Here is a 103,841-nt window from a genome sequence, read left to right on the forward strand (position 1 = left end):
ACAGAAGAAGCGAGTTGTTTTGGGACGCACACGTAACCTACCTTTTTGGTCTTATTTCCATAACTGTCACCCCAGTCACTTTATCACCATGAAGCACTGTGTGGACTATCGGTGCAGGACCACGCCATCGCGGGAGAAGGCTGGGATGGACATTCAGCACGCCACTGAATTGAAATATTTTCAAGTTAGAATAGGAAGGGTACATATGAAGCACATGTAAATGGGTGCGCAACATTTATCACACCTACTTTAAGAATTATCTGCTCAAGCTTTCTGGAGTGCTACTGGTTTAAATACACACTTAAATTCACACTATATAACCTCAGTGAACACAGAAAGGCAGATGAGAGGAGTAAAGCTAAAGACATTATGCTGAACACTTGCACAGGTCTCCATCAATGTGCTAAAGACCAACAATGAACCTCACAATGACAGAAGTAGGGCTCAGACTAAGCAGACAAACCCAGGAAAGAAGCTGACCTCCTCTGCTCCAAGTCACATGTGTTGACTCAAAAACAGAGTCGAGCTTTGCTAACGAAGCAGTGGCAGGTGTCCCATCCAGTCACTTACTATGGGAACTGCAGAATAAGGTCCTCACTTAGGAGACGCCCAAACGATGCCACCACACCCACATCAAACTGCCCCGCAGGTCCCGTGTGTGGCCACTCATGAACAGGCAGCTGGAGCTCCTGGGCACAGCTCCTCACAGGCAGGCCCCCAGGCAGGCGGGAGGGCAGGGTCACCACCTCCAGCCTGGACACGAGCGAGTCCTCGCTGGGCTCCCTGGGGTGGACCAGGCATTGAAGGCCTCATACAGGCAGAGCAAGGTAGAGGCAAAGGCCAGGTCACCTCCACCTCTCGCCGGGCCCTTCCACATCACCTGTCCGTCCAACTCCTACTCCCTACTTGGTCCCCAGCCTCCCTCCACTGACCCCACCCTCCCAACCCTGCCACTCCCCAACTCCCTAGCTCCCCTTTTTCAATCCCAGACCCCCTCTTTCCCAGCCCCATGGCCCCTGTCCTTCCTCCAAGGCCTGATTTCCCCTGAGTTCCTTCTCCACCGACCCACTCGCGACGCCATGGTCTCTGCCCCACCCTAAGGCCCCTTTCCTCCCCCACGGTCCCTACCAACCTCTGCCCAACCCACAGTCCCTGCCCGCGCCCAGCTCATCCCCCAACGACCCCCGAACTCCATTCCCGGTCTCCATCTCCACCTCTCGGTGCCCAGCCCTCCTTCACCATCCCCAGCCCTGCCCCTCCCCAGGCCCAGGCCCAGGCCCAGCCGTCCTCCCTCGGTCTCCATCCCCCCCCCGGCCCGTCCGCCTTCCCCCGCCGGCGGGCGGTACCTGGCAGCCTCCAGTGCTCGCAGGGCGGTGACGGCGAAGCGGTCGGTGCCGAAGAAGAGCACCCGCCATGGCGGTTGTGGCCGCACCCCCGCCGCCCCGCTCGCCGCCTTCACCCCTTCCCGCCAGGCGCGCAGCAACCGGCCCCGCATCGCGCCGCTTCCGGCGCGGGGGGTGATGACGCCAGCGGGCGCGCGGAGCTGCGCCGCGGGGCGGGGCGAGGCGAAGGGGACGGAGGCGGCGCCGCCGCCGCCATTTTGAGGCGTTCGCACGGGTCGGTGCTGGGCGCTGCGCTTCGGGCCGGCGCGTTACCCCCGCGGTAGCACCAGCCCGAGAGATAGGCGAGCGGTCTCGGCAGCGCGGGCTCCAGCCCTGGTTTCTGTCAGTGCCTCAGCGTCGCTGCTGTCCGGCCGAGCGTTTCCCGTAGCAGTGGACCGGTAGCCCCGGCCCTCACGACCGCGCATTGGCCGCTCTGCCTCTGTACGAAAATAACGTGCGAAAATGTCCGGGGCAGAAAAGGGGTGTAAAGGGGTGTTGACACCGCAACCGCTGCTCTTCCACTGGCTCCGATGCAGGGCTTGAAAAGCTCATATCTCTGTGTGCCTCTGTGGACAGCTTTGTTTTAACAGTGATTATAATTTAAAGAATGTATTTTTATAAACTATGGGGTCAGAGTAACCACTTAAAAGAACTATATGCTCCCATAACATAAGAACGAAGATATTTTGTCATTCTACTAATAACATTCTTTTCTCCCATGAGAAAATGATTTATTTGTGTAGCTTTTCATATAATGTAAATTACATATTCAAGCTTCTTATGCATCTAAATCACAGTGTATCCTACAGTCTTTGACACTAGGAATTTCTAAAACAGGGAATGTGAGAATCTGGAAGCATTTCCTATATGCCAGTGAAAACATGTAAATCACTTGGGAATTGGATGTCAGAATTCATGTCAGTTGGATACACGAGGGAAGGACTGCTAAGGAAAGTGAAATGTTGTGCTGTGTTAAGTGGTGCCATGCATATTTGTTCCTTTTTTCACATCTCTTTTGCCCATTATTAGGGCTTTCTGCCCTCAGACATGGCACATGCCTCCACCTCCAGCAGTAAAACCAAAGGAAAATGAAGGAGAAAATGCTTTTACAGGTTAAAAAAAAAAAAAAAGGAGTCACACCATCCTAACTGAGGTGCTTACATCCCTGCACCCTGAGAAAAGTAGAATACACTGACAAAACCCGAGGTAATTTCCTAATTGAGAATCAGTACATAAAAATAAATTGCTCCAGAAAACATAATTCTCTATTACTTGGGGAACCCCATGAAAATCCTCAGTTTAGTCACATGCAGGACACTTCAATTCCAGCTACCTGGTCTCAGGGTGTGTAAATGAAAAAAAAATAAAAAAAGATAAATAAGAGGGTAGCAAGGATGAAGGAATGGCTTCTGCTTGAGAAGGTGTTAAATCAACCAGCGTAGTTCGTTGTGGAAAGTGGATGGAGGAAGAAGGGCAGGCGAGCAGTCTGTCTTATCGTAGATAGCGTGGAGCTGGTAAACAGGGAACAGTCACGGCACAGTATTGAAGCGATTACAGGCACTTATGGGTATCAGGCCCCAAAAGAGAGGAAGCAGTCTTGCACAGTGTGTAATTTGACCACTTATCTCAGATGTTGAAAAAATTTGAACGCATAATATCTCAGATGCTGAAAACTACCCCTGGTTTCCGGAGGCACGCAGCGCAGTTGCTGGAAGGAGACGTCCTGTGTCCTGCAGGAGAATGACAGCTCTCTGAGGTCTTGGGTGAAACTCAGGATTTGTCACTAGCACTTCAGAAAGGGCAGGGATATACCGCGTGCCGGAATGGCCCAAACGCCGCCCAAAAGCTGGGAATTTGAACCTGGCATCTGGCTGCTGCTTGGTGTTGATTTCCAGGTATTGAATCCCAGCACGGGAGGCTTTAAACGTGTCAGCAGCACGTCGGCACTGCGTGCGGAGCTTCACCTCCTGCTCGTCAGGGGATTGAACCCTGGGGAAGGATTCTCAGTTCTGCCAGTAGTTAAGGCTCCTGGAAATAATGAAACTCTGTGCTGAGTTTTTGCCAGACTTACGCGTGAAGTAATTAATATTTTGTTTGCAGTGAGTTTATGAAGTGGACTTAAATTCACTCCTGTATACTTGCTCCCAAGTAATTCATCCTCAGCTCTGATGTGACTGTACAATTCAGATTACAACTATTATTTAGTATTATGCCTTGAACACAGTGTACATGAATTTTAACTGAAGATTTGTTTCAATGTAATTTTTTCCAGCAGAATGAAAGCAACAATTTGATTGTTTCAGAAAAAAAAAAAAAAAGAAGGCTGACAAATCTTGCTTTCCTGCTGCATTTGAACTCTGCTTTTGTACATGAGAAGAAAAAAAAAAACAACCCTGAATGTTTAGTTATTCTGTAACCAGGCATTTCGGGTCAAAGACACAGAAGGGATCAGAAAAAGATAAGCAAAATTAAAATGCCAAGGTCAGACAAGTTCTTCCTAAGAGCAGTGAAGACAAATCTGAGAAGGAAGCAGAACATAAATCAACGTCCTATCTCCACTTTGCTTCCTAGCCAAAGACACTGAAAGTGTCTCCAAGAAGTAAAAAGATATCTCCCATTAAAGAGTGCCAGTGTTGTCAAGGGAAATTCGAAATAAAACACTCGCAGCCCTTGCTGAAGGGATTGCTCCTGAGTGCCTTCGCAGTCCTCCGGGGAAGGAGGGGATTACTGGGCACAAGGGCCAACTCTAACCAGTGGCAAATTGGTTTTATTTATGTGTACATCACGCTGAGTCCTAAACTCATCTCGGCCACCCGCCTGCATCCTGACACTGCTTTTTGGGGGGCGTTGGGGGTGAAATAGGAGCTGTTTTGCTGATGCGCTAGGGCTTGTCCCTGACCCATGCCATCCCACCCCGGGGGGGCGAGCGGAGGTAGCACATCACTTCCCCGCGGGCTGTGGGACATCAGACTTGCAAGGACTGCAGCAGGGCTTTGGAGGTCTCTCACGTGAGGGGAGCTGTTAGGACACCTCTCCTGTAAACAGCCCAAAGGCAGGACGGGACCCAAACGGCCACCACAGAGCTGCCCGTGACTTCCCGGGGGCTGCAGGCACTCTGTTTCCTCCGATCAAGGGAAATGTCGTTTTTTTTTTGTTAATATAGGTACATAAATCAAGCCATGTAGGAATGTGTGATGAAAAGGGACCTTCTGGGGCTTTGCAGTCATCCTCCTCCTGTTCCAGCCACCTCTTCACCATGGTTAGCGTCTCCATCCCTGTACGCAGAGGTTGTGCTGCAGGGACCAGGCGTTTTCTTTGTGTCTTTCTCAAAGGCAGCAAGCCAGAGGATTTGGTTCTGGGGCTTGTGAGACCACTTGCTGGACCATCACTCTACCCCTTCCCTAGCGACGGAAAGATCCCAAGAACACTGTAGAAAAGCGTTCCCTGGTGTGATAGCACTTTTAAAATGATCCAGCTTGGAGTGAGGAGGAAAGACAGCACGATTTACAGCATGGTGTGATGTTCCGGCTCGACCTGCCTCCCTCAGCGGAGAGGAGCTCTTGTTTCCCAGAGAATGCGTTTCTGAGAGAGAGCTCCCATCCCGATCGCTGCCAGGCTGACGCTGAACAGTAAAACATCTCTGTTTAGGGAGTATGCGTGTCTGCTGGGTGAAATTTCACAAGGGCAGCCAGAGGAAGCTCTGAATCAGATACGAGGTGGGATTCAAAGCATTAATCACACTGGAACACGACTTCAGTGCCAAAGACACTTTATTTCAAGCTGGAAAATGCCAAGAACAGGAAGAACATAAGGAGCCTGTGCCCATCTCCAGTTAAGCTTAAGCTAACCAGTGCTAGCTGTGCGCTCCAAGGCCATCACTAAGAGGTACCTACCTTGCTTTGCAGGACGCAGCTCCGTCCATGGATCAGATAGTTCAGGGAGGAGGATTCCTCCCTTCCAAATGTGGCTGGCACAAAAAGACAGCACAGCAGCCTTGGGATGCTGCAAAGCCTCTTAGCGGTTTATTGGCTTAGCCAACTGTGGCCAGTAACTGTGAAACAGGGATGGCAAAGTCTCTGATGGATGCTTTGTGCTTTGCCTGCAAAGTCAGTCGCTCTTGTAAGATGCTCTGGGCGCCTTAGAATGAACATTCACTAAAAAAAAAAATAAAGGGCAAGCATCTGCTTTATCAGGGTATGCTTCCGTTACGCAATGAGGACCGAGCCAGGTGGAGTGAACATTATCATTTACGTTAACCCCAGGCTAACAGAGTGTCATTCTCCTCGGCATGCTCTTTTAATAGTCATCATGCCAATAGCTTGAGCAAATAAGCTGGAAGTTCCTCCAGTTCAGTCTTTGGGACGAGGTCGTTCACCTCGTGCTGTAAATGAACTCACTAAAGAGGTGTGTTTTTTTTCCAGGGGCTGGAGTGAACCTCACCTGTTGGACTGGCCTTCACACACGACGGAATGAATCACAGCTCGTAGCATACCGAGGGCAGGAGGAAAGGCAGCCCTGTTGCCGTAGCAGGACGCTGACTGGGGCTCGGAGGAGACGTCCTCAGACGGCAGGGCTTAAAGAAGAAATGTAGCTTCCTCTCTGCTGGGAACTGCGTGTTTCTGGTGAGTTAGTGGAGATTAACGGACATTCCTGCTGCGCTAGCTGGTGGGTTAATTTATAGCCGTCTGAAAAGAAAGGCTTATTTAGTTATTTCAGTTAGAAAGCTCGAATCCTTGGAAATTTTAAGGAAAGGCTGCGTAACTTGTTTAAGGGGAGACTGAATGGCAAGTGAGAAGCAGGCTGGGATAACTTCGGCATATAAACAGCCTGGAAAGCAGTCAAAGGAAAATACTTAATATAACTCAGATTTGCCCTTTAACTTTTGACTTTACAAAGGTTAAAAAATAATACAGACTGCCTTCTTGCTTTAGTATTTTAAATATTAAATATTTTTCCTGTGTTCTTTAATTGAACTTGGTCCTTAATGTACCTTTATAAACCCACCAGTTTGTATCTCTGTAGTGTGCCATTGTAAATCCTGTGTGAATGCCAAAGACAGGCCATCCCACTTTTAGAATACATTGGGAATAACTGATGCATTTTCACGTAATCAATTAAGATAAGATAACCACTAGAGGGAGAGTCTGAATGACAAGAGGAGATTGTTTTACAAAGACTGGGACAGTATAAGTGCATTTCCACATACTGTGTAGTGAGTAGAGTGTCCAGAGAGATGTTACCATCTTAACAGAAGCTGTACTTGATGGTCTTTCCAGAAGACTTTTTCCCCCCATCTTTACTTATGTCAATATAGTAAATATTTCAAGACTTCTCATTTGCAGAGTGAGGGCAGTGCCTGGCTTGGTAAGCAGCCTCGAGTGTTAGGCCTGGTAAAAACCAACATACAAAGCACATGGTGGTTTCCTTCGCCAAGTTTTGCCAACCTTTACAGCACTGGTCCTGCAGCTCTGCCTTGTGTGTGTGGTGGGTGTTATATCTCCAGAGGCGTCCATCCTGAGGAGGGGTTTTACCGTTTTAAGTGCTGGGATCAATATGTAGAGCAAAAAGCAGTCACTTGCCATTTTTTCTGTACTTTCTTGAGGTTTTCTAGGATGCCAGTGAAGTCCACAGATCCTGATTTTGAACAAGAGGATTTGGGGCAGCTTTGGCGAGTGGCTCTTTGTTCCTGAAGTATGCACAGCATATACATTTTGCAGCTTTTTGATGTGAAAATCCCATTTGCAAAAAAAAAGAAAGAAGTTACCCAATTGTTCAGGTGTAAATATAAACTCAAAATAACACAGGTAAAATGTTTCCTCTAGAGGTTCTGGCCTCTTTGTTCTACCTCCTTCCATACAAGCATAAAGTGCATGAGCTTTCTCTCATTTGAGCTTCCTGTGTTGTACCCAGGCTGGGAAGCAGCCTCAGAAGGGTCTTGGATGTGTTCAGAGGGTTGGGAGACCAAAGTCCACAGCTTAGAGTTGTCTTAAGACCTGGATCTACGGGCTCGTCCCCGTCCAACAGCAGCCAGAGTGCCTGCTGAGATGTGCGAGCAGGGGAGCAACGGGAAGACATCACCCACGCTCTCTCAGCTTGTTTGGTGGAGCGGCGCTCGCCCACGCCGGGATGTGGACAGCAGGACAGAGCAGCTCTGCGGAGGAAGCTGACGCAGATGACTTTAAAAATCTCTCTTTCAGGCTGAAAGATCCAAACTCTCCAAAGCACGTCCAGCCCAATTGTGGGGCTCACTGTTTCCTTACTGGGGAAACTGACGGTGCAGGCGGCGTCCCGGGTCCTGCTCAGGCTCTCTGCTGGGGTAGATACACTGGCCTGAGAACACCTTGTCTTGTAGCTTTGGTGAAGGAAACTTCCAAACCAGTTTGGTCGGTTTATGTAGATGTAAAAGATGTTGAAAACAATGGGGGTTTCCCTTAAAAGCCCTTACCTAAATTTTCTGTGTACACAAGATAAATATCCATTCTGCTCCTGTATTGTCCTGGGAAGTTCCAGCCTCTGGTGTGTGGGAGAGATTTGGTGATGCCAAAGACTTTATGAAGCAGTGAAGCACTTTTAGCAGCTTTCTAGCATCCCTGCTGTGCGTGGCAGCTTTACTGCGGATGCCAGGAGGTGGCCCACGAGTTATGAAACACCTTAGGAGAAAATCAGCAACATGCGTGTCAAATATTCCTGTTCGAGCGAATGATTAGACAGAAGCCTTGCACAGCAAGATTTAACACATTCGGGTGGCAATTCTTACTAGGGTGTAGGAGACTTGTAACTTGATTTCCTTGGCACCAAGACTTTATTTCCTCTTTTCTGAGGAGTGATCCGTGTGATTAAGCTAAAGGTTACCTGGACAGTAAGGTAATTGGCGTACCTAACTGCGGGGAGCAGCTTTACCCGTATTTTCTGAAATCCAGAATCATAGTGGACCACGTATTTGAAAGTCTCGTTTTCAAAAAATTGCTAAAAGGTGGTTTTCTGTCAGCAGGGAGCAAGTCTGCATGCCTGGTTGGCTATAAAATGTGAACTTTGAATCGTGAAGACATTGAGAAGGGGGGGGAAATAGTAGTAATCATTAGGTCTGTAACCGACAGGACAAATGCTTCCCTGAGGAGTCAGCAGCAGCGTTGTTGACACGCCTGGCACGGGGGAACATGCTCATGAGCAGTTTCCAAGGAACGTTTTCAGACAGTGCCAGGCCATGCTACGAAGGCGGATAAAAGTTGAGAGTATCAGACAGTTGTAAAAGTCTAAGTCTTCATGTAATAATTAATGGCCTGTGGGGCCAGCGTGTCTGCGGGATGCGTGTGTGTTGTGGTGTCACTGACCTGCGAGTGAGTGACCGTTCAGATGAGGCCAGTGAGCAGCGACCGAGCGGTGGGCTGGGGAGAGCCAACCAAACATCTCAAACTAAGCCACGGTGGACAGAGGGAAAGCCCTCTGCTCGAGTCAAGTCCCTCCAAAGGAGCCTGAAGAACTGAGCTGGACAAGCAACCTTAAAAGCTGGATTGATGCCACTGACAAATGAGGGACTAAAGGTCGAGGAGGAGCTTTCGGCTTCCCTGAAGGGTTGGAGATACCTTTGTCTCAATGGCAAGCTGGCTTTTCCTCCTCTTGCAGCTGAGCCTTCCACTTCCTCATCTCCCCGCCCTTATTCTGCCATCCATGGACTGGCAGCAGGTAGTCTCTCCGCAGGGTGTGGGTTCTCTAAGGACTGTGGCAGGGGAGTGAGGAGGGAAGCAGCAAGGTTAGCAGGGAGGGGCGTGAGCACAGCCTCGTTTAAAATATCATCACTCTTGCTTGTGGCTTTGTCTCCTTTCGTCTGCTATAGACACCAGAGGAGAAACATCTCTCCAATCCCTCAGAGTGATAGCTCATGCAACTTTCAGGGCTCCTGCTGATAAAACCGGTGACTCTGTACAGTGGGAGCTAGCAGAGGACGCTGCGAGGTTGTCCCTCACCTCTCAGCTCTCTCTCTTTCCTAGGCGCCTGCGCACTGAAGAAACACTAGTGAAGAAGTGATCCATTCCAGCTGCACATGAAAATATGGAGTTCTTCTGGATAATCCCATTTTTCCTGCTGCAAGGTAGGGTCTTGGCTTAGAGGGTCATGGTGTGGGTGCAGTAGGTCACACGTGCTGAGCCGGTGCTTCTTCACAGGCTCTCACCCACAGCAGGCTCAGCAAGGGCTACCGGAAGACGTTGTCTGCTGGGCAGGTTTGCGAGAGCAGGATGTACACGTGCAGGAGTTTCTAGCGTTGTTGTCTGACCGTATGAACGCCCCGCTGGCTGAAGGCAAACACGTACACATAGTATTGCGGCAAAGGCATGCATTAAAGACCTTAACTTTCTGGAAACATGGTTTATTCCTCTCCATGGGCCTGTTTTCTCAGTGTACACCAGCAGCAGGCTGGCTCAGCCGTGGGGAAAGTAGCACCCTAAGCCTGTGCTTACAGCACTGTTGCGATCTTTTTGACACCGAGGAAGACACCTGACGTACAGAGATGTGATTTTTTTAAAACCCAATATCAATATCTGTTGGGACCATCTGCAGCTCCACTGTGTGGAGGGATGTTTCAGCTGATACTTGAAGGTTAGATAGCCAAACTGGAAAGACCTGAGCCCCAAACCCTTCCCCCTCTGGTTCCTCAGAAACAGAGATGTTGGAAACATTTCCTAGTTCATCCAGCTGGAGCAGGACATCAGGATGTCTGTCTCCAGAGGGAAAGCAGAAGGCAGCAATGAGGTTCACTGAAGGTTCTGAGTCCTCTCTGCCTCTTGGAAGAGTCCAGGAGAGCAGCCTCCCACCTCCCAGGAACCCCAGGAAGGGGCTGTGGGCTGACAGTAGCCAGCACACCAACGAGCCCAGCAGAGAGAGAGTCTGGGAGAGAACCTTACCGTCATCTCTTTCTTCTCTGGGGAGCAGCTACAGATACAGCTTCAACCAGAACTCAGCACCAGCTGCAGGGACAGTCTATCTGGGCTTCTCAGAACCCCCCCAAAAGGATGTGCTTGAGCCCTGTTTGCTGAGCAGTGCGGGTTAGGGAAAGCTCAGCTACGAGCCCAGCGGCCCCGGCAAGGAGCAGCTGGCCTGGAGGCAGTTTGCCTCTTGAATGCCTTTTGCTCCGTGCTGATTTCCCAGTTCCAGAACTGGGCGTCGTTCCCATCTGCCCTATACATTCTGCGTGTACGTCCAGTGCTTAGGGGGTGGCCACACTCATACACTGCTTTTTTTTTGCAGACGCTGAAGCTTTTCTGATGAAAAACGCTAAAGTCAACCTGTGTTTACAAGCCAGCCCAATGAATGGGAATTTATTGCTGCAGGACTGTAATCCAGAGTCAGATTTCCAGGACTGGTCTTGGCAAGGCGATTCTTTGATGAATCAGGGCACGCAGAGCTGCCTCTCCGTGGTGGGCGCCGACAGAGTGCAGACGAGTCTCTGTGGCAGCATGGCCTACACCAGCTGGGACTGCTCGGATTCACTGCTCTCTCCCCTGGGCAGCAGCCAGGGCTACCTGGTGGCAAACAGAAAAGGCGTCGCTCTCAACAACGTGAGAGGCCTCAAGGCCCAGTGGCAAGATGTTGCAGACAGGAGCGTGTGCGAGGAGAAAGCGGGTAAGTGCCGCGCACCCGAGATAAAACTGTGCCCTCAGGCTGCGTTCTGCCTGCTTGGAGAGATGTGCTGGGCCACCCTGCGAGCCAAGGGGAAGCCATTTCTAGCCTGAAGTATTGCAGGGAGCGACTGTTGTATCTTTCTGCTCTTTTTTCCTCTGCAGTCGAGGAGGAGCAAGACATGTTCTTCCCTGCCGCCCTTGCCAGCACACACATGTATGACTACGCAGCAGGCAACGTGACCCTCATGCTGGGTATAAGTCAAGAAGAGCTGGAGGAGCTGCTCTGGTTCTTCCGCAGAGAAGACCGTAAGTCCCGTTGACGTTCCTGGGTTGAAAGTTGAAACAGATACACAGTCCTTGTCTGTTAACCCTCCTGCCTAGTGAAGATTCCCGAGGGAATTCCCCAAGGAGGTGATTTACCTCAGATAGATAAACACTCAGTCTCACCTCTAGAAGAAGCAGGCCGTGGGTGAAGACAGGCATGAAGCTTTGCTGAGATAGGTAGCATCTCCTCCTCAAGAGGGGTTCAGCCTCTTCACAGCCTGCCAAGAGAGCAAAGGTCTGGGGTGACCTGTGATTTTGGCAGGGTGGAGGGAGAAGATCAATATGAGCAGGTCAGCACCCCGAGGATCAACTTCAAAGCCGCAAAAAGTCAAGGACGGAGCATCTGCTGCCATCTGTGCTGTACACCCCAGCCAGGGTTCGAAGGCAAGAGTCTACCAGCCCGATTGTGGCTGTGGTGAGAGAGGCTGCAGAGCGGAGGGGCCTTTCCAGCAGTGCCCGTGGTGGGATCCTGCAGCTCTCGGCCTTGCTCCCGCCCTCGGGCACAGCCGCTCGCAGCTCTCGGGCGAGGTTGAAAAGCCACGCGTGGCAGATGTGGTCAGCGTGAGCGAGACAGAGCCCGAGGCAGGGGGCTGTGAGCGGCAGAAAGCAGTGGTGTCAGTCTCTTGCCCAGGGAGGGAGAGTTGCCTGAGGTTATCCCCAAAAAATGTGACCTGGGTGCTCTGCTCTGGGTGCTGAGCTCGACACCAGCACCTCTGCCCTCATCCTGCAGCCAGGTCGTGACACTCTGAGCTTGTGTGTCCTCAGGAAAACGCTTGGCCGGACTCTGCGGGCCACACTGCTCTGTGCGTGCTAACGCTGCCTCTCCCTGCTTTCCCCAGCATCCATGTGGGATTACTCCATGCTGGCACTTTCCTTCGTGGCCATGATTTTGGGTCTTCTCCTCCTGGCCATTAACATTGCACGAAACAGGTGAGTCAGGAAAATTTGAGGGTCTTTTGGTGTGTGCTGGGGCGCTGAGAATCCCCCCGCAGGCAGACCTGTGGGTTTGGCAGGGCAGGGCAGGAGTGATGGGGAGAAGAGCAAAGGCAAACTCCCGTTGAACCGTGCTTCGCTGTAAAACCTTACCTGGCTCCCCGCTCCCCTCATGTGTCACTGGGAACGAACCACTTCACCTCTCTGGGCCCTGGCTCCTCACCAGTAAAGCGTCTGCTACAGCTCTGCGCAGCCCGACGGGGCTGTTGGGAGGGAGGTGACGATAAATCGGTGTGAGGTGTTCTCCCGTAGCCGGCTGGGTGTTACCGCCTGGCTTTGGGCGATGTGGCGTGCTGTGTAAACCACGTGTAAACCCCGCAGCTGTGCATACTCAAACACTTCAAACGGCTGACGTGACGCAGTGCGGCTGGCGAGGTTTGCCCGTAAGCAGCCAGCGCGTTCCCAGGGCCAAGGTGTGAACGATGGACGTAACCATCACCAGGGGTAGATACCTGCCCCGAGACGCGGGCTGGGCTTGCTGCTTCACTCTGCGTTTCCTTTCCCTGCAGGAAGAGGAAGATCCACATGTATAGAGAAGCGGCGCAAAGCGCTCAGGAGGCTGAGCTGCAAGCCAAGCAAGCCCTGATGACCCTGCGGGAGGACAGCTCGGCCGAACCGCAGAAGCTGGAGGCGGTGCCCCAGGATGAGAGATCAGGAGAAGTGATGGTCCAGTGGAAGGACGGGACCGTCACGTCTCTGTACACGGAGAAGTCTGAGGAGGCCGTGTAGCGGCGGCTGAGGTCAAACCGATAGGCCCTGAGGGATGTATCAGAATGTCTCAATTCGTAGTGATGGAAGTTGAAAAATGCAGTTTAACCTGGGGGAGCAACGGAGAGCAGCAGAAGTGACTCTGGACTCGAGGCACACCTCCCCCCGTTTCAGCTCCCACTGGCTGGTCCGTACCCGCTGCTCTCAGCTGCCTCCAGCCTTCTCCCCAGCACCAGCTTGGCCCCTGCCTCCGCCGCAAACAGGTGGGAGCTGAGCTGGGGCAGGAGGCTGGGGGCGGGAGGCTTTTCCTGTGGCCAGCCACGGATGCGTCCCGTCAGGAAAACGGCCACAGTGACGCAGAGGTGCTTTTGTTTTTTGTTCTTTTCAGAAATCATCTTTATTAAAATACTTTCCAAAGTGGTTGATCAAAATCCCATATTCTGTCTCTCTATCAGTAAGGTCACCCATATACAGATAGATGTATATATGTGCAAATGTACACATGGATATTTTACTCCGTAGAGTGTCTGCAACTCCAGGAGAAGCAGAACATTTATCCTGATAACTGCAAATAAAACCGAACGCGCAGCCCTTGGCCCTGGCTTGGGCCCAGGTAGAGCCCGGCCTGCTTTAGGATTCACTTCACGCCCCTCACTGGGCGCACGCAGGAGCCATGAAACAATTTAAGACATTTTTGGAAATACATCAGTCTTTTGAACAAAGGCTTTTCAGCGCGTGTCCTTGTCGGTGAATCGTGTCTCCTTGCAAAGCCTTTGAAAACGAACACAATAGTGTTAAAAGGTGGTTAAAAACCCAGCTATTTCGGTGTGAGTTATTTCGATGCATGGGAATCGGTTTCAGGACACCTGAGGCCTTTAGTCGGCTGGAACAATACCTGCACCTTTCTCAACGAGATTTAAAAAAAAAAAAAATTTCCTCCTCCTTATTGCTTGGTCAGGGGGCCCATGAGACGAATGAGACGGGTGCCTCCGTGCTTGCTTAATGATTAATTCCCCCTTCCTGGGCTCCCATCACTGGGCACCCAGTGCCCAAGCCGGCTGGGGGGGTCCTGGGGACAGCCCTCACCCCTCTGGCAGCGCCTGTGGCTCCGGAACTGCCCGGATCTGCACGGAAAGCCGGGCCGGCCCCCCGTGCCGGTGGCAGGACAGGGTGCAAACACTGCGACAGTGCTCAGCCAGGGGTGGACGGGAGCTGAGGCGGGGGCAGGCAGGGTGATGCCGCAGCTGATTTCGGGCTCTCGGCACCCCAGCTGCTCGCCAAGTTGCCACCACAGGCTTCGCCCCGGCGCGGAGACCAGGGCCACCGTCCGCCAGCGGCTGCTGCGGTGCCCGTGAGTCCGTCACGGGTGGTCCCAGCCCTTGCAGAGCCCGGGTGGATGGGGTCTCTCACCGCCCTCTCCGCGGCCCGTAGGGACGCGTCCTAAAATATCTTGAAGCCTTTCAGCAAGGTGAGTGTGGGAGCTTTCCTCTTGCTTTGAGCCCGCGAGGACTTGACGGTGACCAGCTTGGCCTGGGCCACCGAGGGGATCTCCTTGTAGTTGACGGTGGAGAGGGTGCTGAAGGTGCAGCTGGCCAAGCCGTGGTGGGTGGGCAGGGCGACCGGCGTGGCCACCGGCGGGCAGGGCCGCTCCTCGGTGATGAAGAGGGGCCGGACGGGCGGGTTCCCCTCCGCCTGCCGCCGTACCTCCCGCACGGCTTCGTGGAACACGTGCTGCACCCTGGAGAAGTCCTGGCACGCCGACACCTCGTAGAAGAGGCATCCGAACCTGCTCGCCAGCGACATCCCTTCGGCTGCGGGCACCTGCCTGGTGGGAGCGGAGGGGATGGGTGCAGCATCCCTCGGGGTGCTGCAACCACCCGAAAAGGGGAGCGAGGGGTGCAGGCGGGGAGCAAGGGACCCTACGTCCCACATCTGCTTCCCCATGAGCGCCGGGGCAGCACCCGCTCGCCCCCTCTCCTGGGACAAGCAGAGGGATGCGTGTCCAAAAGATTTTTGGTCCCAAAATCCCAGAGCAACGGGCTGCGAGGGTCCCTGGGGAATCACGCAAACTCCATGTGCGCCAGGGACGTGGGGCTGGATGCAATGGCAGCAAACTGGGAAGTGGGGAGGAGCTGGGGCCGGTCCTGGCCGTGGGGAGAGGGAAGCATCCGTGCTGGGAGCACAGGGGGATTCACCAACGCCCGGAACTCAAGGACCCGTGGGACCAACGCTCAGCACGGCCCCAGAGCGGCAGAAAAGGGCAGAAAAACACAGCAGGGACATCCAGTCCTGGCAGCGGGGACGGGGCGAGGAAGGGCTCCAGGGAAAGGGCACATCCAGAGGGGAGCGAGGAGCTGGAGCCGGCTCAAGCCCTGCCTGGGGACGGTGACGCTGCCTGACCACACAGCCGAAAAACATCCCACTGAAAATACCACCGGGCTCAAAATAAACACATCATCCCCCGGGCAGGAGAGCAGGGGCCTCGGAGATGTAGGAGGACGTGGTGAATACCGACAGGGGTGGAAGTAAACACCAGGAAAATTCAGATTTGGGTTTTGCATCCCAGCTGGAGGGATGGGGGGCATCTGTGAGCTCTCCCGCACCAGGAAAAGACGGCCTTGCTCCGCGCCCGGTACCTGTACTGCTCCATGTCCAGCTTGTTGCCCAGCAGCAGCACGGGGCAGCGGCGCTGGCAGCCCCTCCTGTGCAGGGCGAGGATCTCCAGGTAGCGCTGGCAGCTCTCGAAGCTCTGCCTGTCATCGATGCTGTAGACGACGAGGAAGGCGCTGGCCCAGCGCAGGTAGCGCTCGCAGTTCCCGGGGCCGTCCTGGGAACGAGAGGAGCAGCTGAGCCGCGGTCCAGCCAACGTCACGCCAGGCGTTTGGCACCAGCGGTGCCGCGGTGCCTCACCTGGTCGGCGGTGTCCATCACCTTCAGCAGCACCGGCTGCTGGTCCACCAGCTCCTCCGAGGCGTAGGTGTCCTCTGCAAGGAGAAGGGTGGTTGTGAAGATGGGCTGGGGTGTCCCATCTTCTCCAAAGCCAAGCCAAGCCCTGGATGCTTGGGACGCGGTGGGAAAATCTCATCCCTTGATGAGGAGCATCCGCCACCAGCGCCTCCCACCTCGCTCCTTCCTGAGATAACGTTATTTGAGGAGGCTGGTGGTGACGCTGCTGGGCAAGCCCGGCTGGGAGCAGTCATTTCCCCTGCGTGCCGGGAGCGTGGGCTCCCGCGGGAGAAGGAGGGAGGGGAAGGAGCCCGGCGCGGCCGTCACTGCACCCGGGGCTCAGCCCTTATCTAAATGCCACGACTTGGAGAGATAAAGCAAGCGGGGGGCTTGACACCGGGACAGTTTCCCAATAAATCAGTTAAAAGGAGCAGCACCCTTTTCTTTTGGAAGGGGGGCAGGCAGGGAGAGATGCAGATGCTCAGCCGTTCCCCTGGGAGGAAGATGCCTTCTCCCAGCCGGGTCCTAACGGATGCGTTTCGGAAAGGTTTTGACGTGGGAAGATGAAACCATATTCCCAAAAAAGATCCGAGGAAGAAAGGATTTATCCTTCTTTCCTAAGAGTTGCTGAGTTATTAAGGGCTGGAGTCGGTTCCTGGACAAGGTCCATATCTCCCTAATGTCCCTGATAAATCATTTACGGTTCTTCCCCGCGCCCTGGAGTCAGGCCTAGGAAAATAGTTATTAATTACTCAAACGAGTGGAAAAAAAAAAAAAATATCCAGAACTGCTTGCTGCAAAGCGCAGCCCCTGCCGCCGCCCGCTCTGCAGCCCCCACTCGCTGCCCCAGCCCTTCCCATGCCCGACACCCCCAGCAGCAAGCAGGAGGCACGGGAAGCTCCCCAAGGACCCCCAATAATTCGGCTTTCGGTTTCTTGGAGGCGATGCGGGGAGCCGACGTTCCCCCGTGGGACATGCCCGCAGAGAGCGCTTGGGTCGAATCCAACCCTTCTGTTGTTTTTTGTGTAATTTTGAGTGGTTGGTTTCCCGCCCGCCCCCCCCCAAATGCTGTATTCGTGGGAAACGCAGGAGACAGGAAGGATGCTCCGTGGGAGCTCGCGGGGGACAACCAGGGGGAAACACCCGCGGAGAAAGCGTCTTACCCAAGTTGGGATCATACTCGCTTATGAACCTCTTGGTTAGGAACTTCACGGTCAGGGCTGCAGGAGGTGAAAGAGGTGGGTGAGGTGGGCGTCCCCCCACAGCACCGGTACCCCGACACCCCCGCCCCCATTCCCGGCCATCCCCGTGGCGGCGGGGCACCCGTCTCACCTGACTTGCCGGCCCCTCGGCACCCCAGGATGGCCACGTTGCACTCGGCGAGGGGGCTTTGGGGCGGCCGCTCGCCGCCGGCGCGGGGTTTGCCGAACATCGAGGACATCCCGGGTCCTGCGGGAGAGAGCGGGGGATGACGTGGGGCACCCACCGCCCCGCCACCCATATTGGGGGAAAGCGGGGCTTGGTGGCACTGGGGAGGGGGATCCGCTCTCCTCTATCCCCATCGTAGAGCCAGGGCAGCCGGCATCGCCGTCCCACGCTGGCGGCCAGCACCCCACCCAAGCAAAGGCAGGGAACCCCCTCTCATCCCTCCACCCACCCTTCACACCCCAGAAAGAGAAGAGAAACGCAGCCTCCCACCTTCAAACCCAGTGCCGGAGGAGACGCGGGGCTCGCCGGGCTGCGCAGGGGCCGAGGCCACGGCCGGGGCTGGGGGAGCAGCGGCCCCTGCGCTGCTGGGGCTGCCGATGAATGAGGCAGGCGGAGGCGAGCGCGGCTCCCACCGCTCGGGCCCCAGCCAAACTCCTTGTAAGGAAAGCTGCTGCGCCGGCGCCCGGCTGGACGCGCTTCCCCGGCCGCCCCGAGGACAGTCGCCCCAGCGAGGCACACACCGGCCCCCTGAGCTCCCAGGGCTTTGGGCAGGGACCCTCCGCCCCAAAACCTGCTGTACCTACGCTCCGCGGCCACCTCTCGGCACCTTGCTGAGCTCCCTGCGAGCCAAAGCCCGGTCTCGTTCCCCTGGCTGAGACCGGCGCACTCGTCACACCTCCCGCAGGCAGAAGCGGCAGCCAGGAGCGATGCCGCCAGCACAGCCACCCTCCTGCCCACCGCCTGCCCAGCTCCTTCGGATGCGTTTAAGTTGCTGGCACAGACTTTGCGGAGGGGGGTGGGAAGAAAAATAAAATCCCGTTTTTCCACCCCAAAGGCACAATCCCAAGGGGAAAACAGGGAGCACGGGGAGTACTCACCACCGCTGCCCGCGCCGAGCCATCAGCCGGCACCCGCCGGGCTCAGAGCCCGAGTAGGTGGCGGAGGCTGAAGTCAGCGTTGTCATGGCGATCGCAGCCATTTGGGATGGGGCTCAGCGCCCAGGACCGCAGGATTTGGCCCCCAGGCCGGTCCCGAGGGCTTTCTGCGGGGGGCCGTACTGGGGGCTGGGGGGCGAAGGCCGCTCCGTGGTCACGCGGGGCTGCTGCGCCGCTGGGATTATTGCCCGTTGGTGCAGGGAGGATATTTTTAAACCCTCCCAAAATAGTCTGGGAGCATGGAAGTCCCTGCAAGCCCCCGGGATGGGGAGGATGGGGATCGCTCCCCTGCGGGACCCCCAGACCCCCTTTGGACACAGGTCAAGGTTGTTAAAAGCATCGGAGGTAAACGTGGAATTTTAAGGCGGGGAGCCGTAAGGATCAATGCCGGTAACAGCGCGAAGCTTTCCCCTTCTCCCCTAAACTGAGATTTTTGGGGGAACCTGCCAGGGCCACGGTGGCGCCGGAGCTCCCGCCTGAGGGGCTAAGGGGGGAGGAAGAAAATATCCTTTTGGCAAGGTGGATTAAATTAGGCAGCGTCGTGCTGCTTGGATTAAATTATGCGTCAGAAATAACGACCAGCTGCAGGCGGCGATGGGGGAACTGGGGGCTCTGCTGCCAGCCCTCCTCGCACCCCTCAGCAGAGGCGAAACGGGATTTCTACCCAAAAAAGCTGTGAATAGCGAGCGACGTGCCAGGAATAACTCTGTGCTTCGCCGTCACCCCCTACACGAGTCGTGGCAGGGGGGTGCCTTTGCCCTCGGCCGAGTGTTACGGGGGAGCGGGCGAGCCCTGCGCCCGGAGGGGACATTTCGGAGAGGAGGGGCTCCTGCACTTCATCTTTCTTGCCCTGGGATCCCTGGGTGAAGAAGGTGAAGGTGAAGAAGGTGAAGGTGAAGAAGGTTGCCCAGGTTGCCCTATGCCTCCTACCTGGAGAGGGTCGCAAAGGGAACGGCCCGGTAACGGTCCCTCCCTGCCCGCCGCCGCGCTCAGGGGGTGGCAAAGCCCCTTTCCCACGGTTGGGACGACGGCACAGAGCTTTGCTGCCATCGGTTACCTCCCTGCAGCAGAAAAACTCACTTTTGTAGGGGAAAATAAATAATAGTGCGACAACGTGCTCCTCCCAGCCACGCTAACGTGTCGCTGTCCCCGTGGGCAGGGAGGACATCGCGGGCGGGGGACACCCAAGAGCAGGGAGAGGGAAACCGATCTTCCTTGGGGCATCCAGGCATCCTCCGTGGGACGACGCCTCCGTGGGCATCTCCGCCGCGAGCGGCACCGGTGGGTGACGCCGGAGCCCTGCCTGTGTTTCGGGCAGGCGGCTGAGCCCGGCGGATGCCGGTGAAAGGCCCCGGTCACGAGCTCGGCTATCTTTAGCTGGAGGTATTTATGTTACAGGGCAGCGGCGTGGCGGGCGCCGGGCAGCGCAGAAAAGCCATCAAAGGGTGGTGGAGGCAGGAGGGGGCCCAGCACCGAGGAGCATTGGGTGCTGCACCCCCCACCAAAAGCCACTGAACCCCCCAGGCGAGGATGACCCCGGAGGAGGAAGGCTCCCGTGTAGGGCCTCCGGAGTGGGTGCGTATCCAGGTGGAGGAGCAGTGGTTCTGCGTGGAGAAGACCTTGTTGGTGGAGAACAGCGAGTATTTCCGTGCCCTCTTCCGCTCGGGCATGAAGGAGAGCACGCAGGAGGAGATCGGGCTGGGGGAGCTGAGCGCGGGCGGGTTCCTCGCCATGCTGCGGGTGCTGGCGGGTGAGAGGCCCATCCTCGGCAGCGAGGAGACCTTCCAGGCGGTCGAGTGCGCCGCCTTCCTGCAGGTGAAACCCTTGGCCAAGTACTTGATCCACTCCATCAACTCTGACAACTGCATCCTGCTGTACCAAGCCGCCGCCATATTCGGTCTCCTGGACCTCTTCCATTGCGCTGCGCTCTACATCAGGGACAGCTACGCCGAGCTGGAGGAGTACCTGGACTGCCTCTCCACCGACCTGCTGGCCTACGTGGAAGCCCTCCTGCCCAGCACCTTCGTGGCGGTAGGAGCCCACACACCCACCTTTGAGTTCCTGGAGGACCTCTCCAGGACCATCTGCTACCTGGATGAGGAGACCAACACGTGGAGGACCCTCTCCTGCCTGCCGCTGAGCGCGAGCACGTTCCTAGCCGGCATGGCAACCATGGATAATAAGATCTACATTGTGGGTGGTGTCTACGGGGCCAGCAAGCAGGTGGTGGAGAACAGCTTCTGCTACGATGCCGATGCCAATTCCTGGAGCGAGTTCCCCAGCCCTCATCAGCTGCGCTACGATGTCAGACTGGTGGGCCACGAGGGCTACCTCTATGCCATCGGTGGGGAGTACGCAAAGATCTCCCTGAAGTCTGTGGAGAGGTATGACGTGGCCTCCAACACCTGGAAGTTCGTCTCCGACCTGCCACAGCCGAGCGCGGCGGCACCCTGCGCCCAAGCCATGGGGCAAATCTTCGTTTGCTTGTGGAAGCCGCTGGACACCACCGTCATCTATGAGTATGAGACCCAGCGAGACACGTGGCTTCCCGTCACTGAGCTCAAGCGGCACCAGAGCTACGGGCACTGCATGGTGGCCCACCGCGACAACCTCTACGTCATGCGCAACGGCCCCTCAGACGACTTCTTGCGTTGCGTCATTGACTGCTTCAACCTGACATCGCGGCAGTGGACTGCCCTGCCCGGGCAGTTCGTGAATAGCAAAGGAGCCCTCTTCACTGCTGTCATCAAGGGTGACACCGTCTACACTGTCAACAAGATGCTGACGCTCCTCTACTCCGTGGAAGAGGAGACCTGGAAGTTCAAGAAGGAGCGGGCAGGTTTCCCGCGCAGTGGCTCCCTGCAGACCTTCCTCCTGCGGCTGCCAAGGCGCGACCACGATGTCGCGACGTAGGTGGTCCCCCATCCCACATCGGGGTGCTCTCCTTGCAGGTGGCCTTGGCTCTGCATCTGCCGCTCCCCTGGCCCCGTCTCCTCCTCCGCGGAGCCGTGCTCAGGTCCAGGAACGTGTCAGGTTGGACTTTGGAGGTGACACTAGGCCCTGGCAGAGAGAAAGGGGCTGCAGGGAGCTGCTGCCCGCCTCTGTGTGCACGGCGTGGGCTGTGCGCAAAGTCCAGCGGGCTCACGAGCCAACAGGGCTTGGTGGCTCCTGCAGAGGACAGATACCAGGGAAACGCAAACCCGGGTTTTATTTATTCTGACCACACTCTGAAGGTGTGCAGCATCCCACCTCCTCTCTGCTCCGATGGGAAATCATTTGGTATATCCTGGAATTAAAAGGAAAGCTATAAAAAAACCCTGTGTTTTTCATTACTCTTGGGTTTTGGGTTTTTTTTCCCCCTGTTTCTGAAGGAAAATACCTCCTAACAGGGATCAGCATCAAGGCTTGCTCCTACCCACCGAGTGCTTTTTCAGCTGCGGCTCCATTTCAGAGCCGTACGTGGGAGCGTGGTTCCCACGCAGCCCCGCGCTCCCGGGGGAGATCGCCACGGCTGCTCTCGGCCGCAGCGGGGTCCTGGGAGGAGGGGAGATGGGGGTGGGTGAAGAAAATCATCTCCTGGGCACCGAGGGGTTTCTGGGACCTGGGAAGCAGATGTGCGTGAGCCGGCTGTCGGCTCCTCCAGGCTTGTCTGCCAAGCCCCAGCACAGACCCAACGGGGTGGCAAGTGCTGGCCCTCATCAGAGGCTCATTTGGGCCAAGATGGGGTCTGTTTTAGGACACGGCAAAACTTGGAAATACAGAGGGTGCAAAAAGGGAAGGAGAGAGCACCACCACCATGCGGCGATGCCAGGCTTGCAGAGGTCTTCTCCATCAGCAGGGGTCCGTGACCAGATGAGCCGTTCTCACGAGATACCATCCCTTGGTACGGAAGGTTGGTAGCCCTCAACATCAGCTGTGGGGATGGCTGGAGAAGGCAGAGCTCCCGTTTGTGACCACAGCGCTGCTGGGAGACCTGTGGGTTCCCATCCGTGGGGCAGGCTCCGGGCTGGCCGTGCCGTCCCGGCCGAGACGGAGCGGAAGGGAATACCAGCTGGGATGCCTCAAATACCTCTGCTGGTGACCCTCGCCAAGTTCTCAGCATTTTCAAAACAGTTACCGCACTTCAGAAAAAAAACCACAAAGCAAAACAAACAAGAAAACCCCAGCTCGCACCCATGTCTGATTGAAACCCACTTGACGTGCCTTGTCCCCGTTTGCCCTCTGCCACCGGGCCAGGCCGCCGCCCTGCTGTCACCGCCGGGATGCGGACCGCAGCCGGTGGAGGTGCAGGTCTGATGGTGGCACGGGGGAGGCAGGGGACGCTGGTGGCCCTCTCCCAGCTCCGCAGCGTGCTGCAGCGTTAGCTGAGCAGCGTTACTGTCCTCGGGCGGACCGTCAGCAGAAAGCCCATCACGTCAAATCCTCGTTCCCTTCCTAGACGAAGCCAATCAACATTTCACACTGTCTTCCTCTAACCGAAAGCAGCACATGGAAGCACGCCGCTTTAAAACTATTTTAAGTTGAAGAAACAGCTTAAACCTTCTATTAAAAGAAAGTTAAAATAATTCTGTTCCTAAAATATTGATGAGGGGCTCCTGTGGCTAACCCGGGACAGCTGAACTTGGCAGGCTCTCCCCTTCCCTCCAGCTCTGAAACCACCAAGAGATACCACCTCTCCCCCACCTTCACATGCTGGTTTTTTGACAGTTTGGAGGTTTACAAAGATATTTGCCGACAAAATGCAAAAGGTTTTAAGATTGTAAGTGTAGCACCTGGGGGAAAGAGGTCTTGGCAGGTACTTTGAGAATGGCATGGATGCTTCCAAGAGAGACGTAATTTCTTGCATCCCTCAATCCAGACCATGAAGCAGAAAGCAACACGAGATGATTTTAGGTACACAGGGAGGAAAAAAGATTCTTACCTCTGCAAACAGGGGGGGAAAAAATGATGAGCCCGGACCAAACAAATCTCTAACAAGAGCGAGAGCTGCTCAGCCTTTGCACAGCGAGTGGGCACGACGCTGCAACTGTGCTTCGCTGCTCCGGGAGTCAGTCCTCAATGCCACATGTTACTGGCACCGGCGTAGCACCGTTATCTTCCCCTTTCAATCTTCACAGCGTTTGCTCCGCCAAAGATTACAGTTTGAGGCGAAGCGATCTATCTAATCACAGTTTAACCTTTTGCAAGTTTTCTTTTTTAAGGTGACATCATCTTGGCAAGGAGGGACGTAACGAAAAGCTGTCTGTAGAACGGACTTGCCTTATAAGGGCCGTATCTAAAATAAAAGCTTGTATAACCAAGGGAAAGCAGGAGGAAAACCAGGGCTGGGAGCTCCAAGAAGAGCTTGTGAGCTCCCCACGAATACTTCCCTTGGGCACACAAGGTACCCCACTTTCCTTTTCAACGCCGTTAAAGAAGAGAAGGTATACAGGATCGTTGGGTCTGGATGGGTCAAGTCCACCAAAATCTGGATGCCAAGTTTCCCTGTTGCATCCAGGCGAGGATGGAGGCAGCCATGGAGGGCTGGACCCTCCTGCTGGTGTTTGGCACCTACCTAGAGACACAGGGAGAAGGGACACGGTGATTTAACTCGATGGCAGTACGTCGGGCTGGGAGATCATTTGGAAGGATACAATGGAAAAACGGTACTCATGCAACTAATTATGTATTTTTCTCTGCTAGGTTGTGCCAGTTGGCATTTTGACAGGAAAAGAGACAAATCTATTTCAGAAGAACCCCTCCAACCATCTTTACTCAAAGAAATTACATCTGTATCTAATTCACGGAAAAATAATACACTTTTATGTGAAAACACTGTCCACTGTTCCACTGCCAAGCCAAGAGACACGTCCCATACGGTGATCTGAATCTCCCACTCTCCCTCCTTCACTTACATACAAAAATTCCCCCAGGCATCCAGATTTTCCTGATCCCGACGTTCATGCTTAACTTCATTTCGGAGCCAGTGTCCTCACAGTTTGGGGAAGCATCCCCTGAATTTTCCCGATTTGGGCAGAGCACGAGGGCAGCCGAGCTGTTCCATGTCTCTCTGCTCTGATTTCATGAAATTCCCCGAGCACAAACCTTTGCCTAAGCCATTTTTCGTCACACTGGATAAACTTCATGTATTTCTAGAGCAAGGGCAGCCTGTTTTCTTCCCTTACCCTCCTTGAGTTATGTATTTTTCCTCAAGTTTCTGGTTTAAAAGGAGAGGCTATTGTGATTGAAATCCAGTTGGATCACGATTCAGCCATGACTAAGTCAGCTGAGACTCTTCCCAAGCAAGGACAAACAAATGTTTCTGCAGGAGCTTCCAGTTTTCACGACAACCACCACTTTTGTTGATTTATATAATCTTTTAAGAGTCCACATTTGACTGTAGTTTAAAACACAACACCCATTATCTCAGGTGGAAGGAAAAAACTGTGGTTTGGGTTTTGCAAAATCTAAGCCGAAGGCGGTTTGGATCTTGTGGCGTCTCATCTAAACAGCTGAGAGGATCGAGGGTGGAGGTGTGTGGGTGCAGAGAGAAACACTCCTGCTTCATGCAGTGACAAACACACGTATGCTGGGTGTCCGTAAAACAAGATGAGGCACCAAGGCGGTGCTTTGAAGGTTTGTGCCCGGTGAGCCGTGCTGCTCGGAGCGGGGATGGAGCAGCGGAAGGGTAAGCGTGCGCTGACCCACCCGAGTCCTTCGGTGGTCCGGTCCAGAAAGTGGAAGCCGTGATGCTGGTCACTGGGCTTTCATCACGAGCTCTTCCAGCGCCTTCTCCCTCTGATTTCCACACAGCAGAAGAACTTCTTTGATTTCGTTTTGCTGGAAACCCATATCGTTAAACTGAGCTAACAAATGCAAGAATTCAGCTGCCTGCAGGAAGAAGGAAGAGAAAGGAGTGATGTTATCACGGGGTTTTAAGGATGGATTTGTTGTAGAGTTGCTGCAGGAACAGCGTTGGGTGACGAAGCTGCAGCCAAACGACCTGGCCGGGTTGTATTACCGCTGAAGGGCACTCCAGCAGCGAAGCAAGGGCTGGCATACCGCTGCTGGCATTTAAAAGTGTGCCTTTACACCAACTTTTAAAATAATAAATATTGAATAAAGTCAGCCTCTAGCTTCACTTACTCCTTCTAGAGTTTAATATGAATTCCGTGCAAGTGTTTGCCTGCGTTATAAAGAGACCGGGGAAAGGCAGCGAGTGCAAGCTGGAATTAATTTGTCCTGCTTCCCCCCCTCGCTCAGGCTGGGCCCCAGCACCACATCTCCCGGAGCTGCGTCCTCAATAAATAACCCCCCGCCTGACACCGAGACCCGGCCACCCTCCCGCTGCCACAGCCCTAACGAGCGGTGAGCCGGCAACCCTGCGTGCCGTCGGCATCACATCAAACACCGCCAGCCCGAATTTCAAGAGGCTTTTCTCCCACCTTGGCTCTTCATTACCCCCAGGAGGAGACTGGTGATGGAGACCAACACCACGGTGGAGGGGAACGTGCAGCCCACTGGAAAAGCGAGCCCAGAGTTTGCAGCATGAAGCACTGGGCTGTGCTGCCCCGCTCTGACCTTTTTCTCAGAGTACTGGAACATTTCCATGGCCTCCTCCACCTGCCCTTCCTCGTAGCCCTGCTTCAGCAGCCGGTCACAGGCACCCAGGTAGCTCAGGAACTGCAGAAGAAGACAACCAGGATTAATCCAACCTCACAGACATGGAGTGCAAGTGCATTCAGGAGCCCACCTTGCAGCCTTCCAGGACATTCTCATTGGGAGGACCTGGAGCACAACTGTGCTGTCGGCTCCCGTCTGATGCTCGGCCAGGGCAGCCTGTCCATCAGCAGGACTCCCACCGTGAGAAGACAACATCTTGGTCCTCGCCACTCAGAGCGGGAATGGGAACAAGGCAGAGGGAGGACGAGGAGCAAAGCAAACATCTGAACCATCTGAGATACAAAGCGATGGCCTCCAGGCTGGGAGGTGAAGCAGAGCCTGTCCCGGTGAGATGTCTACCCTCGGCCGACCCGGCATCTCTTTGATGCGCCGGGGTTTGGACGCCCACGGGTTCGCTCCAGGGTCCAAGCACAAAACCCACCCCAGGGGAGACCCATGTGCTGTCATTACTGAAAGTAAACAGTTATTTTTGGCTTTCCTCGTCGTTCTTGGAGTGCTGACAGCACTATTCCCAGCGGTATCTTTTAAATACCACGAGAACCGTTCACTGTCCAAAAACATATGGGACAGGCAATAATAAATGAGCTATACAATAGCAGGGGGAATAAAAACATCCCACGGGTCTCCTCGAAATTGTGCCGTCTTTATCCAAGGAGAAGCTGATTCATATCTCCCCAGATCCACCCGCACAGACCTCCACTCTCCCCAGCACTGCCGTAGCCAAGGAGAAGCATTCAGTAAAAGACCATAAAACATGAAAAAGCCAAAAAAGTCCCTCGAATGTCGAGTTGATGCAGTTTGGCTAAACAGCAGAGTAAGGATTTTAAGAAATATCAGCCTTAAGGAGCAGTTTATTAACTCAGACATGAGGTAGTCATTGGCCATGGGCATTCAGAACCTGTTTTTATTTTCCTTGTTACCCTACTAATTAAAAACCCTAGATCATTACTGTATTTTCTTGCCCTGTTGCAGCAGGGACAGCCCCTCGCCGTGCCCACGGCAGAACACAGCCAGTCCTGGCAGCCTGATGTGCTGTTCAAGCCTAGCATGAATTTGATGTCATTGTCAACTCAATTATTTCTATCATTAAAAAAATAATAAATATATCCTCAAGACAAAACAAAACCAGGTTTTTAATACTATGACCTGTTAACCTGTTAGGTTTGGTACCAGTCCCACTGCTGGGGTGGAGGAGGAGGTGCCACTGCTGCCTTGAAGCTCCTTCTCCCCTTGTAGCTCTCAAGGAGGCTCCTTGTGACATTTAGGCGTGAAGTTCCTCCAGTGCAGGCATCCCTGGAGAGCTTGGTTTTATCCACCATGCAGGCAACTCAATAACCTCATCCCAAACTTCTCATGTGGGAAGAGACCTCCAGGCTCTGCTAGGTCAGTAACCTGCTGATTTATCTCTTCCCTCACTTGTGGCTACTTGATGTTATGTGCAGCACTGTAGGTTTTCACATCAAAGACAAGCATGTGAAGTGACATAAAGGAAATCCCCCATCCGGTGGGTTTTTATCTTCCACATCTCCATACCACTTTGGCTGAGTCCCATCGGAAAGACCCTGACCCCGTGAGGTCCCCACTTCAGGTGCTCCAACAACTGGCTGCTTAAAAAGAGCAAAGCCTTACCACCAACCATTTCACCGACCGTGGACGATATGCTACTAGCACGGAAAAAAGCGACCGTGGACAATATGGTCCATGGATCAATGATGCATTTTTGATTGATCAACAATTAATCATCAAAACATAGTGAGATGCATTTTTGGTTTAGCCATGACATCCTAGATGATGAACTTCGGGCATGGTGGGGCAACTCTAATCCTACTTGAGCCTTTTAGAGAGGCTCTTCCACCAAAATTGAGAAAGCATCGCCTCCTTAAGGCAGCAGACTCGCCTTCTCCCCCAGGGTGGGCTCTGCCAGTTTGACTTGACACTGCAAAGAAATGCAGCAATTTTTGGCTACCATCTGGTGCCAGAATCAATCTTCACGGCTGAAGCTGTCATCGTCACACGCTACTCTGAAGCCCCGCGTGACACCAGCAAGCAACGAAAAGCACCCACAGCTCTTGTTTTTAACTTGAGTTATGGATTTTCCAGGAAGGTTTAGCCTAACTTGGTAGTTTTGTACTTGTAAGAGATGCACAAAGGGCTAGGCTTTGTGTTTTATCTTGGCCCTACTGGGCATAAATGGGAAAGATGGGAACTGCTGGTGAAAAAGATGCAGGACATAAGGTAGACCTTGTATTTTGGTGCATAATCACCTCTCCAAGAGGAAGGGAGTCCCTGTACTTACACAGAAGGGAGCAAGCTGTACCCATTTCCATCCTTAACAAGATGTGCTTATTCCTCATATTGAAGCCAGCAGCTGCTGCAAGACACACAAAGAATGTGGGCTGTGCTCTGCCCATCGCTCTCTGCTGAGATGAAACCTTTACGAATTGAAGAAATAAAGCTTCCCTTCCCACCTCAGCTTGCAGCGATGCTCTCCTGAAACACCAGCGAGGGTCTGAGGAAGCTGGTCCAGTCAGGGGTGACTCAGGAGGGAGCCAGAAGCTGCGGGATGACTCAGTTGCAGAGCAGCTTGCAGTTCCGGGAGGAACTGGAAGGAGACTGGCACCCGGCAGTGGCTGCTCGGTGCCGTGCCTGCTCGCACCTCTGCCTGGGGTCCGCTCCTGCTCCCTGGCACCACAGCCTGGTGGACATCCCTCTTGCTAAGCTGTGACCAAGCCCCTTCTCTCTCTGCAAGAGCTCCTTGGGTGATTTAGCCCTATTAAATCCTCTGCTGGGATGAGCAGGTCCAGCCCCAAGCTTGCCAAGCCAGAGGGTCAGAGCCAGCAGCATCCCTCACGGCATGGATGCTCCGAGCCCACCTGGACCACGGGCTGCTCACCTGGACAAGCAGAGACGTCAGGAATCAGGATGCAGCACAACAGGCTGTGATATACTCAGTTACCAGTGGTAGGAAGAGGTTGTATGTTAATTATTTTCAACAAATTTCAGGTTATGATAGAGGGTTCCTGGGGAAAAGAGCTCTGGGACCCAGCCACAATGCTTGCGTGGAGTCCCTGGTTTGCTCCAGCGGGAGTCCCTGGTTTGCTCCAGCGCGAGGAGCTTGTGTTTTGGAAAGAGCTCAGACAAATCTCCGAGGTATTCGTACAGTCCTGCTCTGACAGGATGAGCCATGGCAATAATCATACGAATCTAATAGCTGGGAAAAAATTATGTGCAAAAAGTTTCCATATACGGGGGCAAAATTTGTACTTCAGAAGGACACCATGCTCCGTACAACAGATTGGACGGATAACGTCACCCGGCCGTTATTACTTGCTGAAAAGCCCAGGGCGACTCACTGCTGTTTCATTACAGCAAAACTGCAGACGTGATCTCATGGAAAACCCTGTCAACTGAGGTCTGATACCAAAATGGGAAACCCAAGGCTATCAGAAGTCCACCCTAAGCAAGACAGCCAACCCTTTCTCCAGGAAAATCATGTTTTTCTTTATCAAAAGCTTTCCACAGTGCTGTTCCAGCTCCACTAACCTGACTTAAGCTCTGCCTCCCGGTCTTCTGGAGGGTGAGGATGGCTTTGCGGGTGGGGTAGCCCAAGGCTATAACGGGCTCGATGAGGTCTCGCTCCTCTTGGCTCAGCGCCGAGAGCAGGTCAGCCGCCGAATCCGGCTGGGATCTGTGGGAACTGAGAGGTCGCGCAGGCGTGGAGGCCGGTGTGGAGGCAGGGGGCAGGCAGGCGTAGGGGCTGAGGGACTGCAAGAAAAAATAAGCAGATGATCTTCTTGCTCCGGCTCGTGAAATGATGTTAAACGACCCAGGTTGAAGCAATGCTTTTGAACGCTGGCAGTTACCTCGCTCTTTCCAGAAGAGGAAAATTCCCATACACAGAACAAACCCCCCTGGGCATCAAAGGAGACTGGACTTCATTAAATCCAGGCTCAGTTATAGATATAGATCAGAGAAAACAGCACCCAGGAGGGTTCATGGGGCAAAGCGAGCAAAATGAGGTTCCTTTCCCTGGGAATCCTGGTCATCTCTCCAGCAACAAATGCCATCCTTGACCAGCCAGGCGAGAGGAAGCGCTGCCGTGGACAGGTGATGCAGCAGCCCGGGCAGAGGGATGCTCCTCCGACGCTTCGTTATGCCTGTGATGTTTATCAGATTTATTTAGGTTTCTACTACAAAGCCATCTCCAGAAGTGACCTTGCACATTGAAACGCTCACTTGAGTGTGAGGCTTTAATATTTGCCATGATCCATTTGTAACAGCAGCTGAGCAGGGGGGCTGATGAATCAGTAATTAGTTGCAACAGCTGTTTAGTGTTTATAGGCATTTGATCCTTCCTTAATTACCCTACATCTAATGCAACTACATGTAAATAACCTGGCCTTTCATGACTCTGATGGTTTTAATTGGGAGTTTTCAGTAATTCATCTCCTAAATCTCTCAAGTAGCTGGATGAGATGTGATTTCTTAAAAAAAAAAAAAAAAAAGAACCTAATGCGATTCAGATTTAAGGTGACAATGCAATATTTACTCCATCCTGTCTCTATCATTAATTAATTGGTATTTCTAGGAGGACTATGAAGTCTAAAGTTTCCTAGAAAAGACATGATGGCTGTAAGGGGGCATTTCCCCATAAACTCTGTTTGTGTCTGTTAGAGGGGGGAAAATGGAAATCAAAGAGGGGAAAAAAAAAAAAAAACCAAACTTCTTTCACTTTTTTATTTCAGTGCTTCAATTGAAAATTAAATAAGATGCCTCGCTTGTTAGGAAAAACAGAGATTTTTTTTTTAGGACAGAGCAAATAAACGTCCTCCCAGAAAGCCTGTCTCTACACCCCAGCAAAAAAAAAAAAAACCCCCTCCCTTCACTTCTTACGAAACTCATCAGCACTTTCTCATGGGTTTAGTGTTCCCAAAGCCCCATTTCAGTTCCATTTTGCCAGCCAGATCCCAGCAAATGGGACCAATTCAGTGCTCTCCACCTCCCTCCTACCTCAGCGAGAAGCAAAGGGCTACCAGAAGAAAACATCTCACCGGCACCGTGGGCTTATGCCGTTTGATCGGAGGGATCGGCGCAGCCGGAGGAGCCGGCACCAAGGTCCCCAGGTGGGGACCTCCCACGTGCGGGGCTGGCCCATACTTGACGCTGCGGCTGGTGCGGGGACGCTGGGGCAGCGGCTGTGGCACTGGGATCTCTCTGGTCTCTGTGGCGGCTCTGTTCAAGGGATGCACCAAAGCAGCCAGCTTCCTCCTGGCTGCTTCCAGCTCGTTCTTCATGTTGTTAAATATCACCATGGATCTTCTCTGCTTGCACGGGTCTGGGCTGGGTGGGTTGTGGCTGCCGTTCTCCGGAGAGGGCTCCAGCAAGCCGGGCGATGTCTTTGGTCGGGTCTGGTAAAAGCTGGGACGTGCAGACACACCTCTCCCAGCGTTTCTCCTCCTGGAGACCTTTTCATCCTTGTCATTCTCTTCCCAGGAGGTCGAGGAGTACTCGTCATCCTCTGAATACTCGTCCTCCTCCGAGTGCCAGGTCTCGCTCTCGGTGTCGGACAAGACGCCTCTGCCCTTGGTGTGCCCATAGGTGCCGTCGGCAGCGTTCAGGCTGATGCAGCGCCGCACCGCCCCGTCCCGTGCTCTCCCCCCGTAGCTGTCAGCGGGGTCCACCAGCAGCAGCCAGCATGGCGGAGCCGTGGGGACAACGTCGGAGGTGACCTGTTGCCGGGAGGTTTGCTTCTGAGAGGCAACCTCGACCCAGTAAAGCACTTTTCTTTCCAATGAGAAGTCGTGCTGTGGAAGAGCGAGAGGAGAAGCAGCTGGTGAGAGCATCTGAAACTGGACATGGAGCAAACCAGGAGGGCACCTTAAAGACTGGGTCCTTCCCATATCAGTTCCTATTTTCCTGAGCATCAGGGCTGGCTGCGGGCACTAGGGCCTTAGGATGGGGCAGTGCCAGCCTCATCCCTATAGGAAATCCCCAAAATCTATACTTGGAGAAAAACCTAGCTATGAAGTTATTACTATTTGGAGTTGTATCTACAATTCTTTTGATAGGTGTTTTATGCTTGGAGGTGGTTTTGTGTCATTTTGGCTTCTGTGGAAGGGGAGAGGGTGCAGACAGGAGGTGCAGGCATCCCAATTTTAGGCAGCTGCATAGAGGCACCACATCCAGCTATGGGCTACAGGCCACAGAACAGTGGCAGACCTCATTTGCGACCCTTGTTAGTGGCATCTGGCAGAGCCACCTCGAGTGCGGGGCCTCGGGAGCCACCAAGGGGGGAGATGCCACCTTGGGCAGAGGCAGGAGCAGCCGCGGGAGTCTCCAGTGGCGCCGGTGGCTTGGCTGGTCCCAGAACAGAGTCATCATTTCCACGTAGTTCAGCTTAAAATATAAGCATGTTTGAGACTGAAATCTGAGGGTTTTCCTGGAACAAACAAGCATTGACTGTCCCAGAGCTCTCCAAACAAGGTCTCCTCCGGGCGGGCAGGCAAGGACATTCACAGCCCAGGAATGCTGTTTTCACTGCTCCCTGCCGCTCATCAGCTGTGGGCCCATACCAGCCTCCCCAAGGAAAACACCACCACGTGCCTCGACAAGGATCAGCCCGGACCACCAGTGCAAGCGCTCGGCCTTGGCGGGGAGCACCAACGCATTCACAACTAGGGAGAAACCTGGGGCTGGGGGTTTCCTGGAGGAGGACGGCGCGGTGGACCACCTCAGCAGGTCCACGGGGATGCACACCATCACCTGCCTTTACACAGGCAGCAAAAAATGAGCGCATTAAAATTTCCCTTGGAGAAATCACTTAAAATGAACACGGCAACTCTTTGTGTTAAACACGTCTGGCAGATTTGTGATGTTGTCGTTTTTGGAGGGAGGGATGAGCAAGGCTGAGCTAGGGAAAAGCCAGATGTGGGGTTTAGTGCTGGTTCAGCCATCCCCAGGAGCGAGCAGAAGCTGTTTGGGACAGCCCAGATCTCCATCCCACCGAGAAGAGCACTGACCCCATCTATGGGTGAGACTACTTAAGGCTGAACAAAGTATTTCTGAAATCCTCTTCAACTGGAGCTGTGCTAGCACCACCCGTCAGCCCGGAGAGCTGACTCTATGCCTGCAGTGCAACTGCACAGGAAAAGCTTTCTACCCCCTTCTTACCTCCCTTCAATCGCTGTGACGGAGTTTAAAATTGGTGACAAAGCTGTTACAGCAGGCGGTGTAGATTCGAAAGCATTTTAGGACTCAGCAATGTGGAGGATCACAAAGTGCTACAGGATATTATTTATATCTAATATATATGTGTTGCCAGCACAGGTAGTGTTGCCTGCTTACATCTCTGTTAGATTTCTTCATAAATATTTAATAAATATTATTAATAAATGAGATTGCGATGATTCCAGACTAAAAAACAATCCCAGAGCAGAGCCTGAAGTTTGTCCTCCTGTCACAGAAAGACCCAACCCTCCTGTTTGGATGAGATTTGAAAAAAACAACCCAAACCTCCTCCTTCCTCACTCCCACCCACCACAAATCATCCTCACCTCCTTCCACTCCTGCAAACCAGCCAATTAAGAGGAGCTAATTAGGAGAAGAGGTTTCCCATCCCTTTTTTCACACCGCTGACATCCCTTTGAGCATCCCCCCAGAAGCAAATTCTGCGGACGCAAGCAGAGGCGACTCACCATGGTGCTCATGAGGATGTCAGTGCAGTCGGGGAGCTCGATGGCCGGGGCGGTGATTAAAGCGTTTTCTCCCCCTGCGTCCCCGTCAAGGCTCCTGGCCGTCCGGAAGGGAACTTCATCCAGGTAGCTCATTGCCACTGCCTGATTTTTTGCTGCCAGAGAAAGGGGTGAAATAAAACAGTAAAAGGCAGGGCTGGCACCTTCTCAGTTGAGTGGAAGGAGAGAAAGATGAGCTATTTCAAGTGATGCTGGTAAAAGGAACAGAGCCCTTAGAGATGCTGCCAGCTGAGTAAAAACTGCTGCGTGCAACGCCCAGATTTGCAAAATCTTAATTACTGGTACTGGGAAGATTTGTCTGAACTAACCTTTGCTATTCTGAGCTTGAGCCAGCAGGACCTGACCAAGCTTACAGCTTCACTTGGCAGAGATCCTGAGCGTTTTTCTCCTCCACTTCCACCTCCACGCGTGCCCCGCTGCTTTCCATCCCTCCTCCTGCCTCTCCCTCTCCCTCTGCTGCCCATCACAAGCTCCCTTTCCCAAACTGGGGTCAGATGGAGCACTTTTTCCAGTCACAGAGGCAGAAAACACAGCCAAGGGGGACACCTCGCAGGTCTCCTCACTCTGCGTGACCTGAGAGCACCTGTAGGCACAGAGCTCGGGCGTGCGGCCACGTGCTGCTAAGCCATCACACGGAGTGGCCCAGGGGAGCTGGGGTGAGGGCACCCCCTCCGGCGCCACGGGACCTTCCCGAGAGCCCAACAAGGAGGCTGGTGCGTCAGGCAAGCTTCGGCGTTGAAGGGATGTCAAACGAGGCATTTTAAGACCAGATGAGCTTTTAAGAACCATCGAGTCATTCTAAGCACAGTGATGGTTTTTAGATCAGGAATAGCAGGGGAGAGAAAAAAATTCTGAGGAACTGGGAATGGCGGCATGGAAAATATTACTGCAATAGCACGGCCATCAGCTCTGTGTAAATGTCTCAATATAGTAAAAAGCCACCACGTGCTGCATGAAGGCTCGAGTCCTCAGCTTCCCAGCAACAACACTGTGGAAAATAATTTCCTTTCGTCAACTGGCAAGAGCTGAGCTCAGTCTTGCACCAAGCTCTGGTTACCTGCAGCCTGTTCATCCCATCCTTGTGCCCTCGGCAGGGGCACAAAGAATAAAATTTCTTTAAAATGTCTTTAAAAAGAAATGGCTTCTATGACAATGAGGATAAATGCTCCGCAAAAAGAAAACAAGCAGACAAATGTATGGAGGAAAGCTGCCTGTTAGTTTAATGCAAAAATAAGGCTCTATAATGGGAAATGGCATTCAAGGTCATTTCTTATGTTAGCAAAGGACTAACAACCTGCTTGTAGACCACAAAGGAAGAGCGACGCGCACGATCACTCGGTTCAACTCAGTTGCTCCCACCAGAATTACAAAAGTTGTCGCTCGCCTGCTTACACCAGGAGCCACTAATACCCGGGGCTGTAGCGCAGGCAGAGCCCCTAACCAGCTTTGCGGCTCCCGCACGTGTATTGTCGCTCACACGCGACACATGCAACGTGTTGGGAGCCTGCACGGAGCCAGGCCATCTGCTTCCCAGCCTAAGAGGGCTCAGAGTAAGTTACAACCCACGTCAGCGCTGACAAAGACAACGCCTGGAAACATCTGTAAGCGAAGCCGCTTTCCCCCAGCTTTCTCCCGCTCCTCCGTGGGGCTGCGCAGCCCCTGCCTGCAAGAGGGACGGAGCCTTCTCATAGCTTACGCTGTAAATCAGCTCTCCCCCAAAGCGGTACTGATCAGTGCCGGCGGCAATCGGGTGCAAAGGGAAGGAGTATCTCATCGTCTGCCGCCCTTGAAGGCTTTGCTTACTTTTAAACACGACTTTAAGTGATGAGGATGAGCGGTGAATGTATCTGAAGGCAGGATGAAGACAATATGGAGAGATTACGGTACCGCATCTCACTGTATTTCACAGCAGAAATACTGTGCTCTGAGAAAGCCTCCCGCAAGTGTCAATTCTCAAAACCAATATTTAGAAAAAAAAAAGAAGTACATTGGGGTGAGGAGCAGTGACAATGAAAACACTATTAGACAAGAACAAAAGAGAGTCAGTGGTCAACACCAGCTTGCACCAGAAAGAAACTCCTGCAAAGGGTTCTGACCTCGTCTGCTTCACGCCAGCCCTGCCCGCTTTCACATCCAAGAGCCAGGCTGGCAAACGAATAATTCCTGTCAGGAAGAGGATGTGCCTTAAAAGCACAAGAAACCTGAACTGCACTCAGACCAGGGAAGGAATAGGATGCAAATGAGTCTAAGAAACTCACAGCCAACCCCTCTTTTCTTCTGTGCTATAGTAATTTTTTAAAACTTCAAAATAGTAGGAAATACTACACTTAGACAAACTTGAATCTTAAATCTGAATATACAAGGTTTTTTAAGAATACCCCATCTCCATGTATTTTATGAGTTAAGATTCTAAATGTTCCTCTTCCGTCTGTGGCTTCAACATCTTCCTCACTAAAAATACAAAACATTTCAATGCAGACATCATTAGACAAGAGAAAATACGTAAAACAAACCACAGAAAGCTCGAGATTGAAATACGCCTAAACGTACATCATCCGCTGGCGTTTCCAAGTCCTATTTTTATGAGCAATATAAAGTTATCCTTACCGTCAGACGAAATCATGGAGCTCTTCTCGCAGGGCAGGGAGAACACGGCTGCTTCTGCACTGCCTGCTTATCTACTACTCGGTTCTTTAAATTCCTGCAGTGCCAGACAAGCATCTGACTTTGACAGTTTTAAGATTATGGTAGCTTAAGCGGTTAGCCTGTCTCATCAGACACGCCGACGGGCTAAGGAGCCTAACTCTTTAAGCAGAGCATTCTCCGGTCACTACGCTTCCTGAATTCCAAGTGTTGTTTCCGCAATTGCTTTTATGCTATTTGAGCTTTTGCTTTTTCATCAGGTGAGGCTCATCAGGGTCTGACCCAGCCACAGGTCTTGGAGCAACGAGCTGCTGGAAGTGAGAGCAGGGACGGGAGGATGTATGGACGTGCAGCTCAGAACCCCCGCCTCCAGAGGACTTCACAGTAATCTGCATTTTGGGGTGCTACAGGTAGGCAATATACACGTCAACAAGAACTGCAAACTTCTACACCCAGACTAATTCTAACTCTATCAAAAATTACTATTTGCACGCTCTTGCTAACAGAAATCAATGCACAGCTTCAGCCAAGAAACTATGAACATTAATATAAGGCCCAAGTGTTGAATTTAGGCAATTACATGTTGCCTCCTCTGAATTACACGATGTCGTGACGCGAAGAGCTGAGGAACTGGAGAGATTAAATCCATTCCCACACATTAGGGATAAGCAAGAGTAACGACTGCAGCTTTGGGAAGATGCCACGGCAATCTGCGTAGACCCGCAAAGCCCCAAACCCATCCGGCCCACGGCTGTTCCCGGCAAACTGTCCAGAACATGGAAAGCTTTGAAATCAGATGCCTCTGTCACCTTGTAGGAGGGAGAAGTTCCTTCACACAAACCTTTTGCCAGCAATTCTCTCCACATTGCAGTCGTACTTGATGCCAAGTACTAGAACAAATCTCTCAGCTGGAGTAAAAACAGTTCAAATGAAAAAAAAAAATCCATTTTTCTCTATTTATTCTGTACAAAAACCAACTTACAAAATAGAGCTGCATTTTTTAAACAAATACTATATACACGATCTGTCCCTATACAAAAGTAGCTATATAGGCAAAACCAAATCCAGTAGGTTAGACTTCAGAGTTTATTGTTTTTTCCAGCAGGCTTACTCATCAAATTTATATGTATTCACACAGCTGTCTGACCTATTTCGCCAGAACTGGGAATTTTTTCCATGTTGTGGTACCAGCTTTAGTCCACAAAAGCAAAACGTCAACAGCTGCTTTAATCAACCTTGACCAACCCTGTCTTGTTTGTATTTCCGAATTTGTTTAAACTTGTAATAGCTTTGTTTCTACACACAAAGATACAGGAACTATTTTGATAGTGATGCTTGACATGCTTCATTTAAGAAGAAAAACATGTTTACTAATGACATCTATTTTTTTAAACTTCTTTTTTTTTTCCTAGAGATTTCATCATTTGGATTTAGGCTTACGAAGATGTAAGCCACTAAAAAAAGGATGTTAATACTGGCACAAATGCCCTCGTCAGCAATGTTTCTTTAAGACTGAGATCTGTTAACAAAAACTTGCAGTGGGATTGTAATTCCATACCACGAGAAGCCCAGCAGCTTTGGGCTTGCTCAGGTATATCCCAGATACTCAAACGGCGAAAACATTTCTTCAACTTTTCTTCAAGACACCCCAGTACCTGGCTACCGAAACAGAGGACGAGGCTTCCTCTTCAGATCCTCTCACATTTACACTTGCGACTGTAATGAAACATTCCTCCGACGTTAAAATAATTTATTACTAAATTATCTGACAGCCGTGGCCCAAGTGTCGTTTGTGGGGAGACTCGGAAGAACCCATCCTGGAGGGATGCAGCTTCCTTCAGGGTGATCAGCAGGCACCAAGTACTGATCCCATTCATGCCTTTAACAGAGAAAGTGTTGTTTTAGAGGAGAGCTGGTATGAGTTTGGTCATAAGATTTATTATCTACCCACACAGGCATTTTTTCATATCAATCAAGGCACAAAATCACTATAAATTGTACTCTGAAACTTGTTTTTCAAAACACAAATGTGATAATTATATGTACTATTAATTGGAATGGTTATGCATGAAAGTGCTTTCTGCCTCACACAGGCATCTCTTGGATAGAACTCCATCCCGTGAGAAGCTGGACTCTTAGCTGAAAAAACAGAATTCATTGCATAACCATATTTGGAAATTAACGAACCAAAAGACACTCTAATTTTACAACCTCAACAAACAGTACTTGTCATCTTTGATAATAAAATAAAGACTTTGTTTGGGCTTACCTAATCTGAATTAGAGCTGCTACAGAACGCTCAGCTTGTAAGTAATACTCTCTGAAGGGCTGCAATAGATGGGCTAGAGGAAATTCATCTGTTAAAACACAAACACAGAAATTGGTCAATAAATCAGAGACCTTTGATCGTAGAAAGTCTTACGAGCCTCAGATTTGCCAACTCATTTGCTACTCCCCAGCTGTAAGCTGAAATCACTTCCCTATATGATATATTAAGGACTAGTTACATGTTTTGCACGTCTCCTCATCCGTACCAGAGCTGTCAGAGCCAAGACTAGCAAAACTTTTCATGCCTAAACAAGGGGAACATATGGACACCGGCTCTTTACAGATTACCGAGTCACACATACCAAATCACCAGCCTAAAGCGCCTGTTGGGCACTGGAAATCTTCAATCTATTCTGTTTATTCTCACTTCAGCTTAATCTACAACCTCTCCTTGCAAAACACTGTGAAATCAGCTTGAGAAACACTGCAGTCCATGCTGAGGAGCTAAACACTTCTCACATCACATGTGTTAACAGCACACTACGTTTATCCCATCTTTTCCTCAGAGCATAAATTACTCCAGTGGATGATTTCTTTCTCAGCTGTTTCCGTGCCTGCATTTTAAACTCAGAGTCTACAAGATTAAAAAAAAAAACCCAGCCATTTAAATACTGCATGCAGAATTTACCTGGATTGCCAAATAGCTTGGAATCAATTTCAAGTTTCTGTTGTAGAAGTTTTTCCCTTTCCTTCTTCTGTTTCTTCTCCATTTCTCTCTTCCTTTCTTCCTCCTGTTCTCCCTCCAACATAACCCTTAATGCTCTCTCCTCAGCTTCATACAGCTCCGTGCGTTTTTTGAGCAATGTTTGGAGACTCTCCACTTGATTTTCAAATGCTTCGTCTGCCGAGGGGGGTGGGCAAACACCTAAATGGAAAGAGAATTAATTCTCAAATTAATTAAAAGAGAATTACATTTTCAAATTCGGAAGGGGCTGTGCCATCAGACGCAAGAGTGGAGCTGGCAAAATCTCAGAGGAAGATGAGCTTGACCTTGCTAACAACTATCTTACTGGAAAAATTCTTCTGTCAAGAAAGAGCTTGGAAACATAGGAACACAACCGCTGTATCCACCATTTACAGCTATTCTTGCATAGCAGTGTAACTAAAATCACTAATAAAGAAACGGCTTTTTCAAGCTGCACCTCGCTAGCCAGCACAGGACACACACATCATCTTATTTCCTTTGTGTGCAATTTAAATGTTTGGTAAAAATTTCGTAACTAACCTTTCCTGGCAGCAGCCTCTTTTCTCAGTTTCCGAAGTTTTTCTAACGCACGTAGGATGTCCACCATTCTCTTTGTGTCTGCTTGTTTCTTCCTTACTTCAGATAAGACACTGTCCGCAGCAGCTTTAAGCTCCCGTTCCTATGACAGAAAAAAGCAGACAGGACGTGTGAAACATCCCATGAAGACAAGAATTACATGGTACTGTCAAGAAGCACCAGAGACCAAAATAACTTCCTTTTTATAAAAAAGCTAAAACACGATAGACTTCAGGGAACAAGAATGCTGAGCAACTCATAAATTTGGGCCCAATGGCTAATTAACTCATAAAGCCTGATAACCTTTAACCACAAAAGTCAGGAAAAACATACAATAAACATAAACCATCCTGATTCTACAGCTTAGTAATTAAAGACCATTAACATGTCACAGCCTGAACACAAAACTTTTCCCAACAGCTGCTCCATTCCATCCCAGTGGCAGCACCAGCAGAAAGGCAGCTCTTTAACCAACACAAAGGTGCCTACAGCACTTCCCACCAAGCCAGGTGGTTTTTTTTAGGATGGTTTGGTTGTTTTTTTTTTTTTGTTTTGGAGCTGGTTTACTTCCTGGCGAGACCAAAAAGCTTGCAAAGATGCAGCTTTACAAGGACTGTACCAGATGACCTTTAAAGGTCCCTACCAACCCAAACTATCTGTGATTCCAAGAAGCCTGTAGGCAAGGCTTAGTCATTGAAACAGCAGACAGCCACAGTGTGAGCTGTGTGGGGCAGCCTGACAGCTCGGGGCTGGAGAGGAAGACCTCCACGCGCAACTGAGAGTTCAGAAACCACTTAAACCCCAACTGTCAAGGCCTAGGACATGAGCGTGGCAAAGCTGAGATGCCCACCAAGGCTTTTAAGGAAGAAACAGGGCTGCAGGCCTCAGAAACGGTGTTGTCTCCAGGCCAGCTGAACCCTGGAAGCACCCAGGTGGCACCTACTGAAGCGCAGGGGCCAAAGCCTGGTGCCAAGCAGGCACAGCCCGTTCCTGGCGCGTCTCCCCCGGCTCCACCACACTGCCCAGCGCCCCAGAGGGACGCGCAGGCCTCCCCGGGAGGCCAGGCGGCAGCCGAGGTGGGCAGGCACTCAGGGCCGTACCCGGTTCTTCTCCTCCACCTCCTGGATGCACTTGGCCCGCCACTGGTCGATCTTGGCCTCCCGCTCGGCGGCCCGGGCCGCCTCCTGCTCCTTGGCCTCCTTTGCTTCTTGTTTCCTCCGCTGCAGGCGCAGCCTCCTCTTCCTCGCCCTCTCGGTCTTCTTCCCCAGCGCCTCCCAGTAACCGGGTTCCCTCAGGGGCCTCACGATCTCCCGCAGCTCCTGCCTCACCGCCTCAGCCTCCTCCCGCGCCTGGGCCCAGCCCGCCTCGTCCCCCTCGGCCTCCCGCTGCCGCAGGGCCCGGCAGAGCGCGGCCACCCGCGCCACCCGCCCCAGCGCCTGCACCGCCAGCTCCCGGGCGCTGCTGGGGCTGGCGGCGGCGGCGGGAGGCGGCGGCGGCGGCTGGGGGAGAGCGGCCCGGTGCCGGCTCAGGAACTGCGACAGCCACAGCTCGTCCTGCTGCCGCTGCACCGCTGCCTCCTCCTCCTCAGCCACCGGCCGCGGCGGGAACGGAGGAGCCGCCGGGAAGTAGGGGCCGCCGCCCGCCGGGAACCGCGGCCTCGCGTCGCCCTCAGGCCGAGCCGGCGGCGGCAGCGGCGGCAGGAGGAAAGGCGGGGGCGCCGCCGCTGCCGTCACCGCAAAGGGCCCCGGGCGGGCGGCGGGGCCGGGGAAAGGCGCGGCGGGCGGCGGGAAGGGCCCCACCGGCGGCGGGAAGGCTCGGAACGGTGGCGGCGGGAAGCGCCCGGCGAACGGCGGCGGCTGCGCCATGTTGCCGTCTCGGCCCACTGCCGCCGCCCGCCCCGCCGCGCCCCCTGGCGGCCGGGAGGACCGCCGCCCGGCCCCACCCCGCAGCACTTTTAGATTTAAAAAAAAAACAAAACAAAACAAACAAAAAAAAAAACCTCAAAAGGTTCCAAAGTTCCAGGCATGGCGTCAGGGATGACAACTCTCCGCTGTTTGAATATTCGCTTTGTTTTATTCAAACGCCAGAGGTGAAGTACAAACTGTAATTACACAGCATTTTGTTTCCTTAAAAACAGTTCTCGGTTACAACTTCCAAACAACTTTCAAAACTAAGTTGTTGAACAGTTTCGCCTAAAATGCTGTTTTTTTCAGTCCATTTAAAAAAGGATTTGAATTAAAGGATTCAGAGTTAAAAGCGGTTATATTTTTTTTTTCACTCTACAAAAAGGAAAGTGAGGATGCAGTTACAGATAGTTCACCAGAGATTCCCATTTTGAGGGGACTAAGCTTCTAGAAATATCCTCAACTCCAAACGCAGCAGTTTCTGAACCATTACTGGGTCATTTAACCTGAAGAAAAAAACCCAAAATCCTAAGGGAAGTATCTGTTGCATCTGGCTACACCTGCATGTCACACTGCTTTGAGGTAAGAACACAAGTATTACATAAAATTTACATGACAAAAATTAACAACAAAAATAAGGTCGACAGCTGCAGTATCCTTCCTGTTCTAAAACATCCACTAGACTAGAAAGAATGATGAAAGTTTTATTTAAATAGCATGAATTAAAATTTCAGAAAAAAGGGTCAGAAAAACTTAAGACCACGTCTCACCGAAGGACAAAACAAAGTTGTAAGCAACAGTTTTAATTCCTGAAACAAAAAAGCAAACAGGTCCTTTAGTGTTTTTTTTTTTTTACAAAGACTTTCCTAAAGGATTGAATTAATTTTGGGCTAGAACAGAAGAGGGAGGATTGCTCTGCTGTGAGACTAAAAATCAAAGACAAAACCACAAGATGCAACACTAGCATTTCAGCGTATAACTTAAAAAGCACTGTCATGTGAACAATCACTACAGATTACATCAGAAATATTATACATTTACTTCTTTCATCTCTTAACATTATAAGATAGGTTGGGCAAATACCTGGCACCAAAAAATTGATGCATGATAGTTCCAATATGTTAAACAAGATGTACTATATTAGAACATTAACATTTAAAAAATTATGCCAACTTCTCGTCCAAATTCAGATGGCTTACCGCTTCCTAGAAATATTGTTTACCCTTCCGGAAAAACTAGCAAATTACTGACTTCACCTTCTTTCAGAGTACTCAAGGTGACCGAAACTTACTCCTAACGGAGAGGTGAAGGAAAGGATTTTGTTTGATATCGCAATTACTGTATCAAATTACTGTGACAACCTCATGCCACATTTTAGCAAAATCTCCCAGCAGTGTCATAAAGCTTGTCCCAGTTTTTCCAAAATTCTGTTGCAAGGGCTTCCTCCCCCCCAATGTAACAAGTCACTCCAGCACCCATCGGGTTGCAAACACCAGCAGAAATCTAACACTGACCTGAACGTAACCCCCTGTGAGTCGTACGAGGAGCTAATAGTTTATTCACCCTCTACTAATTGTTAATCTTGATTTCCCATTTGTAGAGTAACATTATTGTAAAATCTAACTATTGGCAGCACCTGCATTGCTGGTTTAGTTTCTAGAAAGAACAATCCAGGTGCTGCTGTATTTGCTATACATTTTAATCGAACAAGTGTAATATACAATTCATATTTGAACATTATGCCATCCAAGTCCGCACAATGTCCATCAAATAAATCAATGTGATGTTGCAATAAAATACACGATCTGATTTATCTAGTAAAGTTCTTCATCATGTATCGTATCCGAGACAGATCCAGGATCAGACTGAAGTGCGCTTTATGCGGGCGAGCGTTCTGACAGTATTTAATGGTTTGCAGCATCTGCTTGTCGAGGCCAGCCTTCTTCCTCAACGCCAGAGTCGTACTCTTCTTCAGATGAATCTTTAGTGGGAGCCCTATAATTAAAACAAACCGATCAGATACTTTAGAAATCAAGGTAAAGAACGGAGACAGTTTCCATGGCTTCAGATGAACATGCTACCTGCAAAGTGCCCCAATGACAAATGTTCTGACGAGCATCCGTCTGCTGAACGACCTTCTGATCTGAAAAGGCTGCTGTGCAGATTTAAAATTTTCAGCAAACATGGGTGCTGGTGCTTTACAAAAATCACTTAAAGCAACCATCAATGCTTTCCACTCCAACCACCCCCTTCGAGACACTAGGTGTGCTGAGCCAAGCTTCCACACAGACACAGTTGAATACAAAGCGTGTACCTCAGTGGAGAAAGTCACTCAAAAAAGTTGTCGGGGGTAGAAACCAAGCCAGAGTTCCTAAATTTCAGACCTGTGTTTTTATCCTGATCCATTCCCTCTGAACTCCATCCTTTGTTCACTAAATTTATTTTTTTTTTTTGTAATGCTAATTTGTCCAGTACTTTCAGCATTCCACCACATCATTACCATAACACGATCTTTACAGCATTAAAGTTATTACTTTAAGAAGAGTTCAGGAAATCAATAGATGTGCCTTTGTGTCTCTCCACTGCTGCAAGAGCAATGGAGAAGAAAACTGGAGCTTGCATAAAAAAACCTGGAGCTTGCATAAAAAACCCCAACACCTCAGTGGTAGGAAGCGGGAGGAGGAAGGAAAAAGTTGTGTTTCAGAAATTTCAGTACAGTCACAATGACACTTCAGATTTTTACTGTTAACTTATGATGCTTATAATTTACTTCTATTTCTACAGGCATACACACACAAGACTTGAAGTAACTTTTATATAAAAGTTTATTTTTCTTTTCTATTTAAAACCTAAAGCAATACAAACCCAAAGTCTCTAGGACAGAACACGATCTTTACAGCATTAAAGTTATTACTTTAAGAAGAGTTCAGGAAATCAATAGATGTGCCTTTGTGTCTCTCCACTGCTGCAAGAGCAATGGAGAAGAAAACTGGAGCTTGCATAAAAAAACCTGGAGCTTGCATAAAAAACCCCAACACCTCAGTGGTAGGAAGCGGGAGGAGGAAGGAAAAAGTTGTGTTTCAGAAATTTCAGTACAGTCACAATGACACTTCAGATTTTTACTGTTAACTTATGATGCTTATAATTTACTTCTATTTCTACAGGCATACACACACAGAAGACTTGAAGTAACTTTTATATAAAAGTTTATTTTTCTTTTCTATTTAAAACCTAAAGCAATACAAACCCAAAGTCTCTAGGACAGAACAGGCCCTGACTCAGCTGTGTACAGTATACAGAGAATTGGATCCCTTTCAGGGTGCGTGCATGGTTTTGTGTTTATACGCTTGTTCCTATAGCAAACAGCAGAATACCTGTCTAGCTGTGTTACGCGTCTGTTCTGATACTTCCGTTACGGTTTTACCTAATGTATCCTGGCTCTTTTTTGCCTTCTACAACATCTTTGTCAACTTCCACGCATACAATGTCAGAATTGGGCACTTCAAACATGGGCTCCAGCAACAGCTTTTCCTACAAGAAAAACAGAGGGGAAAAAATATTTCTGTATGCCTTCTTCTACACAACAATACAGTTAGGAAGCGATTTTCAGAGCTAGAGGGTTTTCTTGGAAGAACTCTGAATATCCACAGCTTTAGAAAGACTTATTGTATCCATATAAGACCCAGGACTAAAGTGAGGTTTTGACTGAAAATTGTCACGATTAGGTCCATACACACGAACGTAGGCAGCTACATTTACTCAATATGAGACTCAAGTTTACTCACCATTATAGATCGAAGACCTCGTGCACCAGTTTTTCTGTCCAGGGCCAGTCTGGCTATAGCCTTCAATGCATCTTCAGTTACATTTAATTCACACTACAGAGAGAAAAAAGGATGTTCATCTGAAAGTTAACATGAAGAGCAGCTCAACAGGGTTTAACAAGTTAGCTTTTTTTGTTCCCCCAGAGTGAGGAGGTGCATGTACAGGGGGGACGAAGTTATTTCCATAGATATTTTAGATCATTTTAACACTGTATTTATGAACAAGAATACTGAAGAGTCATCAAACAAAAATTCAAACCTTATCCATGCTGAACAGCGCCTGGTATTGAGGAACCACAGCATTTCGTGGCTCAGTAAGAATCCGTACAAGGGTTTTCTCATCTAGGCTGTGCAGAGGAACCACAACGGGCAAGCGTCCCACAAACTCAGGAATCATGCCAAACTCAATGAGATCTCTGGCTTCCACATGACGCAGCAAGCGATCCTTTTCTTCAATATCTTCATGTGGATCGGATTCTCCACTTATATTTGCAAGATCAGCTGCTGCTGCAGCCCGTCTGCCTTTTCCCATATTAGATGGCGTCCCAAATCCTAAATACTGTAAAACAAACGGTTATGCTTACAGAACTATAATAGTTAAGTTCTCTTTATGTAATTAAATCATGTTCCATGTGCATAAAAAAAAATCTGGAGTGACTGATCATGTCATTACATGCTAATTCAAGCTCAATAAATTACTTATAGTAAAACTGGTTGTGTTGCACACAAGCAACTTTTTATTAATTCCTTCACTAAGGCATCGACACATCAGACCAAGTTTTCTTAAAATAAAACACAGGTTTGTAACATATCCCGAGAAGTTTACAAATACCAGGGACACTAAAAAGGGCTCTTCAGAAGCCAAGCAAATGCATACAAGAATGCTTGCATGAAAAGCTTCATGAATTACCTTAAACAGTAATTCAGATTTCAGTCACTCCCCTGTTAGAAACAGGGTGCACATTTTGTCAGAAAGCTGCAGCCAGAAAAACTGTCCCCAGATATGAAAACACAAAACAGTGAACTGCCTCAGCAGGTTTTTTTAAGATGATGATACCTTTTAGCACCATTTGCTCAAGCTATCTGAGTATCAATAGTAAACCCTTGGCTATCAGTAGAAAAAAGCTTTTTCTCACTTTCATACTTGGTAGACTGCAGCTGAAGGAAATCCTATTCTAACTACTAGAACTGCTTCACATATTCTGTTTTTAAGAAACACAGAACATGACAAAAATGTAAAATGTTAACTGTCCATACTTAACTAGTAAAGTCCTCTATCAACAGCTTGCAACCTCGTCCTCCTCTTTTTTTTTTTTCCCTATTTGCGTATGCTAAAGATTTCTCAATGGAAGCAGAGACCGCTGCAAGCTACTTAAGCCTACTAACAATAGGCTTGTTCTCTGCTACCTTCCTTAGGCTTGACCTCAGGTTCCCAGATAACAGATGGAAAACCACTGCTCCACAAACAAACTTGGTGGGTTTACAAATATAGCAAGACCTTTAGGAGTCAGTACTGTGAACAGTAGTTAAGATAATAATTTTTCAGTTCAAATACAGCCCAGTACACTCACTTTTTCATTTTTCCTCCTGCTGATAATTCTGTCGAGACCATTAAAAGCACCAGAAGCTACAAAGAGGATGTTTGTTGTGTCAACCTGCACCGTTTCTCCACGTAGTTTACGAGAATTCTTTTCTGGAACATTTACTATTGTGCCTTCTAGTAATTTTAACAAGCCCTAAGAAGGAAAGAAGGAATAAGTAATATAAAATTCCACTGTGTAGCATCATATAAGGCAGCTCACCATACTTTCACAGATGTATTTATATTTTATAATCCCTTATGCCTTTATAGTAACAGTGTCTGAAGAAGTCAGTTTTTCCATACGAGATAATCTCATTCAAGGCTAGACAAAAATCTTCCTTTAATTTAACTCCCATGCACGTTACGAGCTGCACTTAATGAGCTGCTGTGAGTGCCAAAATGGAAAACGTTACCCATTCTTGCCTACATTGTGCAACTTGCTATCTGAATGCTGCAAGGATGTTTTTCAAGTAAAACGTTTCTATGAAGCAGTCTCAAGCTGCTTTTGAGATTTTTTTTTTTTTTTAAATGAAGAAAGTAAAGAGGAAAGATGAGGGTTACAAAGGCTAATAATTAAGGAACTGAAGAACTATGACTCTACACACTCCCGTGCTATTTGACACACGACAGGACGATACGCAGGCTCGATGGGCTGTTTGCTTACGAAGTGAAATCACTCCACGGAAATACTTACTTGTTGAACACCTTCTCCTCCAACATCCCGTAACTGATGAATACCAGGAACGCTGCCAATCTTATCTACTTCATCCAGAAAAACAATTCCTGCAGTTACAGAAAATGGATTTGAGAAAGACTCCACTTTTTAAGAAAGCAAGAACTTACACACAGGGAAGAACATAACTTGAGAGCAGCAGTCTGTTCTACTTCCATACTGCAGATTGCAAAAATACGTGAAATCTTGTCCAACTACGGACAAGAACAAAAACTACAAGATATGCTTAGAGCTCTTTCCAGGTTTATTATTTCTGATTTAACGTGTTCAAATTTAGGTACGTGCAACAGGAATATAAATTACAGAAGTATGGGTGGTCTCAAAGCTTAGGGCACTTAGGCATGATTAACACAGCCTGTGAATGAACTTCAGGAAACACACTGTAAAAGTTTACCTTGCTGAGCTTTTTCTACATTGTAGTTGGCATCTTGCAGGAGCTTCGCAATAACAGATTCAATGTCTTCACCAACATAGCCAGCTTGAGTCAAGGTAGTACAATCACAGATCGCAAAAGGTACATCTAGGCATTTAGCTAGAGTCTGAGCCAGCAAGGTTTTACCTGATAAAATAAAAACTGGACGTTACATAACTACCACGCATTTCTCTAGAGCACACAAACCCAAATATTAACCATAGGATCATCATCACCGTTATTAGACATTTTGAATTATGCCAGCATGTTCATATATTCATACAAGAATATTTTCTAAGGGAGCTAGTTTTCATAAACAGTTTTTTTACACTGGCAAGCTGTATTTCTGAATTAGACTAACAGTACACATTTGTGGCAGCCTGAAACACATACAGTATCACAAATATGTCACACAATATAAGAACCAGAACGCATGTACTTGCATAGATTAAAGATTAAATCAACCAGTAGTCCTTTGCAGACACTCAGGGTGCAGTGCAAAGTCCAATTGCTCCTGCTTTGAAGTTGGGGAGAAACAGAATTAAAATATTATTCAGTTAATGTTCTCCCAAATAGCCTGCAAAATGCTATCGCTTCAGCATAACACTCCCACTTCTTATGAACACAAAAATGCACTCTCTTAACACTCCTGCAACGGATCTGTCTCAGAGGTGAAACAACACTAACTGCAGCATCTCAGCTTGCCATCTAAAGCAGAGAAACTTCACATGCATTTTATTTCAGCTTAGTGAAAGTTGCATCTTTTAATCAGTCAGTAAATAAAAGCATTAAAGAAAAAAGAAAACCACATGACTAGATCTCGTTCCTTTTCACAGCCATTTAGCTCAGCTTGTTAACATGGCAGGAAAGTACAAAAATCCAAGTTTGGAATTCACAGGTTAGGTTTTTTTTATACATCAAATTAGAATAACCACAAAAGAGGAAAATCACTCACTAACAATCAATTCTAAGAAATATCTGCACTTATAAAAACATGCAGCTGTATACCTGATCCAGTTGGTCCAAGCAGCAAAATATTACTTTTTTCAAGTTTTATGTCATCATTGGATGAATCTAGTACTTCTCCTCCCCGTTTTTCCTGAGGTATCTGCTGGTTCATTTGTTGCTGCATCGATGCTCCCAAAGCATTACCGTGTGGACTGATCCCAGCAATCTGCAGCAGCTCTGAAAGGAACAATAACAGGGCTGTTTGAGCACTGACAAGGTCTGCCATTACCTTAAATACACAATAAAAACCTGGTTTTTCTGTTTTGTTCCGCAAACCTGTAATTCTATCTGTACAGAAGCTTACAGATAGGACTGCAGCAGAAATACAGCACAACTATTAAAAGAACATCAGTTTTGAATGTATTCTTGCACAAGCATATACTTGCACATATGAAAATAATTTCCAATGGTAGACTGGATTATCTAAAAATATTCCCCTACATTAAAAACAAGATAAATTTTCAGTCCTTACAAATCAACTAATTTTAACTGTAATTTTAAAATATTTTTTTTTCTGAACACACGAGAAGAAATAAATCCAAACTGTTGATCTCTGTGATGAAAAAGTACAAGAACTGGCACACTAACAAATACAAAAGCAATGCACAGGTCTGCTCTCAAGACTTAGACTCATCTTAGTTCAGTTGTTGCAGGTTTTGTCTCTACACATGGATACGGAGATTGAGCTGGATTTTCTTTGTTTCATAGCACTAGTTTTAATTGGCTTGCAGGGTAGAATTTTGAAAATTAAAAAAAATTGGTTTGAAGAGGTGTAACTAGGATTTCAAAGTGATCTAGACTAGTCTAGTGATGTCATCTAGACCAAAAAAAAAAAAAAAAAAGGGTATTCTGAGGTTCAAGGTGACAGTGCTTCTTAAGAGTACAAACACCTTGCAGAAAACAGTTGCATAGCTTCCCTTATTATCTATCTCACATCATCATATTCTGTATGGCATTACTAATATAATCACACCTCAGATCTAAGTGGAAAAAAAAAAGTAATTAAATTTCACTTGGTCTACTGAGAATAATTCTAAGAACAGATAATTATTTAACCAGCTTCATAAAAGGTATTTCTACCATTTACCTACTTTCCATCCAGAACTAGATAAAGAATCAGCTCCTAGTTACCTCTGTTAAAAATATGCTCAATGCCATCAATTAAATTTACGTACAGAAGAAAAGCAAACAGGATTTTACCCAGAATTTCAAACTAGCAGTCACTAAAGACTATTCTACATTAACATCAAAAGAGTGGATATTGCAGAGGAGGACATGAGGAGAGTTCACTTACTTGTAAATCTGTACTCATCCTCCCGTCTTCTGATTTCTAATTCTAAGAGAGAGGATGAAAACAGTAATAAAATATAAGTTTATAAAAAGCTTATAAATTCTCCACCTCTTGCCCTCTTCTGAATACATCTCACCACTATGTATGAATTTCTAACAAGAAATCCCCACAGGAATTAGTTTTTATTGCTGTCAAAATTAACCCAAACCCCAACTTGCATGCTTTTACAATGACAGCAAGCTTTCTACTACTCAAAACAGTAACAATCTATTATCTCTGATTGGATTTTAATTTTAAAACCACTTACAGAAGGGGACAAAAATGCAATTTTGTTTTGAAAAACCTTCCATAAACTCTCACATTTATATCTGAGTGTTACAATGTAAGATTTCACATATTTCAAAGTACTGGCCATTATTAACACTCACTGCCAGTCCCTCTGGATGTGCACCATTTTATCTTCCTGCGGCGAGCCAGGAACTCCCCGGTGCCAGGTACACAACTGCTCTCCTACCATTACAGGACCAGTGCTACTAATGTTTCCCCCTCAGTTAAAATACTTCTTTATGTAAATTCAAAAAACAAAGAAGATTTCTGTTTGCTTAGCATACTATTTTTTGCAAGACAGAACAAAACACCTTAAAAAAAAAAATCAAGGTACACTTTGAATCAGAGACAGTCACTTAATCCTACTTCTAAAAATAAATTAGATCAACATAGCTACACACTTACTCAGCAGCAAAAGTACTGCCAAGAGTAACTCCATCTACACCTCCTAGATATGGAACAATACTATGGTGACCAACAGATGCTGCCAACAGCAGCAAGCAAAGTTAGAAATCTAGCTATTCATCAAATTACCTATGCAAAACATTGTCTGCGTGATCTGCATTGTTGCTTGCAGATTAAGCGGCAGATTTACCATTAAGCAGTAAATGAGATTAGAAAGAAAAATTTAGGAGGCTTACTTTATAACATCAAAGAAAAATACCTAATAATATGTGTCTGTAAAAAACCGTCACCATAAACCTTCTGGATTACTATTTAGATAAATCACAGAAGTTCACATACAGTGAAAATTAAATTTAACAGAACAGAAATTCTTTTAGATCATTCCAATTACAGAACATCTTGCATCAAGGTAAAAACCTCTCTCAGGTTTCTTAAGTTAGGGTCCTGAAATGGTAAGTTTTATTTGACCAGAAAAATACCAAACATCATACAAACCTCTCGGTGTTAAAGAAGTCTGCTTTTCAATTTCTGCTTGCTGTCTCAGGTTAGCTGGGATATTATTGTAGATTCTTTTGTAATGATTGTACACAGCAACCGAAAGCACCTTCTTGGCAAAACACTGACCAACAACATATTTGTCGAGGTAGTTATAAATCTGAAAAATAACTCAGTCTTAGAAACACTTCTAAAATAGTCTTGCAGCAGAAAAGAAAAAATAGTTTATGGTGCCAGAGATGGACTGTGGTCTAAACCCAGCCATTGCAGAACTGAGAAACAGAAACCAAACATCTAAAATAGAAAACCTATTCCTGTTGGTAATTTTACTTAAAAACGTGGCACTTAAACAATCATATTGTGTCTGTCGGTTCTCCCCTACTAATACTTAAATCCACTGTCATTTTCACCCAAATCTGTAAGAGGAACAGAAATTTCAAGAATACTTAATTTCCTAAGAGAGGCCTATCCAGGAGCCACGCGCAGCTTCAGAAATCATTACAGTCCGCTAGGAACCGAGAAACACAGTAAGCTCCCTCACTATCTGGGAGAGGGAAACCAAATTACTTAAGATAGGTCAAGGCCACAAGCTAATCAGCAACAGTTCTCGCTCAGAAACAGGCCAAATAAAAGGTTCTGCAGCTACAGGAGGAAGCTGCTTGCTTACAACTAAGGTTGGTGAGGGTTGAGGTTAGCCTCAGGGTCACAAGGAGAAAATTAAGGTACTGGACGTCAGTCACATGACAAAGCCAGAGGAAAACAAGCCAAACTACTTTTATGGGATCTACTTGTTCCCTTTACCGGTGCTCTCCTGGGTCACGTAGCCCTGAAAGGTTTAATCTTGAGCTAATCGTCTTTCTTGTTTGTTGCTTGGTCACAGCAGACCGTTACACACCTGACGCAGATTACAAAATAAAGCATTTCACAATGCTGTAAATCAAGGAAACACTGGAGTGAAATTACCAAGCCTACCTTTTTCGGTGGAGGCGGTGGCTTCTGCTGGAATGCCAATTTCACAGCTTCTGCTGCTGACTCGGGCTCTTTAATGATGCTCTTTTTTGTGTCTGCCTCTGACAGTACCACAAAAAAATGGTGACACTTCTCACACTTCACAAAACGGGTGGAAGCTGCAGAAGAAATAAAACAAAACGGTAAGAGGACTTGCTTGGAAAGCATTTATTCAACTGCCTGAGCTCGTCCTACACAGGAGAAGCACCTGCAAGGCAGCACAGCCACCTCTGTGTTCACACAACACTTGCCCTTCCTTCACCTTAGAAGCTTCAAAAGCAATTATTGGACTATTAAATTTGACACAAAGGGAATGCAATTTGCCCGAAAAGTCACAGCGAAGAGCAGCAAGCAAACAAGGTATTAAAAAGTAAAAAAACATTTTGTACTTATTCAGTAGCACTACACTCGGAAGAGGAAACTTTGCATCTCAGAGCGACGCAAAATTAATGAGGGTTTCTAACTACGCAGGAATTGTTCCTAACTCTCATACTACCAGGCAGAAAAGAAATTGTGGTTAGAGATAGACTACTCTCAAGTGCAGGTAAGCAATCCACAATATCAAAGACAGCACGCGGCAGGCTCAGGAAAGGACAGCTGTGGCGACTCCCAGTCTCTGCGTCCCACTGGCTGTGGAACGCCACTGGAGCATGCTGGAGTCACCCAAGCTCAGGACACAGAGCACAGCACGGTCACACGGGGCTCATCCCAACAAGAGGCAGCTGTGGTACACAACAGATGATCAGAGCTTTGATGTTTTGCAAGATTTTTTTACTTATTTATTTTTACAGTCAAGAGAAGAACAAAGTTCTTTCAAATTCCAAAAGCCAAGCCCTCCTACTGCTGACTTTGTGAACTAGGTCTCAAGAAATCATGTTATCCGCAAAGACCGGTCTCAAAAGCCTGCAAACTACAACTTGAACTACTTTTTTCTTCCCCCTTTGGAAAAGTAAAGTTGAAATAACAAAAAACAGACATGAGAAGAATAATTTTTTTAATTAAACATAGATCTTTTTGAATATACTGCTATGCTATTAAATGTAAATCATGTGCAATAGGACTACTAGTAAATTTATTAAATTAAAAGCAAAGTAAATGTAGCAAAACCACCACATGAAAAACTTCAATGTCAAAACTTCTGAAATAACAAAAAGCTTTTAGAAAATAGTTTGAACACCGTAGTACCAGCTGATTGCAATAACAGCCTCCAGCAATAAACAAACTGCTTATTTATAACTTCTTGTTGCCTCCCATAGAGCTGGCATCAGCGAAAGAGGAGTGGGGTTCTTTTTTAATATTAAACACAACTTATGATACAACTTACGACTGTGTAAGTAAGACCAGCAGATTATTTTAATAACATAGCACATAATACTGTGACCATCAGAGCTTTGATAACTCTACTCCAAAGAAAATTTGTGTAGCACCTGGAAAGTTCTCATGGCAACATTCCAAAATACTGTTAACTGCCTGATGGGAATGCAATGGAAAACCACCTGCATGCACCACTCTTACGTAACTATAATTTAGCAACAATATTGTAGGGAAAAAACCCCAAACTTTCTCTCAATGCTCACTCAAAACACTTCTAATATTTTTAATGGCTACAGTGCCGTGAGGCTGTTGTCCTTCCTCATGCAATGCTAGTAGTCAGCTTTATTAGGATGGAATAGCCACGGGAATACGTGCCCCCTTTATAGATCCACAGGAATGGTTAAAAAAAAAAGAAAATAAAGAGCAGGCTGTAAGAATACTATTGTGCTTCTTTAAAACATCAAAAAAATTGTGTAGAGTACACTGTTATGAATTACTCCAAGCAGCAGAGAGGAAGGTTATTAGAGATCTTCCTAATTTTCAGCAAGACCAATAAGGTCTGTGGTTACAGAGAGACTTTGATGCATGGGAAGGAAACTCAGTTATCAAAACACAGCTGCGAAACTGGCCAGCTTCTATCCCCTACACCGCAATCTGGAAAAGAAGATATTAATATGAGTTTTAACAGAACAAAAAAAAAAAAATTGAGAAGTTTATTCTGAAATGCAAGGAAACCAAGTATAAGCACTGCTATTGCCCTAAAACTGAGCATTCAAAATTGCAAGCAATTTTGTGAGTCTTAAATAGTGGCATGTTTTTATATGTGCTTTCAACAAACAAATAAAAGCAGAGCAAAGAGCCTTCCATCAAATTACCTCACTGTCATTAAGACGTCTGCAAATATTTACAGTGTGGTAAAAAGCAAGTCAAGTGTTGTTTTTGATTCAGCAACATTACCACAGAGGTTGCACATGCAAAGAGATTTCCAAGTTCGTACGAGCTGACCTGGCCAAAGAGAAAGGCTGGGTTTTCACAACACATACAGGAAGCCGCAACAATTGGAGGATTAATCTTAAAAACACTCGCAGGGTTGAGATAATGGGCTACTATTAAATTGCTATAAGGTAAAAAGGCATCAAGAAAAAGAGCAGGGAAGCTTATTGCCTACTAAGTATGCACAGTAGCAGGGAAGTCTTGCTTTGGAGGATGGGAGCTAACCTGATGGCATCAGCTGGAGACAGTAAAGCAGTGCTTCGTTACAGCTTCTTATGTCAATCAGCTTTAAAGCTACTGGATTTCATTCTACATCGGGGGCTGACATCCTATTTCACTGATCACAAACTCTCCTTACTGAGTCTCACAACGAAAAACAATGCAGGAACTGCTGGGAAAGTGTGTCAAAGCAAAATTCCTTTTGGTTTACATAATATTCTTCCTTAATTGTTAATTACTGGAAAACCACTGCCAAGCAAATCCGTGTGCAAGATTTGCTGCTAACAAAGTGAAGCCCCGTTAAAACAAACTCCACCGGACACCCAGTCACAGCCTGTCACACTGCCACTCCACGGCAATTAATTTACTAATAAAAGTGGCTTTTAATCAGTATTTTGTTTCCCTACTTCTCTCAAAATTACTAAAAAAAAAATCTAATATTTAAAACCTGAAACAAATGCTAATTGCATATTTTCCTTTGGCTTTAGACATCTACTTAAGGCTCTGCAGTTCAGTAATTCAAACGAGAATTGAGAGAATTCATCATTTTTCCTGACTAAGCAACATCAAAGGCTTATCTGAAAAATCAAGTTACAGCATGCTTAATACAACCTGCAACCCATTCATTTTGGGCAGAATGGGACAGAAATTTTTTTTTAATTAGTTTTCGGTTGTTGGTGTTCGGGGGTATCTTTAAAATAATTTTAAAGATAATTAGAACTTAGCTCTTCTGTTTTCCAGTCGCTTTATATTCTACAGTTTGGCTGGGAAGCAGTGTGCCCAAATTAACTGACTAAACCAGAAAGACACAGGTCCAGAGAAAACTCGACCATGACTCACATGAATTTCTGAGAAATCAGAGCAATTACAACCTTTAATTATTTTAGGTTATCAGTTAGCAGAAAACTGAAGACTGCTGTTCTCAAGATGAACAGAAGTCCGCTCTACTCCATTACCTGGTGACACTGTGCTTGGTTTGAACTAGTAACAGATTTCATTCAAAGGCTGTAAAATCCTTAAACCTCAGAGCACAAGGATGAGAAAAGTAGATACAATTCTTCACAAGCAGACTTCCTCATATTTTGACTTTCAAGTTTCTGACAAATCAGACCAGTTGCAACACTGTTTCTACAAGTACAAACCATCAGATCATTCCGCTTTCCAGTCCCAAGCTGTTTCCAGTACCTCTGCCATCCCGACGCCATGACTCAAGTGCAGGATCGCTACTGGTGAAGTTGAGACTGCATATACCGCACATTTTCTCCCATAACGTTAGTATGAATGAATCCTCTTCCTAAGAAAGTTTTCAAACACGCTTAAAGATTCCTAGCAACACTGACAACACACTAAATCACATCCCTGCTTTCCAGGGAGGGATATAGAGTGTTCTACTCCGGGGCAACGCCTGAATGGCATTTCCAGATAAAAGCACAACCTCCAGCAACAAGGGGAGCAAACACATCAGTGAAGTGAGTTTCAAAATGTCTCTGTCTACTCATTAATCATCTGATAAGAAGGTAAATGAGGTTAAAAATCCTTCCACTGTTTTCAACCACACCTAGTCCAGGGAGAGGCCAACACATTGAACGCCAGACTGGACTGTATTTCCAGTTCCATCAACTAGCGGCAAATTTTTCAGAAATGCTTGCCTCTAGTTTAAAAAAAAAAAGCTTATTAATTCTGAGGAAAAAAATATAGTAGCTGAGGACTGATTCTTTTCTCTAATATAAATAAATATATCATTATTACAGAATTGTCTTGTGATTCATGATGTTTGATCATTTTTATTAAACAGTACTTTATACAAGTAGCAGCAAATAATAGCACATCTGCTCATTATTTTCACCAACTGCGATATTAACAACTGTTGGACAAGTTTATGCTGACCTTGTCTTAAGCTTCTTAGTGTACAAGTCTGATTATGACTTGATGCTTCCTCCTTGAGCCCCACTAACTGACAATAGGTATTTGCTTCCTGACACGTATTTCGTAGGCTGGTCTCATCAGCACTGGAATAAGGAGAAATGTCTTCAAGTCTGATAGAACCAAAAGCATAACTGGCATTAATTTAGACTGTACTTAAAAAAAGCAGCTATTACTGCTGGGCACCAGACATCCGACACATTTTGGATTTTCTATTTGGACTTCCCAGCCTCCTATTTGGAATGTGTTATGGATCTGACTTTGCCATCTGACTGACCATTCCAGCAAGCCATCTGTCATATACTAGTTCTTCTGCTGGATAAGTACTTTGGCGATAGTACACGCAGGATTAAAGTTTTATTATTTAGTAAATAAAGGACAGACATTACTACAAATATATAAGTATATATTGAGACAGTGGACAGAAAGAAACATCAGTAGTTAAAATGGTATTGTTTATGTGAGCATCTCTTAACACTGCATGAGATGTAACAAACTATTTTAAAACTGCGTATTCAGTCGCAGTCCGAATTCCATATTCTGCTCCACCACACATCACAGGAAGTTACACAAACGTACCCACAGAGACAATACACACTTACGCCAACGTGGTTAAACTAAGCTTAACCATTTTTGACATTGTATAATTAGGTAGGCTAAACATAGCTATCAGGACTACATTAGATCACAGATTTAATCACATCTGTGTTTGTTTTAAAAATAAAATACTCATTAAAACTTACACACAAAGGTCTCCACGTGCGTGCACAAGTCACCACACTTCGGGCAGCGCAGCTGGTTCCCTCCTTTCCCAGAGCTTCCAGAGCTTGACTTTTTACCACCTCCCTCACCGACGGACTTCTAAAAGAGATTTCCAGACGATTACCCCCACACAATGGAGCGGTTACATTAAGCATCTGGCAGTTGTGCTTGTGGAATCCAGTAATGTGAATATTGCAACAGCTGAATGACTAACTACAGTCAGGATTTTGAAAGGCTTTGAAAATGTAAAGCAACATGATATCAACAATTTCGAATGTACACACACCTGCATTTTTCCCAATTCTGCCAATTTGGGATGCCCATGGAAGAGCCATCCCACATCTACATTAGAACTGCTTGACTGGCACTAGAACAACAACAAGCTAAACTGTGTCAGGAACGTTTTAATAGTATATTTCAATGTAATATATTCTAACCCCAGAGAAGAAAACAAATCATACTTATAGAGAGAGTAATTTCATTATCGCAACGGGGTTGATTCTAAGGGTTTCTGAAGCCACACCTCTTCGCGTGTCCTTGACAGATGTAGCTATGCTGGCAGATGGCTGTAGGGTAGATATGGCCTATAAAACAAGCATCTCAGAAACTGCTTGGAAATATTTTACTTTTTATTTCTAAGGCAGAGTTCCCTGACAGAGATACATTCGTCCTTCTCCATGTTACCCTGCGTAGTGGTGTTGAGAAGGTTAACATTTTTAAAATCTATATCTGTTTAAATCTATATTCTTTGTCTTCATACTTTGATTAATAATAAAAGCAATTATATTTTACGAAACAGCAAAGATCTCTCTTCCCTTTTCTACAGCAGTTCCCCATTTTTTTAAACCTTGCTTGCCTACTCATTTCTCCTTGCAACTCTTCTCAATAAAAAAGACTACTAAAAATTGTTCTTGTTCCTTCTTATTTTTAAAAAAAGTTTAATCTGAACCTTCGGAACACTCCTGTGTCACCTGGACAGTTCCTCAGACATCACAACACGCCATACTACGGCAAAGTTATTGCCTGTGAACTCTCAAAATCTTATTTGCTGACTAAAGAGCAGTTTTATTCTCAGGCAATCATTTATCTGAAGAAGCTGTTTATTAACCATAATTATAGAGAGAGACCAGGATGAAAATAGATTACAATTTACTAACAAGAATAAAGCTAGTCTCCTCACACACTTGTCTTGCTTAATACAACTACCAAGTAAGCGCTGAAAGCAAAAACATTTTAACATTACTTACTTTAAAAAGCCTTCTTGGGAGTAGCAGGCTTTTGAAGGAGAACAGTTCTGATTACTGCTCTTTCCCGAGATCCTGAAAGCTATTGCAGATTTACAACATTCTACAAAATTTTCAAGTGTCCCTTTACACTAGGCAAAAATATTTATGAACTGGGAAAAGCATTATGGGATGTTTATAACATTTGTCTGCTAACAAACTCACAACACAACTTATCTTTTCTTCACTGTCAGTTGTAGCAATTTGAAGGACCAGAAATGTCCAGAGTTAGCAAAAAATTCAAGATTATTCTAATTTCAAGTAAGGAAAAAAATCTACTAAAAATATTTAAGAAACATTTTATATAAACTATAGAAAAATTGAATGTGTGGAGATTACCTTGCTTCCATCTCCAGACCCATCCTTGCTTGTACCATCCTTGGAAGCAAAATACGCTGGTGTTTCTGAAAAGCTTCTAAGAGGAATTTGTCTTAGGGAACAAATTTCAAAAGTCCCAAGTTTTCCCAAAACAGGGATGCGTGTACGACCACAAGTAATACCTAAAAACAAACGAAAACATGAAAACAAAAGATTACTTTCATGAACCACTGCACTGTTGGGAAAATTTTGCTGATGCTACAGTCGGATAACAGAGCTGCTGACTGCAATGTATTTTGGTTGTGGCTATGTGCTGAACGCACACAACCTCAACATACCGCTTCATATTTTCATCTAATTCTTCAGGGACATCACAAAAAACCCCAGTGTTTTCCATATGTGTCACCTGTATACACAAATATTGCATTTTGAACATTAAACAGCCAAATTCTGGATGTCAATTAAAAATAGTCTAGTTCTAATTCCGATGCCACCAAACCCCAGAACTGATTTACACTAAACAGAGCTCAAAGGTTTCAGCAACAGAACTCAACTCCGAACATCCAAATTTCAGTTATCCAAAATAAATTATTTTCACCACCTTAACGCTCATCTCATTAAAAGCTGCCTAGATTGTTCAAAATTGACCCAAAAGTAATTCCATGTCCTCTAACGTCAGAAAATTGGGAGTCTCACCACGTCATGAAATAAGGAACATCCCAGTTACGAAACTGATCCTCAGAATGATAAAAACGATCAGTGTCCAATACTTACTGTGGAATAATTCAATCCCTGAGGTAAAAGAGAGACCTTTGAAGTGTCTCCTTATTATGCAAAAGTTGCCAAAGAAGCGTCTCAGGCTCAGGACTGCATGTCTGGATTTGGCTTTCACTTGGGAACTCTACTAGTTTCCAGGAATTGTAGGTAATGCTTGACAAAAAAAAAAAATTGTCCTGAGGAAAATTAAAAAGTAGGGTCGTATTTGGTATGTGCTGACCCTTTCCAGACAGGTACAAGTAAACTCAACGTAATCTTAACTTTGTTGAAATAGCTTATTGCCAACATGAAAAAAAAAAAATCCCATTGAGAAACTAAACAGCCTTTTCCTCCTCTTGCAACAGCGAGGACGACTACATTTCATGACTAGGTATGACATGAATTTACACGTGTCATGCTTGTGATTTCAAAATCTCTCAACGCAGACAAGAGCCTGGAATCCATATCCCATACCTCTCATTTAAAGTGGTGAATTTCTCACTTGCTTTACATGTTTGACAAGAATTCTGTGACTTACCCACAGAAGAGCTATATAGCAACAATGACAATTGCAAACTTGCTGATAATACATGGGTTTACTCTTAGGGAGATGAGAGAATCCTACAGAAAACTCAAAAAAACTCTTCCTAAAAAAAGAATAAAAACAGTAAAATGGCAAGGAGTACAGCTCATTTACTCTGGAAGAGATATGAACAACGACCAATACCTAGAATCTTAGTTGAAAGAGGATATTTTAGAAAAATCTCCTTGCTACTGTAACGGGAAAATGGAAAAATAAACAAGAGAAGCATTACGGACGAGCCTAAATTTGACAGGGAAACTTTCACAGGCTTCTGCGAAGTCACAACCAAGAGCACAGCATCAAATTATATTTGAAGCTGTTTAATTAACTCACACGCTCATGAAGATTGCTGAACTTGATGATCTGCAGTTACTTTTAACATCACAAAAAATGTAATTGCTTAAATATCTGAAATAGCACTACTCCTGCCTTTAAAAGTGAGGGAGGAATAATAATCAACATGCTTTCCAGTTTTAAATTCCTCTGCTGACTGCCACTGCAACACAGGAAAACCACCTTAGATTACACAGGACAAACTATGAAAACACCACAGTAAACACAAATATTGGCTCGCTTTCACGAGCCGTTGTGTTCTTTCAACTGAATCTGCAGAGAACTCTGAAGACTACGCGTGCCAAGCGCACTTGTCAGCAGCGAACAAGCAGCGGTGAGCGGCGACAACGTAAGAGCTGCTCTGCATCAATTCTCTGCCTTGGGGGCTCACTCCGTAGACGGTTCCTTTACGGAGATTTGGTTTATCATGCATAAAGGGAACTGAGAAAAGACCCCTTAACAAAATAAAAGAATCAAACCACCTCACCTCCCCTGACCAAAACCCATAGTCAGGAGATTTGGCCTACGGAGAAAGGACAAAGCACTAACAAACTCAAATATTTTCCCACTAAGCACTGCATGAGGACTAAGGAGCACAAATTTTAACTCAGAGTGCCTCCAGGACATAGAAAACTTACTGAAAATTGTACAGGATGATCTATGAAACTATACACAGCGTTGAGTACTAAGCTGGTGAGTGCCACGTCACTGTGCCCATCTATTGACCTGAAACACCGCAGCTGTGGGCTTCACCTCCAGCATTTGGCGGGACGCTGCCAGCAGATCCAGGCTAGCCAGCAGCACGACACCCACGCTGCAATGCTTTTGCTGCTGTTAAACTCACTCTCACAAAAGTCTTCGCTGGTCAGCCTTTTGGGAACATTAAACTCAGTCTTTTACTCACACACGCTGAACTCTAAAGAGGATAGATAGGCTAAACTAGAAAAAAATCCAGGTACCACCATTCCAGCCCAACGCCGGGCAACTTCCACTGAGCGATGCAGATCCCCATAGCTGTTCAAATACGCAACAGCTGGCTTAGCACAGCGATATTCACTCACAGACACAATGGCAGTCAGCGCCTGGGTGTTTTTATGAAACAGTAAACGTAAAGGATCTGTACGTACCCAACCTAAGAATGCTGGTAGCAGCAATGGCACCTACCCAGGGTGTTCAGATTAGTGTGGTAAGAAATAATGGGAAGCTACTTTACACCTTCTTAACCTTTAATTGATACTCGAGGAAAGAAATACTGACTTTTGGGCCAAGTTTCAAGTATCTTGGAAGAAGCTATTGCCCAAGGAAGTGACAGGAAGACTGTGACAAAGAGGTCTGTCCCACACAACACTTGATCAACCAGACTGATCCATGTACTGTGAATATTCTCAAGTTTGCACCAACCAGCAATAGCAAACAAAGTACCTGGCACGTGATACAATCTATTACAACAATAAAAATGTACCAAAAAAAATTTTTTTTTTCAGAATTTCATGGAAACTGGATACAGAGTAATAAGATTATTTAAGCATCTGTGTTGTAGTCTCATTTATTCTTTTACATATCCCTTTTCAATCTTAGTTCTGGCAAAAAAAAAACCCAAACAAATTAAAAAAAAATAATAATTTGGAAGTTAATTCAGAATGTTACTTGCTTGAAAGCTTACTGTTTTGGTGGGTTTACACGAGGCCAGACAGGCAGGAGTTGAAAGCACTGCTTTAAACCTTTCAGCACAGGTGATGTCAGAGGAGTTATCCCACTTCCTGAAAGCAATAAATCATCTCCGACTCATCAGGCTGCTGCTGAGGGTACAATCATCCAAAAACCGCGTTGCAAATGTGGCAGCAGCAGAGATTTTTCAGCCCCATTTGGGGGTGGTCTGCCTTTCACTAAAAGCAGCACGTCAACTCTCACTACGCGCAAGAGCGCCATAAAAACAACAAAAGTAGTAAAAAAGCGGCAGCCTCTCTCATCTTTCAGTCTGTTTCTCTCAGCTTCCCATAAGCGGCTTGCACAGTCTCACGCTTCTAGAAGTCGGCAATAGTTACTTCTTGCTAACTGAGCCCAAGTCTTTATGAGAAATATTTCAAGTTTAGGTGGCGAAATTAAGCTCAGTCAGCTAATTAAGCTCATTTACTAGCACGGCGGGGTGACACACAATGGACAACCGCTGCTGAAAATCACTCCCGTGGAAATAAAACTCTCCTCTCGCATTACATTTCGCAAAAGATATCGCAGGGCGGGCTAAATCTCCAGCACTTCACACCGTGTAACGCTGCCCTTAACCCTGACACGCCACCGGCCGTCCCCTCACACCACCCAGGGTGACACTAGCAAAAGATTAATAGGGGAAAAAAAAAAAAAAAAAAAAAAAAACAAACCAACACCAGGCCAAAGCAGGCACCCGCCGCCTGACCGAGGCCCTTATCGCAGCGCTGCAGCTCCGACCGGCCCGGGCCGCTGAGCCGCGCTCGGCTCCCGGCCCCAGGGAGCGCGGAGCCCCCGGCAGCGGCCGGAGGGAACGGAGGGGCTTCCCCTCAGGGAGGCGGAAGGGACCGGGACGGAGGGCCCAGCCCCACCGGGGAGCAGCGCCGGGCCGGGCCGCGGATGAAGCGAGGCGAGGGGCGGACGAGCGGTTACCTCTCCGCGCGGAGGGCAGCGTGGAGCCGAGGAGGCGGGCGGCGGCGGCGCAGCTGTGGCAGGCGGACATGGTGCGGCCGCGGGCCCGGCCCGCTCCCCCCCGCGCCGCCGACAAGGCCTCGCTGGCGGCGGTACTGCGCGCGCCCCACCCGCGCCGTCAGCAACCGCCGCCCCCCTAGCCCGCCTCCGCAGTGACGGCAGAGCGCCGCAGGCCGGCGTCACCGCGCACGCCCCCGCGGACTACAGCTCCCGGTGGGCAGCGCGCGGGGCGCCTCGCCCACCGCCTGCTCAGCCGCCGCGCAGGGGGCTGATGGGAGATGTAGTCGCGCGGGTGAGCAGAGCCCAGCCCGGCCCACCGCGGTGCATCATGGGAAATGTAGTCCGGAGGCCGGTGGCCCCTCAGTGACTCGACCAGCCTCCTCTCCACACAGGTGTTTTAGGCGATTCGCGCCTTCTAATTCTGCTTCCTACATACAACATGAGGAAAATATTTGCCTTGGATCCCGGAATCTTTTTTTTTTTTAAAAGCCTTTTCTGAAAAATCAAACGGAAACAGCATCTGAAAACTTTAAAATGAAGCAACTTTGGGAGAGAGATGAAAATGATGCCTTGTGTCATGGGGCAATCTTCAGCCAGGGTATGACATTATGCATAAATATATATATTATCTAATCAAACGTATCCTTCAGATGCCTCTCATGGAGAATACACCCACAACTGACAGCTCTAACTATCAGTCTGTTTCTTTTGGCTCACCTTCAACTCCTTATTTGTGTCAGGTACCAATTAAACGAGGCTAATTGATCCCAACTGGTCATTAGAGCCACATCTCAGAGACAGGAACACATTACCTGTCGCTCTCCTCAATTAACCTTAACCAGCGTTGCCCCGCAGCAAACGCCATCAGACCACGCTAACAGCGGGTAACACGTCACGCGTTGTGCTGCTCGGCTGCGTGCAGCAGGAATATTGAACAGTGTTTTCATCTTCTGCAAAACTCTGGATGGATTCTAACCACCAGCTACAGCTGGACAGATGCAAATCTGATTTTAACCTGCCTTAAATCCACTGCTGTGTTTCCTGGCAGGAGTTTTTTGGTGGAGGTAGGCAGGAGGAGCAGGTTAGGCACGGGGACCTCCTGACGTGCGTCGACAGAAGCGGTTTGCCTTGCGATCACACCTTACGAAAGCATGGAGGGAACGGTGGCGGCGTCTCCAGCAGGTACGGGCCGCACGCTGGAGCGAACACAGGTTTGTTACTGGGTCTGGACCACGCACAGCGACAGCTGGTGATCTCTGCTCGCCCCTCTGAGCTTCCTCTTAAACTAGGCAGACCAAAAATAAACCAGTAAAATACTACTTATGAAAGATTATTCAAATTAACAGTTTTCTCAGCTGAGAGCTTTAGTTGCAGATGTTTCTTTACGTACCGAAGGCAGGCAGTGCTATTACACCTTCTAACTTGCCCTCTGCAACTCAGGTTTTAGCACAGCCTTGAATTTTGCTTTTTCAAAATAAATTTTTAAACAGATCCAGATTTTGTACTAGATGAGAAACTAGATAACAACACCCAGACCGAAGGAGCTGGATAAAGCCTGCTCTATTAGAAGTCAGGCCCCGACTTGAACACGCACCCTCCGCTCGCCAGGGCTTTCCCTGAAACCACTCGGGATTTCTCACAGATATTTAAAAAAAATGACGCTCTCTCGCGCTGGATGGCAGCGGCAGGTCACAGTGACACGCGCAGCAAGCAAAGCGGCGGCAGAGAGCGGGATAAAGCACCACCAGAGAGCTGCCGTGCCTTGTTTTCGGGGTTAAAACCAAATTTTGTGAGGAACCGGCCCAGCGGCGGCACAACGTCCGTAACCGGTTACCCAAACACTCCCGCCCTGCGGGGTTCTAATGGCGGCAGCCCTCTGACCAATCACCGCCCCGCCGCGGGGCCACGTGACTTTCTGCCTCGGTAGCGATGGCGCCGGCACCGCTTACTTCCGCCTCGGTAGCAATGGCGGCCGTCCGCCTTTTGGCCCCGCCCGTTCTCTTCCCCGCCGTCACGTGGCCGGCGCGGGCGCAGCACCCGGAAGTAACGGCCGGCGGCGGCGGCGGGTGCGCCGGGGGAGAAGGAGAGCGGCGGTCCCGCGTCCCCGGGCCCCGCCGAGCCGGTGAGGGCCGCAGCGGGGGGCGTGTGTCGTTGTAGAGACAGGTTTGCCTCTCTTCTTAGGGCCTCGGACCGGGGAGGGGGGCTCTGAGGGGCCGGTGGGCCCTGAGGGCCCGGGGAGTGGGTGAGCCCTGAGGGCCCGGGTGGGCCCTGAGGAGACCGGAGAGGGTGCGAGGAGACTGGGCGAGGGGTCGGGGGGCTATGAGGAGGCGTCGAGTTGTGTGTGGGGGAGGGAGTCTTTTTAGGCTCGGGAAGGGGGTTATCACGACCCCTGAGGGGTCCTGGGCAGGGGAGGGGGTGGGCTTGGGGCTCGGCCCCACAGGGAGCCCGAGGCCCGGCCCTGCCCCGGCCTGGCGGTTCGTCTTCCCGGGGGGGCTCTTTGGGGAAGGGTCCGCCCCAGCCTGTGCTGCGGGGAGGAGAGCTTGGGCTGGGGGTGCTGCGTGGGATTTTGTGCCCTTCTCCCCACAAAGCTGGGGGAGCCGGCCGTGGTTGGGGAGGGGGAATGGAGCAGGGGCTGGGGTCGGTGGGAACAGTGCAGGGGGAGAGGGGGAGGCCTCTGCTGCCACGTCCCAATTATTTGTGACTCCTCTTCCCCATTGCCTGCGTTGGACATTCATAAAGCACCTGGAGCCCTGACATCTCCCCTGCATCTCCTGGTGTTTGCCCCATCAGCTCTCGGTGCCAGTGTTGCTGATTCAGCTCTCCTGGCCCATGGGAGTGGGCCCTGCGCGGCCAGCGCAGTGGGAGAGTGGCTGCATGGCGGCCCTGGCTCACGCAGGCATGGCACCAGGGAGAGGAGCGAGTTGCCACTCATCTAATCCGTTCTGGCAGGGTTTCCTCTCCAGTGGCTGGATGAAAGCATTTCTAAATCGATAAGGAATGGAAAGTGTTACTAGTGTAACAGGGATAACTTACAAGGAGAATGTTATCAAGTGTTCTGTGGTGATTCTTCCTTTAGAGGAATTATTTTTAAGAGATTAGACCGCTTCATGTTGTTTGATTTTACTGAAAATGAAACTTGGTTTTTTAGAGGCTGGGTCTGAACCATTTGTTTGTGATTTGAGTTACCTTTGGTGGCTGGCTCCCTGTTTAGAGTTCATGGTTCAGCTTTTCTGTGGCTGGAAGAGCACATAGTTGTTGTTGACACAAGTATTTGCATGTGCACATTTAATGCTGCATTGCTGTGCAAAGGAAAAAGAAAACATTTCAGTAACAGGGCATTGACTTCAGAAAAAAAAATCTGTAGTCAAAGAAAAAAGGTTTAGTCTTGCTTTAAAACAGAGGGGGTTGCAGATGCACCTGGAAATCAGCCCAGGTCCTGGTGACCAGCAGTTTGCTTCCACGAGTGGTAATGGGTGAACTGGGAATGTCAAAATTTAGGTTTCAGATGGAATCTTAACCTGCTCTGGTGTGAGTGGTATGCTGACAGGATGAAGCTCATCTGCATGGTGCCCATTGCTTACCTAGCCTAATGATCCCAAGCCCGCAAATTAGCGTAATGGTGCTGGAAGGCTGAGAAGGCAGAAGAAGAGAGGTGCTCGCAGCAGGAAGAGATCGCTGACCCTTTATGGCAAGAGAATTATGAGCAGAAAGTCTTCCTCTCCTGCGCCTCGCTGTCCACGCAGTGCCTAGCGCAGTCAGGCCCTGACCGTGGCTTGTGTTTCTTGGCCCTGCTGTAATACAGTACTCAAAGAGAACGTGGTGTTTCGAGGCGTTTGCTGTATTTTATTGCTGCTGTAATTTTGTCATGCTGTCATTTACTGAACAGTTTTTTGAAAGCCAGCTGATGTGTGGTTATGGAAAGGAATTAGTCTGAGCTGCTGTTTCCTTTCCCTAATGACCAGCTGGACCCTTAGTCCAGTAACGCGTCTTTGTGCCTGCTCTGCTTTGCAGGTTGGTGGAATAGTTTTTTTTTACCTCTGCTGTAATTTTACCTACTGCCAGGCTACGACAAAGAGCAGAAGAGTTGATGTAAGCACCAAAATGAAGCTACACAAAACTGAAACAGTGGCCACGCAGCTGAATTTCCTAGCCCCCATTAGACAGGAGACACGTATTGTCTGCTCTGTGGAAGATGTGTGGTATCTTGCAATTTAGAAAGTACATTCCCTTTTTAAAACTAATGTTTTCTGTACTTGGGAAATGGAAATGAAGACTGGAATATGAGGAAATGGTAAATAACTGTTAATCCAGCTGCAACCCAATAAGCTATTTAAATCTGCACACCGGCAGCTTTACTGCACGGATAAATGAATTGGAGTGACTCACAGAACATACCAAGGTCTTAATTTATGAAGAATTAAGAAACAAAACCTATTGATTTATGCTTGGCAACTGTTAAGTAACGAGAGCAAAAGTTGCTTTGTTTTATTATGCTCAGTGCTGTGTGTGAATGCAGGAAAATAATCTCCTGAGGCAGTTGGCTTTCAGGGTAAAGCTATTGAGTTTGCAAACTTCAAAACTGTTTGATACCATCTATAAATGGAAGCTGATGGTCTCTCACTGCTTTAAAATGTTAAATCTAGAAGTTACCTAATAGTTTATTACAAATAAATGGTGTATTCCAAGACACTTGCATTAGGTATGCTAGGACATTCTGACTTCAGAGTGAATTAGTGGCATTCCTGTGTGGTCCCAACTCTGAATCGATTTGTTCTGTATTAATTGGTGTGCTTCAAAGATATCTTTGTAACTCCCGACAAGAGTCAGCTTCTGCGTGGATAGAATTAAAGCGTCAGGGCTCTGCTGTAAATTAAGCCTCCGCTCAGCTGGTGTTCCCGGTGTGCTTTGGGTCTCCTTTGGGTCGGTTATTCTGGGGGGGAGAATGTGGTCTGGATACTTAAACAGTAGGTTCATGACATAATGCAAGTTTACTTGGTTTTATAAATTAAACCAAGTGAAAAGAAAAAAACTGCTTTAGGTTTTTAAGTCACTTACAGACAACACAGTTGTCTTTCTCTACAACTGTTACGTGAGAATGCTGTTACAAAAGAGTCGTCATTTCATAATAAGGCCAGTACAGTAAGGCAGTCAGGTGACTGCCTCTTGGGACAATAATTAAATCGTTTGTGATGAAAACTGAGGATAAGTAAACTTGGTGTGAGTCAGAGGCAGTACAATCATCTGATAAGAGCAAACTCACCCTGCGAATGCTTTATGTACACAGCAAAGCTTTCGAGTGCTGCCTACGGTAAAGCTGTTGTATTGATTTCCAAATTTTTTTTTTTTTTTTTTACAGGCTGAGCTAAACTGAGTTTTTTCTAAACATCATGGGAGAGATTAAAGTCTCTCCTGACTATAACTGGTTCAGAAGCACGGTTCCTCTTAAAAAGGTACGTACAGCTGTAATCGGCTTGTGGGTAAAATGTCTCCTCTTCTGCTTTGTAGTGGGGGAGACAAAGCTGTTTGGTTAATGCAGAGCGGTTGTGGCTGTGCTAGTGACCTGGTTTATCTCCTGAACTGTTGTCCCACGTGTCATATGAGTGCGTGAAAGCACGCCGTTAATTTTCACGTGCTTCTCGGAGGTTGCTTCCGCGTGTGGTGCTGGGGAGCAGACGCTTGCAGTTGTGAATCACGGCAGCGGTGCGTGGCGTCCTGATGCCAGCCGTGCCTGAGGAGGAGACTCCAAGGAAATAGCGTGTGCTGGGGACCGCGTGCGTGGCCTCTCGCAGCGCTGTCTGCGTGCACTGCATCAAGGCAGGGGAGCTGACCCGGCTGCTGCGCGGCCAGAGCCACCTCTGCCATTCCTACCCACTGTCCTCAGGCTGAAGCAGAACGTTGAAGGCAACTTCTCGGAAGTCAAGCTGCACGCAGGATTCCTGGGAGTGGAAAGATTCCTTAACCACAGTGGAAGAAAACAAACTCTTTCTTCCACTGTGTGTCCTTTAGATACCTTCTGCTTAATCACACTGCCCAGCCACTTTCCCCTCTTGCTTGCATTTCTCCCCTTCCTTTCACCGAACCACAGGAGAGCGTTTGAGGTTTGCAGTGCTCCATCTGCTCTCTACGCGTCAAGCAGCAGAGGGCATGGAGTGCAGCACTGGTACGCAGCTCCTGACCCAGGCTAGCTCTCGCATACAGACAAGGCTTGCTTGTGGGCACAGACTGACCTGCAGCAGCAGCCCAGACTCCTGCCAGCCTGAAGGCCAGGCTGCCTTTACCCCCAGCCTGCTGCTCCTGCGGGCACGGTTGCTCATGTAACTGTACAAGCTGAGCAGAGTCGGTGACCTGTCTTGCCTGGGGGTGCTTTATAGCTTGTTTTTGCACTGACTTCCCACGGGTTCAGTTCCCAAATGTGGATGGCTGTGCGGGTCGCAGGAACACGGGGACGGTGCCGGCAGCAGAGGCAAGAGCAGCGTTAAATCTTTCAACAGAGTTGGTTGCGGTTGGGCCACTCTAAAGGGACTGTGTCCCCAAACCTGTGGAGCAACACTTAAAGTGCCTGGCATTGTTTGCGCTGAGTGATGCGTAGCTTTCTCTAAGAAATTACCTTTATGGAAGGGCTGTAGGGTTTTCTGTTCAGGGTTTCTCATTCATTTTTGCCAGTTTGTGTCTTTAGTAAATAAGAAGGATCCATTGCTGATTATGAATGCTCTGTCTAGGCTCTGACTGTGCAGCTTTCTGTTTCTGGCCAGTACCAGATCTACTGGGTCGATTTGTGCCATGCTCTCGCCTCCAGGCAATGCCTCACCGGGTCAGCAGAGCTGAGAGACAATATTTCAGCAGAAGGACACGTGGGTGCTCTGAGGCGCTGCTTTGTGGGATACAGTCCAGTAAATGCAAGGAGCTGGAGGCTGTGGTTACAACAAAACACGTTGCTGCTGCTGTGGGGACTGTGTGACTGCCAGGAACCTCTGCCTTCAGCTGCTGCTGATACTCAGGATTTTATAAAGGGGGACACGGGTAAACTGAAGCTGCTGGTGACCTGGTGGCCTTCAGCCTAGGGAGTGCCGTACGCTCTTGCGTGATTCAGTGTACTCAAAAGTAAAGCGATGCCACAGTGAGTGTGGGATATGAAGGAAGCAGAAATAAACAAACTAGTTCTGGTTTCTGGAGAAAGTTTAAAAAAAAAAAAAGCACAATTTGAAGATGTAATTAATACTGAAGCAGTCTTTAGGAATAGGTTTGCTTGTGTTATCCCCCCAAAAGCATAGGCAAAGCATGTGCAGTGCAGCAGAAGGAATGACCGAGCATCATCATTGCTGGTGAGCACACGTTACCGCATCGCATTGATTTGAGGAAGCAGAGCCAGAGCTATTTGTTTGAAAACAGGCTGAGATGTTCCTCCTCGCAGCAGCAGGAAAAGCACAGCTCCGTCACCCTTCCTGCTCTTGTCAGATATAGGAAGTACAGCGCAGAAAATAACATTTTAAAATTCTTTAGCTTTGCCTGTGAGCCGCCGTTTGCATACACGAGAGGAAAGAAACATCTCTCGGCCTCAGTTTCCTTGATGTGAACTAACTTTGGTTTTCTGATTTCAAGAAGCCTGCTTCACCTTTGGAGGTATTCCTAAAGGTGAGCTTGGTAGCAGGCACTGGCAGCCACCCTGCGTGGATCCAGGGATCCAGCATTCCTGATGGAATGGCAGCCGAGAACAGCGAGGCCTGGAGCTGTGTCCAAAGGGTTGTTTTGGGGGGGAACTGGGAGGGCTTTTGTACAAGGTTTATTTTTAAACTGTTTCAGTGGTCTGGAAGCTCTGGTATGCAATTTTTTTTTTTTTTTTTTTTCCTGTAGGGACTTTACAAAACAGCATCATGTGATTTCTCACATGCTCTGAGCCTGAAGTACTGCCTTTATTACAGGCAGATCTGTTAGTCAAGCAAATCTGATTTGTGATACACTGTTCTCCTCTGATTCCCTGGAAAGCTTAATTGCTGTGATGGAAAAGTGAATTGTGCTTGTATATTGCTATTCAAAAAGCTATAAAAATCTTCATACAGCGGAGATGAATTCCTGCTGTGTGATGCGGGCTTTGTTGATCTGCTATGGGTTTGGGGTGTTGAAAGAACATCCTAAACACACACAAAAGTTTGCTGGTAGAACAGGCCCTGGCCTTTACCTAATTCTTGTACTTTTAATGATACTAATTGTGCTAAGGCTGCTGGCTTCTGCCCTGAGATGGGCCCTGTATGCGGAACTGCTCGTTAAGCAGTGCAGCGCAGCTCGGGTGAATAATCTCCTTCAGCCAGCCGCGTGTTCCAGGCACTCCACATGCTCCCAAGAAGCTGCCAGATGATGGAAGCGTTTTTCTTTCCCGGTCAGCTTTGCAGTGCTGCTTTGGGAGTTGTGTGCATCTCTGTTTCTGGTAGCTGGCTATAACTGTTTCAGATCAATAATTTGTGGTGTTAGCTGTGTAATTCAGTAGGCTTGCATGTATCCAGACCTGTAAGATTTTTTTGTCCAGTGAATGCCAGTGTTGATGGCTGTTTAAAAAGCTGCCCTTGCGGGGGTGCTGGCTCTTCCAGCCTACAGCTGTTGCTCTCAGTACGTAGAACTGGGTCTCTCCTAGGCTATGGCATGGTGGCTCCTTTCCCAAGCATACTTTTCTGCAGGTGGACTATTGCATAAACCCAGTCCTTTGGGGCATGGCCTTGCTGTTCCTGTGGTTTATTTCTGTATGAATTTTCAGATGGAGATGTACCATCATTCTGACTGAGGCCCTCCGAGTTGAAATCCAGAGCAAAGCATTGCAAACTTTAGTTAACTGTGCTTCCTTGGAAAGGAAGAGAGAGTTGTTGTTGTTGTTTTTTTTTTTTTTTTTCCAAGTGTAATTTCTGAAGTGCGGCCCCTCGCTGTAAAACCAACATAATTCAGTATTTTCAGCACCTGCAGTGTTCGCAAGTTGTCTGCAGAAGGATAACTCCCGTAAGACACCATGTATTGTGCTGCCGCTGACTCTGCGCGGTGCAGTGTTCGTTATCCAGCTTATGTCAGGGCACACAAAGGATTTGCTCTGACAGAGCACGGCAGCAGTATTCACACAAACTAATTTCAGTTAGTAAACAGCCTGGGAAAATCAAGCTGTGAAGAAGAGTAAAAGATGGTCTTGCTCAAAGGGGTCTTGAGTATTATAATATTTACTAGATTACAGAAATTTTGTAGAAGCAATCCTGGAAGCCGGCTGAAGAACCTTATTTGTCTTGTGTGTCTTCTCCCCCTGTGCCTCTCTTTTTCCAGATCATAGTAGACGATGATGACAGCAAAGTCTGGTCGCTGTATGACGCTGGACCTAGGAGCATTCGGTGCCCACTCATATTTCTCCCTCCTGTAAGCGGAACTGCAGATGTGTTTTTCCAGCAAATTTTGGCACTGACTGGATGGGGCTACAGAGTTATCGCTGTGAGTATTCTCAGTCCTGGGTCAAAGTTAGTGTACTTGTGCTTGTTGCTCTAATCAGAGGTTGGATAATGAAGATGAACTTCTTAGTGTTGACTAAGGAGAATACACCAAAAACCTGATTCTAAGTTGTACTCCAGAGTATGCAGCATGCAGATCCAGGCTGAAATCTGCTATTTGTTTATGGCAGCCTTTACCCAGAGCCTTGTCCATACGGATTATTAACTCCTCAGTCTGTTTTCTCCCTTGTGTGCCCTTGACACTAGTCGTCTTTGCCTCTGGCTGGATCTTTGTTAGCCGTGAGGCAAGCATATGGGTCAGTTCAGGCTTTCTGTCTTTGCCTTAGGGATGGTGGATAACCTGGTTCTCAGCCTGTCTAGCTCCAAATGCTAAGTCACCCCTTAAAATCCTGAAAGCGTGCACTTCTGTGGCTTCTCAGCTCCTGATCTGAACTGAAACGATTGACTTGTACAACAGTATTCTGCTAAACAGTATGGCTTTAGGAGTACTGCTGTTTCTCGAGCAGCAGTTAATGATTTCTGTACGTGCTACAGAATTGCTGAAAAATCATTCCAGCCTCTCCTCCCCCTGACTACAGAATGAAGCAATGCTGCACTTTCCCCAGCAAACTTGCTCTGCGGTGCTTTCAGTTGTGTATTTTTGTGCCAGCGAGGGGGAGGTGTTTGCACCCTCTGGCTGTAGGGACCTTGCTGCGGAGCTTGAGCCTCACCATACAGGAGAGGCAGGTTGCTGGCTTGAAACCTTTAATGAGAGAATTGGTATGACTTTGGAGGAGACAGGTACTGATCAGAGACCGGCTTTTTCTAACTTTGTGTTATTTCAGTTGCAGTATCCGGTGTACTGGGATCACCTTGAGTTCTGTGATGGATTCAGAAAACTGCTAGACCACCTTCAGCTGGATAAAGTGAGTGCTCCGAGATGGGGAAATGGACCTATAAAGCCTAATGTTTGAAAGGTCTCATCTAAGGGCAAGTGTATAAAATATGATGCAAAAACATAGTCTATAAATAAAGAGGCTGTGTTGCAATTCTGCTTTTGCAATGAGTTTATTTTTAAAGGTGAATACCCTTGAAAATTGTTGGACTAAATTCAGCTACTGTTCTAGGCCTGTTAAATTGTGTCAGCTAGTTTTTTTTCATGAGATCCTGTGGAAGTTATGCTTCCTAACTCATGTAGTACAGAAAACCACAATGAAGTATCTTGGATAGGAATAGCTATTGAAGACAAAGTGAAATATTTGGGTTTTTTTTTTCTTAAGCTTGATGAGCACACAGAAATTTCAACTGTGATCTGGAAAAACTTCCTTCTTTCAGTATCCCATTTATATCGCGCATAAAACCAGAAGCTGAATAGAAGAGTGGTTCTTTTAAAAAGTGGGTTATAAGGACAGGGTAAAACTTGAATGACTTATTTTTGTAATGAAATGCTGTGCTTTGAGGTCACTTATTTTGAAAGTGTAACATGGTCTGTTTTTTCTGCTTGAATTAGGTTCACCTTTTTGGAGCTTCTCTGGGAGGCTTTCTGGCTCAAAAATTTGCTGAATACACACACAAATCTCCCAGAGTTCAATCTCTCATCCTATGCAATTCCTTTAGTGACACTTCCATCTTTAATCAGACATGGACGGCAAACAGGTAAGGAAGACTGAGACAAGCGATCAGATGCACACATGAATTTCTTTTGCAATGAAATGTCACGCTGATCTGGTTGGACGTATGTCTGACCTGTTTCCAGCCTGGCTGAGGGAAGTGTGGGATGGAATACTTGTGACTTTTAAAGCCACGCCACAAGGAAAATGGAAATTTTCACAATTGGGAGTGTGGAATTTGACAGACGAGTTGTTCTGTGATCCTCTGTGGATGTGTGGTCAGACTTAAGAACTCTGCCTGTTTTCTGGCAAAACCATTGAGTCAGAAAAGTGTTACTCACCGTGTTTAAAATACTCTCTTGCAATGTAAGGCTAACAGCTTCCCAGAGCATTTCAAGCACCTAGCTGCAAGGTTTTCAGTCTCTGTGCTCTGGAAGTTTCTTCAGGATTTCATTTGAAGTTAAACACAAAGTCTGTTAAGGAAAGGGAGCACTTACAACAAAGCATCTTAATGTTGGAGTTCTGGCTGCTTGAAGATTGTTAATTCTTGTTTCTGTTTTAGCTTTTGGTTGATGCCTGCTTTTATGCTGAAAAAAATTGTGCTTGGGAATTTTGCATCTGGTCCTCTAGATCCTGAAATGGCCGATGGGATTGATTTCATGGTGGACAGGGTAGGTAGCTGTGTACTCTCATGGCTGTGATGTCAATCTCTCTGTAGAAGATTTACTTGGCAGGAGATTGTAGGTATTTCTGCTGCTTTCTTCATTTACTTACCCAGAAGGGAGGAGTAAGGAATGGATCCTTAGCTGGTGTTGATTGTCACAGCCCCAGCAATTTAACTGAATCTGTGAGTGTCTGCCTCACAGTTCTGCTTATTTGTTTAGATCAGAAGAGAGGAAGTTGAGAAATTAAGATGGAAGAGGAGAAAGCCCTGGGATATGTCTGTAGGCCATGCTCTGGAGGCAGGAGCAACAAATGGGGTGTGTTTAAGCTAATACTAAGTTGGAACTCTAATCTTCATCTGAAGTGCAGTGTTCCCTTTAAAACTGACTTCTCTTGGGCTGCATTGTTGAAGTTGTATCAACTTTCTGCAGTGAAATATGTTGTTAATCGGTGTTTCTCTCTACTGAAAGCTGGAGAGTCTGGGCCAGAGCGAGCTCGCTTCAAGACTTACCCTCAACTGCCAGAACTCCTACGTAGAACCTCATAAAATTCGAGACATCCCTGTAACCATTATGGATGTAAGTTAATCTCCACTTAATCCTGTTTTTTTAAACACTGTTTCTTCCCCTTGCAGGTGGGGCCTGGGTATTCTGTTAGCAACTTAATAAATATTTGCAACATCTAACTTAATATTGAGATAAGCCTTCTCCTGACTGGGCACCACCGTGTTGCATTATGAACTGGATGTTCTGTGCAGTAGCACAGCAACATGTTTATGTATCACAGCGTTAGCTTTCAAGCTGTCAGTGCCTAACGAGTTTGATTGTTTTCTGTTTCATTAATGCTGTTCCACAGAGAAGCTGAGAATTGCTTCTAGGAGCAGCAGATATGCAGCCTGATTTAAGAAGCAAAATCTGCTTAGATTCAGAACTAACCGTGGTGACTTGTTACGTAGGTGTTTGACCAAAGCGCGCTTTCGACTGAAGCGAAAGAAGAAATGTATAAGCTTTATCCCAATGCCAGAAGAGCTCATCTCAAAACAGGAGGCAACTTCCCGTATCTCTGCAGGAGTGCTGAGGTCAACTTATATATTCAAGTGAGTCTCTGCATTCCAACCCAACCCAGCACGAGTAGCTGGAGCAGCCGTAGGGAACTCCTTTTCTGTGCTTGCTCTTGTTTGTTAACCTGCCTGAGCCCCATTCACCGTGGCTCCCAGATTGCTGGTACAGAAGGATAGGGCTGGGAGCAGCCATGTTCATGGAGGGCTGGCTTTGGGGGTCTCTCTGTTGCCTGTTTCCTCTGTCCTCAATCCGAACTCTTGTACTCCAGAGCCATGATTTCATCCCCACAAAAACTACTCGAAAAGAATGTTTCTCTTTTACCAAAACCTTGTGCTTCTACACCTGTTTCATTGTTGCTTTCCATGTTTGACAGATCCATCTGCTGCAGTTCCACGGTACCCGGTACGCAGCCATCGATCCCTCCATGGTCAGCGCAGAAGAGCTGGAAGTCCAAAAGATCAGCCTTCACACCAGCAACGAGCAGGAGCAGCAGTAGGTCTTGGAGTGCCGGTGGAAATGAGGAGTTGGTTTGGTGGTCTTCCTGTGCACAATCAACTGCTCCCACTCTGCCTTTTTCCGTGTGTTAGCCGATGATCACTGTGTGATTCCAGCAGGATCCACAGTCAGTGAACTACACAGGGACAGTGACCTCCAGCAGCGTAATGGGATAGATCTGTTTAATTTTTAGTCTTTGAATTCAAGGAGGCATCTTTGAAGAGTACAGTTTTAAAAACAAAGACATTTTTGCTACCAAAGTCTCCACTATCATGTTCTTATCAAGCAGAACAATATTTCTTTTTATATTTTTCACTCAGTTGTATATATTGCCACATGCAGATCATGTACTTATAAGCTGACATATATTTTTGTTTAATATTTTGTTTAAAAGATGTTTAAGTGCCAATGTTGCCCTCACTTATTTGCTTCATATGTTGTGTTGTTAAGTTAGTTTCTATTTGAAATAAAGCATTTGAATTTTTAACTTTCTTGCTGTTTAAAAATGGTTTTCAATAAAACTTCACTTTCAGCAAGTGTCTCTTGTTTTGACTGCAAGAGAACAGCAGTGTAGCTTACTGCAGTCCTGGTTTTGCCTCCACAGACACCTCTAGAAATTATGAAAACCAGCACCTGCTTGAATTCACCTCAGGCTTTAATTATAAGATTGCACTGGTTTAGCTCTAAGTCAGAACTGTGTAGTATTTTTTAATAAGGAATAGCTAAGACAGAACTTGCAAATTTAAGGGTAAAATCTGGATTTATTGAAATACAGACATTATTTTCCCCTTGAAACACTGTAAAAAATAAATATAAATATTATGTGACAAATTGGTATTTAAGAAAACTGTATGTCCTTGTCAGAGGCTGTGTCGATAACCCATGACCATTCTTCGCTTGCACTTTTCAAGCTGTAACTTGGGGATTAGAGAAATTACCTATTTGATTTGTAAACAGTACATGTATGTTAATGTACATTTATATACAGTGTATGTTAACGTTCTGCCTGAAACTTTTTGTGCAGAGTTGAAATGTCAAAGATTCCAACCTTTCAAGTTCCAAAAGGACCAAGTGGTAGCCTTGACTTTTCTTCTTGACTTCCCGAGGAGTGGGGGAATTTATGAACACATCTAAGACACAAGTGATCAACATCTTCCCTCCAAAAAAAGTAAGTAAAGAATATTTCTGAAAACAAAAGCTTTCCCCTCAATAACTTAAAAATTTGACAATTAGAAATTTTTATAAAAAAATGTGATGTAAACAAGTTCCAGCAAACCAGTGTACTATTTCCTGATGCTCACAGTAGGACCAGTGAGGGTCACTCACTGACCTCATCGCAGTACCCAGACCTCCCTTCTGCATAAGGAGGCATTTCAGACAGCTGGCGTTTTCTCATACCCTCGTTGTTGCAGAGCAGGAAGGAAGCAGCAGCTGTGCCAGCTGTTCATGACAAGAAGCCCTTAAGTTGCAGCTGCCTTCTGATCCGTAGCAGAGCAGGTGTTTCTCCTGCAGTTCTAAGGGGAGCTGAGGCTGCACCACCTGAAGGAAGCACAGGTGCCCTCCCGGGGTTACATTGCTGTGCACTTCCGTGGGGAGGCAGAGTCTGCGTTGGCTTTTTTCCGAATACTTTCTGTAAAAGAAGAGAGAACGTTCTGCTGCACAGAAAGTACAAAGCTGTGGCAGGATGTGTGAATTTCAAAAGTTTTCCTCTGTGTATGTTGTGTGACCACAGAATTCATATAGTGCTCAGTGTGTGCCACTTGGAGACAATAGTATTACCTGCTAAATCTCTTCTTCCAATCCCCACAAGGCCTTCATACAATCCCTTGATTGGATTTTCTCCTGCCGTGATCACGCCATGGAGCCAGATAAGCAACATTCTGTGGCCGTGCTCCCTGTAGCTTTTAGTGCCTGGCAAGATCAAACCACAAATAAAATCCTGCACTTACAGCGCACGGCCCTGATGAGAGCGGATTTCTGAACTGGTGGGTCTGGACACCCCTCCTTCCTCTTTGAATTTTACTAGGATGCTCCACAGTACAGTCTAGCTTAATCCCTAGTCGTGGTGTGATTGCTAGATTAATGTTAAACAAGGCGGAGTGGGCTACGAACGAGCTTGGGCTTGTCAGACAACTGTTCATGGCGATACAGAATGGCTGCCTTCAGAACACAGCTAGCCCCTTGCTCGCACCACGCAAACGGCAGGAGCCCCTCCAGTAACCGAATCAGCAGGGGTCTGCCTCCGAAACTCAGAACCTGCTTCTGGTAACGTATCTCTTAAATTCTAAATGGGACTTCACTGCCTTCTTGGCTCAGTTCCTTAACTGAAAAACAATAAAACCAGCAAGTTTCTTCTGTCCTAGAGAACAAGATTTTTTTTCTTTGATTTCTGTAGCAAGGACTAACAGGTCTGGCAGTACCTCAAAAGCCGTGAGCAAGGAACCACCAACACCCATGTTTGTGTGCTTTACTCCTAGATGTGTTGATACCTCCACACTCATTACACAGGATTTTAACCTAATCTTTTGGTTGTTTCAAACAAGCCAGCTGGTTTTCTTCATGCTTTGCTATTGCGACAGACATCTCCTAGAAACACAGTCCAAGTGAAGGAAGGAAAATGCTTGGTGGTGTTTTATACCTGTCCATTGTTGCTCAATGGCCCTAATGTGAGCATCAGTGAATTTCCAGTAATGTGCCAACTTCTTCCATTCCCCAGGTCGGAGATACTTGGTAGCTAATCTCCACATGACCGAGCGAATGTGCTGCGTTTCCAGCCTGTGATCTTGCTTAAAGGTCAGGTGCTTTGCCACCCAGGAGTCAGAGTCGCTGTTCAGATTGTCCTGCAAAGCCAGAACAAGGGTTTCAGTCGGGGTGCTGCAGATGTACCTGTCATTCCGCAGCCTCCCGCGTCCTCAGCTCTGCAGGTCACTGGGAGCTCGCTCTGGCACAGCACATTTTAAAAATTCTCTTTGTTCTCGTGTTTCACTCTGTTCTAGTCACACACGTTTACAAACACTGTTAACAGCAGCTTTGCTGTGGAAGCCCATGCGGATCACAATTTGCATTTCTACAGTGCCGTTTATCTGGGGCTTGTATGCAGAATCATTTAATTAAATCTTGCTCCCCTGCAACATAGGTGTGTGCTTGCCTCCATTACCGGCCAGGCTGCAAAGAGGCAAATGACTTTCCCCAGGGCTGTGCAGGAAGCCCATGCAAGGGCCTGATACACACAGCATCACTCCTGCAGCTGTGCCTGAGCCCTCCCTCCCTTCCTTTTCTTTCCTCGCTCGAGCACTGTGTTTCCTGGTACGGGAGGATGCCCAAAGTCTTACTAAGAGGCAAGGAATGTGGTGTTTGGCTGTAGGCAGGGTTTCAGATGGGGGACTGGGGCCACGAGAGGAGAGAGGCTGCTGGGCCACACTGGGAAACACAGGAAGGACAGCCCCAGCTGCGGGGAGGTTTAAGAGGGAAGTCGGTTGTATGACTCCAACAAGAACCAATCACTCTGCTCGCAAGAGGTGTCTCCCTTCCACTGCTGAAAAACTCCCCACGTCCCATTTGGTCACCTCAGGCCAAGCATTTACCTGCTCAGTGCTTCAGCTTCTCCTTCTGGGAAAATGAACTCATGCTGTCCCGCTCCCTTCTACAAGCCTTGGGAGCAACTGCCAAATAATCTTTGAAAACCGCTGTTCCCTTCAGTGCAGCCTGGCATTTTTAACAACAGAGGCTTTTTTAAATAAGGGAAACCTTAAGTAGATGTTGCTGGCATGGTGAGGACTTCTGGGTTTTTTTAAGTAAGTGATGAAAGTAGAGGTCAGGCTGTCAGAGGATGTCCTGCATTTCTTTTCCTTTTGACAGCTGGTAATGTGGAGTCTCAATGGAGGGGGTAAAGCTACACATGCCCTGGGAAGTGCAGGGGCTGGTGGTGTAAGCTGCTCACCTTTTCCCATTTGTAAAACCGATCAGCTTTGATAATCATGTCCGCCAAGTTGATGTGATTGCCTCGAGCAGCAACATCCAGAGATGTTTTCCCTTGCTGAAATTAGAAGGGGAAAAATGAGCTGCAAAATACCTTGCCCGCTTAGGAGGTACAATCTCCACGCCTGCCCGGCAGTCTGCAGTAGCAGGCAGCATGGCCTACGGAGCAACACACCCAGCTGGGATGAAGGACCCCTCTTCTCCACCTGTAAAGACCCCAGATGTCAGCTAGCTTTGAGCTGCTGTGAGGCAGGGCACAGTGAGGAGTCATTTTCTAGGCTCTGCAGCATCTCCTCTGTTGCTGCAGGGGATCTGCCTGTTTGGCAGGAGTGGCTGGGAAAGCATCCCATAACCCACAGTGGATGGCAGGGTGCTTCCAGGCTCCCAGCAACATGGGTGTGGCCGTTAAAGGACCAGCTCAGCACCACAGTCCAAGGCATTTTATAGCCTTTTGCACAGCAGCTTTGCCGGCACATGAAACTGAAGTGATTTATACAACCTCGTTAATTTTATAGGCTCCACGTACACATGATTAGAAACGGTGTCCTAGGAGAAAGCACAGGCTGATGTGGCTATGAAAACGTAACTACGCTCCTTACACGAACATGATTTTGGATTGGGTGGGGAGGATTTGTATTTATAGCTAAAAGCGTACAGCAGAAAGGAACAAGATTTCAAAGCTGCATGAAGGAAAGAACCAGCCCGGCCGTCAGGCGTGCCTGTGAAAACAGTTCTAGCCTCGGGTGCAAGCGGAAACCCAGTTTCACACAGAAAAGCGTGAATGTGCTCCCTGCGCTGAGTCTCACTGCGGTTCCACAGACTGCTGGAAGGTGGCAAACACTCACCACAGCTGAAGGCCGTTTCAGCCAGGTGGCTTTGAGTCTGCATGTGCTTTAACCCACTGTGAACTGCAGACTCTATTTTCATCTCTGCCCAAGCCCCCTTCAGCACTTTCTGGGCACGCACCATGCTTTCAGGCTGCACACCACTTGCCTCATTCCTCTAGAATTCCTTTTGTGGACTTAATTAGAGGGCAAAAGCCCTGGACACCGGTGCCACAACCAGATACTTTCAACCTATTAAAATACGTGTGCTGTAATTCTTGAAGTTTATTATTTATCATTATTCAAGAAGATCTTTGATATTCATGTGCGTGATAGCACAAGCAGAGTAGAAGGAATTAGAACAACTTTGAGAAGAAAAGGTTTGCTCATTCTTTGAACTGTTTTCTACTTTCCTAAGAACCAGTGACTTCTTTCCTGGAAAACACATCAAAATAACCTACTCAGCAATGTTTTAAGGCCTTATTCCTGGAAATATCCAGATTTTAATGTTATTACTACCCTTCCTTGAAAATGATGAAAAACAACGGCAAAGACCATCCGTATTTTCCCTCCATACCCCCCGAGAGTCTGTTCAACCCACGGAGAGACTTACCTTGTCTGTTAGCTTCAGATTAACTCCAGCAATGAGAATCATCTCGGCAATGTCCTGCCTGCCGTGCTCCGCAGCGATGTGGAGTGAGGTCTGCTGCCTCTGCAGAAGGAGGGGGAACAGACTGAATTTCAGAGAGGGACAAGTGTGAGACTGGAAGGACAGGACAGAACAATACCAGGAGGAAGCACTGTAAGAACACTGTCAGCTCTGCCCTGCTTTCCCCTCTATCCCTTTTTAACTGAGGGCCAAACACCCTCCCACCTCAAACTGGAGCTGAGTTCCTCAGGCTGAGCAGAACCAGTCTGTTCCTGTCCCAGCACCAGCACTAGGAAGCCTCCCTGATAACATTTCAGTCTAACGAAGGAACTCTTCAGTTCCATAAAGCTCCCTAGGTTCACTTACAGGACTGTATTATTTCCTGTTATTTAAACAATTTCTGTGGGCAGGTGGCTTTGCCAAGGGAGGAAAGGACCTGTGCCAATTCTTTGTTCCTGGGACACAGGGCCGGGTTAATGTGTATGCACTGTAAACTGTACACACCTTGGGACTGTTTAATGGAAACAACTAAAATCAAACACAAAATGTGGCAATTTTATGGTGTCATCAGGAGAGAACATCACTATGAGAAGGAACATTAACTGAAATTTTACAAACAAGCTACACAAAGCCCCTCATCAGCAAAATTACAATTTGGGGAGACAACCAGCTACCTCCAGGCTTGCCTCCCATTCTCAGCCCCCCAAACATTTTGCAGAACATCTTCTGGTCAGAAATTTCTCCCACCTGCTTGCAGCAGGGAGGAGTTTGCCTATGCAATGTCTCTGCGCACTGGTCCCGGGGACATGGCACAGCCCACGTGTAGAACTCTATCAGCGATTACCTCACTGCAACACTCAGAATCATTTCACTGGTTTCACGTTTCCTAAGTTGTGCTTCCACGTCTTCCCCGTTTTAAAGCACCCCTCTTTAATCCTGTCCCCAAGGTGATCATTTCCCCTATGAGACTGGTTCACATTTCAAGGACAAAGAACAGGAGCTGCAGTCTTACATTATCTGGAATGTCAAGGTCACACTCCGCGTCGATGAAGAGCTTCACCATGGCTGGGAAGTTCTGCAGTACCGCAATGTGTGTCGCTGATGCATTTTGCTGCAGAAAGAAGACCTTGTGCTTAGGAAGAGCTTAGCTCACCAAAAGAGCCATGCTGGGCTCAGCTCGTATTATTCTAAGACAACTGCCAGCCTGGACTGGAGACAGACTGTGGATATTGCCCCATAAGCACAGACCCCACAGCAGCACTGGTCCTTGCAGAGTTGCCTGGTGCTCTGGAACAGCTCCACAAACTGGCTTTGCCTTTTTGTAAGTGATGAGAGCATTGAGCAGGACTTACGTGATTAACAGCATCTATGTGGATTCCCGTGTCCACAAGGATCCTGGCTATGTCCTCGTAGCCGTGCAGTGCTGCGTAATGAAGGCAACTCATCTTCTTCTGAGAGGCGCATCAGAAGAGACAGGTGTTAGTCAAGGTTTCTTCTCAGAAGCTGAAGTTCTTACAGACCGTCCACAGAAATGGCCCTGCTTCCCTCCTGCAAGACTCCCATGCCCCCCACACTGACAAATTCAGAGAGGTTGTTTCCACAGCCAAAATGGTCCCAGGGAGCTTCACCCGCCTCTTTGTACAAAGCCACCTGTACTTTCCTCTGGACTCCCTGCACTATTTCTGAAGTGCTGGGCTCCATGCAACCTCACCCGATAACGGGTCCCCTCCCTGGGACGGCACAGGTCTGGGCAAAAATCCACAAAAGTAGCGTCTAGAAATGGAATCATGTCCACGGGGCTCACCTGGGTTTGGGCATTGACATCGGCACCTGCTTCCAAGAGCAGCTTCACACAGGCACTGTGACCCCCCTCAGCAGCCAGGTGCAAAGCCGTAAGTCCTTCCTGGACAAGGCAAAAAAGGTGAAAACTAGCATTTCTGTAGACAATGAGCAAGCCTCTACCCCGTCTTCTGAACCCATGACGTGTTAAAATACCAATTCTGAGGGCCAGAGATCTCCAATCGATTGTTAGGAAAGTAAAGGGCACAATTATCTTCTGCCAGCATATCAGAGTACCGCCCTGTCCTTATGCCACTTCTTTTCTCCCCTTCAGTCCATTAGCAAACAAAAAAAAGATTTCATGTGGACAATGAAGACAAACCATTTTCCTGGAGCAGCCCAGAGACAGCCATAGGTAGGACTGGGAACCCATGGCCCTCAACCACTGGTTCTCCCTTCTGAGGGCTGCAGCTCATTTCTTTACAAGAAAACAGAAACAAGCAGAATTCTCAAGAGATTTAATCTGGTCTTATTATTGCTCTTCACACAAAGAGCAGCTCATCTAGGGGAAGACAAATGCTACCAGAGTTACCACAGAAGGTGGTTTCCCTTTTCTTTCTGATGTTAATCACAATCAAATACACTTTTCAAAGACAGTAATCAAATAAAACAAAAAAAAAAAAGCTGATAAACTTAATAGGGAGTGTGCCCTGGCATAAATAATTGTTGCTAAGCCAATATTTGCTATCTAAATCATTAACTGTGTTCCAGCCACATAATTTTCCAAAGCAGGTCTGTCAAAGTGAGATATCTCAAACAGCAGGTCCATATGTTCAGTGCCTAAGTCAATACTACAAAGCACAGCGAAGTTTAGTTTAAAACACACTCAATAACCATTTAGGCACTTGAACGTACAAGGGTCAGGGAGAAAGAGGGAGATTAAATGGAGTGATAAGGCTGGTCAGCAGCCACAGCAGGAAGAAAAGGCAACACTTTAGAATTGGATATTGCCTTTCACTGATACTCTGCAACCGCGACCTGCATTTACACACGTATGCGTTAGATAAAATCAGCTATCTTCTAAACCTCTCCTGTCAATACTGTTCAGCCTGGTGACTGTGGCAGGAGAGTATTTCTAGGGAGGGAAAGGGCAAAACTGGTGTGGTTTTTATTTAATTTAAATGGACTTACTAAGTTCTTTTCATCGAGATCCACTCCAACATCTATAACCTTCTGCAGCACAGAGAGATGTCCATTTTTAGCAGCTAAATGCAATGCTGTATTTTCTTCCTGAAAGTAAACATCACTTCATATGTACATGTATCACAGGACTGAGTGTTCATACACCACAACCTCGCGCAGAGTATATCCAGCCTGACTGAAAAGGAGGTTGTCACCAGTAGCGCAAGTCTGAAACAGTCTTCTAACAGGTGTAGCAGGGAGGGAAGAAACTCAGCTACCTTAAACTGGAGCACGGCCCACCAGGCCAACTGCGTATCCTGTCTGAAAAGCCCTGGAGAGAAATCCAGCATGAACTGAGGTGCAAATCGCTTCCAAGTGGATAGGGAAGAAAAGCCCTGACATAGCACAGCAATAGCTACAACTGCTGACAACTTGCCTGCATTTGGTATCCTGTTCCCTGACTTTCATATCCTCTGATCCTTGGACTTCACCTCCCTGGTGTGTGGTTTTACACCCATACCTTGTCTTTGGCACCATGAGAACAACCCAGTCGAATTAGGAACTCCACAACCTCCAGCCGCCCATGCTCCGCAGCCAGGTGAAACGCTGTCCTGTCCATCTTTGAAAGGAAACAGAAAGAAACACAGTCCAAGAAAAGCTCAGAAAGCACAAGATTAGATCATCTGCTGCAAGCAATATAATAAAGCCTTGGGCGATAACCCAGTCTACAGGGGGAAAAGGTGACGCACTTTAAAAACAGTTATCTTTTATTTTGCTGTTAACTTTTATTCTGCTTTGACCCTAACAAAACAAGGTCAACAAAACTACCCACTGGGGCTAATAACTCCAAGCACTTTGATTCTTGCAAACACTGGGAAAAAAAAGCTTTTCAGTGTTTATTTCATATCAATAGAGGATAATAAATAGCTTAATAATAATAAATATCTGATACGCCAGCTATTGAGCGATCCAGAACCCCTTTTGGGGAGGGGCAGATCTCTTGTTTCATTTAACTCCCAAGCATCAGAGTTGGGATCACTCTTGGAACCATGAAGGCTATGGAGTGGAAATGACTGTGTGCTAGCTCCTGTGTGGTTTTATGCCCTCCTCAGGAACAGATCAGCCTGCTGGAACATGCTGGGAGAGAGTTACCCTTGGTTATCGCTTACCTACAATACACTCTGGTGCATCAGCTGCAAGAGAGGAAGACATTTACATTCCTGAATTTATTCTGCAAAAGGCTATATTGGGAAGCCCTGGCTGCCAAAGCTCAACCAGAATGAGAATCTCCATCATCCCTAAGCCCCACTCTTCTGGAGGGCTTCCAGGAGTAGCATCTGACTCTGAGTCTCTTCCCAAGACCAGGGACAACATTCCTGCGACGCTCAGCAGAGCAAGATCAGACCTCGTGAAAAAAGGCAGTGAACAGCCTTCCTACCTTGTCTGTCTTATCTACACACATGTCCTCCAGGTCCTCCATGATGAATTCCATCACCCGGATGTGTCCCCTCAGAGCCGCGCAGTGGAGCAGGTTCCTGCCATTCTGGAGATAAAGGACAGCTCAGTTAACAAGGCCAAGACTGTGGGACAATCTCTTTTCTTGTTAGCAGAGTCCCATTCCAGGCCTCCCTGCACCTCTAGGGCTAAACTAGCTTGTGCTACAGACAGCAAGTTACGACTGAAGCATTAATGCTCCTTTTCCCAACCAAAGTCTAGTTTAAAATACACAGGCTGCTGATTCACTGCGCCCATTTCTGTAACACCTTCCACCTCAGCACCGCACAAGTGTGAGCCGAGAAAGCCGCGTGCATCTCTACAGCTACAATTATTACACTTGGTTTAGGAATAAGGCAGAAGTGCAGACGGCAGCCCCCACAGCAGATACTGTCACACGGGATTACCTTAGCTCACAGGTAAGCCCCTCTTTCTCTCCCCTCCATCACTGTCTGGGGCCGCGTGACGGACCCATGTAGGGCGGCTCTCTCACCCTATTGACACAGTTGATCTTGGCCCCAGCATTGACGAGGATCTGCAGGACGTGGAGGTGGCCAAACCAGGCAGACAGGAGAAGCGGATTCATTCCAAACTGCGCAGAAGAGAAGGGAGATACTCACAGCTAAACTGCCAACACCACCATCCCCACCCTGGAGGGAAGCTGTCCCTCTATCTTCATTAAGTTTCCCAAACATTTTTGTTTCTCTCTGGGTTTTTTCTAGCTCTGCTTTCTCCAACTACTGTTATTCCTGCCACAGATGGTCGCAGCAGCTGAGCAGAGACCTGCCTTTTGACTGCCGCTTCCTAGTCCATGGTGTGTATTAGCCTGGTTGTTCTGGGGCAGAGAGAACCTGTCCCTGTCTTCCCACCAGCCCCAACAACACGACCAGAAGCCAAGCATCCCCACGCTGTACAGAAAACCTCACAGATTCTACCAACCTACTTCCTGGTCACTGTGCAGGTGAGGAAAAGGCCAAAAGACAAAGCACAGACATATCTGCAAATAAGGCTTGCTCCAGAAAGGCACTGCACCTGCCCCAGCAGGGAGGCCACAGCGTCCCAAGCACTGCAATGCCTTGTGCCACCCACCCACGGCTAAGGTGAAGTCTGTAACAGCCGGCCCAGCACCCAGCCCCTGGCGCTCCCCCACCCCAGAACCCCTTTGCAGGACACGCAAGGGAGATTCGCTTTCGTACACTGTCTTCGCCGTCCACTGGGACATCGTGGTCCAGGAGCAGTCGCACAGCATCCACGTTCCCTGCTCCGGCGGCCCAGTGCAGGGCAGTCCGGTCTGTCTGGAAGAGAAGGAAGGAGAGAGGAATGCTGATATACACAGAGTGTGCATCCACTAGCCTCCGTGAAGGCCAAAATCTCCTTTGCCATTCACGGAGCCAGAATTTCCCACACCATGCAGGGTTTTCTTTGGACACAGCCCTCTTTCTCTTTCTCTTTGCTTTCTTGTCAGGGAGACAGCGACCTGAGGAAGTCACCTTCTACTCAGAAACTGCAGTTATGGACTGTAACAACAGCACAGGAGTGAGAAATATCACTGACCATGGATGGACAGACTGAAACAGTAGGGATGGGTGCAATCCCACTGTCCTGGTTCTGGGTAGGATAATCTTCACTTGAGCTGGGAGAAGAGCTGGAGCTGGTGGCACCTGTGGCTGAGGCACCAAGCTGGGATAGGTTACTAATTAGCCAACAGCTGGGATAGTTTACCCAAATTAGCCCAAGGGCTGTTCCATCCCACGGGAAGTCATGCTCAGTGTATAAATTGGGGATGGTGCTGAGGGAAGGTTTTGCTACTCAGGAGGGAGCTGGGCATCAGGATCTTCTATGAGCTGTTGTACTGTAAGTTCTCCTCTGTTGTTGTCTTAAATTGTTTTTGTCTCAACCCATGAGCTTTGCCTTCTTTTCTTTCCTGATTCTCCTTACCATCTCACTGTGGGAGTGCTGAGGGGGAGAGTGAGTGAGTGACTGTGGTATTTTAGCTGCTGAGTGGGGCTAAACCTTGACACTCGTACTTCCAGGAACCTGCTGGTCAAAAAGGGGAGACCTGAACTAGGAACTGAGTTAGTCCCACAGCCTTGGAGTACAGAGACAGCAAAATCAAAGCCCTTCATTGCAGCCATGTGTATCTGGCATATGTGTTCCAAGGGGAACCACAAGTTATCACCTGCCCTCAGTGCTTGAAACTTTTCAGTCTGGCCAGGATGACAGTGTTGGGGGTTTCAGTGTGTTGTGAAGCTGCTCAGTTGCCACTGGCCCTATTTAGCACTGGGTGGTATATTTTAAAGCTTTGACCAACTGAGCAGCTAATGAGAAGAGCAGTGTTAAGGAGCTGCAGTTCTGAAACACACCCTCAGCCCTTCCTGCAGCTTAGAGGTGGAAAAATCCAGGACTTACATTGTTTTTGGCTTTGATGTTGACCCCTTTCCTGATGAGCTCCTCCATCCTGGCTGTGTCATTATGCTTTGCTGCATCATGGAACTCCTTCTCTGAATGAAGCACTGCAGCAGAGATGGAAGAGTGGGCATTAAAATAGTGCTGGCAAGGAGCATGGAGCAGCATGCCCCAACAAACATCCCCTTCATCTCACTGGCTCCGGTGGCTTCGAGGATGGATGACTGCAGAAAGATTCTTCCAGCAAGAATCTCAGCCTTACAGATGTTGGCATGTTTGCTGGATTCTTCCTCTCCCACTACCTGAGTAGTGGGTTTGCTGGATTCTTCCTCTCCCACTACTTTGCCTGAGTACCCCTGTGTCACATCAGTGCTCTTCCAGTCCTACCAGCTTCTCAGTGTTTTTCTCTGCTAGGCTGGCCTGTGCTTAGTGCTGTGTCTCTTAATAGACTGTGGCAGTTTGGGGCATAATTTACCACAACCGGCAGTATTTGTCCTGCACAGTTAGGCACAATTTAAGGATGTTTACTCTCTATGCTGGGCCTTGCCCCAGCAATCTTCTCCTTCATCAAACAAACCTTCCTGCCAAGAAATGACAGCAAGGCTGTGACTCTGGGCCTGCTGCAGCCCCACAGGGAGGCTCCCAGGGTTTTTGGCAAGGCCAGTGTCAGTTTTTGTTGGACTCAGTCTCTGCCCTACTGCTTTTGGGGAATTCTTTTGAGAGGTGCTTGAGGCAGACCCTCAGCCTGTCAAGGCATGCTGGAGAGCTGTCTCAGATGCTCTGCTCTCTTCTGTGTTTCTGTGGATCTCAGGCTGCAGTTTGAGAGTAGCAGGAGTTCATTGCAACTTCAGTTTCTATTAGTGTGTCAACTAGACACTAACCACATGCCATGCAAGAGGCATTAAAACATATTACTGCTCCTGTTCCACTACACCAAAGAGATAAGAGTCTTGCTCTCTCGACAGCACTACCCCATTTCTCTCTGGAGGGCACAGAGGGAAGACAACCCTATTGCAGACTCTTAGGACAACAGAGGTATAACCTCATCCTTCAATTTCTGCTCCTCTTAACTTCAAACAGAAACCTTCAACTCAAGAAAAATGCAAATAACACAAATCTTAATACCAGACAGAGTCATTCAAGAGTGTTGGACCTGCTGCTTTGCTAAAGGCAGCAGGATTTGGACACTGATTTCTCCAGGAATGGGATTTTCTGTACTGTATATTGAGAGTAAAACCTATGCTTTGGTTAAGCAAATGCTGCTGCCCTTGCTCTCCAGGTGACAGAAATGTGTTCTTACATTTTACAATTGCACAAAGCATCACTGTCAGGAGGTGCCAAGCTGCCCCTTGACTTGTTATTCTTTCCTCTACCTGCGAAGATGCAGTAAGAAACCTTGCATTGCTGATGCTGTAGAAGCTGCAATTTCTTTCTTTCCAGCAACACAAGGGAAACAACTTGGCCTGAGTTTTTCATTTAAGAGTCCACACAGGTGAAGCTATCTCAGTAGACATAAACACACTCCTCATCACAGCATGCACCAGTAAAAACCAGCAGCATTTCAGTCGGTATTTAGCAGTTTGCCTTCTCTTTTGAGCTCAGGTTCCAGGGTATTTCATACCTTATGATACTGAGTATGAATTCAGTTATCCCAAACAGCATGGAAAATAATTTCAATTATTTACCCTCAGTGCAACGCACTAACTCACAGGCAGTTTATTATGCAAGAGATTTTAAAAAAGGAGCAAAGGAGCCAAAAAGCATGTAAAGAAATGTGCTAAAACTGTCTGCTGGGCTCCACTTGAGGCGGCAGGACACAAAGACAGCCCAGTACGGCTGGGGACTGATGGATAAAGGGGGTCAAAACGCCGAAATGCGGGGTATTTGCGTTATTTGCAGCATCTTAGGGGTACGGGATGCTTTGGGGCAACAGCAGTAATTTGTTTCCGAATGGGTTTTTGCACGTCTCGTTATGCTTTCAAGCACCTCGGGCCTGCCCCTGAGCCCCCTTCCCCGGGCCCGGGGGAGGCCGGGGGCATGCCCGCCCTCTCCCACCCTGCAAATCCCCCCCTGCCCCGCCGGGGCAGCCCCCTCCTCGCCCCCACTCACGGGTCTCGTCCTCCGCCGCCAGCTCGTCCTCCATGCCGCCGCCCCCCCGCCTCGGGGCGGGCAGGAGGCGAGGCCTCGCCGTCTGACGGGCGGGTTCATTGCCGCCGCAGAGCGCCTCTGTAATTGTTATTTAAAGGAAAAATAATACAAAATTAATTCTCTTACCGGCAAACGCGGTGTTTTCGGGCCGCTCGGGGATGACTTGAGGGGGGGAAAGCCAGCGACCGCCATTTTGGTCAGGGTACCTAGGCCCGTGCCAACCTTGACTTCAGCGCAGCTCTGCTCAGCGTTGCCGCTTCGAGGGAGCGGGGTGGTTTAATTCTGTTTCCGGACCGATGTGGGAGAAGGATTTCTATTCTGTGGGAAATAACGGGGTGGGTTGTTATTTTTTGTTGTTGTTGTTATTTCCCTGAAAGCAGGTTTGGTGTTTTCAGGGGATGAGGTGCTTTTGTCTACCACTTGGCCTGCGCATGGCAGTGGGCACAGGAGGGGGTTAAAAAGCATTCTTCACTCAGAATTTTAGTTAATTCTCCTATTCCAGCATCTGGGTCTGGGTTTGTCTTTTATTTTCTTTCCTATTTTGATAGGAGGAGGAGGAAGGAGCCAGGCAGTGGCTGAGCTGAGGTTAGGGGGAGAATCATATTTGGGGGAGGCCTGAGGTAGGCAGGAAAAAAAAGGTTCAGAACAGCCAAAAAAATTACAAAACTGGGTGCTTGGTCCTGTCAGTGTTGCCTGTCTCCAGGCTGGAGAGATAGTGCTGCCTTTTCGCAAAGTGGCTCCCCTGGATGCAAATATTCCCTGGAGCTACGCAGCCACTATTTCTGCCTCCGCCATTTCAGCTCATCCTGTGCAAGGTCTCTGGCATGGGTCTTGCCCCCACAGCTTTCTCCCCAGATCTAACTTGTCAGAGTAAGCGTGGCACACACGTGTTCCCTGCTCCTTGCCTTTCCCATGTTTGCTTGCGCTCAGCCTTGCCACGGATACAGGCTGACGACACCTTGGGTTGATTGCGTGGATGCTGTTTGTTGGCCTTCAAATGCATAGTGAGGTGGTGTGAGGAGAAAGGAGTAACCTGTTCTGCAAACCCAGGATGGGCAGGACTGGGAGGCATCAGCTTAAATCATGGTAGGCAGGACTTTGGTTTCTCCTGTGTGTGGCTTCCCCATGGCCAAGGCAGCAAAGAGGAGCAGACTGCAGAAAAGGAGGGGATTTCTTTGCTGCTGGTCTCAGGATGGGAGAGGTGACATCAGGTTGGTGTTCTCTCTCTGTACAGTGCTGGCCAACTTGGTCCTTTCCCTAAGTCCCTCTCTATCCTCAGCAGCACTCCCTGGGTGAGTCCACCCCTGCCTGGTGAGTTTGGGCTGCAAGCACAGACAGATCCCAGCCACCACATGAGGGTGCCAGTGCTGTTCACCTGCACCGTTTGCTGCAGCCAGCAGCGATCTCCAGGGTGCACGTGGGGTTGTTCCCTGGGCTCAGGCCAGTTTTGGGGAGCAGCTCCATCCTGGGGACCCTTGTGTGGGTCCTGCACTGCTTCTTGCAGGATGTGTGTGTGTGGTGGGTGATGCGGGGAGGCAGGCAGTGTCTTGGGGGGAGGCAGGCAGTGTCTTGGGGGGATGCAGAGATGTGGAGACCCTCTGCCACTTCAGAAACATCCCTTGGTGGTCACACCAGAGTGGTCTTCAGGGCGTGGAGCAAGAGAGCTGAGCTGGTGAAGCCCACCTCATCAAAGCCTACTGATGTGGGTCTCCGTAGCTGAGTGCGGTGCTGGTGCAACTGTCCTGCTGTGGGGAACCAAGAGCAGAGCTTGGCCTACTTGGCTGTGAAATGGGGAGGTAGACCCAAAGCTCTTGAGCAAACACGGATTGGGAGGGGGGAAGGGGGGGGCTACAGCTAGCTGCTAGTCTCAGAGCTTTGGATTTGTTTTGTTTTTATTTTATTCAAATTGAATTAAAAAAAAAAAACCTCTCTGATAGGAAAAGCAAACATAAGGTCTGTCTGGATAAAGGGGAATCCCTTCTTTTGTGCAACAGCTCCGTGGGTGGAGCATCCTCCCCGAGGAAGGGGGAAAGCCAGGTTTGATCCTTGCTTCTGCCAGAGGGGAGATGCAAACCCCGGTCTCCACAAGACCCCAGAGAGTACAGTGAACAGCAGGCTGCAAGCATGTCTGGTGCGGGGAGAGTTTTTCTTGCTTTTTCCTGTTATTTTAAATAATTAATGATTTGATGGAGCAGGGAGTGGAGAAGGGCAGGTGTCCTGTCTCCCTGGAGAGCAGTCTGTGCACCCGGCGAGACAGAGTCTTGCTCTCTCTCTCTATATGAATATTTAAGTGTCTTTAGACAAACTGGAACGGCGCCAGCGGGAATGACTGAGAAGGGCTGAGCCCTTCCCACTGGGTACCCCAGTGCCTGGGGGCTGGGGAAATAGCCCTGAACAGAGCAGAGAATAATCCCTGCTTGTCTGGACTTGGGTGGGACCTCTGGCTCTTGCTAGGCTTTTGTTGTGAGAGATCCTTGGGTGGAAAGCTGTCCAGCCTTAACCTGCCATTGTTAATGTCATTGTCTGCACCTCTTCCAGAGCTTGACTCAGCCAGGACTGATCACCCACGGCTCTTCTGCTGCTTAATGCTGACCCTGGAAGAGAAGAAGTGCAGATGCACTGAAAGGTCACATCTGTTTGTGGGCTTGGGCATTTCCAGCAGGCAGGAAGAAGGCAATGTAGGCAGTCCCTACTAAATAGCTACATGTTCAGAGGTGGAAGGGACGAAGACTTTTCTGCTGATACTAAGTACAGGATGCAGCAAGGATTTATTAACGACACTGAACACTTGCCTAGTGATCCATTTATTAGCTAACAGACCTAAAAGAGTGTTTGGATTTTTCCACTAATGTTGTAGCATAACGAATGACAGGGAGAGGTGGTAATTTGAACTCTTTTTCCAATATATTCCAGATATTGACCCCCATCTTCAGAAAGGTGTTAAAGTCTTCGACTTTGTTTCACTTGAAGAATAATTTTAGCTATGCCGTCTACGTGCTGTCTCACTCAGAAGTGAAGCTGTCTGGTGTAGCTTTTTGTGCTCTTACCTTGCATGCACAATTTTTATGTGTTAGTTCAGGATAATCATTATTTTCCATCTCCATTCAAAAATCATGAGTCAGGCTGCCTAAGTCCATGCCATTTTAAAACGTACCTCTGTTGGCTCTCTGGTTTCGTTGTGTACACTGTGATTTTAAAGTCAGTCGGATTTGCAGCTAGTTGTGTAATACAGCTCACAAACCAGTATGTGTTTATGCAGAAACAGTTGCTTACCTAATGGTTTAGCAAATTGGACTTTAATTTATAATCTTCCTTCGGAAGCAAACCTGGAAGGTGATTCCTCCTGCCTGCAGCTGCAGGGAAGCCGAGCTGCCCGCAGTTGGGGAGCCTGGCTCGGGGAACAGCTTCCAGCCCCAGAGAATTGTCTTTTCTGGCATATGCTGCCACAGTTAGGAAATTGAATATTGCATAGGAGAGGGGATGACCGTGTTCCTCTTTCAGTGCAGGTGGACTCTTTTTGCCTGACTGGACGTCAAACAGCGCAATGTGCTGACATAACAACCGTGAGCTCTGCGTGGCAACACCTAAACCAGATCATTTGGGCACTGTGCTACGTGGCTGCCGTTGATGTCATGAGGAATTGCGTGTTTGTGCTGCTTTATGTCCCTGCTGTAGGTATGAAAAGGACTAACCGTACCAGCTCTGTGTGCTGGTCTGCAAACTGGTCTTTCAGATATGTCCCATTAGAATGGAATACATGTTACAGCTCTGACTTCGTGGCTTCATGTGTGGCTCCATCTTATTTTTTTTTTTTGTCTGGGCTAGGCTTTTAGTTGTCCTGTAGACTAGGTTATTTTTGGTGCTTTCTTTGATAACTCTGTTGCTGCGACATGCTGCGGAGCCAAAACTCCTCTGGGAACATCCCGACAATGCAGACAAACATCAGCCCTGTAGCTTCTAACAGTCAACATATGGAGCTTTCAGAAACCCTGGACACCGAATAGGCCTCCACAAACCCACTCTGGAAGCCTGAGAAGGGATCCAGCACTTTCCTCAAAGGCTGTATTCATCTTCTTGCAAGGCTTCCACAGAGGAACAGCTTGTTAGAGGGACCTGTGGAGCTTGGAAGCTTTGCCAATAATAATTCAGACCCAATTCTGAGGTCAAATATTTAGTTAAACAGAGACTGTCTGATGACTGGATTAAACACAGACAGCATCTGAGTGAGCTCAACACTTCAGGTTTTTGTCAGTGTCCATTTCACGAGCCTGTAATTCCGTTTTTCCTGTCTTCTCAGACTCTGCTCATCCTGTGTAGTGTTTCAGACAACACAGAAAGCAGAGCTGTTGGCCCTGGCTCAGGAAGCAGCCTGTGTCACAAAATCGTGTTCTCTGTCTAGGCTTAGGAATAATCCAGTATTATGGGATTGGGAGGAAATCACATGTTAGAGAAATTGAAGGTTTTGTTTGTTGGTTTGTTTGTTTTTAAGGAAAAATCTCAAGCAAGCCAGGAAATGTCAGAGGGTGGGCGAGTCTTGCCTGGCAAGAGGCTGCTGCACAAGGCTGACACAGTTCAATCCATGTTAACAAGAACTGGAAGTTTTAACTGGTGATTTTGAACTTCCCTCTCCTGTCACTCTCGCTTCCCAAAGCCGATAGGCCTTTAAATCCCTTGAAAAGATAAATGGGCTTAAGCTTCTATGTAGCTTTGAAAGTGAAGTTTACACTCAATTAGCACTGTGACCAGGGTTGTTCCTGATGATCAGGTCACTGCTGTTGATCCCTGACCTTCACACAGAGCTTTCTGACATGAGTTCACTGTATTTTCCAACTCTGTATATTCTCCTCCTGCAGGAATACATGAGAAGCAAAAAAAAAACTCTGCTGAGTATCGCTTGTACCCAAACAATATCTTAGAAAAATACTGTATGGGGGGGAAATATGTTATATCTGTGATGCTTTGTTGCAAGGGGTTATATGAGCCCATTGTGATCAAACTCTCTTAATGCATGAGCCCCAGTTTGACCAGTAGTTAGGAGATTACTGGTGTGCCAGACTCTGACAGTGATGGTCAGGTCACAGTGGTCATCCTGGCCTTGCCTGGAACTGTACACCTTATTGGAAGAGTGGATGCTAGTCTTTCAAAACCAGGAATATGAGTAGTATGCTCTTAAAACATCTACTATGTGAAGGAAAGCATGTGTAGCAGGGAAGGATCTAAAGGGCAGAAAATCTTCTTTCTTGAACTTGAGAAATGGTGTGATGGAGCTGGGGTCCCAGCCCTCCCTGGTTCAGATGCAATGGTTAGCTGAGCAAATGGGAGGTGGGAACGGCTGCATTGTATAAACCAAGCAATAATCGGATGCTGAATCCTAATCCCCTTGCTGACATGCCTGCGGCAATGTTTTTATTCTCTCTTTCCCGCACGAGTAAAACCAGGGAGGATCCCTGCTTCCTAGGCCTCTGAGGACTGTCTGGCTCCTAAAGGCAATCTCTTCCCTGCCTTTTTCAGGACAAAAGTGCAGCTGAAATGTGGGATTTTATAACCAAAGTGCTGAAACCTGCTGCCAGAGGCACAGCCCTGAGCTGCTCTGATGTCATGCTGTAGGACTCAATGCAAAATTTGAAGTGAAACAAAAAAACTGTTGTGTTTGGTTAATTAATAGAAGCAAAGGGTCACTAAGTTGTGATGCCACTGCTCCCTTCTTCTCTGACCCCACAGTAAACCACGGAGTGCAATGGCAGCAGGAAAAGCACACTGTTAGGCAGCAGTGCAGATTTGGAAGTGTTTTAATTTCTCTCAGCAATTTTCTTCCAGAGCCTGAAACATCTGTCTCTGCCTCCAGCCACATGCAAGTGCACCAAAAGAGTTTTGTTCCAAGCCTAATGAGTAATTTCATGGTCTTGGAATGGGAGGCAGGGGGAGGGGGCCGGGACAGCAGCCGGTGTCATGTGCTTTACAAGAAGCTCTGCTGATGTCAAATCACAGCCTGGTGACTTTTATTTTATTGCAACCCACCAGGCTTCCCTTTAAAAATCTGCTGCTAGAGTTGCTGGTGATCGGTGCAGAAACGGCTCCTACACGGGCTGCTGCATTCCTGAGGCTTCCTTGCTCCTGAGCACAACAAGCGACATGGAAAATAATGACATCAGCGGAGAGGAGGTGGGGGAGCTCAGCTGGGCGGCAGCTCCGCTCTGTTTATGGAGAGAGCACGCGTGAATGCAAAAAAAAAAAAAATGCTTTGCCTGTCCTGCTTCTGGCTTCAGTGCTGGCAGAAGGAGGGTTGAGGGAACAAACAACCCCGGGCAGATGTGTAATCACATTGCTTGAGTGTCTAGCGGATGATGCCGAGATGCGGTGCTGCACACGGTCTGAGGACGGATAGAGAATGAGCTGATTCAAATTGCAGCTGGCCTCGGCAGTGTTTAAACAGCACAAACCCCAGCTTTCTCTTTGAGAAGGACAGGGTTATCTTTAGAGAGATAATCCATACAGAGCACAGGAAATAGAAGGCAGATGTTGTTGTATGTTTATCATATGTTTCCACCACAGGGTCTTCCTTTGGGACAGGCTTGCAGATCCCAGGCCCCGGAGCGGGACTTGCACAGCTTGATGGACACACCATGCTGTGTTTATCTAGGGCAGAAGAATATACAGCGCTCTTCCTCCACCTGCCCAGGTTCTCCTGGTCTGAAGAGGAAGTTTATATTCACTCGCTGTGACTCAGCTGTAGAGCCTAACTCATTTTCAGGCTGTTACTCATAGAAAGGGAAAGCCAAATGCCAACCAGTCTGTGCCTGTAGACACCTGTAATTCTCCAGCTTTCTGCTATTAATCTCTAGATGAGTTTCTGTTTATTGGCACTAACACACTTATCCTGCTGAAGCTTTCAATACTTCTTTCTACAGAGAAGGGCTGATGAGAAAGGAAAGCTTTCTACACCTAAAGCTAAGAGGAAGTGTACAGAATCTCCATGGCTGCTTGTGGAGTTCTTAAAATGGGACTGTTTCAAGCAGACGCTTCACAGGGGTAGCAACGGGATGGGACCAGATGGAGCAATCACCAGGCAGAGGTGGGAACGGCAGTGGAGTTACTGCAGCTCCTGAGCTGAGCTCTGTGCTGTGGAGGGAGTTGCTGGTGGTCTGCCTCTTCAAGGGGCTCAATGCTAGGAGACCCTGCTTCCAGCAATGCTTGGTTTGTTGGTGACCAGAAATCTGTCTCACCAGCTCTCTGGGGCTTCTGTCCCATGCCTTGACTCCCCACTGGAGCATAAGGACCAGAGCTGCTTGGGGTTCTGTAGGCTGCTGCCCCTCAGAGGAAGGGATGGTGTTTTACTTTGTGTAGACCCTTGTTGCACAAGGTTGTTGCTTGCTCAAGAGTCTCTGCTCACTTGAGACCTGGCTGTTGTTCCCTTGGGTGTATTTTGGCGTTCGTCAGGGTGCAGGGAAACACTGGGTCCTGGTTCTCTTGCAGCATGATGGGTGGGTTATTCTGCGTGAGAGACCGCACGAACATGAGTCAGATTTGAAAACCTCACCCAAGAGCTGCACAGGGAAGCTTTAGCTGTGAGGTGGGAACCGATGCCTGCCACCACAGCTGGGCCAAACCCAGCCTTTTCCCATTTTAGCCTCATTCCATGTAAAAACCACAGTGCAGCCCTTCCTGAACCGCACAGGAGAGCGCAGTGCAAAGCTCCAGGTGGGTGGGCTGTCCAGAGGACAGGGAGGGCTCTCAGGCCTGGGGCAGGGGCTGTGTCAGATGTAAGGCAGTTTCCTCTGGGTTATGGGAAGCTGAAGTTCAAGTCACCAGTCCAAGTCTTACAGAGGGGGCTTGGCCTCAAACCTGGCTCTCCCTCCTCAGCACTGTCTGCTGTTGGGCGAGAGGGCAGTCTAAAGTTCTGCTCTCTCATCATTTGCCCTCATCTCACCTAAAGAGCTTTCATCAGAATTCTTGCATGGATTCTCAGATGAAAAGCTGGGGTTTCAGTTATTTTCTGGTGGAAAAGTATTCAATTGGGAAAATTCCTCTGTGGCCTTGGTGTGCTTTCAGCTGGCACCCTGCCTGCCCCTCTCTGAAAATATTGCTGGTTTTGAGTGCAAAGCGCTTCTTGTGAGGCTGGTTTCTTCGGTTGCAATCCCTCGCTTAGGTTTCTTTTTACCTTGAGCAGATGGCAGGAGTCGGCCTCTTGTTAGGCACCACTGAAGCGACCTTCTGGGGCTGCCTGCACGTCATGCTGCCCTTCAACGGGAGAGCGTGGCTGAGAGGGGTCGGAGTTCCTCTAGCATTTAAGAAGCAGCCACTGCCCTGCTGCTCCTCGCTGTCTGCTGTTTATGCCACCGCCCCCAGCTCTGGCAGCCGTATTTGCAAAAAGCTCTGCGGGCAGTGAAAGCAAGCTGGTTTCATCATGACAATGTAGTTATCCTTTTAAGGGAAAATTCCCTCCGGGAGCCAACCCTCAATTACCTCCTGCTCCAGTGCCTTCTTGTTGGAGATGGCTTGTAACACAGCTGAGTTACAGCCACAGAAACTCAAGTCAAGTACCTAGCTGCTCAAAAAAAAAAAAAAAAAATTGTTGGCCTCTGTTTGCTAGTGATTGCTGCATCTAGAAATTGGGATCAAAACCCAAAGGGCTGGCTCCCCTCATCAGTGCAGAACCAGTCTGTGGACATTACATCTTCAAACAGAGACGCTATTCTCATGGAGTTGTATGCAGATACCGTGATCTTCCCTGAAGAAGCCTGTTGCAAGATTCGGGAGCTCTGGGTAGTACAGGATCGGTGATGATCAGCCGACCCAAGTCTCTGCTAAATGCCAGGAAACCGGGTGGGCAGTGGCTGCATTTTGATTTGCTGTTATTTGCTGTGGTGAATGGGAGGGGTCCTCCCATGGTCCTGATTCGGAAGCCGAAAAATTCCTTCTGTTCTGCTGGCAAGTCTCATAGTCCACGGGGTGATGTCTAACTGGGACGCGGCTGCTGCTGAGGTTGCCCTGTGTCGCAAGGAGCAGCGCAGGAGCGTGAGGAGCTATAGAGAACAGCCTGTGCTCTTTCTGTTCTGTAGGAATGGTGGCTTTGGCTGCAAGCCCCCGAATTCACATCTCTTGTGCTTAGCGCTGAAAATACTTTCATTCCAAACGAGCTGCTTACCAGAAGAACATGACACTCTCGAATGCAAACTTGTCACAGGAATGAGACCAGACTCCTTAAAGAAGTCCTAGAGACTACTTCTTTTGAGATCTCTTAAGTTTAGTGTGATTGTCTGATAAAATGAGGCCCTGATTTCACCCTTGGAGGTGGGTGGGTTTGAGCCTGCCTGGATAAAAGGCAGAAGTATAACTAAGCTGAGAGCAAGCCTATCATTTGAATACATAACTATGGTTTGAACTGGTGACCCTTCCGAAGTTCATTAGTTCTTGGCAGTCAAAACCAAGTGGAATTTATTTGCCTCGTTCAGGAAATGTAACCCATACTGTTGAAAATTCAGCGTTGCTCCAGAGAAAGAGCTGATCAGAGGCTCAGTTGCTCGGTCAGGAAGGTTATCCGCGTGCTGGGGACCGGCATCGGAGACCGTAGGTTCAAATCTGCATCTCCTGTGATCTCTCATATGACATCTGGCTGTGTTTTTTTTCTTTGAACTTCATTTCCCCTTCACTGTTTTTTTTTTTTTTTTTTGCAAAGACATACAATACATGAAGAACTGTGCAGCGCTTTGCTGTCATGGTGATGTGGTCTAAACAAACGCAGAGTATTTTGCCAGTATTTCAAAACTGACTTCTTGTTGCGAATGAAATAGCAGAGGAACTTGCAGTTTTGTTTGTGCTGATCCTTGCCCAATTAGTCATGCTCGCTTGCATGTCTGTTGGACTTTTGGAGATCTTTGAGTGCTTTATCAATTTCAGTGATAAATATCCCAGGGTGCGGTGGTGTGCTAGATAACTTGCATCTAAAACTGATTAACATTTCTCCTTTAAGAAGCATTTATTTTTGTCCAATTTAGGTTTCTCCAGAAGGAAAAAAAAAAAAATCCTCCAAAAGTCCTTGAGTTTCTTTGAGTGGGAGGAAAAAATACTAATATCATTTAAAAATCCACCACACATCTGAAACACATTTAGAGACCAAGAGGGAATTAAATGTTTCAATAAGGGGTAAGGGAAAGCCAGTAACCAGCTGTCAAATATCCTTATTTCTGGATATGACCCTGCTGTGTAGTTCTGAGGGGAAGGAGTTTGGCTCCGTGTGCGTTGCATGCATATCACGTCCTTACCTGTGAATGGGAGCTCGTACTTAGCGTTGCCTCCCCACGTCTTGCCCTCTTCCTACCTCTGACCTCTTCTCCGGTACACCTCTTACAATCTCTGCTCCAGATGGCTTTGTCTTTTCCCCCAGCACATCTCCAAAATACTTCAAGTTATTATTTCTCTTTTAAATAATCACTATGTTAGATTTAACAGCTATCTCTATTTGTAAGTATTTGCACTTACGTCTTACCCACTTATGGACTAGGAATAGTTCTTTAAGTGTCATATCTCCCAACGAAAGCAGGATTTGGGGGTCCATTCCTATCCTTGCTAAGGGTTAGAAAAGTCATCAAAGGACAAATTCTCAGAATTGGCTTTTTTGTTTGTTTGTTTGCTGGTTTTAGGAGCACTTTATCTGGTCATCTGATGTTTGCTGCAAAGTGTCACTATTGCACAAATTAAAAAATAAAAGTATCTGCTGCAGGAGAATGGGTTTGGAGCCCAGCTCTTCAACGCTCTGTACCTTTGCCTTCATTCTGCAGGGAGAGAAGCTCCACTGTCTCTCCTGGCTGCACTACAAGGCGGAATTCATTCATGGCTGCAAAACATCTTGAGGTCTTTCTATTGGAAGATGCTATAAAAAAAATACCAATAGTGTTGTTAGTAAAAAAAACCTTGAAATAGTTCTAGCTTTGGTTCCCAGTATTTTGATTCCATTCATTCATTTATTTTGAGCAAATAATTTTAGAATTAATTTCCTGACTTTGAAAAATGTCTGTGTTCCAAAGAGTAAACTTATCCCCCATGGGGATGTAGAAAACGGCTCGTGAATCCAACGAGGGCGAGGAGTAAGGAGGTTTTCTTGGCAGTGGCACAATTAAAACTTGTGGACAGCTTCTATCAACACAGTGCCGAGCTTTCTAGGAAGCAGTTGTTCTGGGAGAGAAGGGGCATGAGATGGGAAAGTGGGGAGAGACAAGAACTGAGGTCTGGAGCAGAAGAGGAGAATAGAAGAAAGCTGGGGAGGACAGACCAGCCTGAGAAGGTGTGAGTGGGGTCTGCAGGGGATTTCTAGGGCAGCACATCGATCACCTCGCAGCTTCCCAGTGAAAGGCAAAACAGGGTTAAAGACCTGAACAGCCTGTGGAGTTTGTTAGCCGCTGAGGCTTCTGTCAGTGTCCCCTGCGGAAACCACGTGGCTAGGAAGGACTTAAGGCATCAGCACCATCCACCTTTCTGTGCAGAAGAGAGATACCCACCTTCCCTGCATGTCTGCTCTTAAGAAATCCCTGTGATGGAGGTCCCCCTGCAGATCCCATTCTAGAGTACCTCCACCCTGAGCCTGGAAGACTTCTTAAAATAGAAATTTTCAATCTTTTTTTTTCTGCAAATTAAGCCAACTTTGTTGTTTCCCTTTACTCAGTGGATGTGATAAGCTTTTGACAGCCACCCCTCCTGCAATAACTTCTTAAAAATGGCACTTTGCAATATTTCACCCAAGTTTTCTTTTTTTTTTTCCTGTAGGTGTGAAGACATGCATTTTACATATCGTCTTTATTAAAGATGCACTAAGGTAAGATTCCTTCACCGTTTCCTCATACGTGGTGTTTTACAACCTCTGAACTGCCAAGCCAGGCTAGCTCAGGCAGAGGGATGCTGCAGAGCAGGAGATACAAGGACTAAGCCTCCAGCTGCTCTCTGAAGTGAAGCTGGTGGAACTGGGCCTCTGGTAGCCAT

The 103,841-nt window shown here is 47.8% G+C and overlaps 9 protein-coding genes and 1 long non-coding RNA gene across 22 annotated transcripts in view; 3 read left to right on the plus strand and 7 right to left on the minus strand.

Moving 5' to 3' along the window:
• The window catches only part of MTFMT (mitochondrial methionyl-tRNA formyltransferase), a 5,887-nt gene extending 4,392 nt beyond the window's left edge, over positions 1–1,495 (minus strand). The window contains exons 1-3 of the mRNA XM_086757243.1: positions 1,347–1,495; positions 571–783; positions 42–164 (exon numbers count right to left, since the gene is read on the minus strand). Of these exons, the coding sequence (XP_086613369.1) occupies positions 42–164; positions 571–783; positions 1,347–1,495 (485 nt within the window). The remainder of the gene's footprint in view (positions 1–41; positions 165–570; positions 784–1,346) is intronic.
• Positions 1,496–2,278: 783 nt separating this feature from the next.
• On the minus strand, positions 2,279–5,607 carry LOC147599219 (uncharacterized). Its single transcript, XR_015259823.1, has 2 exons — positions 5,276–5,607; positions 2,279–3,410 (listed from the first exon to the last, which is right to left on the minus strand). It is a non-coding gene; the product is annotated as an uncharacterized LOC147599219 (long non-coding RNA).
• Positions 5,608–5,832: 225 nt separating this feature from the next.
• SLC51B (SLC51 subunit beta) lies at positions 5,833–13,460 on the plus strand. 2 transcript variants are annotated; one of them, XM_010130525.2, is made up of 6 exons: positions 5,833–6,004; positions 9,371–9,471; positions 10,626–11,000; positions 11,162–11,305; positions 12,163–12,253; positions 12,826–13,460. In XM_010130525.2, exons 2-6 carry the CDS (start codon positions 9,432–9,434, stop codon positions 13,043–13,045), a joined length of 870 nt encoding a protein of 289 aa, XP_010128827.2. In that variant the 5' UTR covers positions 5,833–6,004; positions 9,371–9,431; the 3' UTR covers positions 13,046–13,460. The 2 variants fall into 2 exon arrangements, with proteins under 2 accessions (XP_010128827.2, XP_086612953.1); XM_086756827.1 differs by lacking the exon at positions 5,833–6,004 and adding an exon at positions 8,863–9,065.
• RASL12 (RAS like family 12) lies at positions 13,388–23,879 on the minus strand. Of its 4 annotated transcripts, none has more exons than XM_086756829.1 (6): positions 23,255–23,879; positions 17,303–17,419; positions 17,134–17,190; positions 15,935–16,008; positions 15,661–15,851; positions 13,388–14,849 (listed from the first exon to the last, which is right to left on the minus strand). In XM_086756829.1, the coding sequence occupies exons 2-6, from the start codon at positions 17,409–17,411 to the stop codon at positions 14,465–14,467; spliced, it is 816 nt and encodes a 271-aa protein (XP_086612955.1). In that variant the 5' UTR covers positions 17,412–17,419; positions 23,255–23,879; the 3' UTR covers positions 13,388–14,464. The 4 variants fall into 4 exon arrangements, with proteins under 4 accessions (XP_086612955.1, XP_086612957.1, XP_086612954.1 ...); XM_086756831.1 differs by lacking the exon at positions 23,255–23,879 and adding an exon at positions 19,264–19,734; XM_086756828.1 differs by lacking the exon at positions 23,255–23,879 and adding an exon at positions 18,277–18,416.
• Positions 19,771–21,648, plus strand: KBTBD13 (kelch repeat and BTB domain containing 13). The gene has a single exon (XM_010127547.2). The coding sequence runs from the start codon at positions 19,864–19,866 to the stop codon at positions 21,244–21,246; it is 1,383 nt and encodes a 460-aa protein (XP_010125849.2). The 5' UTR covers positions 19,771–19,863; the 3' UTR covers positions 21,247–21,648.
• Positions 23,880–23,982: 103 nt separating the features above from the next.
• On the minus strand, positions 23,983–37,221 carry UBAP1L (ubiquitin associated protein 1 like). Of its 6 annotated transcripts, XM_086756823.1 has the most exons (7): positions 36,354–37,221; positions 36,125–36,197; positions 33,690–33,841; positions 31,047–31,799; positions 29,539–29,760; positions 25,894–25,995; positions 23,983–25,203 (listed from the first exon to the last, which is right to left on the minus strand). In XM_086756823.1, exons 3-7 carry the CDS (start codon positions 33,819–33,821, stop codon positions 25,069–25,071), a joined length of 1,344 nt encoding a protein of 447 aa, XP_086612949.1. In that variant the 5' UTR covers positions 33,822–33,841; positions 36,125–36,197; positions 36,354–37,221; the 3' UTR covers positions 23,983–25,068. The 6 variants fall into 6 exon arrangements, with proteins under 6 accessions (XP_086612949.1, XP_086612944.1, XP_086612947.1 ...); XM_086756818.1 differs by lacking the exon at positions 36,125–36,197; XM_086756821.1 differs by lacking the exon at positions 36,125–36,197 and having other exon boundaries at positions 33,690–35,593.
• Positions 37,222–37,331: 110 nt separating this feature from the next.
• PDCD7 (programmed cell death 7) lies at positions 37,332–41,844 on the minus strand. The gene is made up of 5 exons (XM_086756824.1): positions 41,079–41,844; positions 39,943–40,081; positions 39,346–39,582; positions 38,659–38,746; positions 37,332–38,268 (listed from the first exon to the last, which is right to left on the minus strand). Exons 1-5 carry the CDS (start codon positions 41,841–41,843, stop codon positions 38,151–38,153), a joined length of 1,347 nt encoding a protein of 448 aa, XP_086612950.1. The 5' UTR covers position 41,844; the 3' UTR covers positions 37,332–38,150.
• Positions 41,845–42,031: 187 nt separating this feature from the next.
• Positions 42,032–64,215, minus strand: CLPX (caseinolytic mitochondrial matrix peptidase chaperone subunit X). Of its 3 annotated transcripts, none has more exons than XM_086756814.1 (14): positions 64,089–64,215; positions 59,801–59,961; positions 58,160–58,274; positions 52,932–53,086; positions 51,960–52,119; positions 50,736–50,777; positions 49,442–49,618; positions 48,416–48,580; positions 47,983–48,071; positions 47,278–47,442; positions 45,966–46,265; positions 45,668–45,760; positions 45,307–45,413; positions 42,032–43,877 (listed from the first exon to the last, which is right to left on the minus strand). In XM_086756814.1, the coding sequence occupies exons 1-14, from the start codon at positions 64,156–64,158 to the stop codon at positions 43,787–43,789; spliced, it is 1,890 nt and encodes a 629-aa protein (XP_086612940.1). In that variant the 5' UTR covers positions 64,159–64,215; the 3' UTR covers positions 42,032–43,786. The 3 variants fall into 3 exon arrangements, with proteins under 3 accessions (XP_086612940.1, XP_086612939.1, XP_086612941.1); XM_086756813.1 differs by having other exon boundaries at positions 58,160–58,277; XM_086756815.1 differs by lacking the exon at positions 50,736–50,777 and having other exon boundaries at positions 58,160–58,277.
• A 1,913-nt stretch (positions 64,216–66,128) lies between these two features.
• On the plus strand, positions 66,129–78,863 carry SPG21 (SPG21 abhydrolase domain containing, maspardin). 2 transcript variants are annotated; one of them, XM_086756825.1, is made up of 10 exons: positions 66,129–66,249; positions 69,484–69,577; positions 73,422–73,583; positions 74,425–74,505; positions 75,090–75,235; positions 75,752–75,860; positions 76,323–76,430; positions 76,808–76,948; positions 77,287–77,405; positions 78,433–78,863. In XM_086756825.1, the coding sequence occupies exons 2-10, from the start codon at positions 69,515–69,517 to the stop codon at positions 78,503–78,505; spliced, it is 1,002 nt and encodes a 333-aa protein (XP_086612951.1). In that variant the 5' UTR covers positions 66,129–66,249; positions 69,484–69,514; the 3' UTR covers positions 78,506–78,863. The 2 variants fall into 2 exon arrangements, with proteins under 2 accessions (XP_086612951.1, XP_086612952.1); XM_086756826.1 differs by lacking the exon at positions 78,433–78,863 and having other exon boundaries at positions 77,287–77,940.
• On the minus strand, positions 78,150–91,863 carry ANKDD1A (ankyrin repeat and death domain containing 1A). The gene is made up of 15 exons (XM_086756816.1): positions 91,830–91,863; positions 89,724–89,827; positions 88,511–88,609; positions 87,808–87,906; positions 87,259–87,363; positions 86,341–86,439; positions 85,830–85,928; positions 84,664–84,762; positions 84,212–84,310; positions 83,872–83,970; positions 82,824–82,922; positions 81,349–81,444; positions 80,047–80,248; positions 79,188–79,319; positions 78,150–79,038 (listed from the first exon to the last, which is right to left on the minus strand). Exons 1-15 carry the CDS (start codon positions 91,861–91,863, stop codon positions 78,977–78,979), a joined length of 1,527 nt encoding a protein of 508 aa, XP_086612942.1. The 3' UTR covers positions 78,150–78,976.
• Positions 91,864–103,841: the final 11,978 nt, after the last annotated feature.

The sequence above is a fragment of the Chlamydotis macqueenii genome, chromosome 12 (genome assembly GCF_036417535.1).
Source record: "Chlamydotis macqueenii isolate bChlMac1 chromosome 12, bChlMac1.mat, whole genome shotgun sequence".
Lineage (NCBI taxonomy): Eukaryota > Metazoa > Chordata > Aves > Otidiformes > Otididae > Chlamydotis > Chlamydotis macqueenii.

Bases quoted from the DNA above. Each gene is read 5' to 3' on its own strand.
- SLC51B (XM_010130525.2), top strand. From the start codon at position 9,432: ATGGAGTTCTTCTGGATAATCCCATTTTTCCTGCTGCAAG. The intron at 11,306-12,162 runs GTAAGTCCCGTT...TGCTTTCCCCAG, and splicing joins GTTCTTCCGCAGAGAAGACC to CATCCATGTGGGATTACTCC. The intron at 12,254-12,825 runs GTGAGTCAGGAA...CTTTCCCTGCAG, and splicing joins ATTAACATTGCACGAAACAG to GAAGAGGAAGATCCACATGT.
- RASL12 (XM_086756829.1), bottom strand. From the start codon at position 17,411: ATGTCCTCGATGTTCGGCAAACCCCGCGCCGGCGGCGAGCGGCCGCCC. The intron at 17,191-17,302 runs GTGAGACGGGTG...CACCTCCTGCAG, and splicing joins CCGAGGGGCCGGCAAGTCAG to CCCTGACCGTGAAGTTCCTA. The intron at 15,852-15,934 runs GTGAGGCACCGC...TCTCGTTCCCAG, and splicing joins TGATGGACACCGCCGACCAG to GACGGCCCCGGGAACTGCGA.
- KBTBD13 (XM_010127547.2), top strand. From the start codon at position 19,864: ATGACCCCGGAGGAGGAAGGCTCCCGTGTAGGGCCTCCGGAGTGGGTG.
- UBAP1L (XM_086756818.1), bottom strand. The intron at 29,761-31,046 runs GTGAGATGTTTT...TTTTTCTTGCAG, and splicing joins GGCATAAGCCCACGGTGCCG to TCCCTCAGCCCCTACGCCTG. The intron at 25,996-29,538 runs GTTAGTGGAGCT...CTTCTTCTGCAG, and splicing joins GGAGGCAGAGCTTAAGTCAG to TTCCTGAGCTACCTGGGTGC.
- PDCD7 (XM_086756824.1), bottom strand. From the start codon at position 41,843: ATGGCGCAGCCGCCGCCGTTCGCCGGGCGCTTCCCGCCGCCACCGTTC. The intron at 40,082-41,078 runs GTACGGCCCTGA...TTTCTGTCATAG, and splicing joins AGGTGGAGGAGAAGAACCGG to GAACGGGAGCTTAAAGCTGC. The intron at 38,269-38,658 runs GTAAGCCCAAAC...TCTCTGTTAAAG, and splicing joins GCAGCTCTAATTCAGATTAG to GCATGAATGGGATCAGTACT.
- CLPX (XM_086756813.1), bottom strand. From the start codon at position 64,158: ATGTCCGCCTGCCACAGCTGCGCCGCCGCCGCCCGCCTCCTCGGCTCC. The intron at 48,072-48,415 runs GTAAACTTTTAC...CTGTAACTGCAG, and splicing joins TGTAGAAAAAGCTCAGCAAG to GAATTGTTTTTCTGGATGAA. The intron at 46,266-47,277 runs GTGAGTGTACTG...TTTGTTTTACAG, and splicing joins GCAGGAGGAAAAATGAAAAA to TATTTAGGATTTGGGACGCC.
- SPG21 (XM_086756825.1), top strand. From the start codon at position 69,515: ATGGGAGAGATTAAAGTCTCTCCTGACTATAACTGGTTCAGAAGCACG. The intron at 69,578-73,421 runs GTACGTACAGCT...CTCTTTTTCCAG, and splicing joins GCACGGTTCCTCTTAAAAAG to ATCATAGTAGACGATGATGA. The intron at 76,949-77,286 runs GTGAGTCTCTGC...CATGTTTGACAG, and splicing joins AGGTCAACTTATATATTCAA to ATCCATCTGCTGCAGTTCCA.
- ANKDD1A (XM_086756816.1), bottom strand. From the start codon at position 91,863: ATGGAGGACGAGCTGGCGGCGGAGGACGAGACCC. The intron at 86,440-87,258 runs GTAGGAAGGCTG...TTCCTTTCAAAG, and splicing joins GTGTAGATAAGACAGACAAG to ATGGACAGGACAGCGTTTCA. The intron at 79,039-79,187 runs GTAATACTATTG...CTTCTTTTACAG, and splicing joins TGGAAGAAGAGATTTAGCAG to AAAGTATTCGGAAAAAAGCC.